This window comes from Prinia subflava, chromosome 9 (assembly GCF_021018805.1).
Source record: "Prinia subflava isolate CZ2003 ecotype Zambia chromosome 9, Cam_Psub_1.2, whole genome shotgun sequence".
In the NCBI taxonomy this organism is placed as follows: domain Eukaryota; kingdom Metazoa; phylum Chordata; class Aves; order Passeriformes; family Cisticolidae; genus Prinia; species Prinia subflava.
In genome coordinates, this window is record NC_086255.1 from 17,507,291 (window position 1) to 17,629,186 (window position 121,896).

General features: G+C 40.0%; 2 protein-coding genes across 2 annotated transcripts; one reads left to right on the plus strand and one right to left on the minus strand.

Annotated features, from left to right (window-relative positions):
- Window positions 1–3,121: 3,121 nt before the first annotated feature.
- Window positions 3,122–118,584, minus strand: WDFY4 (WDFY family member 4). Its single transcript, XM_063405700.1, has 62 exons — window positions 118,485–118,584; window positions 114,259–114,517; window positions 109,825–109,939; window positions 109,137–109,240; window positions 107,629–107,775; window positions 107,074–107,263; window positions 105,774–105,963; window positions 103,739–103,899; window positions 102,945–103,397; window positions 102,351–102,455; window positions 101,294–101,484; window positions 98,183–98,793; window positions 94,012–94,105; window positions 89,263–89,477; window positions 88,294–88,394; window positions 87,134–87,341; window positions 86,787–86,863; window positions 85,860–86,078; window positions 84,684–84,868; window positions 81,705–81,936; window positions 80,455–80,606; window positions 79,810–79,921; window positions 79,507–79,697; window positions 77,870–78,022; window positions 77,448–77,521; window positions 76,483–76,644; window positions 75,480–75,571; window positions 74,486–74,585; window positions 73,514–73,719; window positions 72,749–72,918; window positions 72,271–72,396; window positions 71,635–71,796; window positions 71,327–71,524; window positions 70,214–70,331; window positions 69,461–69,618; window positions 68,782–69,020; window positions 66,951–67,060; window positions 65,818–66,009; window positions 65,117–65,256; window positions 55,378–55,455; window positions 54,245–54,448; window positions 53,321–53,372; window positions 52,293–52,459; window positions 47,982–48,130; window positions 46,703–46,823; window positions 44,240–44,325; window positions 42,806–42,868; window positions 30,063–30,105; window positions 29,155–29,274; window positions 28,560–28,677; window positions 27,775–27,884; window positions 23,270–23,423; window positions 21,589–21,680; window positions 17,586–17,798; window positions 16,910–17,057; window positions 16,311–16,468; window positions 14,566–14,724; window positions 10,545–10,724; window positions 7,529–7,711; window positions 6,841–6,928; window positions 4,510–4,621; window positions 3,122–3,524 (listed from the first exon to the last, which is right to left on the minus strand). The coding sequence occupies exons 2-62, from the start codon at window positions 114,514–114,516 to the stop codon at window positions 3,458–3,460; spliced, it is 9,576 nt and encodes a 3,191-aa protein (XP_063261770.1). The 5' UTR covers window position 114,517; window positions 118,485–118,584; the 3' UTR covers window positions 3,122–3,457.
- Window positions 34,781–40,307, plus strand: LRRC18 (leucine rich repeat containing 18). Its single transcript, XM_063405701.1, has 2 exons — window positions 34,781–35,101; window positions 39,207–40,307. The coding sequence occupies exon 2, from the start codon at window positions 39,237–39,239 to the stop codon at window positions 40,017–40,019; it is 783 nt and encodes a 260-aa protein (XP_063261771.1). The 5' UTR covers window positions 34,781–35,101; window positions 39,207–39,236; the 3' UTR covers window positions 40,020–40,307.
- Window positions 118,585–121,896: the final 3,312 nt, after the last annotated feature.

The window sequence follows — 121,896 nt, forward strand, 5'->3', positions numbered from 1 at the left end:
TGGTTCAAGTAAATTCTCTTTTTTGAGGATGCAAAGGCCTTGCAGTGCACAGGCAAGTATTGTTTCATGAGTGTTAACCAGCCTGCAGAATACTAGAGATCAGACTCGATGCTCAGTATAAGATAAGATTTGTATTTCTGAACAAGGAAGCAAGATAGCCTGTGTAATAACCAAATAAGTGTAATTAAGGCATTTTAGGGTTTATGGTACTCAATTAGATTAAACTGGTTTTTGAAGTCACATAGAAGTTTGGTTGTTCCACACTTCTTTATTTGCCTATAGGGCAGAATTAAAACTTATTTCTGCATTTCTTATCCTAATGGCATTTGATTTCTTTTAAGGATAATTCTCATCCTGAGCTACTTATCCCTTGTAAGAGTTGGTTCTGAGATAATTATAACACCCTGATGATGTTCACACTATTCCACTTACAGTAACAACAGAGTTGTGCTAGAAGTATTTGCTGTAGAATTGCTATAATTCATTTTTCAAGCATACTCTAGATCTGCACCCCTACATCCCAAGCATGTGTCATCAGGATACACATTAGGATACTCACAAAATTCACACCATTACTGGCCCTGACCTAGCACCAAGTCTTGTCTATGTATCAGTCAAAGCCACCTCCACATCCAGAGCTGATGGAATTTCCTGGACATTTTCATGGACATTCATTGTTTACCAAATATGCAGGAGACCAAAACAAATATTAAAACAGGCTGTTGCAAGAGGGTTGGTTTCAGGTGATCCTTCAGCCACTTATTACAACTATGGAGCAAAAGCTTCCTGTCCCACAGACTTACCTGTAGAAAAATGACTCTACTCCTGTCACACAGCTGTATCCCAAAATCTGATGACTGCAGCATGTTGACATTTGAGCCTAACTCTGCGGTCTGAGTCATGCTTTTGGTACTCACAGTATGTGTTTATTCCCATGATTTATGTCATTTGGGAAAAACTCTCTGGAGCTAGAGAAGAACACAAAATTTTCTCAACTAAGCATTGTTGTACAGCAAGTCATTCCTGATGAGAACTTTTACCAGGACAAAATTGCCACCCACTTCTATTCATCTGCCTTTCATATTCTCCCAAATTACAGCTCTTTGAAGATGAAGAGAAACTTGACTTAGGAAAATATTGAATGTGCTGATTTCCATTCACACATGCACACTCCAGGCCTGTTTTCTGTGATTCAAAACAGATGTTACTGAAGCAACTATTGAAGATTTAAGAGAACTGATAGGCACAATATGAACCTGTCAAATTCATGCATGGCCAGCCCACAGCTGGCCTCTTCTTATACCAAACAAAGCCAGGTTGATGTCTAGAGTGTTGGAGCCATCAGTGCAGCTGCTCAGGCTGCACAGTGAGCGCCACTGCCAGCTCTAGAACAGGGAGCTTCTGCTCTTGGCTAAGACAGGCTGCATGAAAAGGCTGAAGGAGGAGACAATTTGTAAGCCATTCAAGATGCTTACCAAGTAAATGAAAACATAGGAACCGACTTTCTTTCACAGCTCTTAATTGCCTTTACCATGGTTCAGTAAAGATGTATTTGCAGTTGACAGGAATCCAAGTCTCGCTGTCCACGTATCCATATCACTTATTTCTAAGGAATTAGCTTATTTCTAAGGAATGTGCAGAAGGAAGAGGAAAGAAGTATTATACTTTTGTTGACAATTGACCTTTCCCCAGTCCTCAGGAAAATAAATATAGGTACATTTCACCTTTGCTCCATATTTTGATTTGAATATTGGTGTGTCTTGGTCTGTTTTCAGTATATGTTTCCCTGAGCACAGAAAGATTAGTATTTGACTCATCAAGTCGTGCACTTGGAGGTCAGAAAGGAAGATCAGGTGGGTCATCTGTGCAGTCGTAATGCCAACTTACTTGTATACCTGCACCATGAGCTTACATCTAATTACTGCACTTTCCACAGGCAATTACCTCACTCACTATGGAGATCAGGCTGAACCATGGGGAGGATGTGGTGGGGACATGTCTCAGCACTCTGGAGGGAAGGAGGCTGTTTGCCACAGGAATATTTGCTCATTCAGCAATGTAATTCAGAAGAAGAGTCATTAGCTAAGCAGTGTCCTATAGGAAGAGGAAAGCTGATCATGTAATTAAGAGAAGACTGCTAAAAACCTGTGTTCTGCTCCAGATTCTTCCTAATAATGCTAGCAAGTGTCTAGGACCAAGATTTTGGCATAATGCAGTTCCTCATGTGCAGCACACATGGGGCTTCACTCCTGCAGTGCTATCTGTTCCCCGTGCACTGGAAATCAGGGAACTGTCTGCTCAAGGATGTGTTTGGTGGTATAAACAAAAGAGCCTTCACACCCACAATGGCCTTTGTGTTCTTCCCAGCACATCTCTGACCCAGTCCGTGTGTTCAGGACACTGCTCTGCCTGTGTGGCTGCTCAGCCCTTCTGTATGTGAGGTAAGATATTCAATCTCTTCACCAGGTCAAGGAGGAGCAGAAGGGAGAGGGAGTTATCAATTTAGCTCCTTTCAATTATGCTAAAATGATAAAGAGGCTGATTTTTCAGTTTTTCCATCCCCACTAGGGACACAAATGGCACTTGAATTTATTACACTATAGCCTGAGCCTTCATTTACTACAAATACTCACTTTTACCATAAAGGGAGATTGTGGAGGTAAATCCTGAAGTATGTCTAATGTACTGAACTTCCAGAGAGTAGGACAAGGTTAGAAAGAAGACAGAAAAGAAGGAAAATTAATGAAAATGTTGACCAACCATGTCAGATCTTCTCACCTATTCCATACATTTTTGCCTGCCTTACTATAAAAAAGAGTCAAAGACAGGGAACATTGCACCATAACACATATTCACAGTGGGGCTGGATAAAGGCACCAGCATCAGTCTGGGAATTCTAAACTTCACTTGGCAAACAAAATAGCTTTTCAAAAAGCATGCAAATATTTTTATGCAGATTCAGGGAGGAGATAAGAATAAGAATGGAGATATTAATATTCTTGCATGTCGGTGAAGAACAAAAATAGTGGAACATACTCACCTGTTTGAAGCCCGAGTATTTTTTATCTCATGCTATTAAAAATACAGTATGTTATTATTAAACTACACTGCTCTTTGGAATAATCAAGGCAGTTTTATTTGCTAAATAATATTTGCAAAATACAATGTATTATGTCAAATTCAGTATCTAAAATAACATTTTAAATACAAAAGTTTTCCCAAGACAAATAATACAAAAATCTCACTGTCTACGTGCATATCTGTCAGTTTCTCTCACAACTTTGGGGTCCAGTGTCTCATTTAAATTATCCTTGACTGCAGGGTCAGTCCAATAACTGCCTTAAGATTCAGTCTCCAACCAAATGCTTCCAGTTTCTCTGATTCTCTCATGTTCTGAAGGGTAAATTTTCTCTCCATCCAAAAGGTTGAAAAAACAAGAAATCTTAGCTATTTCTTCCTACCCATCCACAGACCAGCAGCAGAGTCTTCCCCAGTCATCACCAACTAGGAGCTTGGAGGAATTTCTTGAGAAAGAAAGAAAAAGACAAAGAAAACCATGTTTAAGAAGAAGACGCAAATAGAATCAAGGCTTTTTCTGTATGTGCAGCAATTAAGAGGATTCAATATTCAGGGGTGTACATTATCTTTAAAGTTAAAATTGAAGACCCATGTTAGAGAATATTCAGAGTTTGATACTTCAAAACCTGAGCTTAGAATTGGGTCCAAAATTTCCTGGAGTTCAGTGGGTGAGTTGGGGACAATTAACCAGATCAGGAGCTCTTACCCTTCTCTGAGATTCTATGCGTGCTAAATAATCTGCTGTCCAGATTCAGAATTCAGACTTGTTAGCACAATGTCCTGGCTTCAGCCAATGAAATCTCTGCTGCATGCAGTGCCAGCAACACTAATGAAACTAATCCTCACCCCAAATGCTGCCCCTTTCAATGTACATCAACATCACATTAACTGTGCTAAAGCTGAGCACGCAGAATGCAGGAACATTTTATCAACTGTCAAAATTTCAACACTTTCGGAGAAAGAGCAACTGTTTTACAGTATGTCCTAACATCCTGGAGTAGGATGGTAAACAAATATTACAGCCAGATGACTGTGGGAGGGGCTTGAGTAAACTAAAATACTGCTGGCTCTGCAAACTGAGAGGAGTTGAACAACAAAGCTGTCCTTTGGCCAAAAACTTCCTGTTCATGTTTTAAAGAGATAGTATCTCCTGCAGCTCCTAAGATAGGAGTTCTTTCGTTGTTGCAGAGATGATGTAGCAGCCACTGAGTTCTACAACCATTCTGACCAAAACCTGCTGTCCCCTCCTGGCTTGTCTCCTGCCTGTCCAGGGACTTCCCCAACGTCCTTCATTAATGCACCTAGCCAGGCCAGCTCCTTGAGGGGCTGCTTTTGGCTACGAGAGGTCCGACTGAGCTCTCCAAACCCCCAAACCGAAGGAACAGCAGGAGCCCAGCCTGGCCCCAGAGCCCCCCTCGCGGGCAGCCCCACCTGGACACGGCCAGCGCCGTCACCGCCGGGCTCGTCCTGCTCGCCTTGCCAGTCAGGGCAACGCTGGGATTCAGTTCCCGACAGAGAACAAGATGTTTTCCACGCTTGTTACCTGTTGTGTGGTTTAAAAACAAATATTTAGAAAGCGTCTAGGGGGCAGCATGGATGGGATTGTTATTATTTACGGTCAGCAAGTTGTTAAGTTGAGAACAAATATATTTAATCTTGGCCTGTGCTGTTGCAAAATAGGCCCATCCCAATTTAATTTGTGGCTATGATAGTTACATGTGCTGACGTGCGGCTGTATCAATTGTGTGCTAAATTGGATTTGTGTATTATTGCTTTCTAAATTGCATGCCTAGTTCAGCAAAATTGTTCATCAGTTTTCACTGGCTCTGTGCTTAATAAGATGCCCCACAATACTTTGCTGCCAGGATATAATACAGCCCATAATTGCCTAGTAAAAAGAAATTACATAAAGCCCTGGTATTATCAACTTATCTAAATCTGCTCATAACAGAACCAATAATTAAATGCCGTGGACATTTCACATACACACACACACAAACACATGCACACCTAACAACATAACTCAATCACAGTTACTCTGGTCTTTTTAATGACTGTGTTTTGTATTAATTTTATTTTCTTTAATGCACAAAATAAGATGTAGGATTATTTGGTCATTTAAAATAATTCTGAAGTCACCTGAATAGGTTAAGGGACTATGACCCTGCTTTGATTACACCTCTCAACTCTTTATTAAAGAATGCTGTTCCTGTATCCATCTGAAAACATACAGCCTTATGCTCATGTGCAAACAGGTGTTGTCTCTACACATCACTAGATACCTGAGATGGGCACAATTTTTTTATGGTCCTCTTGGACAAAAAACACAAAAAAAGAGTGTTCTGCTGTGCTCTCATGGATGGCTTTTAAATCCTCATTTAGTAACCTGCTTAAGATATACATTTTACAAATAGCTAAAATACCAGTCTGTTAAAAAATGCATATGCAATTATGCCTAGGAAGACCTACCATGGAAAGTTATAGACAAGAACTTCAGAAATTCTTAAATCAAAGGAGACTTTTCTATAAATAAACAGAATCCACAAAATGACTACAGAATATCATAGGGATTTTGGAAAGAATGTTAAGTCTTTTGCTTTGACTTATTGACAAAACAATCTTTGATTAGAAATGAGAACAAAAACAAATATGAAGTTAGCACAGCCAGACTATCTCACATGGGGCATCTCAGGTGTTCTTACACCTTTCCTAGAAGCATCTGGCTCTGGCTACTCTGAGGCATGACAAAAGGTTTGATAAGCATCTGGTTAGGCCATTAAACATACAGAGGCATACTGGAAATATTTTCACATAGTAATCTAAGTAATTTTGATGCCAAGTTCCATGAACAGCACTTCTGAAGATCTCTGTGGTAATGCCCAATTACTGTATAATATCTTCTTTTTTTGCAGATGTTACATCTATAGCTCTATATTTATGCAAATTGTGTGCCTAAAATTGAAGTAATAGAGAATGTCTGTAATGAGGACCACAGCAAATAAGTGGAGTAAATTATACATAATAACACCACAATTCCTTTCTCTTAGAAAAAGCATTGGGAAAAGAAGAAAGCTGTGCTATTTAGGATAGGCATTTAAAGCTTTCTGACAGGTTTCAGCTCCTGTATTTGTTAGAAAAGGGAAGCAAGCTTGAGTTGGTTTTAGTACCATCAGCACCATAGTCCCATGATCTTATTAACCCCAGCTCTGTGAGAACTCTGTGGTATCAGCTTCAGCTGCACACATCCTAGAATAAACAGCACCAAGAACTAGGGCCTGCTGCTGGCCTCCCACCAGTTTGAAGGACCTCTGACTTCTTTTAAGGTGGCAAAGACAACAAACTTCTCTGTTTCATCCCAGAGCAGGATCTGGCACTGCTCACTCTGACGTGATGCCAGGATACTTTAGTACAGGCCATCAGCAGAGGTGCCAAGGCAGTGGATTTTCTGGAGCCAGGACTATTTCCAGACATTAGTTTCATAGGAGAAAGGTGATCGTCTGAGGTTGACAGAACCCATGGGAGAGCCTGTGAAAAAGCCTTCAGCCTCATCCAGGTATGCCTGGGAGATGGCTGGCTCGGGCGTGCTCTCTGTCTCCAAGGTGGGGCAGTTGCCACCCACCACTCTTGCTGATCACAGTAAGACTACCCCAGTTGCCCACACCATCTTCCCTTCATACCACCACTCCCTCTTCTTCCTCACAACCAAGCAAGGCTTGCAGCAGGGTGTCACACTGCAGCTCACAGCCCACCCTGTGGTCGTACCTGTGCCGCCCGGCTCCTCCGCGGCGCCGCTCTGCGCTCTCGGTCCAGCACCCTGCTCTGGGCTGTTGCTGTATTTGGTCTTCCACAGCTGTCCCAGTGAGGGGGTAAAAATGGAAAAAGCATGGGTCATAACAATGAGAGAAGGATTCAGCTCCTGCTTCCCAGCAAGGGGTGGGGGTTGGACTTCTGACACCAGAACAAGATTTTGCAGTTGTCTCCTCTGTCCCTGTGCTGCAGGGTGTCACACTGGAGGAATGTGTGCAGGGAGCTGGTGGGGTTGCAAGGCTGACATGCTATTGAAAATCCCAGTAATCCAGGAAGTTCACCTACCATACTGGAGGCAGAATCAGCAGTGAATTCCTACTCATGAGAAAGTACGACTTAATATACTGAGCTGTAAACTCAGAAACCATATTCAAACATGTTTCTGAGGTGTGATAGAATTTTTGCTTTCAGAATCATCCCAGAATGAACAGCACATTTCCAAAATTCTCCCTGAATGGCAAGGGAGGATAAAAGTTGATAGGAAGCAAATATTTTACTCTGATTTTCTTTTTCTGCCCTCTGCTGCACTGTGAAGAAAGTACCATGAACTTTTAGTAGCTCTGTCCCTCCATTTAGAACAAAAAAACTCTACCTCCAGTCTACAATGAATCAGGGTTCCTTTTCCTCTCTCCCATCCACCTACCCTCACCACTCCATCTGTGCTTCCTGTGATGATGATGCTGCGTGTGTCCCAGTCCATCACTTCAGCAAAGCAGCAGCAAAGGATGTGGCAGGTGGGGCTGCAGGCAGTGCTGGTTCTTGCCAGGAGCTGGCCATTGACTGTCCACAGGTACACGTGAGACCCCGCACAAGAGATTATGTCACCCTGTAACAGAGCAAGGGGCAGGGCCTCAGAGTCCTACACTCATCCTCCTCATAACTGTTAAATGCTGATTAGAAATTACTGAATTACTTTGATTTTAATTCTGACCATTGTTGTTCTTCTGGGCAGATTATATAAACCAGAAAAAGTAAAAATTATTTCTTTTCCATGAAAAATTCTGACATTTTTACATCACAGAAACCTGAAACAACTGATTTAGCAAGATAATGCACAAACAAGGGGTTTTTTTCACATTTTTAAATGAAAATATATAATGAAATATTCCCTTTCTGTTTTCCATCAAATCCAGGCTGTTAGTAAAAAAGCAGGGTGACCTATCTACTCTCAGGGACAGGGGCTGTGCACAAGCAGTGTCTAGCACAGGTTCTGGGCCAGGACTAGTGCTCTTATAAGTTTTACAGATAAGCATCCTCTGAAACAAGGACGTGTTCACCTGCTTAGCTCCGAAGCCTTTGGTGATTTCACAATCCTCCTCTGCCCCTCACAGGGAGCTCACTGTCATCGCATTTCTACACCGTGTTCTGCATTTGACCAATGACCAGCTCTGCATCTAGTGAGTGACCTGCACTTGTGATGCAGAAAACACCCTTGGCACGGCTCCTCTCCCCTCCACTCCATGCAGGTGCAGCCTTACCAGAGATTGCTCATAAGGAGCAAACACACAGGTAAGTCCTTAGGGAAACAGAACCAAGAGCCATTGCTGCAATTATAAATGATCTAATCAAAAGCGCATTTTGGTGAAGTTATTAATTGAAATTCTACTTAACTTTTCTACTGTTGATCTATACTAAGAATTAACTAAATAGAATCTCATCAGCAAAGTCATCTGGTTCTGAAAAAGGACAGTGTGCCCTTAAATTAGCAGCATGCATCTGGTTTAAGTCAACTAACACTTCACTTCACCCTTGCCTCATTTGGGGCCAGGACTCTTCACCCTGCTGGGCAGAATTCTGGAGATAAAAAAATAATAGCATGTTCAAAACAGAGCTGCCAATAATTCAAGAGATTAAATTGCAGCTACCATATCTCCATGAGAGTACATGATGTCCAGGCATTTGGCAATGATCTACAGTGCTTTTCAGGTCTGGATCAGGGATTTAAAACTAACTGAAATAATTAGTTACAGCAAACTTTCCTCTTTAGTTTATGGAACTTTTTGGGACACTTCTTATTTTGTCTACACTACACAAATACCATGAGCTTTGAATCTATAGGTAGAACTCCTAGCTGCTCAAGCGACTCCAACAATCACACAACAAAGAGCTGTATAAGGTTCTTATTCTACTGATTTTTTTCCTTCAAAACTTTGCTTTGAACCATTCAGAATTTTTCAGGAAAAAACCCTTGCTACCCATCATGTACTTTTGTGTCATTCAAAATACTGTAGCACAATGGAAAACACTTTGCTTCTATTTTCACGTAGCTCTACTGAAATATATGGAGAATTAAACAAAAATTACATGTCAGAATTAAGTGTTCTGTTTTGCTAACATCAAAAAGATTTTTTTCATCCACAAAACATGGACTTTTTTTTTTTTTTCCTTGAAGCTTCAGTCATATTTTTCTAAGGTTTTTGCTCTATTAAATGAACCTTTTAATATACTGTGATCCAAACAGCTTAACCATTTGCACTCCAATGAAGTGGAGATCAGTCATTTGGATCAGTGACCACACTGATCCTGGCACATATTGTCTCGTTTTTGGACAGTTCCAGGAGAGCAGACACTGACTGGAAAGGCTGCTGTCCTGGCTGGTGCAGAACAGAGAGAACTCACTCCCCTTGGGATCTCACTGTGCCAGCCCACCCCCTCATTCCTGAATGCTTGGCACTGCTTCAGCTCACTTCATAAGGGACCACCAAGATATTCTGAGCTGGCCTGCTGAGGCCACAGGCCACTTTACCAGGACCGCTAGGACTGGGGGCTGAGCTGGCACTGAACAGACAACTGAATTCCTACCCTCAGATTGCTAGCCATCAGACTGCGTGGTTAATAAAGCTCTGATATGAGATGACTGTTTTGGCACAGACTAAGTAGAGAATATCTGCCTGGTTTCTTACTGCTATGAACTCAATTTTGCTTTTGTACAATATCCAGGACTGGATTCAACTTTGAATTGTCTGAGCAGCTGAAACCCTGTCTTAGTATATTAGCAGAGAGAGAAAAAACAAATATGAAAGTAACATGTTTGGGAGGTAAGAGCTTGGGAGAAAAAAAAATCTCATCCAGAGTGTTTACAGTACCATCCGATACAGAATATTTTCCTATCAACATGCATGCAATTCTGACCAGCCACAGACCTCAACAGATTTATACCCACTGCTCTCAGGAGCTCTCCCTGCACCTGGGAGTAGAAAGGAAAGGAAAAAGCCACTATAATCACTGCAAAGGTGTAAGGCAGTTGTCAGCTGAGCTGGCAGACTGCAGTATAACATGTCTCAGCTGCATGAATGTGCAGCTCAGACGTGGCTCTGCTGCATGAATGTCAGGAGAAATTAATGAAATAGGGCCAGCAAGGTTATGGGTGAGCCAAATCCAGGAGGTACTAGGGTAATACTTCATGCTCCATAAACTAAAAGTTGTTTAATCCTGCTATCTATCTATCCACAAATGCTTCTACTTAGCTACTCAGTCTAAGATGTTGCTTTTAGTGCTCGCCTCTCATCATTAAGAACACTATTAGCAATCTCTGTAGAAAGAAAAAAAATCAATGTATCAGACTCTCAGGATGTTTTTACGTTGGGAAAAGCACCCATTACATTATCATGAAATGTTCATGGATGCATCAGAAGAAAGATAATAAATGAAGATCTTACTGTTGAATTGTTGATGGCAACAGCCCCGAGGCTTTCCTCGTGGGCAGGAAGCTGGTTTATGAACGTCAGCTGGTTCAGGTCCCAGATGATGCAGGTTCTGTCATCGGATCCACTCACAAAGATGCTGTAAGTTACAGAGGCAGCAAGGCAGGTCACTGCCTGAGTGTGTCCATACAAAGCCTGGTGGGGAAAAACCAACCAATAAACCACAGCAGATGGTGGGTGATTTATTAGGGAACCACGGTCCTGCCTCTTTTGCTTAGTAAGAACAAGCAACCTAGTCATTCTTCGGAGAACTGAAGAGGGAATGAGGGGGAAATACCAAAGGATATTACAGAGGATCATCCTTGTTCTCAACTCACAATTAAGGAAAGCTGAAGGTCCAAGAGATGACTTGCCCAAATTACACAGTGATTCAGGGCCCTTGGCCTGACTCTTAAGACAGTGCTTTGTGCTCCACAAGAAAAAATAATTTTTCACTTCAGTCCATGCAGTTTTTAACTAAAATTTATGCTTGGAAATTTCTCAATATTTAAAAAATTTTTTGAAATACAATTTATCAAGATTTACCTTCTCGATCTTATCTTTCTGTGTAGCTGAACAAGTACTAACACATTTCTAATATTGTTTAAGAAGAGAAACAGCATTTATGGAGAATTCTTGCTTTAAAGCCATGTAGGAATTTCTTTCATCATTATTCAACATTCTTTTTTTGTTGTTGATTTATAGTTTCAGAGACATAAGGAGTGCCCAGTTAAACTTAGCCTTATTTAAACAGTCTCTTTTAAAAAGAAACATGCTTTCAGGAATTTAACAGCACAGATAGAAGGCATGGATTGAAGTATGCCATTAACAATTTTTTTATGCAGTGTTCTCAAGTGACAGAAGTGACATTTCTGCTACATAACCACAGTAAATGACAGTAAAACCTGTAGGGCAACAGAGAAGAAGTCCTTCACAGCTTTCCTAAAAAGCCTTTCAGGGCTCATTTATTAGATGCCTTACTGTGAAAAATCAGACCCACTAGTTTCATTTTTTGGTTTTCAAAGGAAATGCACATTGCTTGCTGGCTTTCTTTCCATTACATTATTAGCACATTTCTAGGTTCTGTCTCGGTTCAGCTTGAAGCAGGGGAGCCACATGTACCAGCTGGCTTTTCTGGACACACCTCATCCTCTTCTCCAGCATGTGACTGTGAGACTGAACTTTTGCTGGCTAAATGTGCTGCCACTTGCCAAGGTCACCAGGACAACAGCAATCAAACATGAATCCACCGGTGAAGAAGCTGAGCTGCAGCAGGCTCTGCATTACTGAAGGTGACCCTCAACTGTGAGGGATGACTTTCAGCTTGGGACTTGTTCCATTCACAAGAACTGTCAGCTGTAAATACTGGCACAAAATTAGGTCTCTAACTGGTTTTTGGAAGTCAGAAACACTGTCACCTAAGCACGGAAAAGAAGGTTCAGTGATAGCTTGGACTGGCTGTAGAACATTGTTTTTACAAAGGACTGGGCCTTTATAATCAAGAGCCAATATTGAGAACTGCTCAAGACCGCTGCCAAAAAGGCTGGGACAAGGCAGGTTCAGGGGCTTAAAATTTTCTCTCCTTTCTCCAAAGCATAAAAGAAAACATACCTAGTGTGAAGGCATCCAAACTACCAAATCAAGCCAAGCTAAGCTCCTGCACAAGTTTCACTAAAATATTTTTTTTCTTTTATTTTAACCCATGAAGATCCTACTTGGCAGTGAAACACTTTAAATACAAGCTGAGTGTGGAAGAGAGGGATAGACCTGCACACAATTATAGTATCAGCTTCAACCCAGCAGTCTCAATGCACATTCATGAAAAAATGTCTCATGCTTTTGGCTCTCTACATCTTTTCATTATCATTCTGCATAGACTGACAGACTTTTCCTTCATGGGAAATATCCTGCAGCATATTTGCATAAAGATCTTGAGGCCTATCTCCAAGGTATTTTAACAAATATCAGAAGACAAAAAAGAAGGCCAGCTTCACTGCAGTAATGTTTAGTCCATGAAAACTTAATCCAAGTTTGACCATTGAACTTAACTGGCTAACAAGTCACAGACACTTTATAGATATGCTCCACACCTTCCTGAGAGGTCTGTGAGGCAGAGAGCCCACCTTGCTCAAGTGTTTCATTTGGCCCAGAAATTCTGGTGACTGGATCACACAGATCCCTCCAGTAAATTGCATGGATCAATACTGAGGCAATTAGGCTCAGTCTTTAGTGTTCCACAAAACTGTGGAAGCAGATCCCACTAGAGAGCCAAAAGCTACTTTTTCTGCAGAAATATAGTTTCTGTACTTTACTACATTCCAAACCAGAATGTGCCAGTCCCATGAGACAGCTGGTAAGTGAATAGCATCCACTTTATGGCACATAAGCTGTTCTTAAGCAAAGCTCACTCTCTCAGGAATTTTTTTTTTTGTTCAGCAGAAAAAGCAGCCACCATGAAACAGTGAATTACATGAAAGCAGAAAGTAATTCACTGGGAGACATTTAGAACCATTTTGAACCATAGTTCAAGTTTACATCCAGTCCAGACAGTCATTAAAAGAAAAAAAAAAGCATCTGCTAGCAAAGTAAAGGTAAAAATATAGAATTTGTCATTGTATGATCTCATACCACTTTGTAGATTTTGGGTAATACCAAATTAATCACAGTGGAATACATAAGCAAAGATGATTTTAGATTGTTAAAGAGAAATACATTATAATGCAGATAAAAGACATCCTCTTTGGTTGCCTGAAACTCAGACTGACCCCCTGAGTGGTATGGTTTAGATGCTGACGAAAATGATTGCTTATGCTTTTCTCTACTGCTAGTTCTTCCATTCTTACATTCATGTCCTCCTTTGGAATAATAACCAGCTGGACTAAAAGGTCATCAGAACTTGTCTCATATTTCTGTCTTCTACAGCATCTAACATCATAAACCTCAAAAGAGAGGCTGCTCTAAAACAGCCCTGCTAATTTCAACACAAATTCCAAGGAATTAATTAGCAGGAATTTCTGGTAAATGAAGATACAAATACTTCTCTGGCATCCCAGCAGACAATGAAGTTTTCACTTCATTTAATGACAAGTAAAATATGTTTTGGGTCAAGGTATGAAGAGCACTGAAATATCATCTGAATACCCCTCCAGAACAAATGAACAGAAGAAGCTTCTAACACTTGGAGACCTTGGTGATCAATGAACCCTTTGTGGGCCTAAAAGTAGTAGAGTTTTTAAAATCAAGAGTCTCTTCATTTCTTTAGGGATGAAAGGCCCCATGCACCTTCCAGATATGATAGTGGTGTGCTCTAGTTTTACTTGTGAAGCTGAGAACTCACCATAGCTGAAGCACACAAATCCTGCATGAGAGTTCAGTTTTGTAAATGAAATAGCATGTGTACAGGTGGTTGATGACTATAGATGAGCTCTAAATCAACAACCACTAATGTTTTGGATAATAAGGACAAAAACTATAGTGTTCTTATTGGATGCATCCCTCCCTCACAGAGTGACAGATAAACCTTTTATGTTCTGAATTCATGCTGAGAAAAAAAGAATCAAGAGCTTTGCCTGGCTAAGCCTTCATCTCCACCAGCTAAGTTTGCAGGATGTTTTAGAGATCCTGTCCATTGCTGTAGTAACCCAGAACAAATTATAAGCATCTCCAGGTGACACTTGGTTTTGAAAATAACACAAGGGCTACACTTCAAGAGAGGAGAATATGCCTTATCTTCATTATTTCTTTTATCATGATGAACTTTGAAAATGTTACTAAAGGGAAAAAATCCACCAAGTGGCACTGGTAGCTATGAGCTGTTGGTGTAAGGCATATTATCAGCTCCTGCCCTGATACAGGCTGTCACATGATACTGCTTATTACTGTTTTTTCCTGCCTTCTTATTCAACAAAGGTGCTTCTTCTGACAATTATCTGAGAAATAAAAACCTTATCTTCTGGGTTTTATTAAGTTTCCATAGCAGAAGAGCCACAGTACTTACCTGTCTCAGGTTTAGACATTTCACTTTGTCCTTGACCAGGGAGAATTCCCAGACACACACAACTGAGCTTGTCCCAGATGTGATTATGGTAGTTGCTGAAGGACACACTGCACAGAGGCACTTTCCCCAGTCTGCCATGCACTCAAATGTAGTCACATTCTGTACAAGAAAGCATCTTTAGGTCAAATGCTCGTCTGGTGATACCATGTATTTATTATTACCAAATGACAGATTCAATTTTCAAAACTGACCCTCCATATTTTAAATCTAAGAAAGAGAAGCTCACCATAACCAGTCTCTATGTGAGCACAGATGTGAACGTATGGACATGCACAGGCTGTGGCTGCATGCAGCTGTGCCATCTTCCAGGGGCCAAACAGGAATGCTGAACAAAGCTCAGTATCTGATATCTTAGGAGCTCTGGGCCCCGATTCCTCTTGTGACACACTTCCTACACTACTTCAGGAAAGCTCATTCTGCCAACATATTGTAACAGAAGGCAAATATTCCGTGTAGATTAAAAAGAAGCCTCAGGTTGTGATGGCCACTGCAAACGGAGTTACTGCCAGTCCCTGCAACCCTCCCTTATGTGGATTTAAAAGTCAAAAGACAAAGCACTAAATTCCATTCTGTGCTCTGTTAGCAGCACCCAAATCAGCCTAAAGCAGTGTCAGGTCCATTACACACTGCTACAATTACAGCACAAGCATCCTCCTGCACATTCTGCATTAGCTCTCCCCCACACAACTGGGACAACACTCTGGTGCCAATGATTCTGGTGGAGTTGGATGGCACAGCTACAAAACCCCTACCACAGACAGAACAAACTTTTACCTGCATAGTACAAGGAATAAAATTTCTTACAAGCTCATGTCCACTGGGACTGCTGACCCAGAGAAAAGTCAAGTTGGACTCCCAACTATTACTCATAATGACTGTGTAATCACAATCACTATGCTCAGCATCATCCTGAGTTTTGAAGAGACAAACTAAATAATTGATGCCTGCAGCAACACTATGAACTGCTAAGCACTGATTTTGTTAGACAGGGAGCAGAAATTAAAATATATCTCATGGCTTTTTCATTTCCATTGACTTTAGGTATGTCTGTAAAAACATAATGAATGCCACTTGCACAAATATCCAAGTCGGTATCTTGCTGAATTACGTTATGTTAGTCTGGTACCTAAGCTAACTCACAATTCTTTGCATAGCATTATGCCAAATACATCCAAAAAGCAGTGTATTTATGGCAGAGGAAGAAATTAGATCTGTCAAGTGCCCTAACAAGCAGTGTGATGATAAAGACCATTTATTTTTAATAGCAAAGAAGGAAGAGTATTAACTTCATTATTTTGAATGAATGCACTGGGCTATGCTGGAGCCAGAGGGGAATTGACAGATGGTTCTGTCTTAATTTCAGTAGAAATTTCTGCACAATGAAATTTCTAATCAGTGACCAGGAGACCTTGTGTTGTCCTTCTGACCTATGGACAATACAATCAATGGATGGAAAACTTGAGACAATTTGGAGGCAAATGCCATGTTTTTGAGCAGTGTAAAAACTTTTTACACTATCTTGGATATCCAGCTTGAGATTCTTTAAGAAGTTTGACTATGAGAAAGTCCTGTACAACATCCTCTGAAATCAGCTCCCCAACAGCCTCTGAAATGGGTGCCCAAACCAGTCATAGTCCACAACATATAATTAATTTCTTGAATTCTTAAGAGTTTTTCTTATTTACCTTCTCAGATCCATAGTTGCCAAAGCAGCAGGTGAAGTCCTCAAATCCCCAGCAGAATGTTTTGCTCCAAAGAGGAGGAATCAAAATTTTATTTTTTTCAACGGCCAGGATGCCTTTCTCTGTATGAACAATGTGCCCAATAGCTCCCTTGGGATAGTCTGGCAAGACAAGAAAATACTTAATTCTGTTGGGTTTAGAGCACTTATGTTAACTTTTCTCCTTGCACAGCTAGTGAGAGGGGGCTGGCAAGTCTCTCATCTGGGCTCAGTGCTATGGCCAGGCCCACAGACAGAAATCCACTCTGAAACTGAGATTTCACACACAATAGTGGAAACCCTCCTCTCCAGTGGACTGCATAAATACATGCAGAGAGGATGACATCTTATAAAAAAAAATGTTCCAAACTCTACAATAGAAGTTTGAAGAAGTTTTCAGTGCCCACTCCTAATACAAAGATCACAAATGGCAGAAGGGATCTTGACTGAACAAACTCATACAAAGCTGTGGCACTACTTCTGTGATCTTGAAAATCCAGTTTTATCCTATCCAAGAATTGTGTATTTGTTAGCTCAGAAAATGGAACACAGCCCCTGAAGCACCTTTTACTGTAACTGGTGAGAGCTTCAGATTTTGCAGACTGCTCACAAAAGGAGGAAGAATTCCACTTGAGTGAAGGAACAGCCCAGTCTCTCTTCCTGCTGAACTTTTCCCTTGAGCATTCCTAGATGGATGTGGTTTTGTGAAGAGCTAGAACAAAGAAAGGTTATTGAAAAATAAATCTCTATTTGCAAGACCATGCAGGAGAAACACCTGTTGAAATCCTTAATAACAGACTCCACGACCATCATACATGAACCTCTTAATTAAAATAAAATTTACTCATACTATATTTTCATCAGACTACATCCCTCCCTCAGAGAGACAGAAAGTTAAACCTAGCAATTCTGGACAAGAAAGAAAAGCACAGGTGAGACTTTGAGCTGGGTTTTAGTTGACTATACCCATTCCCTGACTGGTGATTACTTGTGTGACTGTACTGAAGGAGCAGAACGCAGAGCTGATGCTGCAGGGTGTACGGCATACAACAGGAGCAGCGTGGTTAGAAAGCAGGGGTGCATACTGACATAGTACACAATCTGGAAAAGCCTGCAGCTCATCTTTCAGCAGATTTAAATCAGAAGATGTTTCTGATTTAAGTTACTCTTACTGGTTTCCAGTCAAAATACTGTAATATGAAGACGGATGATGTTCTCTACTCTCATGATAAAGTAGTACCTGCTTTGGTATCTGTCCAAAGTTGCTGATAAATCCCAGGATAGTGCTCTTAATCAGAGGATCTTTAATGTTGTTGAAGTCCATCTTGTCTCCATAGAAATAAGGGTGATAGGTGTTAACTGCCTCCACTGCAGCTGAGCCATACTGCTTGTGGCCAAAAATAAGGTCTATCCAGTGATGAAGGTGTGCACTCACATAGTCACTTTCCAGTGCCTGTAACCAAAAAAAAAACCTTACTTAATTTGCCAGACTGTATCCTTTACAAATACATTACTGCTTTCCAACCCCTGCTGGAGACAAAATTTCTGCAAGTCAATCATCACACTTTCAGTTTCTCCACTACCACCGTTCTCAGCACATCCTCAGAAAACACTAAAATAGACCAAATTGGACCCCCACAGGAAACAGAAGGACAGAGTGCCACGTTTGACTTAACAGACACCAGGAGCAATATCCTCAGAGACAACACAGGTAGGTTCCACAAAACAAAATGAAAGCATTTGACAGACCTTTGTATCCACAGTGACTGGCACACAGATTAACAGGACCAGAATTAACAATTACTACTGGGGAAGACTGGAAGAGATACTATGAGGTAACATATCCACCTACATGTGGGCTCCATAGAAAGCTCAGTACAATCACAGAGGAAAACTTCTGCTTGGAAGACCCAGACAGCAAGTTCATAAGCAGGGGACACAAGTTTAAGCTGAATCTGTGTCCACCACCAGGTTAGTCAGACTTACCTGTGAGGCTTCACTAAATTCTACTGCTCCTGCCATCACCTGCCTCACCAAATTTTTGTGCATTCCCAAACAGCCTTGCCCAATGACTCTAGTAGCAGTGTCAAGCATAATTAAAAGCACTTTCCTATCTCCGAGTCATTTGACTGAGTAATCCCTGATGTTCAGTGAAAGGTCTTCCAAGCAGACCAGCCCACCCAGAGCACAGCAGAAATAAACAAACTAATGGGATCCAGAACAATGGCTCATTTCACAGAGCAGACAGTTGCCCAGTGCAGCTGGTGTAAATGACCCTGCCCAGAGCTATAATGATCACAGGGCAGCTCACAGAACAAGCACAGTGTACAATCTGTCCCTGAACAGACTCAGAACTCATTAATAAAGCAGTTAGTCCATGAATTACAAACTGTAAATTTTGACTGGCATTCCTGCCAAAGCAAAACAAAGCCACTAACAGAGCTGTAGCTGTGCAGTCTCTCAGTATTTCAACTGATCACCATGGCAAGCCCAGCCAGGGAGGGAGAACCTGTGGTTTAGGGAGGAAGTAAGCACATTTATTTAGTGGACTAGGTTCCAAACTTCTAAAGTATGAAACAGGAAGCTGTTTAGAGCTTTATGTCAAGAACAATTCTTTGCTCTCATGATGTTGAAAACAACAGTCAAACCTCAGAACAGTGTAAACCTCAACCTCTTTTATGCACCAAACTCATAGTGAAGCCTCCTAAAAATGCCAAAATACCAGTAATTAGTACCTCCAGCCTTATGGATGATTTCAGAGAAACAGAAACGCTCATATTTCAGAATTCAAGATCTCTGACTCTTCACTTCGGGGTTAGACAAAGTCTCCCAAGCAGATTAAGACTTCTTGCACTCCTCTGTAGCACCTAGTGTCAGCTATGGTTGAAGAGCCAATATTGCACTGACTGTACAGGAAATCTGATCAGGTCTGGCAAATTATAAAAAACACAAGTCTATAAACATGATCTTTCATTTGCTAAGCTGTTCCTATTTGAGGTTTAAATTAATTTATCAGCTATCAATGTTATTAAATAGTGCAGCCCAGTGGAAGCAGTTCTGTAGACAAATGGTAGAGAGCACCCAGTATCCCCATAAAAGGCACTCTGGGGGTTTGACTTCCAACTAAATCCAGATTGCTCCTGCAGGCTGAATGCTACCAGCATCTGGAGCACACAACTGGAGTGCAGCTTTTCTTCCATTTCATCCAAACAAATCTAGTTCACACAATCTGTGATCATTCCACAGTGGCAGCAAATCCATGCTATGCAGTAATTTCATTTCCAAACTGCACCATTACTCTAAAGCTCAGGGTAAGAGCAGATTTCTCCATTGTATCCAAGTGCCTTTGGAATGTTCCCCATCACACAAGCAGAAAGGAGCTCAGTAGTTTACACTCCAAGGAACCCACTATAGAATAGACAGGATCTCTCCCTATGTTTTTCTTTAAAAAGCATCAGTACTAAGTTGTAGCATCTTTCAGTCATACATGGCTTTTTGTCTGCAGCACAGCTGGTAGGGAAGGACAGTGTTGCCTTTCCAATATTTGGGGAACTGGAAAACAGAGATTGAGCACCTTGGAAAACCACAAGACAGAGCAGTAAAATGAACCAGACAGCCCCCAAACCTCCATGTCTTCCATGGAGCCACTAAGGAATATGAGGGAACTGTTGCATATTTGACCTCAACAGCCAAAATCAATTTGCAAGAGGTAGGAGATAGGGCATTCACTGATGGACTGAACTCATCATTTTAGCAAGGACTGTACTTCCAGCAGCAAGTCTACAGTCTACACAAAACTTGGATGAGGCTCTCCTTCCTCCTAGGAACTGTATCATGTGGTTATGGGCACTGACAGAAGCTCAGATCTTTCTTCCCTTCCATCACCTTTCAGTGTGAACAGAGCTCTGAGCCTTTAAGTCACTCTCTACACTGCTTCAGAGATGTCTGTCTCAATAATACCTCTTATTGTGTATGCACAGGAAGTTAAACATTCTGAACATGGCTTTTAATATCCATTTCAGCTCTTTGGCAAAAAACCTCTGGCATTTTCAAAATGATTGAAGACAAAATTTTTAGTGGTGTCCAGAACCTGGATTTCAGTTTCAAAATAAGTAAAGCAGCAAGATAGAAATTTAACTTTCTTTGAATATTTTTTAGCATTATGGTTCTGACACAGATTTAAAATGAAGTGTTCAGGTCATAAATTCAAAATAGAAACTAAAGATAGTCTCTTAATCTCTTAAATGAAAAAATGAAATATTTCACTATATAATCAACAGTCACACTATATAAGCAACAGTCATTAAAAAAAAAAGGGAAGATAAAGCACAAAAAAAAGTAGGCAAGCACAGGCTCAGATCATATCCATGCTCAGTCACAGGAGTAACCTGAGCATGTGTGAATGAAACCAGAGCTGAACTAGCTCTCTCATACTCAGTTATTCACAAGCCAAAGAGTTTGCAGCACCAGGAACCTTCCAGTACCTAAGGGGAGGCCTACAAGAAAGCCAAAGAGGAACTTTTTACAAGGGAATGTAGTGACAGGAGAAAGGGGAATGGCTGTAAACAAAGGGGACAGATTCACATTGGATATTAGGAAATTATTCCCCACTGTGAGGGCTTACAATTTAGAACAGGTTGCCCAGAACAATTGTGGATGCCTCATTCCAATCTTCATACAGAATTGCATTTGCATTCACTTTTATGTAGCAGATGACATCACATGCAAGACTTTCTAACTATTAATAAGTAGCGCTAATTGCAGTAAGTCTCAGGACCACAGAGCTATTTGCTTTCAAATAGCCAAGGCTGACTCCATTAAGGGCAGAGAACTACATTAGGTTTCCCTCATCCCAACCCCCCAAAACGTTAAAAAAAATTAGTTCTGGCATGACCCAGAGATGGAAATAAATAATTTAAATAAACACACAGATTGTTAGTAGCAACAGGGAACGGTATGCATATAAATTCCTGTGCATTATATTATGTTCTTTTAGACTTGTGGGCTGAGATATGTTCATGCCACAAAACTATGTGTAATCCACATCTGGTCTGGAAAGTTTGCCTTGATTCAAGGTGAATTGTAGGCAGAGAAACAGACATGCGGAGCTCAGAACCAACACAAACTTCACAAAGGCAGGATGCATTTGGATCCAACATTTTCATTTGTGACTCTGGCCTTCAGAGCATCATTTTCAGTGGGACTCAGGTAGCATTTTGTCACAAATCTTTATATTCACTCACCTGTCTGTGCAGGAGAATGAATTTATGGGGGTCCCCATCTGCCCAAGGAGGAAGCTGCACATCTCCCAGCACTGTTCCATCCTGCATGCAGCCTGCAGGAATTACAAAGGGAAAACCCAAAACAAGAATCAGACATGCTGAAAACACTGAAGTCAAAGGAAGCTGAGGTGATTCTCCCACATGCAGTTTCATGTTCATCAAATTTAGTGCCACAGAAGACTGAAGAACCAATGTTCTGGGATTTCTGATCCAGTAATAAAGCAGTGAGAAGATGTGCTAGGAATTGTCACTAATGCAGTAAAAATATGCATGTCCTGAGCACAAACCATTTTAGTACAGAATGCAATCGTAGAAAAGACAAATGTGTTTGCACAACTTTCTTTTTATACATAATCCTGTGGGCCTAACTGCCAAATATTCCTACCAAAGCAGCCACTGAGAGGGATTTTGTTCTCAAGTCCTTTGCAACCTGATGCCTTTCAGAAGGTGAGCATATGTTCTTAATTCAGAGCACAGTGTTGTGCAACTGGATGAATTCAAATCTAAATTGAGGTTCAGGTCTGAGACCACGAGTTTCCCTGCTATTCAGCAGTGAACAGATTTGGGTTCTTGGCTTTGCCTATTTTAAAATCTTTCTGTATATTTGCTCTCTACAGGCAAGATTCTGGTGCCCTTTGGCTACCCTGACTCAATTCCACTCAGGTCAGTCTCTGTATTTTGATTTCAGTCAGGCTTTGTTTCTTGGCCTCCTCTCAGGAGGAAATTATGCTAATTCTTTTTTATCTTTTAACAAACTTCTAATAGATTTTTTCCTTATTCTTATATATAAATATATAAATATAAATGATACTGTCTTTTAGCATACCTTGTATCACTGATACCTTGAATACAGTTATAGCTAGATTTCAATGGTTTAAGTTGCCTTTGCTGTCACAAATTCAGGATGATTCATCAGGTATTTTTCCTCTGGTTTAATTGCTAACCAACCAGTGTCTATTAAAGAATGCAGCTTTGCATTGCAAATGGTGTGAAAGCCCTGTAAAGTGAAGGGAATCAGAACTGCCATGCCTATTTCTGAATAGTGTTTTTTCTGGATTCTCTCTGAGCCTTCATCATGGATGCAGAAAGGTCTAGAGACAGTGTACATTCAGAAGGGATTGTGATGCTGCTTGAGGACAAGGAAAATATCTCAAGTTCATGTGAGCTGTGCAGAACCTTTGAAGATGAGTGTGAGAACATTTGGAAACTAATCACCTTGTGATGTCATGCAGACTGAAAAAAACAAAACCACCTTTCACCAACCCCATTTAACAATTGACACATCTCCAAAAAATAATATATTTTCAATAGTTACAGAGATATGATAACACAGGCCAAATTTTCAAAAGCAGTAAACTAGATTGATTATGTAAAACTCCACTTATGTGCGACAAAATGTGTAATTCTTTTGCTCAGAAATTAATAAGATCTACTTGCTTCTCCCTGGGCTGGAAACTTGGTTCTTCTAACATAATTCAGTTTTCAGAAGCTTGTATCCTTGTAGTGTTATTTGAATAAAAACTGATTTCATTGTTAGAAAGACTCATCCTCATAGTCCAGAGACCAACTGTCAATATATGATCTGGATCTTTCCTTTCAGTAGGATGCTGGAAGAAACACTTATGTCCCTTCTAGAACTTACCAAGTTCAAAGTGATTTGCATTGGTTAGGAACTCTGGCAAGTAAAAGAATTCAGGGGTGAGCTCCCTGACATCACTCATGTTGTCCCTTGATGCTGATTCCCATGTGCTCTTGACACTGTGAAACATCCGGTCTGCAACATCAAAACTCCCACCCTGTGGAGTGGAGACAGACAAAAAGACTTCAGTGTGAATATTCTGTTAAATTAAAAACATCTTAGCCAATTTTGCAGTGGCCCTTATCACATGGTAGATAAGGGGATGTCTCAAGATCTATAGAATTTATATAATAATGGAAATAACCAAATAAAATCAATTTTTTGGAGATTATCTGAATGAGTTTGTCAGAAACACCAAACTATTTTAGAGGAAAGCTGACTTTTTAACTGTATTAAAGTCACAGAACTGAATTGTTTCTCAATACCTAGTTCAGATGCTGGCAGCAGTGCTCCCAGGCTAATATAGATATTTCTCATTGGGGTTAATTAATTTGGATTATATATCATGAGACATAGCTCTACAGCCCACTGCCAGCACTCAAGAGAGATTGTCAGAGATAGACTGAGTACCTTTAAATAGTTCTGCAGTACAGTGAACACATATGAATGATTGCTCACTCTCAACCATTCAATCCTCAAAGCTGCTACCCTGCACAAAAAGAATAAACCAGTGGGATTGTATAATGAAGACACTAAAAAACAGATGAGGTGCTAGAGTAAGTCTGTTAAAGATATGAGATGCAGCCAGGTTCTGTCTATGGCTGACCTCTTGGGAAAACAAAACCTTCAGTTAGTTTGTTCTCTGCCTGTAGACTGTTGCATGTGCCAGATGAGGATGTTGTACATCTGCACAGTAACAATCAGCTGAAGTTTTGACTTGCAATCTATTACACAGACAAACAACATTTAAGCACTCATGCTGTGAGGATGGGATCCCACTCCCATGGATCAGATGAACCTCAGCAGCAGTTCCCACATGGGTTTCTGGTGCTAGGTACCACTTCCCTTTTGGCTCCCCCGGAGTATTTGCTCACTTGGTTGCAACTCCTTTAGATCTGCTTTGCTCAGTCTGGCAGCTACAAGTTAAGAAGTCATTTTTGCCATATCTTTTTTTAGGGAGAAAATACCTTCATGGATAAGTTATCAAAAGACAGTAGTCAATAAACCCCATGTGCTGAAGCCCCATTCCTTGCCTGTCTTTTGAGATACATTCACACCAAAACTTAACATGTATTCCAGATGGAAAGATCCCACCCTCCTTACCCCTAAGGTGAATTCTGCTCAGGCTTCTGGTCCAGCCTCATCTCCAAATGACAGCATAGTTCTGCTCTAGCTCCTTGTCCTTCATCCTTATACCAGTGACACATTCCCACACCCATTGAAAGGACAGAGTGAAAAAGTGGCTAATCACATGAGCAAGCCTATCTGGAGTTAATCTGATGCACAAGGTCATCTTGCTCTTGATCATTATTAGGCAGGGACCCTTGGAGTCAAATTCAAATTGAAATTAAAACAGAGTAGAAGGAGGACTATAAATAAATCAACAGCTAACAAGTATCTCATTGAAGCATATTAAAGGGCTTTGTATATTTAATCTGCACACAGTGTGCTGTGTCTGGTGGTGATTGATGCTTTTTCATCTTTTTTTGCAGCTTTTATGAGAGCTGGTGGTAATCTCCTGAGAAACAATATGATTTGTAATAAAAAGATTACCTGTATTAAATAAAAATAATATATACATAGGAAATGCTGTTAGCGCGACAAATCTGGTTAAAGATATTACCACCACGAAAAAATGTGATTTTTTCCCTGGCTGTCTAATTCATTTTAGGGAAAAGTAATATCTTTAAAACTTAAGCCTGTATTATTTATAAAGGAAGCAATAACTGATTTTCCCATTTCCTATATTAATAAATTTATTTGCATATATTTATATCAGAATTAATGAGTTTTCTCTCTCTATGAATGCAAAAACTGCACTGAAAGGGAAAAAGAGAATCAAGAATTGCTTTATGTTTTTAGATTGCAAGACAACGAACTCTTATGACTTTTCCACAGCTAGATACAGTAGGTCTCTGTTTTCTTTCCCTTCAGGAGAGGCCTTACTGTCATCAAAAATACTGGAAAATATGCTTTTTAAAACTACAGTCCAGTCAGGGTATATAGAAAGTAAGTAGGCAAAATGATTCCTAGAGAGAAATCAGAACTTCACAAATTTGTAACACGAAGCATCACCTTGAGTTGCTTATGAAGGTGCAAAGACTTAGAACATGCCCAGAGATGCTGAGAAGTTGTTACCTGCTTGTAGTGCTTAAATGACTGTTCAAGAGTCACTAATACTATGAAGAGTGAAGACCCTGCTCTCTAGAAGGACTTTTGAGAGGGAAATGTCCAGAAAAGTCAACCTGATAGCTGAAATGCAAGAGTGGGATAAGAATAAAAGGAGATAAAAAAGCTGAGTTGATCAGAAGAAAATCTCAATATTGAGGGCAGGAAGTCCTAGAATGTCTTTCCAATAGAGACACTAAACATGGAAATCTTTACTGCTCTTTTGTAGTGCTGAGAACAATTCTAGAAAAGAATCCCAGGAGGTACTTGACCAAGGTAAAGTGGAAGGTACCAACCAATACATGTTTGATAAGCCAGTTTTCCCTCTATTCCAATACAATATGCACAGCACATACAAAAATTTTTTCAGATTCAGATTTCAATGCAATTTAAAAAGTGGAATAAGGTTTCTCCTGTACAGTCCCATCACTGAAGGCAATGCTTCCTCACTGGTGCCTTCTGTGGTCAGGTGCAAATCAACTGTTTGACTTGAGAGACAAGATGCTTTGCCAACATCAAATTTTCACAGTGTTGCCTGTCCTTGTCATGTATTCAGACTGTCCATTTGCAGATATAAATGTAGCTTTTTCACTTTTTAAGATGCTGAGAAGCTTTCACAGCTCCCAAAGGCAGCAGCACCCTTACAAGAACTTAAGTGTGGGAGTGCTCTTTTTGCAACCTGACAATGACTTGATCATACAGTTCTCAGGTCTGCTGTTTTCCTAACAGCATCTCACAGTTAGCAATTCCTAAGCTACCACAGGATCAGTCACCTGGGGGAAATGACAACAATGAGCTCAGCTGAACATGCACCAACATAAAAGCAAAAGAATAAGAACAGAAGGAGTTCAAGAGTTTCTTTTAGTGGATCCACACCCAGAAAAATTTTTGTGTTTCAGATCTCAGCAGCCTTTGAAGATAAATATTCTAACAAAACTGCTGGTTACCTGCTACTCACACAAACACAGGCACAAAGCTTTCACTCAGACTGCGAACTCATTATGCATGAAAAGTGTGCCAGGGAGATCCAGCAGCCTTTGTTGTTTACAACAAGAAATAACTGCTCCACAGTCATTCATGACTGCAGTTAACATATGGCTCACAGAATGTGATGGCAACCATTGCCTCAGGTGGTTCACTAACCCATCAGCTACTGCTGGTAACAGCCGATATCATAGGGCTTATTACTTAATTAACACAGCACTTTATTTGTATTACTTCACTGAAAAAAAACCCAAATCACAACAGCAAAGCACTTGGAAAGCTGCAGGAGACATGGCCATCCCTCACCATGCATACTGCAGTCTCCAAGTGTGAAATATTCTGGCCAAGCTATCTTCCTGTATTTCTCCGCAAGGATAGGTGGATTTCAGCAAGATACTCCTTAAAAAATACCCCTTGGAGGGTTGGTCCTCCTGGTAGACCCCATCATAACACAACACATTACAGAAAAGAGGGTAACAACTCTCTGCCACAGCCCAAGTGTATTTGTTTGAGAATTAGCAACTGCCTGCTGAAAAGAGCAATCAGGAAATTTGGTGCCCCTGTATGCTGGGCAAATGGGAAAGGTATGCACAACATTCAATTATCATAAATTCAATTCCATGGTGAGAGCCAGCTTGGCAATGTATAAACAGTAACAAGTTCAGAACAAGATTACACAAAATATGCATTCTGGAGCATTGGATGTAATCTCATCCCACTTCTTCACCAAGATGATCCCATGATCCCTATCATTTCACACTTACCAGAACCTGTATGTCCTCACCTGGCCCAGGAATGGCCTTTATGCCACCACAGCAAGCTCCAAGTACTTGCCAGTAGGCCCATGACCGTAGCTGGGCTTGAAAGACCTGCCATCTTACAGAATATCATACCAAGACTCATCTGCCCCAAAGTCAGAAGCTTAAGGTCAGAAAGGCAATTAAATATTATCTGTTTACATGCCTCAGCTCTCACAAAGCTAAATAATCGTTCTCCCTCGCATCAGTCATGGTCCCCTTAAGATGTTTTCACTGAATTCAACATTCATGGCATAAAGTTGCCCCAAGTAAGCCCCAAGTCTACATACAGAGCACATCAAATGTCAGAAAAACTAATCCCCCTTCATTTCACAGCCACAGTAACGCATTACATGGTTCATAACAAAGTGCAGGAGAGAAGTTATCTTGCCCTCTTACCTGCAGAGAACAGAAGGTCTGGGTAAATGGCTCCATTCGGACCAGGTAAGATGCCACTATAATTGCTGATGAGTAGTGAGTACAGTAATGGCACTGGGCTGACAGGTCTCCTGGAAATTGCACACAAATTACATTCCAGTACAAAATACTGCCATTTCTAGCCCAAAGCATCCAGTTACCACAATACAACTAAATAGGGAAGAGGTATTTTGAGAAGATGTCTTCAAAGATCTGTGAGCTACAGCACACCTTGCACTGAATATTTGCATTGAATGTGCCCAGTTACTACTGATGTATGTTCATTTTTTGCCTTCCACATTTCATTTTCTGAAGACTAAAGCCTTTAACTTTCCAGATCATCCCTTTCTCTAGTAGTGCCAAAATAGTCTTGGTCTTAAGTCTATATTCTGTTTCCTTTTCTTAAGGTAGCTGTTCGTTAACTCATATCTACACAGTCTAGAAGCAGTCTTCTACGTGTAGCTTAGCCAAAAAAGTAAAACCAATGTGTGCAGCTTTGCTAACAACACAGGCTTTTCCAGGGAACATTGCTTTTTGTTGTAGCTCTATTTCCTGTCCAAGGGAAGAGAACAGAATGCAACAGTACAAGGCACATAAGGCAGTACTTGCAGGAGACATTTCTCTTTGAATTGTCAGTCAGTTTGTACACAGCAGTGAGAGAGGCTTTTCTTGGCCTGGTGTTTCCCTTAGCCACAGCTCTGCAAAGTTTTTGGATGTTCTGAGGTGACCCAAGTGTCTGTTGTCTATTAGCCTCCTAAAACACTCACCCTCACTTTTTTCTACTTCATTGAAGCGCTGGATGAACTTGTGTTTCCTCTCCACAGTCTGTGCTCCCATGGGTTTTGACAGATCTCGAAATGTATGAGGATTAGTGAGGTTTAGAGTCTGAAAAGAAACCCAGTAGAAATGGAGATTTTAAGATCCTAGACATCATAACTATCCCAGTGATACTGGGAGATGGTAAGGCTGTAATGGAAGTTTCACTCGTGCAAGAAAGTCACAGGTTTACCCTCCTCTGAAACTTCACAAATAAAGGACCTGGCAGGTTGCAAATTGCTCTCAAGGCTTTTCTGTCCAAAACTCCTTCTCTGTGTTCACAGAAACCTGTCCATGCCTATCTGCTGAGCTGATGCAGCCTGCCCTTAAGTAGGTCTGTATTAAGCAGATGTTCATCCACAGAACATAATCCTCAGAATGCTGACCCGAAGATAAAGCTAATCTATATGAAATCAGTACACTTCAAACTAACTGCTTCAAATTTTAAACCCTTGGTCTAGACCCCTCTGCTTTGAGGGCATCATTCACCAATACTTTGTGCAGTTGCTACCATGGGAAGTACATAATTCTGCAGCCAGCACTGACCTCAGAGTGGTAGTCAGCAAGGACCCATGGAAACACAGGATACTGCATGTAATCATTGTAGCTGCGGCCAGCCAGAGTGTTCAGGTACATGAGGTAATCAAAGTTGCTGATCTCCCTCTTCTGCAGGGAAAGGAAACAAGCATTAAAATCTCCAGACTTTGCCCCTAAAATCCATGCAAAGGCACTCTCATAGGCTTGTGGTTCCCAGGTTCACCAAGGCAAGAGTTCTATAAATAGTGAAATCAATCATCCTTTGCCATTCAGATCAACACAATACCTCTTATATGATCCATTCAACAGAACCTGTTTTCATTCCATCTCTTCTTCAGACAGGCCATTTGCATTTGTCTATAATCATGCAGTGCTTTTATGCTGTATTTGCATAACTGAGCACTTTTTCTTGATTTAAAATGAGCCAAATGCATGCAGTCTGGATATTGGAAAACCCTGGACAACTGCCTATACAGAAAAGTCTGCACAAAGTGCTACATATAAGCAAGAAGGTATGGATTTCTTCATTTGTCTTAAGTCACCAAGATAACAGCTACAGAAAAATAAACACATCTCCCAGCTCAGCAAAACATCTGTGCATTGATTTAGATGTACTGATGATCTGTGAACAGGCATTCAGCTAGGTGGCTGTCTTTAGTGTCAATTTTAAAATGTGCACAAAATCACACTTCATCTGCTGGACAGTAGCACCATACGTTTCATAGCAGGAGGAGCAAAAATTCTGCAATAACCAGATATAAATACTGTGCTCCTCTTGCCAGAAACCTCACCTCCAGCAGTGAAAGAACAGCTTAGGCCTTGAGCTTCATATGTACACACACACACATATCTGTGTGCAGACATATCTGTGTGATGAAATTCTTTGCTTAATCACATGCAGCCAAGATTTAGCTTACCTGCCACTTCTGGAGCATTGTCTTTTCCCCTCCTGGATGCTTCCTGTATGGAACAAACATTTGATTGAAAGAGCCTACTTCAGAACAATAAGAGAAAATCAACACACTAACATCTGTGCTCCCTGCTCTCATTGCACAGAAATGAGAGAACACCAAGACTAGAAGGCTGAAGTTCCACCATTGACCAAATAATTCCAAAATCAGAGTGTCACTGATTATGTTAGTGCTGTTCTGAGTTGAGCCATGGTGCTCAGTCAGTACTCCCACTCTCATACCACTGGAGAGCTATAGAGTGCTAATGACAGGTACCATTAAGCCTGTCTGCTTTGATTCTGAAGCCTTATTCTCAAAAGTTCATGCTTTTCTGAAGCATTCAGAAAACGCTGGCTTAAAACCAGAAGTCTTTCAGTCTCTGTATCAGAGATTGTTGTTGCACCAAGCACGTTGAAACAAATGTCGTTCTTAAGGAGTGGATTATCATTTTAATATTTTTTAAAGCAATAAATATGTCTTTTCCAATTTTTTTGTTCTCAAACTTGTTATTAAAACTTTAAATAAAACCCTAGATCAACTAAAAGCAGGGGAATTCACTTGAAAATAAGAAAGAGTCAAAGATTCTGAGAAAAGGAAAATTGCATTTCAACTGCACTTAACCAGAACATAATTCAGTACTTGAAGACCATGGACTTGCTCTTGTCAATATCTAGAGACCAAACTGACACAAGCTACAACTGGATTAGTACAGTTTAACACAGCTGGTAAATGAGCCCAACACAGTCACTTATGCACTCTCCTTGCATAGGGTTGAAGGAATTGCAGGAGGAAAAGTGAGAAAAGTTGTGGGGTAAGATAGTTTAACAGATAAAGCATAGGATGTGCACACGAGCAAAACAAAACAAGGAATTTACTCACTACTTCCCGTTGGCAAGCCAGTATTGAGCCATCTCCATGGCTCCATCACACGTAACCATGACTTATGAAAACAAACATCATCACTTGGAATGTCCCTGCCTCTTATTCCCCCAGGTTTATATGTCAAGTATGGTATAGTTTGCTGTGGAACATGCCTTTGGCCAGTGGGGATCAGCTGTCCTGGCTGTGTTCCCTCCCAACTTTTTATGCACCCCAAGCCTCCTCATGGTCCTGGTCAGACAGTTTGAGGGATAGAAAAGGCCTTGACTTTGCGTAAGCAATGCTCAGCGATAACTAAAACATCCCTGAATTATCAACACCGCATCCAGCACAAATCCAAATGCAATTTTCTTCTACAGTGACGAAAACTTACTCTATCCCAGCCAAAACCAGTACACACACTGAAGAAACTTTTCATCTGCCAAAGAAAACAGGCTTACTGATGTGATACAATACTGGTGGTAAGAGAGGCTCTTCCCTTCAAGAGTAAAACAAATCCTAAGGTGCCAGCTCAGAGTCAGGACATTTCCGTTCATGAAGTGTAAGGAAATCAGTTCATCATAGATTACAAAACTACTGCAGGAATAAGTAGCTGCTATTTTTCACTCCTGTGCTTCTTACTGGATCACACTAGAAATCCACAAAGTAAGGCTTAAAGTACCTTCACAGATCTAAATAAAACACCAGAATGGTCTATGATCATTATCATTTTATTAAATTTGCAGTAGTAAATTCTTGTCAACCACCTCTCATGCTTATGAATAATTGTTTTACTGCCTATTCAATCCTGGACCAGTTAATAGTGCACATAAACAAAAAACACTACAGTTTACACATTATTTTATTCCTTGCTTAGGACTCTCTTCAGAGAAAAGTGTGTGTCTGAGAGAAGGATTTTGAATGCATAAGCATGAAAGCCAGGATGAATTCTAGCACATGGTCTGCAATTCCTAAGCTTTGAATAGGTCTCCTACTAAGCATATGAAACCTAATAATGATAGGCTATGTTTCTGGAAACCAATACATACAAAGGTGTAGAGTTCATGTTCAGTACAGAAAAATATGATCTTCACTCTTTGTCCAAAAAAATAATAGACTGTACAATTTACACAGTGTAAATCATAAAAAATTCTATTGACTAGAGTAGTTGTGTTGCACCCTCAGTTTGAGAAATACATGGTTCATGAATGTGGGAACTCCAAAGTACAATAGAGGTATCATGAACACTTACCCTTTAAAATTAAGTCCTCTCACACTCTATGTCCATTTCACAGAGCTTTGCCCCAGTGGCCTTTTTAAGGCCTCCAAGACACATTTGGAACTCAGAGAGGATATCTTAAAGGGTTGTAACAGGATCAGGATTCCTGGCATTATTTGAAGTTTGGCTGGATTAGGCTGTCTGTTATAGAGCAATCAAGTTAGGTTCTTTCCTTTTCACAGGGGCATACTTGCTCACTAAAACCATCCAGGTTTATTTTGGATTTCTGGCTGAGTTAGAAAGCAGAGGAGAACATTATGAAATGCTTTACATAGGACTAAACCAGGCCAGTCTTGTGTGGATGTTATGCAAATATACATATGTTGTCTTGTGGGTGCCATGACACCCTAGTGAAACAATTGCTCCATTTGTCACAAGCCCTAAACAGCTAATAAGATCATACAAGGGTCAAAATAATCCTCTCTGCTGACTTTGGGAGCCCCCACATAACTCAAAGATGTTGACAAGTTCACCATGTCATGAAAATAAGCAAGGCTAAATGTAGTCTCTTCCCTGTAAAAGCCATTCTTCTGGGTCTCAGAGGATGCTCCCTCTAATTCCCCAGAGATCTGAAATTCTCCATTCTCCTCTATTGACTCAGGGTCTCCAAACAAGAATTGCATTGCAGGCAGCTCAAGTGTATTCCTACCTTCTCCTTGATAATCAATTAGCATTTTTCCAGCCAACACCTCTCTAGACAGCACAGCAAAAGCTCAGTAGATGAAGGTCAGCTATCCAACTGCAGTAAGTGCATTTAAAAATAAATAAATAATCAAAGGCTGGTTTGTAAAAGAAACTGAAGTGCTTTATAAATATAAATAACTAAAGTTCCAGAGGGAGTGAAATGATATGAACTCAAGAGGAGTACCTACAGATCTATCTACATCTTAATTTATAAGGTATTTGTAGGGCACTAGCCATGGCAGAATGTAAACACGATGTGTACTAATGATGATCCACCTTTGGCTACTCTATACATAAGTGATTTATTAATCCCTCTTCCATTAACATCAGACTATGATCTCACCCTTGCGATAGCCAGTGTGCCATTTACTAGAGACAGGTGGACCTCAACCCATTTGGAGATTCACTGCAGATGAGATAATCTCAACGCGTAACATTTTACCCTCACTAAAATTAAACCTAAAATTCCAATAAACTTAATAGATTCTTAGATTTCACAAAACTGCTTTAATTTTTTTTCCTTCCATACTCCAGACTACAGTCTAAAAGACTGTGCCAAGGCTCTCCTAAACCAACTTTCTTTAAGAATGCAATTACCAAAGATATTGTGAGGAAAATCTCCTTTTTAGTAAGCCAAAATTTATGTCCAAGTCATACTGTTAACAGAGGAAAGAAGACTTCAAAAAATACCAGCTTTCCCTTGTGAAACAATCAAGTCTCTCTCAAACTTAGAAAAGTTTTAGACCAGATTACTTTATTTTAAATGTACAGCATCTTCTTTCTTTGACATTACCAGTCCGCCTTCCAGTTATGCCTAATTTGTGCTAAAGAATTGAGATGTAATTCAAAATAACAAATAAACGCCATATTCAAGTAGGGCTCCTTGAAGCAGGGTGTCTTGAAGGGGCTTGGGATGGAAAAGGAATCTCCCTCATTTATGGAACACCACTTGCACCATGTGCATTCACAGTGCTTAAACCAAAGGGATAACATTTCCACTGTGGAGATGTTGCACTCAGGCATACTTCAGGTCGTGAAGAAACAATCAAGTAAATCCAGTTAACTTGTTTAGGTGAGCAGAATGTAATCTCCAACCCTGGATTCAGACAAGTACATTAATATCATCAGCTTCTTTATGCCAATAATATCTTTGACCTATTATCAGTAGGCGAGGCCTCAATGTTGTATCTCCTGTGAATAATACTTAAACAAATCACTCAGCTTCTTCTCTTCTATAATAAGATTTCTTTCAGATATTATTTTGAAATTATTGCAATCAGTTACTAAAAGCTTGATCTTGGTAACCTCAGTCATAGGGACAAATTTCAATAAATTCACATGTTCCAGAGGGAAATCGTTATAGCAAGTGCACTTTGGAAGGGTCACTGATAGGAGAGATACTGCAGATAGATGTGGCAGATAGATTATATATATACACACAGATAAATAAATTGCAGCTTATATATTCTCTGCTGGACCACTGAATGAGCCTTCCCTCCTGCATCCACATCTATCCCATTTGGCATGTGCTAAGGAGGGTATCACAAACATTGTGAGTTCTGACGCACACAGAGACACGTATCTCTTACTCCGCTACAGCCAAGTAAAATGAAACAGTCAAGTGGCTAAAATGGACAGTTAAGGCAGTGTTAGAAGCTGACTAACAGCATCTAACGAGCTCCAGATGCTTTTCCTTTCAGCATATTTTGAAATAGAACATTTGCAGGCAGTGCATGCCGCTCAGTTCTTTTCCTTCCAGCTCGATCTTGCATTCTGGAACCAACCATTATGCTAATGATCTCCAATGGTGTAGCACTGCTGTTGCTTAGTAACAGTAACTTAGTAAATTCCATAAGCTGCAGAAGGAGCACTGAATAGCAGGACCCTGGAGTTGGGGAAGCCCTTTTGCCACTCCTCACTTGGCACCAAGCTTGTTGAAGGGCTGCCGTTTTCCATCAAGGAAGTACGATTCAGAATTCACAGGACTGTGGAAAGGAAACTGTCCTGTGCTTTGTGCTCATGGGTTTATTTACAGACTGAAAGATTAATTCATTATTCAAAGAAGAGAGACAGAGGACAACAGCACAGTAACAGACTGTGAATGCTCAGCCCATACTACTGAGAAGAACCCAGCAGCTTGTGACATCTGCACCTCACCCTCTAGGCCTTTTGAGCTACTTAGCCGGTAAGATCACATGCAGGGGGGAAGCTTGGCAGAATTGTTAAGATGAAACTATGTTTTTCCTTATTCTCGGTGGGCCTTGGTTTTGCAAGTGACTTTGCACTGTGTGATAGTACAGTGGCCCTGAAGTCATCTGGAAAAGTAGGAATATTAAGAAAGGAAACTTTTCTCAAACTATTTACTCATGGTGGAATTTAGTCTAAACCTGCCTGTTAGCAAGAGATTGCATTTAAGACACTCAGTGAATTAATCTCTTCCACGACAGATTATATCCAACAACAAAAAAATGGCAACAGGCTTGTAAGCAGGGAAGTGGAACTGCTTGGCTTCATGCAAAATCGTTTGCTGTACGAATCTGGTTTTAAGCTCTGCATGCAACTGTTTCACTAGAGATGATAGTATCACCTATTCCATGGGTGAATTAGCACCCATCACCTCACAGCCTTCCTGCCACCAGAGAGGTGCAGGGAACGCGGAGCTCTGCTGGGCTTGCCAGGCCTGCTCTGCAGCATGCAGAATTCAAGAGGAAAGACAGAGGAAATTTCTCACAGAGCAGTTCAAGTGGGCTCAAGATGGTTCTGTGCAGCTTTGGGTGCAGTGAACTAGGAAGGACCAGCCCTAGAAGAAAATAATAGGCAGAACCATGGAGAAGGAGGTCCTGAAGCACCAAGCAGTGCTACAGGCAGAAGGCCAATTCTGCTCCCTCCTGGGCCGGGAAAGGAAAAAGAAATCTTCAAGGTCCAAATATGCAGTCTTTTAGGATCAGATCTACTTCTTAGGGCAGGCTTAAAATACAATGGGTCATTGACACTCATGTTCTATTAAAGTTTGTATCAGATCAACCTCTAAACTCTTGGCCTGTTAAGCACTCCTAAGGCTCTGGGTTTTCAAAAGCCCATCCAGGCCAAAGAGTCTAACAGGCGTGGAAAAGAAAGTGTTTTCTAGTCCAGATCTGTTTTAGTCAGGAAAGGGCTTGCCAGCAGCTCAGAGGGTGAACCTGGCAGTGGGGCGCAGGTTCAGAGAAAACAGGTGGAAAGTCTCATCATTGTTTCTTAGGTGGTAGGGCAGCACACGTACCTCTCCCTCTGCCATTCCAGGAGATGCACAAGATTGAACAGGCATAATTGACATTTAAGCAAGGAGGACTCCTGTGATTCCTGAATTTTTAATATCAGTGGCTACAAAAGTGGGGCCCTCTTACACAGAGCCAAAGACAACGAGACATGGCTAAGCAAGCTCCATTATCTCCAGCTACAGCCCTGTAAAACCCTGATAATTATTTTACAAGCATGCAGAGGCAGGAGAGCTATTCATCCCCTTCAAGTTGTCAAGCACACTGAAATATTTCTGCAGTCCTCTAGTATTAATTCCTATTTTTGGAATTGCAAATCATATTTTTCTAAGTTTGAAATGTGCCTCCAACTTTTGACCCAAACTAAATAGCACTTAGAGTGATCACTCCCTAGGGACTTGATCAGTGCATCTGAGAGGTTCACAGCTGGGTTTAAATAAATCTGACTAAAGAAAGCTGTATGAAGAAACTCTTTGGAGTCTGCACATTATGCAGTGCATGATACAAAGAGATTGGTATTGAGAAAAATCACACTGATCTGTTTGTTTGGACCTCTTAAAAACCTGAAAGGTCCAGGTTCAAACTTTGTAACAGGTTGGAAAGGGTTATTGACAGAGAAATACTCAAACCCAGCAGGCTGAACTGCAGCATTCGTCCTGCCAAGGCTCCAGCACTCAAGCTCGTACGCCAGGCTCCCTCTAGTGCTGCCAGGCACTCACAGCGCAGACAGAGGGACCCCGGCACCAGGACCCCTTACCAGGACAGCGGCACAACTGAACCACTCTTTGCCTAGGTGGTATTTTTTAAAACAGGAAAGGAAACTATGTTTCCCTCTTGTATTTTAAACGAAAAGTAATATAAAAAATTTATAGGAACTGAATACAATCTTTTCTGAGTTTCAAACATGTTTTTAAAAGGCATTTTAAAAGAAATTATAATTTTGAACTTAGGAAAAAAATTATACGTTTTTCCTTGAGGCTCCCATTCATTTTTAAAGGCATAGTTGGTTGAGAAGCTTCACTTATCAAAAAGCACTGTGTCTTGGTCAACTCATCCAACACAAAATTCAAACACAGAAAAAGTTGGATCCAAAGGTCACCTGGTTCATGTCAATTACAGGAAGCAGAAAATTTCTCTCCATTCTGCTAATACATAAGAAAACTCCCCTATAGATCTTTTTCTGAAGCATGGTTTTCACTCCACCTTTGTGCACCAGAACAGATTCAGGATTCAGAAAGGTGTCCTGCACCAGCAGTAGGGCCCTGGCATTCCCCATACTGCTCCACTTTATCTTCACAGAATTACCAACAAGAATATTGCATAAAATCCTTAGCATGAGTGAACTGTGATTAGAAAACCCTGCTGTTTTGATCTACAGAACTTACTACTCACTCCTGGGGAAATGATTTACACTAACATCAACAAAGGTGAAAAGTGTACTTATTTATACTGCAGAGAAATTTGCCTCAGTTACCAGTCAACATATGGATAGAATAACATTGACATTGCTCCTTGGTAATATGGTTCTGTAAATACTCATGAGAGACAGAAACATGGGAGTGACACACAAAAACATTTAACTGTGTTTAAATATTTTAATATAAAATAACAAAAAACCTATTTTGGATCACACCCTCAGGGCAAGACTGAATCCACTTTGCTGCTTCTGGTATTTTCTGAAGCATCTGCCTCATTACAGAGCTCCTGGGAGAGTGGGTGGTAGCTGGGTTAATGCTTTTGCATTATTTTGGGCTATGGCATGTAATTGAAAAGAAGCTGAAATGCCTTAGTTGTAGCTTGAGCTTACCCTTCATGTATTCACACATGATTAATGAGTAGCCAAAAAGCCTGAAGGGTTTGTAGTGGAGTCTTTCTAATAGGGACATGTATTGTCGACAAATCCATATTTTGTCCTAAACAATCATTCATCAAAGCTGCAATATGACTCTTCAAAATTAAATGCCAGAGCACCTAGACCTGAGATTACTCAGCTGTAACCTTTGCTCTTCTCTAAACTCTCACTGGGAGGGACATTGTCATCCATTTCCAGGGAATCAGGCTATTTCCTTTGCTACTAGCCATAATTAGCAGCTGTATTTAATGACCTTTGATTAGAAAGAGTTCACCAAACCTGAGAGTAAGTGGACTATACTCTCACAGGCCTCGCTTCCAGGAAGCATGTAACACATGCTGAGCATTAGTATGAGTGAAAAGCCTGACTACTACACCTCCATGCATTTTGCTGAGGGCAGAGCACCTTAGCAGTGGAGACCCTCTATCCCATAGCATGAACAAAATAACAATGTTAGAGTATTCAGAGGATGAGACACTTAGCAAGGCCTGGTTTAACATGGCATTAAGCAGCACTGACACCAATCCCTATTGCAGTTTGCCCTGTAGGTGATATATGAATTGCCAATTAATTTCTGGCAAGTTTGGGAGCCCACCATGTTCCTGAGTTCTGGTCAAAAAAAATTCTTAATAATTTCCTTTAAACTTTTAATCTTTCAATAACATCCAGAGCCCAGATCTCAAGTTCATGACACAGGAAATTTAACCAATCTGACACAAATGTCAGGCCTGTAAAGATGGCAACTGTTGATCTGGTAGAATGAGACAATTTTGGATGGCTTCTTTTAATGCAGTCTTTAAGGACTGGGTTGAGACTCACAATATATTTTTCTCCAGTCTTCAACTGGCTGATGCATAATAACATATTTCATTCAGTTTCATTATATCCTAATATCAAATCAGTATTTAGAAATGAAAGACAGCAAATGTCTCCCACTTGTAATTTCACCCTGTAGTGTAATATAGATGTTACATTGCAATGAAATAATATTGTAAATTATTAGAATTTCACGTACTAAAAATACTTTCTGGAAGAATTTTCAAAGTTGCAGATTTACAGTTGAAAAGTTCTGCCCTCAAAAGAAAACCTTCTGAAAATTCTAGCAGCAATATTAACATATAACTGTGTGATTAACAGCCATGGCTTTCAAAGGCTTTATTGGAGTTCTCACATTTTATCCACAGAGTCTGGTGTGTCTGTCTGTCAGCAGAGAGATGCCCAAGGGAAAAGGTCCACAAGGGAAAAGGATCACCTTGAAAGTGGCTAAAAATTCAGTCCGGGTAGCTTTTAATGGAAGGCGCCGTCTTGACTTAAGCAAAATGGGCATTGCCACCTTCCCCAAGTGCATTCTGGAGCTGGCTGATGTGGAGGAACTTGATTTGAGCAGAAACTTTTTAAGAAAGATTCCAAACATCATTGAGAAGTTCCAGAATCTGATGTGGCTGGACCTGCATAGTAATCAGCTTGATGAGCTGCCCGCAGAAATAGGCACACTGAAGAACCTTACTTACCTGAATTTATGCAACAACAAGTTGACCACAGAAAGTCTACCAGAAGAGCTGACCCATCTCAAGAACCTGCGTACTCTCAACCTTGGCTTGAACTGTCTTGAGACTGTTCCCACCACTTTTGGGAAACTGAGGGAACTTATTGAGCTAGGTCTCTTTGACAACTCCTTGACCCTCATCCCAAAGAGTGTGAAAAAGCTCCCCAAGCTTGAGAGACTGAATGTAAAAAGAAACCCTTTACCAGAATTTGAAAAGGAAGAGGAGCCAATTGACACCGTTAAACGCATAGAATCGCTTTACTTAGTAGAAAAGAAGGACCTGTGCGGTTCCTGCCTGGAGACGTGTCAGGGTGAGAGGGATGAGCTGCACAAGTTAGAGGAAATGACACCCGTCCCCCCAAATAAGCCAAGTTTCTCTTCACTCACTACACCCAATTCCACTGCAATGGATAACCAAGAAGAATGGAGAATAAGAGACGATGATTCTTGAGATACACCAAGCCACTCTACAGACCATGTTCCATGAAGTCCAGCCCAAGCAAATAAAAAGCTGACCTCTCTCATCCTCCGTTTTCCTGCAGTTCTACATCTTTAAAGTTCAGCTTCATTTTAGAAGCAGATCTCTGTGGTCTCTGAAATGAAAACCAGAACAAATAAACCAGATGTGCATTTGGAAAAGAGTATTTACATCTGAGCCTGTTCCTACAACATGTTCTCCATGGTTTTTTTGGGGGGGCTTTTGTGTGGGCACTGTCCAATAAAAGGATCTTTTAAAAAATAGATTTTTCTAGTAAATCCATTCCCACCACTAAGCCCTAAATATTATTTCTGTTCATTTTCATAGGGTGAGACAGAGTTGAACTAATCTCAGTAAATACCATTAGGAGGAAAAGGCAAAGACCAGGGAACCTTCTGCTGCTGGAGGCTGCCACCAAGCTCTCAGAGTCTCAAAAAGGCACTGTCAGTGTAGGAACTGCAAGCCTGTTCCCATTCAGCAGAGGCAGCAAACACAAGTGTTAGGCTCAGGAGTAACTAAGCAGTACAAAAACAACACTTAGAGATAGATAACCAGTGATCCTGGTTGCCATCAAGGGGCCAGATTCTGCAAGTTCTTTGGGTTTTGAGTGCTATATCTAGGTGCAGCAATCTCCAAGTTGCACAACACAAACAGCATGATGGTATGGACATGCTGCCTATACTCATAGTATTTTGTTGGTATCTGAGTCTCTCTCCAAGGAAAACGTAGAGGGGTAGGAACAATATTTCTCTTTTTAAGGGTCCCGGGCTCATCACTTAAGCAGTGACTAAAGTGACTAAGAGAAGAAGAGTCTCTGTCCTCCGTGATCCAAGAGTCAGCTTCTGAACTGACAAAGTCAGGTCTGGTATCCCCACAGCACTTTTAGCTTTCTGTTGACATGTACATATGCACGTGTGCACCTGAGCACACACATTCACTTCTGAAAACACATCCTTAGGGCAGAGAGTGCTGAGATCCTGCAAACAGCAATATACAGGGACAAGCAATGAGCAGATTATAAAAGCACTCAAGCATGACATGAGAAGGGCTGCCAGTGGCCGTAATAACCTATGGTGACAGAAAACATTTAAGTATATTTGAATGAAGAATAAAGTGCCAGCCAGGAGCACTTTATTTTTTTTAATGACTACAGTAGAGCCTGGGAGTCAGAACTCTTGTGTATTTCCTACAGACTAGGTAGAAAAACTGATAAGGGATTTCCCAGAAATTCTGTTATCTCAATGTCATATGATGCATCAAACTAGTAATTTCTTCTTTCTATGCTACAGCTGTGCAATTATTAATATGTGTATCTGGGCAAAGAATTTAGTCAGGCCTGCCTACTTGTCTCAGGTGTGGCAGGAAAAGCTGGAAAACTGTGGAAGTTGGCCATTGACCCCTAGACGGGGAAGGAGCCCCAAGTGCTGCTTTTGAAATTTTCTAACTCTGAAACAGCTCCACAATTCAAACAAGTGAAAAGTAATCTCATCGAGTCCTCAGTCCGTTGGTTCTAACTGGTAAAGGCAAGCACACCTACTGAGGTAATTTTCTCTAACTTTGTACTTAACACAACTTTTCTGGCTTCAATACTTTGGCAATGGATATAAGTGTTATGTTTATTTTATTTCAGTTCCTGCTCTAACATGGTCCAGCCAAAGCTATGCCAAAGGCCCTTTATGTTCTCAGAGTAAGTAAGTTGTGTAAAGTCTTCTCTCAGCCAGTGGAGAAAAACTGAAGGCAGAGCCTTACTGGGTTTCAGGACAGGTTAATTTAGACCTAGGCATGCAGCCTGTCTCAAATTCTGAGATTCACCATGAGTCAAGTGTTTCTTCCAATATCCACCAGCCCACTTAATGCCCAAATTTCTTGATGCTCTAATGCATCTTCTCTCAAGAAATTCACAGCAAGGAGGGGGAAAGGAAATCCTGGAGTGAGTTACTGTTTACACAGAACAGATATCACGCTCCACAGCCACCCATCACCTCTGGCATGGGCTAGGCTCTAGCTGGAGCTGCTTCTACACTGCACTCATACTTGTAGCTAGTTGATGTTTGGAGCTCAGAGGTGAAAATGCTCACTTACAAGATAGGTAATGATTTGCAACAGGTAAACTGAAAATTAAAATGGGTAGAGCTGATACAGGCTACAACAACTCAGGGGTAGTGTGTACCTCAGGTCACAACCCAATTCCAGCCTCAGCAATCATTTCAGAGCACGTCAATTAGGCACTTATGGCTGCGTTCCTCAGATACGCAATTTGAGAAAAGTTACAGTAACTCATGGCATGCATAAAACATTCTCTCAAGCACCTCCCACTAGGAGAAAACTTTTTCCCCTACAATGGTAAATCTGAGGGACAAGTTAGAATCTCCACTCTGCAGCTAATACAACAAGCCAAAACATCCATGTGTACATCACTGTCTGCCCTAAACATGCAATGAACAGGTTGGTATGCAAAAGCATTATGGTTTAGCTTTGTCTTCACCTCACTGTCTCTTCCCACAGTAACCATCTGTGTAGAGTTTATCAATAAAGTGATATTAAGGAGGTAATAATTATTAATAATTTATGCACAGTCAGTTTTTTGACACTCATCTTCATACTGTGATGAAGTATGCTAGAATGCGTTTTGAAGTTCTGGCAACAACTTTGAATCTTTAAAAGTAAGGATACAAATAGGTACGTTTCTATATGCTTTTTTAAGGTGCAACTTACTCACATAATTGCACTTATTACATCCAATGTTTCCTATGTTTTACCTTATATTTAGGGACTCTTCTGTTATCCCCTTTGACTTCAAAGCAGGTTGGAAAGAGCAAAATCTATAGGAGATATGAAAGGTCACATTATATTTATGCAAATAGTTACTAGGACACATTACATATCTATATAATGCTATGTCCTTCCAACTTTATTCAGGAAGCCATAGCAGTGCCCTGAGACTCTAATCTAGGACAAAGCTGAGCTAATACAACAGGCAAAAGCATACAGCTAATATTAAGGAGTTGCTATGGGCTGGATAAAAGCAGTTTCTTTCCCCAACAGCACTTTGAATTTACACACAAGGTTATGGACTTTTTGGTTTAAGGTGCTATTAAAGTCAAACAATAAGAACCCACTCAGACATATATTTAGCAAAAATGGCAGCAAAAGCACCAACCCTCATCTCAGCCATTCATATTTACATTTCCTGTGGTTTATGATATCAGACAAATAATACCCTTGAAATATATAGTTTTGGTGACTTTCAGCTGAGGATCAGAACCTTGTCTTGAACTGCCTTTGAAAGATTCCCCCAAGAGACACTTGTCAGAACTCAAAGACAGCAAAAATAAGGGCTGGCTCTAGGGCAGATCCTGGTGACTCTAAGTAGCCACACTGTGCAGCCTGTTTGGAAAAGAAGAACAGATAAATCTGCACTTTTAAAAGCAAAACTGCAATATGGATTGTTCAGAGATTTCAGGAGCAGAAGGAATCACTATGCTTCTTTGGAAATTAACAGTACCAAAGCTCAGTTCGAGCTGCAGAACTTAGTGCAGGAAACACTAGTACTAAATTGGATTTTCCTGTGTAAAGGCCAGTGAATGCAATCCTGAGATAATGGCCAGAACTGCGGTAGAGAATAACATACAAGAAAACAAAGTGCAAATTAATCACTTCCTAGTCTTACATTCAAGTTCCATTAAACAAGACAAGCAAATAAGGAGATTTTTTTTTTTTAAATGCCATTGTTAAAAGTTAACTCTACAAAGATAAAGTCAGAGAGACAAAAATATATGATTCCTAAAGAATCTAGTGATACTATGAGGGTTGGAAAAAAGCAGGAAGAAACCTTCTTTCACCCAGTACTGTGAGGTGAGGTGGAGGTGGCTTTTTTCTCAGTGGGAGGAAGGAAAACAGCTACAGCCAAAATTTCCTGGGATGCAGGACACACAACACATCACTGAGTTCTAGAAAAGTCCTACACATTCAATCTCTTGTTAAGTCAATGGCTATATAATGCTCCAAAGAGTTCACAGGTCAGCAGAAGGAAAATTTCACAGCTAAAGCGTAACCCATTAAAGCTCAAGGAAAAAATGGAAAATACAACTCCTGAAGCAGCAGAACACAGACACCTGACACCAGATAAATCAGGGTGGTATACCAAGAGCATCACCAGGAGCATTCCCACATTATTGTGAGCTAGTCATTACCTTTTGAATATCTTATTTCGGTCACTGTCATGGAAGACCAGAAATCTGGAGTAACCATTCTTGAAGAATATTTCCAAAGCAATCTCCTGGGAAGGTAAACATTTACAGTGTGAGGAGGTGAAGAACAAAGCCTAGTGCTGCAAAGGGTCCATCACGGTCTGTCCGATTCTTCAGGGCTTTAAAAAAAAAGACCTTGACTTTTTTGACAAATGTACAGAACTAAAGCAAAATATGTCACATTCTAAATTTCTTCAGCTGTAGGGATGATCCTACTAGGTGACTAAGATTTCAAACACTTCTTTGAAGCAAATCCAAACTCCAGATATTGGTTCCATCACTCACCTTTTCCTGCTGCTTCTGAAACATTTTTATCATGAAATCTCAGTGTGATTAATAAGACAATAGTAATATTAGGTTCCAACTAGTTGATAAAGATAACACAAAGAGAGGATTCTAAATAAGAGTTTCTTTTAGAAAACAACCATACTGCTTTCTAAATTAAAACAGAGCTCAACAGAACTGCCAAATAATTTCTCCTGACTAGAAGCACCAAATGAGGAAGAGGAGTTTATGATATTTTGCACCCAAACTTTGAGGAACTAAAGTTGAAAGAAAACCTCAGCTTCCCTTTTTCCTCTCCCAAGAATGTCTTCATACATTGTTTTGCTGGGCATTAAAATATAATCCTATTATTTACCTACTGAGAGGTCCTTTTTTCCCCCCAAGTCATGCAAGTAAAATTATAAATAACATGTACTGTCTGGGAACCCAGACATGAGTTTCAATCCAAATGTGGCAGATGCAATACAAACCTAGAGAAACACTCTTGATGGCAGGTGGCCCATACATGATTCACAAATAAAATAGAAAGCAGAAAGGTAATATGAGAGCAGCTATGACAATAAACAGCTCGCAGCATTTGCTCTGAAGCTCAGCTTTCCAAACGAGATCTCCTTAAGAGTTGCCATTACAGAACTGGGCCAGTGCTTTGCTCTGGGCTGGGCTATGTGCATGGACAAGAGGGGACAAGCTGAGGCACAGTCACTGCCTAAACAGGTGATCTCCCTGTCCTGCTGGTAAAGCACGAGGAATCAGCTTTCCTCTTTTTCCACAATATATTTTCAAAGAAGTTTGTGGCATAGAATCCCAGCACAAGCCTGATAGAGATACCTGAGTTTTCAGTTCATTAACTGAACAAAAACTGAACCCTGGAACAACAATAAAAAACCCCAAATCACAAACTCCCTCAAACCAGTAAGCACAGCCTTTGCCCCAGGCCCGTTCAAAGATGTTTCTACTCAACTCCACTTTTCACTTTGGGTCACACCAAAAATTTCTATTTTGCATGTTTAAAAAAATCCATGCATACACAAATGTGAATATACGAGTGGTTGGAAGTCTTCTGCTGGCAACTTTGATGCTATTCCCCAAACAGAAGAGGTGGCAGTTCTGCTCAGGCTGATCACCAGTGATCTTGGTAAGCTTCATACAGTTACTCAGAACATGACCTATAATTCCTGCACATGCTTGGTGAGTGACCTAACCACTGCAATATACTGTATCCTGAAGCAAATGTCATCTACCATAACTGCCCCGTTTGCATACATAATTAAATATAAAATAAAACTGACTCATGGACGAGTACCATACTATATGACATAAGACAATTATGAGCCCCATTTCTCCAGCTTCTGAATTCTCTAAATGATTTTGTAATTCCCTGCTGAACCTCAACCTTCCAAAAATTGATTCAAAATATGAAGTAACTAGTTACAGCTGCTTTAAAACTTCATATTTGGGTCAAATCTGTGAATTACTCCTTAGACTGTACTAAAACCCTTTAAAGCAAGTACAGGCTCTGGTGTTGCAAGAAGCTCTATTTAAAACTCGTCTGTGATTCTGCTCACAGGTTCACCTAAATGAGACAAAACTGAAAGGGTACCAAGGCCCCTGGTGATGAGCAGCTCTTGGGTATTACAGCTACAGGCACAGAATCCTCTTCTTTGGCTTATAGTTCTTTTATTGAACCACATGCACAACTTAAAAGTTATTCCAAGAGGCCCAGGATAAGTGTGTTAGTAACCCATAGTCCACTGATGCCAAGACTACTGAAGTCTTTGGGAGCTGAATATTACTGGAACTCAGCCGCTTACTGGTAGCTTCCATAAAAATAAAGAACGTTACCTGCAAGTCTAATTTTCAAATACATTGTGTGAACAACACTGTTTGCCCAACAATTAATAAGCCACCCACCCCAGTCAGGGTGTTCAAACACTGTGGTGAGCACAGAAAGGAGTTTGTATTAGCAAAGGCTAACAACGCAATGATGGGACCTGAAGCATTTTGATACTCAAGCAAAGAAACACCAGCAGTCTTAGTGAAAACTGAGCAAATGGTTTTCAGTCACATGTCATTACTGCTGTTGCAGCTTTCCCTGAAATGACTGAACATGTTAATTCCTACCTGCAGGAGAAAGCGCATCAGATGAATCTCTTTGATATCCTGATAGGAATAACGGGAACACAGCTGGTCTCCCACAGCATGATCTTTGTGACATAAGTTGAAAATAAATTGATCACTGATTCTGGAGGAGATAAATAAATAAATAAATAAATAAATAAATAAATTTTTGAAACAAAAAAGACCTGAAAAGCCCTCTTGAATATCCATGGCCTCCCCTAAAGAAAAATAACAATACCAAGAGATATCAAGATCAGCTGGGGCATACATAAACTGAAAACAAAGCTAAATAAATAAAATTAAATAATAAGGGCAGATTTTATACTAGTTACCCAAATAAAGAGCCTGTGGAGGCTAGGGGTAGGTTTGGAGTTATTTTAGTACATGCAAATAGTCAGACAGCAATGTTTTGCATACATTGAAGTTTGAGAATCAACAAGGGAAGAAACTCGTTGGGAGAATCTGAAAGCTCAAGCTGAGGGTAAGCATCATATGGACACACAGCTATTGTAAACAACAATTACTTGGAATTAATAATTAAGCAATTGATTAATTATTATTTTAGTTGTGTATATGCATTAGAATTGCAATCAACAGCCTAGCCCACAGAAAATCCTTTAGAAGAACAACCTAAGCTTTTATCAGATCCAGTCCAATCGATCCTTAAGTCAGGATCAGATTGACTGATATTAGACTTAGTAAGTTTGGGATGCAGAGCAGACAGTCAGGGAGTAAAAATGCTGAGCTACTCACTGTCCCAGTGGGCTTTGCACATGAGCTCACAATATACACAAAGACCTTGGTCTAACAGACTAATTTTCAATATTGATCACTTTCAATAAATCATGAGTCAAGAGATGATAGCAGTGTGCCAAATATTAATTACGATTCTGTCTTGGAGAAACAAACAAAAAACTTATGAGACAATGAAGCTAGAGGCTCTTGTACTAACTGATTCATATGAATAAAAGATGTGAGTTATTCAGAATGAAACTTTAACAACATTATAACATGACTGAAAAACAGCAATGTATGTGTGAGACTGTCCACATCTCCATCTGTTGAAGAAGGGTGTTCTTATGGTACTTCCAAAGCCTGTGAACAAGCACCTATGTTAGTTATGTTAAACTGTTTTTTAAACAAATGCAAAGGATGGCAAACTTTTTGCTGTGCTATTATTCTGCTTGAAATCCCCACAAAATATGTGCAAATTCAAGGTATCCACATGCCAATATTGAGGCCGACCAAGCAGATCTCTGTAAGGAGGAAAAGAATGACTCACCTGGACAAGCAGTGACGAGTACAGTAGACTTCCTCCTGAGGGGATAACACAAAGCACTCACAGATGTAAAAGTGCTCTTTGCCGAAGAGCAGCACCCCCTCCAGTGCTGTATGACCCTGCACCACTGCCACGGAGCACTTGAATGTCACCTAGAATGGAGGCAAGCATAATAAGGCCAGGAGCTGGCAACACAGGGACAGGGGCAGCAGGGAGCCAGAGCCAGTGATGCAGAAGAACAGATGTTTGTACCAAAAAACCTGACATATTGATTAGCAGGTTCACAGGGGCAGTCACAAAATCACTGTACAAGTGATAGAAGTCCACTCAGAATGTATGAATCTATCAATCTAATTGTCCTAAAAGGTTTAGATAAAAATTCTGGAATATTTTAAAAAATTTTCCTTTGCATCCTAAGACTCAATTTCTTGCTTTTACTCCCAAGTGAACTAATTTGGCCCTTAAAATAGAGGATTTTTTTCTAAAACACAGTTTAAAAACATGGGGAATTTTTCAACAAAGTGTTTTGTTTGTCATATATACCAGTTCATAGAAGGTGTTCTTGGGAATTGACCAGTTTTGATAAAGAAAAGAAAGCCTTTTTTCTGGAACATTTTCTATGGCTGAGAGATGGTGCAGAAAGTAAACAAACAAACAAACAAACACAAAACAAAACAAAACAACCAACACTTTAGAGATTGAGAAATGGTGTGGTCTGCAGAAAATTTAAAAGTTCTGATTTTAAATCAAGCAGTAGTTCATTGCAAATAACTTTCCTTACATTTAGAAGCATGGAGTTCCTTATTTTTGTCTGCTCATAAAATGTTCCATATACACTCAGCTCCAAAAGCTAAGTACACTGGGTAAGTACAGTCAACTGGGATGATCAGGGTCAACTCAGATTTGTGCCCAGTATGAACCAGAACTTTCAACCAGTACCTCCTCTGGTCCCAGGAAGGGGGCAGTAACTAATCATCTATTAGCCCAACCTTAAAATTATTGCCCCCAAAATCTCAAAACACTAATACTACCTTACATACTAAGAAAACTGCTCACTGCTTAGCTTCTCCTGTAAATTAGCACAATCCTGAATTGCACAGTCTCCAGAAATGAGTGTAAAATTTTGCAAGCTGAGTCCATCTGAAGCTGCAAGGACCAGAGGGCTACATACAAAGGAATTAGAGAGGTATTTACATAACAGGAGAACTTCCCTGGTTCAGAAATGTAATGCAATGTTCTTAAAAGAAAAGACTGACAAGTATGAGAAGTATCACAAAATCTGTTTTTCTCTTAAGATCTCAATTATCTCTATCAAACTTTGTAAGAACTACAGGGCTACATTATTTTATGAGGCGTGCAAAATTTACCCAGAAATGGCATTGGTTTTACTGGATCATGTAAAGTCTACATGATAATATGTAGAGTATGGTTCCCCTTTGCTCTTTCCTTTGTTCCTAACCTCACGGTTTCTAAAGTCAAATCTACAACCTTCCTTGCTATCCCAAACTACACATGGTCTAGCTAAGCTCAGCTGAAACAGACCAACACTGCTTCACAAGCTTTTAGTCACTGATGTTAGGATATCATAAATATTACATTCATAAGTAAATGGAATAAAATCTTGTTTCCACACTTAAATACTTTACTGAAAAGCAATTATTTTACCAACAAATGGGGCGCTTCATTTTGAAATCACTTAGTGGGCACAGAAGGTTGTTTTCTTCATTCTGGGTTTAAGGGAAAAAAACCCAGCCCTGGGAGATTTCTGTGGGTAATTTTTCATGAAAATCTCTTCAATCTCTTTCCCCTCTAAATGATTTCTAAGAGGAAGGTAACATTTTTCCATCACCTCTCCCACAGGAATGCCTGTCTCTGTGGGGAAATGCCAGCCACAGAACTCTGAACTGGAGTGCCTGCCATTACGTGGTTAGAGACATGTATGCTTGCACTGAGAATACTGGGGAATTCTGCTCGCATTAGCAAACCACATGGTTTCCTGAAGTAATTAAATAGGAAAAAGATTGCTTCTTCCCAAAAGGAAGGTAACTGAATATTGAAACATCAGGCAGTTGCATAAAGCAGCTCCACAGACACAAAGTTGAAATCCAGACTTCTAAGAAATCCACCGTATCAAACCCAGAGGTCATGTGTGTGGGTATAGGAGGCACATGGATCATGAAGGAGGCCTGCTTACGATCACTAACATGCTGTGGCACAAATAAACACTTTGCTATTCTGCCTAAGGCAGAGCCAGGGTACAGTAGTAGACTTTGTTGAGGGGGAAGATCATGTACCTCTCTTTCACAAACCTTAAACTCTAAGTATTCTGAACTATCCGATTCTACAAGTATTCTGTACTATCCAACCAGAAGCTGTCAATAGTGTCAGTCCCTTTCTTCAATTTTATATTATTTCTTCAATTTTATATTGTTAATTAATAGATCTGCATCATTTGAAATAAAAGAGCTCTTGAGCTGAGTAAATCTTTTTCAGTTGGGGAATGTGACTTATATTATTGCAAATGAGTAACACAGATCTAACCGAGTTCTACTGCAGAATCTCCACCAGGACGATGCTGTACCTGCAAGTCTTGTACCTTCAGTCTTGCATTGAAACACCAAGCAGCTTTAAATTATCATAAATTAAACAAAAACTTTCATTTTCTGTCAAAACAGATCAAAACCCAGTTCACAAGCTACTAGAATCATTAATCAATGAAGCAAACATGACATAAAATAATTGAATAATTACCTTCTCAGTTATTGCCCAAAGCCCTGCATCTCTTGATTGCTCTGTTCATTCAGATGTACAAGGGAACACATTCACTCAAACTCACACACACTCACACACACTCACACACACTTAATGACTTTTCTGAGCAGTGCAGGAAATAAAATGGCTCCAGTTGCCTGCTTAAAGTGCAAACAGCTCAGGGGGCAGCCACTGACAAGGCAGGACCGCGGTGCACTAAGTGAGCACAGGACAGCTAATGTCACCCCCCGCTGCTTTTGTTAATACTTCTGTCAGCTCGGCCAGGCAGTGACTGCTGCTGGAAAAAAACATGCCTGGCATTTCTGATGGCTTCCTGCAGAGTTACATGGAGAAGAGACAGACAGCCTGAAGGCTCAAAATGAGATCAGTGCGTGGAAATCATGCCTCACATTTTCATGCCTGTCTCCTTTTGCTGGGGAGAGGTACAGGGAGGAAGGGGCGAAAGGAGGAGGGGAAGAGAAATTAATTCTGTTACAGAAAGAGACTGTATCAAGAACTCTGAGAAAGTCATATTAGAGAGCACAAGTGTGACCCCTTAGCCACTGACAAAGCATCAAGAAAATCTGGTGATGGTATTGAGATATTTTAATAAAAGAGCTATTTCTATATCTAGGTACAGCTATCACAGCACTGTGATGTCTGAGTTTAAATACTACAAGTATTTGGATTCCACTATGGGATACTAACTCCTAGGCTACTGGGGGACTTATGCCACTGGAGAAAAACAGGTACACTGCAAAAGATCAGGGAATGAGGCTAGGTTGTCGATTTAATTGAGAAACATCAATTAAATTGACAACATCAAAGTTACCATCTTCCTAAGAGTCATCCTTATTTACTCCACAACTCATCTCCTCCCACAATGTTCCTGAACCTTAAGCCTTTTCCTTATATTGGGAGGAAACCTTGGTGAAGGGCATCAAGTCCAATACAAAAGGAAAGAAGGAACAGAAATGTTTTGAATAAATAACACATGATGCGAGCATCAAGGAGGAAGCATAGAAATTTTCTATGGCCTTAGAGGGAAGAATCCGTCCAGTACTCATGGGGAGACAGAAAGAAAGACATGTGAAAGGAGGAAGGAAACATATTCTGGTATTCTTCAGGAAGACATGTAAACACCACTGAACTAGCAGCCTATACAAAACTGGCATACTCTTCCATAGGTTATAAATAAATTTGATGTAGGCACTGCTCTGAGCATGAGTGAAGGTTGTAGAGCAGCACAGGAATTCTCAGAGTCTCAGAATTTGCCATGTCTTAGGCAAATTCAGACAATAGTGTCTCCTAAGAGACTATCTTGCTTGCCATGCCCCGATTTTTTTCTCTTACTTCAAGCAATTAATGTGAATTGCTCTTCAAGAAAGTCTGTACAGGAGTTCATACAGAGGCTGGAAAACTGTATTTACTCTAAGGAAACAGAGAGTAACGATGTCTACTGTAGCCTGAATCCCCCTGAAAGGAACAGATAGGCCTCTATATCCAATTCACCCTCTAGATTGTCATGTCCCCAGAGAAAATTTTCTAGTTCCTCTTTCTTACCTTTTCACTCTCTACAAACTCCTGCAATATAATTTGTCTCTCCACACACAGTTCCAAGAAGTCTTCTGAATGGAAACTTTCATGTAGAGCTGGGAAGAATGTTAGCTGGTTACAATCCAGTCCCTTCTGATCCATCTCCCTCTCTGCTCCATTTAACATCAGCTCTCCTATATCAATATAAAAGAGATTGTGGTTTTAGTGGCAGCCAGATGACACCAAAAGCATTTGCAATTTAGTCTTTCACTCAGTCTATTCTACCTTGGGAAACAGCATTATTTATCTGCAAAAAACAGGCAAGAGAATTAAAATCTGTAACTGCTGAAGAAAGGTGCTTATTTCAGGGAACCAAAAACAGATACATGCAGTCAGTCATATTTCAAACAAAATCCCTATAATCACAAAAGACTAGGAAATGAGGAATAATTTTAAATTGTAGTCTTTTAGAGACATGGTACTGAGCAGGATCTTAAGAAAATTCAAAGAGAGAAAACCCATTTATATCTTGCCCAATCTATGTCCCAAGTTTTGCAAACTCATGCAATGGATGCAGATAGAAAAGACACAATCAGCCTTCATATTAAGGCTGACTGTAACTACTTCATGCAGAAACTGCAGAGTGCTTCCAACTTGTTTGGAGTCTAAAACAATGAACTCCACTCATGTGTTTGCTAGGCCCTATCAGTAAAAAGTATACAGTACTGCATATTTCCAACACCACTTCTTCCAAGTTTAAGCAATTAGGAGCTTTCTAGGTGCCCAAAACTTACACTTCAAAATAGCCTTTTTGCTTTAGACCTTTCAGGTGGCAACAAGAGAACAGTAAATTCTGAAGACAGTTGATATATCACCTATGAAATTTGCATCAGTTTTGTCACAGATGTTACAGTGACGTTTTAGCCCAGAGCTCCAACAGTAAGGGTTTTTTTCCTGGATTAAATTGTGACCTAGAAATCCATACCCTAATTCCAATTATCTTTGACTGTTTATGTCCACTGTCTTGATGATGCAATGTAGCCCTAAAAGGTTACCTGGATTCACTTCAGCAGGGGAAGTTGTTTCCTTTCTGTTTGCTAGGAGCACCTGAAAAGAGACTAGGTGTGACTAGAGTGGAACATGCAGATAGGTAAACAGAACTTTGTTGGCAGAGAAAAACACAGATTTAGAACTATGTTGCAAATAAATGCCTTGGAAATTCAAATAAACTCATTGGAAAGGAACAAATAAACATCACTGGAAAGGAACCCAAAGGAACAAATGTCAACAATAAGAACTATTGTCTTTCCAAAGAGGATTGCGCATGAGGCCAGTTATAGGATAAAAATCATACTACTCAGTATACAGAAAACTGCTAGAATCCAAGCAGCAGAAAAAATGCCTAAAATGTGGTAACCTTATATTAAAGTGCCTCAGCCATTCATTGATAGGATTGGGCATTTTGACATTAGAGGAAACAGACAGTAGTAAATACCCCACATTTACTGTTCAATCTTAGCTTAAACCACCCTATTTTCCCTTTTGGCCATCCACCACTTTTAGCAGCACTAGCAAGCATAAGACTAACAGGACAGTGCAGCCTTCTAATTGGACTCTGCTGCATACATTGGGAAGCAGTATATTGAACTGCTACTAGCAGAAAAGTATGGACATCTTAAACTGCCACCTGTCTGGGGATATTTTTTACAAGAAAAGTGGAAAAATCATTCTCTTGCTGTTAAATACATCGCAGCCTCTCTTACCCCCCACAACCAGATCCCTTCAGTGGGTTCTTTAACCATGGAACAGCATATTCAGGAGTCAGGTGATGAGGAACAGAGGAAAGAGACACACATTTGTCAAAGGTTGGACTCTGTGCTTTTGAAGGCCTTTTCCAACCTTAATGTTTCTCTAATTCTGTAATCAGCAACTGATACAGACAGGATGCACCCCTACAAAAGCTTTCTAAATCTTTCTACCTCACTCTTTGTTCGCATCATTGCCACTTGGGCTTTCACGTGCTGAATCCTCCTCCTCATTCGTGAGGGCCCTTCGTAACAATCAAGAGTCCATCGTGGCTGCACTGATCCTGAAGCATCTCTCCACGGGCTCCCTCTGCAGAAAAGTTGCTCCTCAAGTATCATCCAGTCCTTGGAGGCTTTGCTGTAAGCACACTGCTGCATCTGTGGGACAGAACCACTTTGTGCTGGCTTTTGAACACTTGCCTCCTCTCAGCCATCAATGGCACTGCCCCAGTGATTCAGGGGGATCTACCCAACCCCCCCAGATGGGACCACTGCAGAGGGAGTGCTGCAGACCTAACAAACACAAGTGACCACTGGAAGTGTGCTGCAGGAGATGTTACTAGTGATGAAATAGTGATAGGCTGACTAGATGATACAGTGACAAATTAAAGCATTTCACAAACTTGAAAATGGCTGCTTTCATTACATTTCCATCTCAAAAGCAGTGAGCCAGGAGAACTGCATCACAGAGGTTTTTATTCACTCTATTTTTTTGCTGGCAAACGTGTGTGACAAATGGCAATAACCGGGTTCACTGAAAACAGTCTGAATGATTCAGTTTTAAATGTACTATGCTCCCTCTGAACAAGGCATAAATTTAATTCTTTCTGCTTAGGTGTTTTGTGCAAGGAGTTAGGGTCCACCAACATATCAGTTTAAAGGAGAGATGAGGTGAGAATTTCAAAGAGGCAAAGTTTGTTGGTTCCTGATGGCCAAACTTGAAACAGAAACATACCTGTGATGTTTTACTGTCTATGAGCTTGAGAACTATTTTAAAAGTTTTACTGGCTACTAAAGAAAAAAAAAAAGAAAGGTCAAAGTTCTCACTTGCATTTCTGCCATTGGAAGAGGGGAATAATTCATTTAAACAAAGGGAAAAAAAAGGCTCCTGAAAATAAAGTGGAGAGTATAATTGTTGACTGATGCTGTATCACACTTCAGTGGTAGTGTAAGGAGAGGAGTGTTGACTCATCAACTCTCAGCAACTCTTTAGGCACGGCATTCTAAAATGCTCAGTTTCTCAGGGTAGTCCAAGAGAAACCTTTTAACAACAGAAACTTGTTGCCCAATATCCCTGTCCTTCTTACCTGTACGTGGTCCTTGTACAGAGAAGCATACAGCTCCTGCCCAACTCTTCGGAACTGTTCCATACATGATACAAATCCCTGGAAGAAACATCAGAACACATTATGCCAAGGTGCTACAGGTATAAATCCCATGAGGGGCAGAAGCAGGCATTAGCTGTTCTGTCTTTTATAAAAACAATTAAGGAATATGGCCTGTGTCTGCAAGTCTGATGGCTCTGCAGGCAGTGTAGAGATGAGTCAATAATCTGAGAGCAAGTTGCCCACTTATACAAGGAATATAAATATAGACATCATCGTAACAAGGGTCATTAGTGGAACTACTCAGAACTTTCTCAGGATAAAGAAAACACCAAATACAACTTAAGGCTCCTCTTTTTGCAGCTGAATTAGTACTGCATAGCAGAAATTACTATCATCTGTTGTAGAGACCCCAACTGAGGTAAGGATCTATAGTGAGATTATACAGGACAAGTGAGTGTCCCCAGTGCCATATTAAGACTGGCACACCCAGCTGAACTTCCCTGACAAATGTGAGATTGTTGTGAGTCACAGCATGAGGCTAAACTTGCTATGAAAGTGCCAGCCTTGTACTACCTAAAGCCACGGATCAGGTAGGTAACTTTTAAATGCAGGGACTCTGTGCCGCACTGGCAGTGATCCCTCACAGCAAACTGTCTGGCTGCTGCTTGCACTGGGCTCTAATTAAGTTAACACACAGGGTCTGGGTGTTGTGCTGATTACTGCTGGCTGCTAGCCAGGTCTGTAACCCTGCCGTGAAGTCACATTTATTGGTGTTTCCCTGCAGGAAGCTCCTGTTTTACACTGATGAAAGTCATTATATTTTTGTTTGTTTAAAGCATCATTAAACCTGTAATCACAGTTGTGGCCTCACAAAACTATTCCATAATTCATATAAAACTCCCCTAAAGGCTGACCTAGAAAGCAACAGCATCTCTGTGCTCTTAAACCAGTCCTGGTATAGGAGAAGAGCTGAGATCCTTGCTCTATGTGGAATTGGGGCAAAACCATTCAGAGTAGAAAATCAATACCTCCATTTTAGATATTCACAGGCTACTCAAGCCAAGTCAGTGCTCTACTGGCAGCTGTTCCAAAGTTGATTATAATCTGTATTTCACTCATGGTCATCAGTGAGACCCCTAAGGTCAAAGTCCACATGGCAAAGATTCTCACTGGCCCGGCTTCTTGATTCTCACTAGCCCTTGAAACACATGAAGGGTCCTAAGAAGGAGAACTTCTGCTAGACACATCTGGTCAACTGAAGACTAACCACTTTGGCTTCCAAATGAGCTACAGCTAGCCAGCTTCAGCCACATGAACATGTCTCTATTGATCTCACAGGAAAACCATCTGGTTGTAAAGTGAAATGAGCAGTTAACAAAATTGGAGATGACTATGACTGGAAGAAAATAAAAAGCCACACAAGCCAGACCAACACACAAAAACAAAATCTGAAAAAGAGAACCAATAAACATGGAGAATATAGACCAGGCTATTATTTACTAAGTATTCAGTCAAAACAGTTATACGTAATGCCTAATGAATAACTCATGCAAACAGTTTTCTAACAAGTCAACAGATTCCATTAAAAATTGTAGGTGCTTGTCCATTAAAAAAGCAACTCTTTAAGGAGTAGATTAAATACAGCAGTGCCACAGTAAAATCTTTCTTAAACAAGAACATGCCGGAGTTAATAATTGTTAATGTAGTATAACAAAATATGCAGAAAAGCAGGTGTAAATGTAAGAACTGTAATGCATATTTTTGGAAAGGGTATACTGATGGGCCTTATTGATCAATCCTTTCCTAAAAATCAAGAAACCATGCTTTAAGTCTTTTTTATACAGATTTCTCTATTTTGCAGCCGTAGGCAATCACATTGTAAGTAGAATCAGATCATTTTGCTGCCACATATTCCCCAGCCAATATTTAGAGCTTGAAAAGATGATAGAATTCACACGTTATTTTCCTATTAAAAAACCAAAACAAATCACAGACTCAAAAACTGTTACTTCTCTTGCTGCATGGAGCCCTCAAATAGGAGAAAAAATGATTAACATTGAGGAAACCCAGGGTGAGAATTTTCTATAATTTCTTTCAAGTAAAGCAATTGAGAGACTTTGTAATGAGAAACAGTTAAAAAGAAAAAAGATTGAGGTGTGACTTATAAGTTAACAAAACTCTACTGAGCTTTGAAATGCTTTATATCTGATTTTTTTTAATATATATAGATCATTTAACACTCCTGCTCCTCATAAATATTCAAACTTGCCATAATACACTCATATTGCATGATACAGACACTACACATACCACAGTTCTTTCCTAAAGAAACATTATGTCATTGGGGCTCTGCAGTCAGAGGCTTTATTTACATGGGTTGTGTTACAGAATACACATGCACACAAAAATAAGTGCCAAAATTCTTAATAAATGAAAATAAACATCAAGAGAAATTAATTTTTGACTTATAAGAGACACAAGGAAATCCAAAATGTTTAAATCCTGCACTGTGTCAAGAGAATTATCCCATGGATGATAGTGACAATATCCACTTACTTGTTTTGAAGCATGTATTTTAAGTTATCTGTTGGTAAGGGCTAGAACTGGTGATATTAGTCTACTACTTTAGCTGTTCTGAGCAAAATAAATATTATAAGTATATAAACATACATTCAAGAAATCACTGTGTTTAGGGATGTGCTTAGGCATGTATTTCCCAACTTTTATGTACAGGTTGTTTGCTAATGAAGGGGGGCATCCTTGCCTTTAAACCAAGCATTAAAGATATCAACTCCCAGATAATTTACATGCAGCGCTTGAACTTCAAAAGTGACAATTAAAAATACTTTAAGTCTCCATGGATCATAAGTCTGAAAGAAGAAAATAGGAAATTAGCATCATTAGAATGAGAAAAATTATATTATACCAATGTGATAAACTTCACATTTTGAATCAATCAGAAAAGGAGATGAAATAGAACACTAAGGAAATGCCATTTTATAAAGAGCAAATTGTTCCATTTTTCTTTAGCATGTATTTCCCAGCAGCTCAAGATTAAATGACATCCACTTATGGTGCAGCACTGCTCTTCTCAGCAGCCCCACATGACACCTCTGTCTGCTGGACTGCATGCCCTAACCAGTGTAGATGAGGATGTGACCAAGAAAGGTCAGGAAAGAAAGTTTCTTACAAAAGCAAATTTTTTTTGCAGGCATCATCTAGAGCAAATAATTTTTTCATAGTACATTCCTGAACCACTGTGACATTCACAGGCACAAACCCAGATTGTCAGTAAAGTCTTCACCCTAAACTCTTTGGAGATACGAAAACTATCTTCTTGTATTCATGGCAATTCTCACGCTCCTTCTTTTTCCACACATCAGTGCAGAATGTGCAATTAAAGCTGAATATCTCTGGTTCTTTCTTGCTAAATCACTCAATCCCTTCCTCGTGAGGGTTGCTACAGAGGACAGGATTACAGCCACCAGGGCAGCTTTACAGAGAAGCATCTGAATGCTACAGTAAACTCCCAGAGCTGGGTGACGTCTCCGATGCACCAGCCCTGTTCTATTCAGATAGAGACAAAGTGCCTAATATCTCCAAATCTGACCAGGTACACTGCTACCCTGTGCAAACAATAAGCCAGCCATCTTGAGACCAGATTACTTTTCAAGTAAGTGACTATGCACTAAGCAGTAAGTAGAGGAAAAATTGTTCCATTTCTCCCCAGGTAACAATGATTTAGTTAAGGCAGGTAATGTTTTCCTTAGCAGTGTAAAGAGCAGTTTAGCCTAGTCCTTCACGTAGACCCTTCACAATGAGGGTTGTTTGCAGGCTCTTTTGAATCACAAAATTGTTATTGCCATGTGGATTTTATTGTTGCTTTGCCAAAATTCATTTAGCTTTTCAACAGACTGAGTTCCAGCAGTTAAGTGCTGCATGGAAGCTTCGTGCCACAGCCCGCTAGGAGGCTAATGCAGTGAGCCAACTGCTCCTAAGGATCATGGATGGATTCCTGGCATTGCCAGTTGGCTGGGGAATAGCAGACCTAATGAGAAAATCCTCTGTATTTCAGTGCATCATAAATGTACCCACACACAGGAGTGGGTTTCAAAGGGTGAACCTAAAGTGTGGTGTGTGCATGTGATGAGACTTGCACATTCTATTTATCAGCTAAGCCCAGGCAGTACAGAAGCCAGTCTACTTCTGTAGCAACCATATGTCTGTATGTGTGCGTGCAAACACACAGCCCTTCAACAGATGATCCTTCTGAACTGATTATTTCCTGGGAGAAGAGGTAACTTGCCTCCTAATAGCAAAAAAAGACAATGAGAGTCAAGGTGTGTTTGATCTTTAATCCTATCTCTGAGAATGGCTTCTGTGACACTGAGATAATTCATACAACCTCTTGAGGACTCAGTTTCTATCCTGTTACAGCAGAAGCTTTAGGTTTTACCTCTGAAGTGAAAGGTGAAGATAAGACTTTGGCATAATGGGGAGCAGCATGGGAGTCTCTTCTTGCCTTCACTTGTTCTTACTGTTTTTCTATTTCTATTTAAAATGTGAAAGTCCTACAGCTATGTGTAACTTAGGGCTTTATTACACACTATTATCTAAATGCCTTTGTCCAACAGCCTCATTCACTAGCATTTTCTGATTACATTTGGATCATGGCTTTTATTTAAGAAAAATTTGCCCTTCTAATCCTTTAGCTGATGAAAGAATTCTGCGAACATCAGTATATGCTTAGAGGTCAGAGCACAGAAAAAGAGAAACATCTCTCTCCTGACCCATAAAAAACAACAGTTTTCTTAAAATTACTTAAATTTAAAGGTGACAAGACTACTTCTAGAGTTTTTTGGTGGATGTAGTTCAAGCTGCTCTGCAGCAGAAAGCTTAAATAGAACACAGACACAAACAAACTTTAATTTGACTAGCAATGATGAGAGCAACAAGAAATGAATGGTCAAAGACTTCAGCAGACTTAGCAACCTATACCCTCACTTAGAAGAAACATTTAACTCCATGTTGCAGATATTTCTAGGACCTCCCTTGATTTTCTGTTCTTTGCTTTTCATTTTCAATTGACACTTCAGTCTTTTGAATTCAAACCATTTCTTTCTGAAATTATTATAAATAAAATGTTCAATCATAAAACTAGAAGAAAACAGACATATTTGAACCAAGAAATTTGAAAAATTATTTGTCTATATATTCAGCAAAGAAAAGAACAATCTGTTTCAATGTCTAGCACACGTTTCTAGGGTTTTTCTGCAACCAAATAAAACTCTTCTTTCATCCATGTTAACACCATTTAACTCATTTGGCATCAGCTCTTTTATGTGAAAATAAAACTCTGCAACCAGCAGCTCTTGAAAGATGAGACTTTGGTGCCAACAGCTTTAAACATTAGATTCCACATGCTGAAATCCTATATCCAAGCTTAAGCCTGACCCAGACACAATCTCTGTCTTGAAAGGCAAAAGTATATTTTAAAACAATACACAGGAGAAATAACAGACAACATTTTCATACAATGTGTAATTCAGTGAAGAGACTTCACTCCCACAGAAGACCACTGAGTTTAAAAACACAGGAAAACTGCCTCTGAAGAGCTTCCCACAAAAAAAATTGTAAGTGATATCTCTTGTGTTTCAGGTTTTAAGATGAAACTGATATCAATCAAGAAAGAAACAATTTTGCTAGGACAGTTTTTTTACTGTGCACTGTGCTATCACACACCATCTCCTGCAGCAGCCTCTAATGAATTTTTAGGGGACAGATAGAATGGCCTGTGAATCTGAGTCAGCCTAAGGATTTGTATTCATACAACATTTATATTCCAATTCTCAGCTAAACACTTGTCTTCAACGGATGGGGAAATGATTTCCACATGTTTCAGAAAGTTCAGTGATTTGTATCACATAATATGAATAGCTCTTTATTTTATGTTTTCATGCAATTCTTATCTGACATTGACCTGTTGAATTATTTCTTTATGATCTTGTAAACAATCTGAAAATGATAAATGAGCAGTGTGTCAGATATGCATGTAAGAGGACATGAAAATTTCTTTGTTCAAAGTTAAAGAAACTTTTTTCAGCTTGCTACAGCACACTGTAATTTAGCTTTGAGCCAGTTATTAAACAAGACAATAATATTATAATGGAAATTGTTTAATATACATCATTAATAGTAAAGTGCCTGCTTTCATTGAAGTAAAAAAAATGTGTGCTATGAGCAGTTTTGAAATGAATATTTGATTCCAAAGTTCCCTTGTGCATTTAATGACATGCTAATTTACATTTTAATTACTTCCTAAGAAATCAAAGCATTTGTTGACAGAAGAACATAATGTCAACTTCACGGTGCACTGTTGGTGGATAGTTAATGAACTTAATTAGATAATTAGTGATGTTAATTATCCTTCTATTATGAAGATAAACATGTTACACAAATGATGCTCTTTTCAAAGAAATATCATTAAATGTTTGCTTGTTTTAACTCAGTTAACTTGAAAAGCTGATAAAAGACTGAGTGATTGGTTAGAAAAAGATTTAAGTAACATTTCTGGCTTTGCAATAATAAGTTAGGAGGTCTCAACCTCTCCATTCTGAAGAGTGGGATTAAACAGAGGATTAAAAAGACCGTTTTTATTTCAAGTTATATAGGCCTTTGGCATAGAGGAATGCAATTAATCAACAAAAACAGTAGAGGACAGGCACCATCAGGCCTCCTGTAAAACTGAGAAAGCTCTGCGTTTCTTGTAAAGAATAACAGCTGTATCTACAGCTCTGAGGCAATGTGTCTTACAGGAGTTAGAAGGATGGTGCTTGTAACCTTGCTCAGGCACTCATCCTAGAGAACCTCTGACTGATTTAGAGTTGGCTAAAATACAATTGCTACAGTGGTCCTTTGCTGCTTTTGTAGCTTTTTCTATGATATCCAAACCAGTCACAGTCATTGTTAACCTAAAAATTAAATACCTATACTAGATTTTGACAGCAAAACTGGGAGGGAGGTGGAAAGGAGGAGAAAGAGCAAAAGGCTTACTTTAAAACAGGAAAGTCAGTGATTTGAAACCTTTGGCACTGTATTCAGTCCTACAGACCTTCCTGCCAGCAAATTTACCCAGTCTGCCACCTGTCAGCATCAAAAAATCCAACAGTGCTCCTCATGCTCCTGCATGATTACTCAGACTTCCAAGAAATACTGAGCAGATCATTGCCATTCTACCAGCAGAAATGTAATTACACTCCTTTCTACATGATCATGCCTCCCAGACAAAGCCACAAGCAAAGCATGAGATAGTACAGTGTATTCAGAAATATGCAGAAAACACAGCTGCATTGGTGGCTAATTCTCATACTTGCCACCAAATAGCAGGAAATTGGCTTTGCTGATGAAGGAGAACATAAGCAAAAGTACAACAGAAACATGGGGTCTGATCCTTTGCTGGAGTGAATAGTTTGAATTTTGCTGTTTTTTCCAGATTGAGGATTGGGTCTCAAAAGCACTCTTCCTTAAACACAGGGAAAAATTTAAGAGAAGTGTTTTGCTGCTTGTTTTTTTTTTGTTTTAATCTGAAGCAAATACTACTACTGCTTCAATGTTCTTTATTTTTCAGTTGATAAAGGAATCAAGTAAATAACCCAGTAAACAATACATTTCCTCTTTCTCCTGGGCACACCTCTGAAATCCTGGGTGAATTTCTGCATTTCTCTCAGTAAACTTTGCTCAGTTAGGAGCAAATATTTTTATTTTACTATGGGATTTAAATTCTTTGTTCCTCACTCTGTAGTTCATACTGTTATTTTTCCTCTAACCTCCATGTTTCAACCAGGTGCCTATTGCTGTAGGACATAAGTCCTTAACTGGCAGAAGTGAAGACAGAGGCCAGTAGTGAACACAGAAGTCACCTGACATAGAAAATGATACAAAATTACATTACAGGACCTTTTAAAATTATTACCAATGTAATCAAAAATACAAGTTAAAAATATAAATACCATTTACTTTTAATGTAACTTTTTAATGTAAGTAAGCATATGAAGGAAGAGGGCTGTTGAGAGGCAACTCAACATTTTCTTCCTCTTAGATTTCACCTTTCTAAAAAGTGCACCAAACTCTGAAAGACAGGCTGGAGGGAGAAAGGGGGAGAGGGAGAAAGGAGAAGAACATTTGGAACTGTAGCTTCATATCTCATTGAGAAGAACAATTTATCAGAGCTATGGAGCTGTCAGTACGTGACATGATAAGGAATAACATCAAGTGAGTAATGTTTCTTCCAAACCCAGCTCCTTTAATTACAAGCAGCTTCCTTGCAGAAGAGAGACAGAAGATGTAGAAACACCAATTTCATGCACTTGTGCCTGAATAATGTCTCCGTGCTGCCTTTTCCAGATGGCAACCTTTTCACTGGAGGAACTAATGATGTGGGCATATTTAGGGAAAAACCAATAACAGAGTCTTTAACCTTCAACAGCAAAAAGCATGTTGTACAAAATGTTCCTTGGGATACATTTACAAATATCAATTACATTGCTCACTGAGGTGTAATCAGCTGTAATAATCAAAATTAATTTTAAAAAATAATTAAACAGACCCCAGGGCAAATAGTCAACACTCTTGTAGTATGACATCACAGCATACATATGTACCTGGGAAGAGCTTGCTCACTCTATAAGCAGCAAAGTGATTTCAAGCACTGAGAAGGATTCTGTGGCACGCTGAGGAAAACCTTGCAGCTCAGTAAGGTACTCCCAGACACATGAGCTGGGTGTCACAGTCTTCCTGGTCAACACACCTGGAAGTGAACCAGGCATCACCAGGTATGAAGCTGCAATCTCCTATAGCTTGAGCTAGAGGGTTAAGGCTTCCTAGAGTGAGGCTAATAACAGACTCATTGTCTCCTCAGGAGATAAAAAGAGACTTTAAACATGTTTAGCACCACAGTAACACGAGGTTAGTTTAAAGTTCTGAGTATTCTACCAGTGCACTTCTGCCCAACCCTATAGCTAGTTACTCTACCCCTAGTACACTTGAAAAGGAACATTTATCTCGTGTTTTTTATGTCTATTTTTGACAATGCTAAGCAAAACCATGGAAATGGCCCTCTAAACAAAGGAGAAGCTTATGCTTGGAAAAGATAATTCACATCTTCATTGCTGACAGCAGGAATTAGGCATACCCTCCAAACCCATCCCTGGATTGTATACCAAGACTTGATTCCCTATCCCTAGGGGCTAAATTAAAATTTGGACCTTTAATACTTCATATACAGTAGAAAATGTAAGGATAGTACTGTGATAACACCTGAGCCTTTCTACTAATTGTGTGCCTGAAGGACAAGGTTTACATAGGCGATACAAGTCAACAGCAGCAGCACCTTGCTCCACCCCAAGCAGAGGCCTGTAAGTACAAACATATCTTGGCAGCTTACGTTTATCTAGTGCCATAATTGGCCCCTATGCAGAAAGTATGCAGTATTGGACTATATGAACAGGCTGCCAAGAGAAGTTCTTCAGGTCACTGTTTCTTTGTGATTATTTCTAGCAGCCTAGAAAAGGAGCCTGAACTGCAATAGCTGTTTAGTTTACAATGGAACATGTCAACCAACAGACACACTCAGAAGCCTCCCAAATCCAGAAAAATTCTACAGAGACATATAAAAAGCAGATCAGTGACAGACCCAGAAAGGACAAAGAGCAAAATTTACCTCTGATTTGCATGACATTTCCTTTGTGTTTCGGCCAGGTATGAACCTAATAGCTGAAGAGAGGCTTTCACTCCAGGAATTGTGCTTGCTCTGGGACAGACTTGGCCCTGATTTATTCTGGAGAAGCTTCTTTTCAGATACTGCAAGGGAAAACAGACAAAAAGCTTTTAAGTCTTGAAGTTGAGCCTGTCAGGAATAGAGGGGTTCTATCCTCATTACACAAGACAAAACAATATGGCAGTGTGTCACTCCAGATGAATAATTTTGTATTTTTATAAGATTTGAATTAACACATACTTTTCAAGCTTTTATTTAAAAGCCTCACAGAGGCCTGCCACAGATCAGTTTCATTACACAGACATGAGCTTTGATTCACTGCAGCACTACACTCATTGCACTGCCCTTCTTTCAACCATATAACCTCCCTTTTAAATCTTCCTGTGGGTTACAATCATCTAAGGAGATTTCTCTTTCTTGCAGTACAACATGAACAACGTGAGCCGTGTGACACCACCAGGTGATTACAGAAGAGCTGGGTTATGACACACAAAGCAATCACTGCCCTAAAAGAGAGAAACTGAGAACTGCTTTCTCAGCAGATGAGGAAAGATATAACCAAGGAACAGCATCTTTCCACCAGACACCTCATTTACCACAACGTTTTTCCTTCTATGATAAGTATTCCATAAAAGAACAGAGACCTAGCAAGTGCTGCCAAGCTTTTGTCATAATTTCTTCCCATAAAGGAGTGATCTCTGTTATCTTCACGTCCCTTTCTTTGTCATTTCCTTTTACAAAAAGATCCATCTTGTAGGCATCCTCCAGAGCCTGCCTCCTCTGAGAAATGAGCTGCTTCCAGATGATTTCTACTGTTCTCAGAATCTCCTGGCGGACTAGGAAACAAAAGTAACACCAAAAAATAATTCTTCATTTATGTTTTCAAGTCAAGCAACAGGTAAAGCAAAAACATCTCACTGGAAAAGCACTGGTCCAGAGTAACTGCTGGAGTCAACAGAGTTGTTCCTTTTTTGTCCACTGCCTCCATGGGTTCTAAGCTAGAGTTAATCTAATGCAGAAAACAACAGGACATTTCTTTTATGGTATTTCAAGTCCTTGAAAGAAACAAGGAGGAGTGACACAAGGTTTTAGCTGGTTTCTGCTTTGGAAAACCATTTAATCAGAATTTTAATGATCTTACTATCACACGTAGAATGCTAAAGCATGTAAAGGACATTCTTTTATGTTGCTAAGCATCACCGGAGATGGAGAGGCAAAGGGAACCAAGTTGAGAAACAACTTGACACAGCAGGAACAAGGAAGTGCTGAGTTCTTTTACTCTATTTCCCTGAAAACCAGACTGATTTGGTTGCATCTTAACCAAGCCAAAATATATTAAAAAACAAAAATCAAAAAAAAAACCCACTGCTGCAGGCTTCAGCTGACCACACTGAATCCAACCCAAATTTTTTTCTGTGTTTCTCTCCAATGCTCAAATACTTCTTTCTATATATAACAGACAAACCCTGTATGGGCCTTGAAAAAAGAAATAGACCTACAAGTAGTATTTGTATATGGCCCCTTTTACTGGTCATAGCATGGAGGAGAGCTCTCCAAACTGATACCCACTAGTCCTGAGGATGCTGGGTGTGACTTTTGAATAAAAAGGCTTGATGCAAACACAAGTTATTTTTTAGCACAGCTTTCCTTTCTCTGTGCTGTTCCTGCAGTACACCAAAGAGGGAGTAAGTGGCACTTGCACAAGCTGCTCTGACAAGTGCATAATACAGGTATTTTCCTTCTCTCTAAGCCATAGGCAACATGTGCCATAAATTACCATCATCTGGAGTAGGCAGGCTGCCCTTTTCCTCTTCACTGGGTGCAAGGAAAATTTGGTGATGAGAAGCCAGCTTTGGTTTTGCATCCACCCCAAAACCTTCTGAACAGCTGTGACAAAGGGAAAAAAAAAAACCCACCTTGTGAGGAAACCAGACTTAAAACAAACTGAGGACAGTGAAAGAGCTACAGCTGTCTGCACATCCAGTCCTACCTGATTCATTTAGTAGATGAGTATTTCAGGTTGAGAGCTTATACCAGTCATGTAATGCCACGTGATTTTCAGCAAGTGGGAACTTAACAACTGCCAGTCTGGTTTTCAAAGTCAAGGAGCAGATGTCATGACCCTGTAGATCGCTCTCTTGTATGTGCCTTATCCATGCACTTTACTGCACTTGCACCTATCACTTACCCTATCTGCCACTTAGTGGAAAGCACTAAGGGTCTTGCTGTATCCTACATTTGAACTGCTTAGTCTGAGGTTTTTGTATCAGTGATGATTCATTCAGTTTCTAAACTACTCAGTACAGAAAAGCTATAAACTTAGCACCATGAATACTATTAGCATGTAGATGTGATTACTAAGAACATCACCATGGACAAGAGGACTCCTGCTTTGGGACTGGGGGCTGTGCCACAATCTACCAGTCAGGAAGTAAAAGGCAGGAGGAACTTCAGTACAGCAGTAATATTTCAAAAATTAAAAAAAGAAACAGGCTTGCTTAAGTTACCCAGACAATCTGGACCTTGTCACAGAACTGCTGTCCATAATAGCATATGTAGCTAGTAGTAACACACCAAGTTCTATCAGTTCTGAACAGGTGCTACTATCTTGGAGAATCAAATCCTTGGGTGTGCAAAGCTGCCATTTTTATTTCTGATTTTCTTTAAAATATCACAGTTCTGATTCCCTGGATTTGCTATGTTTAGCTTTTGGATAACATAAAACCTTCTGTACTCTAGGTTTTCTTAAAAAAAGTTTTTACTCTTACTCCATAAAAGCAATCCTTACCCCATCTCAACGTGTTTGACCTGGAAATTATGGAATAAGAACATCCAGAAAAGATCAGGAAGTGCAGCTCATTTCTGGTGTGATACTGTATTAATTGATTCAATTCAGACCATCAAAGCAGTACAGAAGGTTATCATTGAAACAAGAAACAATAAAGTGAAGAATGCACTTGCCAATATTTGCTTTTTTTCACAAAACTAAGCTTCCAAGGTAACTCCCCAGCTTACATTAGCAAGAGTACATCTGTTATATCAACATCTGTAAGAACAGAAATAGTGTATGGATGTTCTAGCTCTACCCAGTGGGAAACAGCAGAACTCCCAATGTCAGAACAACTAAAATCTTGCAACTCAGATCCAAGTAGCAGTAACACAAAGACCACAAGATCCATTCACACTTTTATATGTTTTCACATTACCCACACATAAATGACTGCTGGATCAGAAGGGAACATCTCATACCCACACATAAATGACTGCTGGATCAGAAGGGAACATCTCACTAAACTACCCCATGCAGATGTCTCGGAGAATGGCCACCTACATGATTGTGGAGTGATCCTAGCCCACACCCCAGGAAGATTTCCAGATGCTCATTTTCCTGATGGGCTTGTGAGCCAGCTCCACTGAAATCAGTTCAAGCTTGTTAACTGCAGGTACTACTCAGAAGTGAGTAGGCTGCTGGATCCTGCTCAATCTCAGCTTCTAGTGATTCCCCAGACTGGATATTGTCTGAGTTATGTGACATCTCCTCATCTGCACCCACTGCCATAGGTACAGCCCAGAGATATAAACAAACATAATAAGGTGAACATTTTTACCTGCCCGAGTTCAGTTGACAAAGGCAGTACATCAGGCAGATGACAAAATTACTATTTGAGTTGTAAGTTGCAAAAAATATGTCCCACTGCTCTTGCAGAACAATGAGAGTATTCAGGACATTGAACTGTTCTGGCAGTGATTGTTGTGGTCTGGAGAGGCAGTACAGGATGGCTCTGTTTAAGCAGCTGTACAGGGCACTGAGGAAAACTTCCTTTTGAGAAACAGAGCTTTCTAAGATCTGTGAAAACACAAAACACCAGAGTATTTGGCTTGCTCAGAGAATTTTCTCCCCAAAGATCCACTCCTCCCACTTCATTTAAGCTGTTGGAAACTTATTTCAACAAAATTCCCCTGAACTACCTGTTACACAAAAAAAAAAATCTATTTTTCTGTATTTCTGCTGAAGCCCTCAGAGCTGTGGAAGAGATTAATTTATCTCAGTTCAGCAATGTATACAAGGTCACAAAAGAGTTAGCTATCCTTTCTTTATGCTGCATCATCTATCTCTAATTATAATTTACAGCTGTTATGTTCTCATGCAAAAAAACCCAGGAATAACAACAATCACCAAATGGATTACAGCCATCTTCTTCAGAATTGCAGTATCATGACCTCAATGTAAAAAACCAGCATGTTACTGCACACTGATAAAAGTTGGGGAGAAAAAAAGTGACTCACCCACATAATCTGTTTGGCAATGAAGATCAGGATTTGTTTGGGGTCAGCAGCAAACATTCTGCTGTTCAGCTTCTCAACCAGCTTCTGAACAAAATAAGCAATATTCAGCAGGGGCAGGGGTGCAGCTGATTCTGAAGTACCATGAGGATCACTGCTCCCTGGAGAGAATATAAAAGAGTTGATTATTCCATGACAAGAAAAAGTGAGATGTGAGATTACCAGAGCTGAGAAGGAACAGTCTCATGCCATAGTATCTCAGAGCTGGGACATGTCTGAGACAACTCTAGGTATAGCAGAAACACCTTACTCAGACTGGAAATGACAGCTCCATCTTAAGGATGGAGCCAATCTCACTAAAATGCTGTAATGAAGATTTAACTAGCGACTCAGAAAGGAGAGCAGCAAAAACTAAGTTAATGGGGCTGTTTCCAGAATCATTCAAGGATAAATCTAGCTTTCTTTCTACATACTTCCTTTGTAATATTCAGAATCTCTTCTCAAAAAAAAAAGAAAAAAAAAGAAAAGAAAAAAAAAAAGAAAAAAAAAAGGAAGAGGCTCTCCAGAAAAATTGCAAAATTACAATAATTTATGCAAACTGGCTTACAGCAAGACAGAATAGACAGTGGAGCCTGCTGAGCTGGACTGTCCTTTTAGCTATTGTTTCCAAACCTTTCTAAAATTACACCTACATGCTAAATATCAGTTGGCATGATATTTAAACAATAGTTAAACAATCAGATTCTCACCACTCACCTCTTGGTCTCGTTTTCCCCTCGCCTTGGCTGGTAGCCTGAAAGACATCCACAGCAGACAGCAGAACTTTGGTCTGAAAAAGTCTTTTCTGCTCACTGGTGGCATCTTCTGGAGAAGCCTATACAGTGATGGCATACATATTAGGACAGCAGAAAAACAGGAAATCTGACTCAACTTCAGTTTCAGCAAGAATGCACATGTTGACAGCTACTGGACAGCAGATGAGACGGCAGAACGTCATTCCCAGCTGGAAAACCAGGAAATCTTCCATAGGACTACACCATCTTGCTCATAGCCAGCACAGTCACCTTCTGCACACTGAACAGGAACAAGGTTTTGCAAAGGGCCAGAATTTAGCTTACAGGTGGCTCCCAAGAGGTCTTGTGCTCAGGGACATTGAGCTCCATTAGGAGGCTGAGGATTCAGACAGCCAGAAATCCAAACTCTATTTTAACTGTACCAAACCTTGGGATAGTATACATAAACCTATGGAGAGCTGTTGCTCCACAAGAGGATTTAATTCATTACAATTGCAGTCAAGCTTATGTTCATTACTATTCATATTACTAAGCTAAGTCTCATCAGAACTCACATCTGGGATACCTGGATTACTGACAATTTGGAGATGAAACCTAAATTTTTCACTTTCCCCCTTCTTCAGATTACTCTGATTCTCTAGAGTGCTTTGAGTGGTTGAAATCTATTATCCAGACTCAGCTGCTACAGCTTGTATTAATCTGTACTTAAAATAGAGATATGGTTTTTTGCTTATTTGAGAACTGAGATTTTTATTATCTCAAAAATCAGTACACAGGATGGTCCATGTGAAATTTTCTGGTTTTAACAAATTCAAGGGGTACTCTAATCACAAGCAGGTATTACTAAGGAAAAGGGATTATTTTTTCACACCTTTCTTCAATATTAAACATTGCCTGAAAAATGTCTTTTCCAGGGACAGCATTTTCTTAGTTCACATTAATGCAGAGGAATTAGAGAAGTCCTTTTCCCTTTTGTTACTGTTAGCACTTTTTTTACTGGGTCACTAGCAGGATATGTCCTGTCCTTCCACCCCTAGTGCAAGGTAGAACAGCAAAGCCTGCTGATAAGAGGCACCTCAAGAAGCAGCTCAAGGGGATGTCCTTGTTTGTTTGCTGGGATGTTGAGAAGACTGTCCATCAGGAGGACTCGCACAAAATCCCACACGTGTTTCTTGGCAGGGTGTGGTAGGAGTGGGAGGGAGGAGGGATCAGCACAGCCCTTCCCTTCAGCAATGGCTGGACCATCAGGAGTCAAAAGGCCTTCAGACCCCCCCTGTGAAAGCAGATAGCAATAGTTTCACTCAGTCTACTGTAAATTGATTTTTTTTCTCCTAGTGACCCATCTCTGGCCTGAAGGGCTTATTCTGTCTCCTATACACGTACCTTGGGTGGTCCTGAATGAAAAGCAAGCATAGCCAAAGTTTTCAAGAAGTCAGGACAGTGCCACACAGGGTCCTGTGGATAACTGTGATAGATCAAGCACAGAAACTCGATAACGTTCCCTGGATAGGCAATCGCCCAGGAGGCTTCTGCATCTGCAACAGGCTGAACAGACAAATGTGCATCTGGTCAAGGCAGCATTCCTCTCACTTGTAAGAGCTTATCTTTGTTCCTCTTTAGGTATTTTGTTTGTCAGCTCTGTTCCAAAGCTAAGCAAACATGACACAGGCACAAAAGTCAGACAAGGCACCAGCTGCCAACCCCCACCTTGCAGACTGAAGACACACTCAACCAGAAAGGTGACATATCATCATTAAGAATGAAAAAACTGAGTACTGTTGTGGGCAAGATCTGTCTCTGGTCTCTCTTAAACACGAGCCCATCACATCCTGTGCTACACAGTCAGGGCAGTGGTTGTTGTGCCCCTTGAAAGTCCCTGCTCACTGACACGTCCAGTGTTGCCCTCTGAGGGCAGAGCAGGATTAGGGATTACAGGTGAAGGCTGCCACCAGCATCTGTCTCATCTGGGCTCTTTATTCAGGCACTCACACTGCACTCTCCTTCCAACAAAACACTTACCTTGTCCACAGTGACTCTAACCATTTCCAGCAGCAACACAGCTGCCTCTGCACACAACCCAAATTTGAGGACATTCTCTGTGAGGTGGTGCTGCAAAATCCACTGCAACATGGACTCAAGATCTTTCTACACAGGAGGAAATATATTTAATTAAGAGATGGGAATTATATATGAAACATCAAGAACAAGGCCTGCTCTCTCTACATCAGAACAAAATCAACGTATCTACCTCCAGCAGCTCCTTCCTCTCCTATTGAATTTGTAACATTTAACACCTCCATGAACAAGGTTGTTCTAAACATAAATTTTCTTAAATCAAAGTTATTTAACTTAATTTTAAAAAGATGAATAGTTTTTATCATCACAAAACCCAGGTAGGGTTAATTTGCCTGACAATCTTCTCAAAGGGCATAAAATGTCAAAATAGTAATGCAATAGCAGCTTCAGGTGCTTGTCTGCTATTTTTTTTTTTTTTTACCTTGACTGCTTCAGGTGGTTCAGACGGTGGAGTTGCCAGAAAGAGCTCTGCCACAACCAAATAGATCTCAGGGATGTGAACATGATCAGTCAGACATCTTTGCAATACAGAAAATCCAAAAATCAAGAAGTAGCCATTGTCAGGCACTGGAGGATGACTTTTTAAATTATCTTCAAAGGAAAAGGAAAGTGTCTAAAAATACATGTCATATCAGCAGAAGGATTATTGACACAACTTTATCCTCATTTGTCTCTGTCACAGAACACAGTAGTCTGCTAGGCTGCAGTATCAGCAGTTTAAAAAAACACCCAGACTAACATAAAAATGTTTTCCACTATCACTTTTATTAAAGGACTTTCTCCCTGAATTATTCTTCTTCCTTTCACCTCCCCATCTCAGAACCCCAGGTTTAATTATCAAAAAGCAGGCTGAACAAATCTTTAAGAAATAAAAGGTTTCAGAGCACAAGTTGGCATCTGGACACCTTACAGGCTTATCAAGTATTTTGTGCAACACAAAAAGGCCCATCTCCCTCCAGATGCTAATCAGAATTGCTAATTACCTGCGAGGGAGAAGGAATACTTTCCACTTTTTAGCACAGAAATGCTGAAGTACCAGGACAGGTTTGAAAGTAACTTAAATTAGAAAGTAATTTAGACTCTTGATCTACTGAGATCAGTGGGAATTCTCCTATCATTCACACAGTGATCTTCTGTCACTGAGCTGGATGAGGCAGTGTTTTGGAAATGTTAAAGTGACACATACCCATTAGCATATTCAACCCTGCAGAGCTGTTTTCCAGCCAACGCCCAGCCACTGTCCCCTCCTTGAATTTGTTCAGCAGCGAACGATCGTGGAGGAAGCACAGCAGCAGTTTGATTCCCAGGACAACAGTGCTGAAGTGCAGGTAGCTCTGTGTGAACAGCAGAAACCAGTCTGGCCCCAGTGCCAAAAATGTCTTTTCTTTTTCCCTAGGACAAACAGGTAAATGAAAACACATGGAAGGAAGCACGATGGAAGACAGAAAGGAGATATTATTTAAAATTATCTTGAAGTGATTTAGAAGCTCATGTTTCTCTAGAAAAAAAAAATCTCATTAAAAAACAGAGAATCACAAAGATTTAACAACAGACTCATCCACACAGTTGAAGTCATTCAATTCCTGCTACATCTAACCTTGTATTACTGTCAGGGAAAACCCTTCATTAATACGAAGCCCCTTCTAAGAGGCAAACTACATCACAGACTTTCAAGCTATTCTGGTTTAAATTTTCAAGTCCAAGATGTGCTATCTAATGAAAATGCACAGTTACAACTCCCAGCACTATGAAATTCACCTTTCAGTTGCAAAAGGTAGAATTATAATAATGGCATTCTGCTGGTTACAGTAGTGAGGGGCTAGTAACCTTACATTAGATTGACTTGATTTTCAGAGACAGATGGGATTTCTTCAGCCTCTGCTATGCAGAATAAACATCAATATCCAAGTTCGCCCTTCACTGTATTTTCTGAAAACATGAGACATTTTCCAAAATGGATATCAGATGTGTGATCAGACCACACAGCTGTGTGAATGCCAGATAAATCACTGACAAAAGACTCTCTGAATCCAGTCTGCTCTTACTTAGTATCTGTTGAAACTGAAATATTATCAGTGTGTTTAGTCCTGGTTAAGCACCATGAAGAAGAAAAATCTGGAAGACAGAGGCATTTAACTTCCTAAATGTTTCTACTTACTCAGAAGACAGGTGAAGTTTGTCTGAGCGTATTACATCTAATAACATCTTCAGTATCTGGTTTCGAAGACAGATTGTCTTTCCAGATGTTTGGTTTAAGGCTACAAATATCAGAAAGTAATAAACAGTAATGAAGATACTAAACATGTTCCATTGCTCTGATGAACAATTTTGTTTGCACCAAATTAGCCCTGTAGAAGTACTTATATCAGAGTTTTTTCCAGAGTAAAAAGATGTGGACATCAAATTTTAGACATAAGGATTCCTGCTAACATAAGAAACAACCTGTGCTTACATTGCCAAAGTCCTCTCTTTAGAATTATTTAGAACTCATACAGACTGCATGTTGAACAATACCTCACAGGAAGCAATCTCAGGTTAACCAGAGAGAGAAATGTGAACAGGCAATCTGACTTGTATTGCCTAGCTGGGATGTCAATACACAAACTGCAGTTACCATGTCTCCTTGATATGATCTGCTCTTTAGAAGTGCTGTAGCAATAAAGCCTCAACTGAAAGATTACAGTGAAAGGGCCACATGACTGGGTGTTCCTCCACATGAACCTGACAAATACACAGGTACTTTAAGAAGGGCAGAGCTCCACATTATTATTTGTTACAACTGTAAGTACAGTAAAGTCTTCACAGAAAATCCAGTATGCCCATCAAAATTTTATTCCTTGTAACAGCCTACTAGGTTAGTTTGGGGGCAATTTCAATTTAATGTCCTTCCTCTCCATGTATATCTGAAATCCAGCATTGTGCCAGCTCTGGACAATGCAGCCAAAGTACTGCTGCTTGATTAGCAGAGAGAGAACAAAAGGGTCACCTCAGTGTAGCCTGTCCCTTTCCATATGAAAAAAATTGAATTTTGCCTCTTCCTGCTACAGGAGGCAGAAGCACTAATGTTGCAATTAGGGTTCATCAGGTCCTGGGGAAGGAGGGAAATACCACAGTTACCTATCACAACACATACCCCAAAGGCAGCCCCTCACCTTCAGTGGGCCTCTCAGCCACACTATCCAGGTAAATCTGATTTTCATTCACAGAAGAAGGTTTCAACGTGTAAACAAGGAACAATCCAATCCTTGTAGAGAAACAGTGAAACAGTTGTGGTCAACAGAAAGATATTAATTTAATTACTTGGAGATTATATGCAAAGCTGGACGCTGGTTAACAATGACTTAACAACCACCATTAGAAATTCTAGTCACTTCTAGTAATAGGATGAAAATTTCATAAACTAGGAAGGAAAGTAAAAGGTCATAGAATGTGCTGTGTTGGAAGCCACTCATAAGGATCATCAAAGTCCAACTCCTGGCTCTGCACAGGACACCTCAAGAGTCACACCTGTCCCAGAGTGTTTTCCAAACACTTCTTGATCTCTGTCACACTGATGCTGTCACCACTGCCCTGGGAGGCTATTCCAGGGCCTGACCACCCTCTGGGGGAAGAACCCTTTTCTAATATCCAACTTAAACCTCTCCTGGAAACTTCAGACCATTCCCTCATGTTCTGTCATTGGTCATCACAGAGAAAAGATCAATGTCTTCCCCTCCTCTTCCCCTCAGAAGGAGGCTGTAACTTCAATGAGCCCCGAAATTCACAAACAAAAAGGATAGTTACTGGGATAGAAGCCAAACCAACAGGATTAGGTACACAGTTCTTTGGGGCCAAATTGTAAAACTATAGTGATACTTTAGGGACAAGGCTTTAATGAAATCAAATATTAAGTACATATTTGAGTAATCCCAGGCACACCTACAGACTGTTTGTGCCACTGTTATAACAGTCATCACCCAATTCACCTTCACACAAATATAAGGTTGGAGTGAACAAAAAACATTTTTCATCAGTTTTTCACCAGGGGATCCTGCAGCTGCCAAAGATCTGGTGCAATACCAAAGACAAGGTGAGAGAAGCTCTACTGTTGAGCTCTTTCCAACATTAACAGAAGTACAGCTCATCTGCAATCTGAGGAAAAGTCATGAAGGTTACCTGAGAACATCCCTTGTATTAAAGTGTCCTTGCAAGAGATGGGACAGAATAGTGCAGGCCACAGTGATCTTGGAGCTGCTGATTTCAGGATCATTGAAAAGGAAAACAAGCTTGGGCACCATTTGCACCTGGTAGGCAATTGCAACATTCTGACTTGAATCTCTGTAAAAAAGCACAGTGACTATTAAAAGCTTCTACTGGAAATGACCAAATTTTCTGAGTTTTAGCTAAAAGGATTCTCAGGTTATACTGATACTTCACACTTTGTCTTCTAATATTGTCTTTATAACATTTCAAACACTGTCAGAAAAACTGAACATATGTCATTGATGGAGATCTAAAGACTACTTTTTGTGTTCTATTCTTTTCCTCTGTCCCGTTCCCCAGAAACTGCTGCATTCCAACAAGATCAAAGAAAACATTATTTCATTTTCAAGCAGCAAGTTGGTAGCAAAAAATGCTCTTCCTGTAAAACTTAGCGAAGGGCACCAGACAGCTCTGCACAGAGCTTTCTGCTACTAAAAAGCAGGAATCTAGCTTTACTCAGCCCTTCTGCCACGTTTTGTCTCTTTAGATACATTTAACTCCAGTCCAGATGATTAAGAATATTGATAAAAGGGTTGCGTTTTGATTTTAAACACAACTTCAATAATATATTTTTTTAAGAATTATTTCATAGTCAATTCAAACACTCAGATCTCCCCTCTCCAGCAGATATTTAAACTTCCATTGTACAGCAGTGGTTCCAGGTGAACCAGATAACCAGATATCTTTTCCCAGTCTGGCCCCAAAGTCATCTCAGGGGCTGATCAAATCACTAATTTGAAAGATCAATACAGGAATGATTCACTCCCAGAATCTACTGATTCCTCCTGGGATTAGATCCTTCATATCCACCAGAGTTCCAGCTTCAGGTTACAGATGAACTTGCCCCAAAGATTTCTTTTTCCAACACATGTTCATACCTGGAGGACTGCAAAATTTCCACAAGATGGGAAAGAAGAACAAGGTCAAGATTGTCTGGTGCTTTCATCCAAAGCTGAAAGACACAGGCAAGCAGAGGTTTTACTGCTCTGCTGAGCTGTGAGAACAGTAGCTGCATCAGAGAACGAGTTAAAACTAGGGAGGAGAACATCATAAACTTTCAGTGTTTCTGTAATGCAGCCTGCAGGCACTGGGGAGGCCCTGCTAGTGCAGGGAACTGCAGCTCCAGTTCTAGCCCTGAGGAGCAGACCCTCTGGGAGTGTTCCTGCAGACCTGGGGGGCCCACAGTGTGCTAATGCATAGCACACAACCCCACCCTAAATATTGGATCCAGGAGATGCTATGAACAAACCAGATCTGTATTATACACCCAAACCCAAAGCTGTTAGGTGAACAGCTTTACCTCAAAGTTGCAGAGAACATACTGGAATGCACCATAATTCTTGATGACAGAAGATTCAAAGCCCAGCTCAGCTGTGCCCACGAGGGAGAACATTAACTGTAAAATCCTGTTGTTCAGCAGCTGAGTTTTCCTCTTCAATAGATAGCTCAGCAACTGAAAAAAGAAGATGGAATGAATATCTGCCAATTATAAATCTGTATTTCTAAGCTAAGATATAACACTTCTCTTTAATTCGAGACCAACATATAGTTTACTCAGATGTAGCAGTCATGCAAGCATACATTTTGCATAAGCATCATGGAGAAAATGAAGATTTCAGTCCAGACATTAAATTTCATGCAGGAAGTTCACATATGAATTTTTTGAAGGAGCTTGGCAACTCTGTGGCATTGAACAGGAGGAAAATACGTGCCACATTATGTTTAAAAAAGCAACAGACAAATATAACTGTAAATAACCACAGTAGGTGCTCTATGCTATTCTTCATGGATGTATTCTTAATTGCTTACAAATGGTGCCAATTTAAAAAATATTAATTTTTACCTCCCCAAATGAAAAACCTCTGTGAAACATTGGCAGTTTCTCAACTGAGCCTACCTTTGATTATGCAACATACTGTGAGAAGAATGTTCAGAAAGCCATTACATTTTGAACAAGTTGGGAAGAATAGAAATTAATTTGAAAATACATATCAAGACACATTTATTACACATTTATAAAAAAAAAAGCTTCACTCCATTGCAATATGATGATCAGTGACATGGAGAGAATACTGTTTAGCAAAAAATCAAAAGGAACAGCTCATACACAGTATAAAGAGGCATTCACCTACAAGCAAGGACTGGGCAAGCAATGGCTAAGTAGGATAAATCTATTCATATAAATTGTGATTAATTCATGAACAATTTGCATGTTGAAAAAATGGAAAGTTTATAATAAATCATTAATGAAACCCTAATGTTAAGGGTCTTGTTTGGAACCTTCTATTTTAAACTCTCCATTCCTTCCGAGTTGTCTGCTTCACCTACACAGCATGAAGTAAATTATACTAAACTGAAACTTCATACTTGCGCCTCAATCCATCCAATATCACATACATACAACCAAAATCTTCAATCTGCATAGCTTTCAGGTTTAAAGATTAATTTGGGACAAACCTAATTGGTGAAATTCAGGAAGCACTTATTTAGACCAGCATAATTCCTCATCCACAGCGAAGACTGAGGCATAGGAATTCATTGTCAGCCCTACACTAGGCAGTCTGTAGAGGAATCTTAGGCTGTGTGAGCCAAGGGGAGGAAGAAAAGCTGCCCGAGAAGTGGTCTTGTGTGTGGGATCAAGTGTGCTGGTAAAAGGTGAAGAGTGGGCCAGTCACAAATGTGCTGCACTGGCTTATTTATTTTATTAAATCATGTCTGACCAAGAGGCATCTGCCCTCACATTTCAGAGGTTCCCAGGGACCGTAAGCACAGGATATACAATCCTATCCTATATTCCCCTCCTAACTTCGAAAGTTTCAGGAACAAGTGCCTACAGATAACCAAGATATGTTTGGTTCATTCCCGTTGATAGATTTGGGGATAAATATCTACAAGGGAAAGACTGTGACCAGAATGAATGAACAAAAGTCTGTCTACCTGGTATCCATGGATGTGCCTCATCAGTTTTCCACTCAAGGGGCTACTGTTGAGAATGGAGTTCAGGACTTTGACAGCTGCATACATGGTATGGTCGTCACGGGCCATAGCAATGAGCCCCAGGAGAATGGCTGGGCCTCCAATAAAGTTCAGGCTGGTAGCTGCTGGAGAGGACTGGAACACTCTTACCCCTAGGAAATTCTAGTGTTACTCTACCAGGAAGTTACACAGACTAAATCTATGATTGGACAGAAAAAGCTTCACTCTTAAAAGAATATTAAACATTAAGACAAGTTCATTTACCATATTGGCCCACAGCAACTGACCCAATAGTCCGCAAGGAACCTGAGAGGTGTCCAGCAATATTCTTAGCTAGGAATATTGGAGTTGAACTGTCCCGAGAATTAATCCCAATCTAAAACAGATAAAAGGCATTTTAAGAAAAACTTTGGTAGTATCAGGGACACCAAAAGTAACAAATGCATGCTCTAATACTTTAGATTATTTTATTAATTTTAGACTATGAAAACTATCTTTTTTTTTCATAAAAAATTGATTGTAGGGACAAATATTCGCCCACTAACAACATCCCACAATGCCACTAGTTTCACACATCAATAGACCTGGTATTAGCAAGAATGATAGAATAGCATATGAAAACTCCTTGTCAAGGCATTAAGAAAACACAGACTGAAACAAATTATAAAACCTGAAAATTATGGCCTCATTTCCTGTTTCAAAAAATGCTTTTAACATTGTGCTCACACTGTCCAATCTATTTCTCTCCATAGATGAAAATTAACCTATGAGTAGAACAAAGTTAAGAAATGGAAAAAGAAGGAAAAAAAATTATTGAAGGTACACAGGCAAGACAAAATCAGAAACTTGGCTCTAGGAAACTGATTAGAGGCCAGAGAAAACTTGTATAAGACAAGGGGAATTTGTGACCTCTTTGGCAATCAGCCGACCATCCACTTCATTGTAAGAGCTCTTTATATCTTGGACTGTAGTGAGAGATGAGCACACAGCATTGATTCCAAAAGAAATCTTATCTTCTGCCACCAGAGGTGCGATATTTTGACCACTGTACTGGTCCTCACCTAAAACAAGAAATACTGTGAATATCTGAGGGAACTTTGCTCGTTCAATATGCAAGACAGGAGAGAGGCAGGTGAAAAATAACTGGAGGAAACTGAGGTTTAGGAAATAACCAGAAAATATATTGCTCTGTGATTTCCCTAAAACAGGGCGTCACTAAAGTCAGATGACCACAATCTATGATTAGTAATAAAGTCCATCTGGGAAGGACTGTGCAGAAAACAAGCCCCCCAGGCTTCATAAAGACTCAGTGATTCAAAAAATCAAACCTTTCTGACTTCTACAGGTAATGTTTTTATTTCAAAGATGTACTTTGACACAATTTCTCTCTCAACAACCCCTTCCCACACTTGACTTGCAGCTTTTTGTGTGTAGATTGACAGCATTCTGTCTGAAGGAGTACTCTCAGCCAGTCTTTTCACACTGTTTTAGGCCGGAGCATCACCAGGAAAGATTATTTTGCTCTTTTCAAATGAGAAATGACCATCTCATTTCATGCCAAGCTCTAGTACAGAGGCAAATTAACTAGTTGTTGAAAAAACAGTAATCATTAACTGAAATTTTTTGTCTGTCTGTTTTGTCTGTTTAATAATTGAAGGTAACAACATACTTTAGTCAAAAGGCCTCTTCATTAAATGGAGAGTAACTCACTCCCCTACCCCTCTCTCCCCCATGCTCTCTCCTATTCTGCAGGCATTTGCAGCTGAACTCCATACTTCTCTTTCTACCTCTTTGTTCCCCATTAGTACTGTTAATGCAGAACATCTCAGTTAAAGCTTCTGCTTTAATGTCTGTCCAACAGAAATCACAGTCTTGAGACTCAGGACATGTCCAATAGAAACCACAGTCTTGAGACTCAGGACATGTTATCCCTCTTTACTCTTCATCATTCCCTGCTGCTTGATTCCTACCCTTTTTCCAATTCATGGTATAAGATCCTCACGTATCTTTCTACAATCTTGTACAATATTCAGTAATGCAGTTTTGAAGACTTTAGAGTGATTTCTAGAAACAGATGGAACACTAATAGAAGATTACAAAAATAAAAAAAACACGGCCAAGACAAACAAATAGTGGCAGATATGAGAATTATCACATACCTTGCAGTTGCACTGCTTGGAAATTACTACAATACTGAGGACCAAGCTTAATAATAACTTCTATGGTTTCCACAGAAATGGCTTCTTCAAACAAGTACGTAGGACCAAGGCGCCAGGTCAAGGAGGACTTCTGTTTCCAAATTCGAGGAGTAGCTATGTACCCACAGACATCGATAAAGGAAGAGGGTTCCATGGAAATACAGCCACCTGGTAAGGGCTGGAGATACTGCATCTGCAACAGAGAGGGAATTCACTGAGGGGCAGGAATACAATCAAGGTGCCCTGGGGTCTTGTCCCTGTAAGGTACAGCCTGCCACCTCTTTGCTCATTGAAGTCTCAGCCAGCTGTGCAGCACAATTATATTGGGTCTGGCTGGGCTGGAGCTCATTTTCCCAGAGCAGCCCTCACAGTTCTGGGCTTTGCACTGGGAGCTGCACAGGAGCTGGTAGCACACCAGAACTGTGGCATTACTGAGCAGAGCTGGCAGCATCAGCGCTGGCTCTCCAACATTCCCATCAAGGGGCTGGGGGTGGGCAGGATCCTGGGAGGGGACACAACTAGGCCAGCTGACCCAAATTAACAACAGAGATATACCATACCATATAATGTCAACTCAGATATAAAAGCTAAGGAAAGCAGGAGGCAGGGAATTAATTATTTACAGTGCTTGCCTCCTAAAGCAACTGCTCCATGTGCTGAAGCCCTGCTTCCCAGGAAGCGGCTCCACAGCACTCATTAATGGGAAGTAGAGAATAAACCTATTTTTTATCTCTTTGCTTGTGCACATGAAAAGTCACTTATGCTTTAATAAAATGCCTTATCTCAACTTACAAGTAATTTTCCATCTTATTTTCTCTCCTCTGTCCAGCTGGGAATGGGAGTGATACAGCCGTTTGGTGGGCACCTGGCATCCAGCCAAGGTCAACCCACCACAACAATTATCAACTACTGTTCAGAAGTTGGACTTTGAGAAGTACTGTAAACATAGGCATTTTGAATGTTTAGCCTAATTTTTGTTCCAAAAACACAATCAAAAGAATTTCAAGTATTGGCAAAGAAAAACCCTGTCTTGACTCAGATCTTGGGCTCAAACTTCTCTAACTTCATAACCCTAACTGTGACATTCAACACGGAAAGACAATTTACAGATCAAACTGTGTACTGGCATAAATGGAGAATAAGCAGTTTTTGAAGAGTGCAGATTGTCCAATTAGCTTCAGTGGAGCTAACATTGTTTAGGAAACAGGCCCATTTATTTTTGGTACCAAAATAATGATTTGGCCTCCAAAACTGAGTCTATTATTTTATTTAGCTGTAGAGATCTCTAACAGGAAGTAGTTGGAATTTTTTGATAGGGAGAAACTATATTGTACTTTGGGGCTCAGCCCTGTGTTTAACAATTTGCTGCTAGGATGAGAGACTCCAAGCATTTACTGGTCTCTGTCTACTGAGATTTAGAAAACAGGGCTAGTCAATATTAAGAAGCAGGAGTTGACACTGAATGTGTTGTTTCACTGAATGTTAAACACACTTGGTGTGAATTCTTTCATCAATTGCAATGTTTAGGCTTAGTTTTATTGATGACTTTCAGTCTCATTTGAAGGAAGTCAAATTAAATTAAATTTTCATTCTTGAGATGGATATAGGTCCCAAAAGGCATTTAGGAGACAGATCATTTTTCTCAAGTATGGAAAAGAGAATATTTGGAATTAAACAGGTTGCTTTTACAGGGGAAAAATAAAACATACAAGTGAGCTTTGCACATGCTGAGACTGAATGCAAAGATGTGAAAAAAATGGAAGAGACGAAGGTTACAAGTTTCAATTCATAAAAGGATTTTACTCAAAAACCAAAAATCCACCACACCAACCAGAGATATGATAGAAAGAACAGGCTGCATTTTCTACACTGTATTCAAAATCCAAAAATCAGATCTCTGAAATAGTATGAGATTAACTGCAAACCCAGGAGCATGACAATATTAATAATAGAAACCAGGGGCTATTCTCTTTTGTCTCGTGAATTATGAACCCTTCAGGTGCATTTGGATTACTTTTGCCTGATATTTCATGCAACCTGAGAACTGACTGCTGTGTGACAAAAATCACAAGAAATTGCATATTAGGGGAAATACCAATACACCAATATTAACAATGAACTCAAGAATTGATATCATCTCACACACTGAACAACTAACCCAGAGGAACACCTATCTGTTTCTGATTGCTTAGTGTGCTAGTGTGGAAAAAGTCCAGGGACTGATTATTCAAAGAATGTAAGAGAATGAGGACAGCTTGAAACGTGACCAAATAAGATGCTTGAGAAAATTCCTCCCAGCTTTGGATTCTTGCAAAGAGCTGGCCAATCACAACAGCTTATTTCTCTGTGACCTTTCCACTTTTCAAGAGTTTTCTTAAAAAGAAAGAGTGGAGACTCTCTGCGTACCTCACCACCTTTGCAAGTTTTAGTCTAAATCCAAGTCATCCTTATTTAGGGCTCTCTGGTCACACCTTGATGTGAAGTACTTTTTATAGCTGACAACTTCTGCAGATCTTGGGCTCAAACTGATGGATCCTCTGAATCACTAGCAAACTCAGAAAATTTTGGCCTAAGGGTATAACTAAATTTCAGCAACATAACCCTGAGCTACCTGCAACCTAGGTATCCCTGACTCTACAGGAGCATCACCACACAAGTTGCCCTGGTTATCTACATGCTGAAGGGGGAGGAGAGAACTAGTTCAAAGCACCAGTATAAGCTGAAAAGCAGCACTTGTGAAAAGCAGCACAAGTACACTGTTTTGTACAGATTTCTGACTCCATTCACACCCAGCACAGTGGCACGTGTTACATATGTAAATCACTTGCTTTGAGTTTCTCAGATTAATACTGAAAAGTCATGGTAGGTGTATTGGAAGATGAAAATGAAAAGCAATGCAAGGCAAAAGTCAGGCACAAAGTGTAAGCAGAGAGCCTTTACCTTTGCAGAGCCAAGCATCTGACCATTTATATGAGCTGACACAACACAGCTCCTCTTTGCTTCCTTGGCAACTGTCACTGTGAGATGATGCCACTGGCCAGTGACCAGAAGTTTACCACAGCCAAACTGGACTTGCCCTGGAAATGGGGAGGGATTGAGGACCTCACCCTCAGGTTCCATAATATCTGTAACAGCAAAAGCAGGGTTAAGTCAACAGAAAATTTCTTACCTTCACCTGCCTCTAGAACACAACTTTCAAATGTGACAGAAAGAACATGACACTCTGTGGGTAGAGTGTGATTTGATGCTATCATGTCTAATGTCTCTAAAACACTGCCCAAGGTCTGTTATCAGGACCTACAACTTACACAGCTCTCAAGATCTCTCCAGCATACGTGTCACCCTCCCAAATAACACCTGCTATCTACCTTGATGCTGCAAAACTATCCTGAACTAGGACAAACCCAATATATTCACCAAGAGGAGAACCCCATCGAGTATTTACAGAGTTAGCTGACACAGAGAAAAAATTCCTAGCAAATCCATGAGATGATAAAACTCTCTACATTAATCTGTAGCTTTTATGAAAAAAGGCAAGCTGGAATTTTTTATCATTATCTAAGGCAATCAGAGCAATCATACCATGCCAGCTGTGCATGAAAAAGTCCCATCTACTATTCACACTCCATTTCCAACCTCCTCTGGAATATTCAATCACATTTACGTTTGAAGTACCAACTCTACTCAATAAGGAAAAGGGGATAAATATCAACAGGGAACAATATTAACAGACTGGCATAATAGAAAACATTCTGAAAGCAAGGAGAGGAAATGAGTTGTTTCATTAGGAAGCTAGATCACTTCCCAAGTCCTCAGTCCTACTCTCCAGACCTGCTTGGTGTCACACAGAACAGACTGGTTCGAGCCTGGTCTTCACAACTGCACTCCGCAATATAAGTGACAGTCAAAAATTTTCCATTGAATATTGCACGAATTCACAATGCCTACAGTAAACTTAAAAATTAAACATGGGCAACAATTACAATCACAACTGGATTCAAGAAGAAAAATGAAGAGAAATCTCATTAATATCCTGAGTACTTCAAAGAAGGGAAAAATTATTAGTGAAAAGTTCTAGATAATAAGAAGACACAGCTTGACTGAAAAGAGCCATACCAAGTGGCTGGAATTCCACTTCTTCTGTAGAAATGACCAAAGAAAGGTCCTGTGGGAAGAAGCTTACAGAAAAGCAAACAAATTCTTGCTCTGCTCTTGACATGTGTCTCACAATCGTAAGGAAGCGGAGTGGGTGGCTGTTGTGCACCAAGCCAAACTTGTTAACCAGGAACCAGCAGGAGAGTGTCAGGCCACTTGAGGGAGGGAATGTTCTGCTGCCTGTAGACAGGAACAAAAAAAAAGCATTAATGAAGTTGCTTTCCTTGTGCAGCCATTAGCAAACTGCTTTCTGTTTCATTCTTCCATACCGAGGGAAGAACTAACATTAGATCATGGGGTTTCATTTCTATTCTGTTGGGAGTTCATTGCCTGTATTCAGTGTCACAGAGATTGCACTTGTGAGTCTGTGCACATGTATAAATGACCTAAAGCTGACTAATGAGAAACAACCACTAGATCTCTATGCTAAGGAGCAGATGAATTAGCCATCTTCGAGCCAGAAACAAGTTCTCAAATTCCCCAAAAATTTGGGAAGCGAGAAGTACATAAATTTCCCAGTCCACCCAATAGAGGATTTTGTTATATAGGAGAATCCCATTAGAATCCCATCAGAATTCCAAGTGACAGTTCCTATTCTTTCCATAGGAGATTACCCTTAGGTCTGGTTGCTCTTACTTGTTAAGACTGTTTGCTTAGAAGTGTGCTTTAAACTTGTATTGCTAATAATAATTCATCACACTATGAAGCTGCACTCAATTCCCCATTTTGCTGAGCAGTACAAGATATACAGTCCAGAGCTGGTCTGGGACAGAGAGACAGAAATGTTTTGAAATACACAGCTTATGCGCTGCCCTTTCTTACAACTGTTGAATGCTTTTCTTGGGGCTGAGTGCTCCCAGCAAGCTGTAGGTGAGTCAAGGTTCTTACCCGCGCCAATCCCTCCCGAGACAGATTGGTCTGCACTGGATCCCATGACAGTGGCCAAGGTAGGGAGGTATAAACACCTGTACAAAAGCAAGCAAGAACCCCTCATCAGAAACAAAATCATCCCTGAGGGTTGCCAGTGACTTCTGCTATTGCAGAATCATGGAAGCAAGGCAGAGAGTAGGCTGTTAGCAATAAGACAGCAATGAAATATATTGGCAAAGTTGCTGCATGGAAGGCAGCCATAGGGCACATAGATTAAGATGAAGAGAGAAGTGAATAGTTACTATGTTCAGAGTAAGGGTTTGGAGACCCCAGAGCAGCTAAAATAAAAGCAACAGCAGCAATACCCATAGCCTTCCATGGACATGTCAAACTCCACAAACGATGGAGCCAAAGCTGTGCTGTGTAGCTGGAAGTTCCGAGGTGATGTCATGGAGATGAGACTCATGGCAGTCTGGAGTGCCAGTGCAGATCCCTTAGACAGCCAAGGAGAGGTCCTGACAGGCACAATGGTCTGAGGATCAGATTTATTGTCCACTACACTCTCTTCTGAACCTGAAACATGAACAGTGCCTAACCGGATCAACGTCTGCAAGTCTTTTTCCAGTCACAAGTATTGTCCATATCCTACGCATCCCTGCTCAGAACAGCATTTCATGCTCTTGAGATAACAGATCCTCAGTAGCCCACAGAAATCCTACAAAATAATATTGCACTGAAGGCATTTCAAAATGGGAGGCTGTCAGGAGAGTTATAGCCATATTTTAGCCATATTTTCTTCCCATACATCTTCAGGCAGCTCCAGAACTCACCCTACTAAAAAATATCCCCAACCTATTGGTTCCATTTTTCTTATGCAAAGACCATTTATTCAACTGTGCTGTAACAGACAGGCACAAGCATGTGGGAGAGGATTTGAAGAATGACTACAAAGAACACAAGACCCAAATACAGACCCTGCTGTATCAGGTGTCTCAGGCGTGAGACTAGTTTAAGCACCAATACTACTATACTCTAGCCTCTCATCTATAAAATACATTAGAACAGAGAAACAACTCAGATGGAAAACAGCCTGCATAAGCAAGGTAGATTACTAGGATATCCTAGGGACTAGAAAAAGCAGTGCTCTTTATTCCCATCCTTATTCTATTTCTATCTATAAATCACAGGAAAAATATGCAACAAACAGAGGAGTCACTCCTCTTGGTTTGTAGAATATTTTTATAAACCATGTCCATGTCTGATCTAGCAAAATCTGAGTCTATACTCAGCATCTAACTTAAGCAAAGATACTATAGCTTGATCTCTGCTGACCATTAGATCAGCTCTCAGTGTTGATCAAGTACCATCCAATCTGGGGAATACCAGTGAAAATCTTCTAGGCATACTCTACTTTCACGGTGACTGTCTTGGAGCAACCAACTCAACAGCAGTTTCCTGTCATTTCAGAGACATCTCTAACTCGGCCACTGTTGTATCAGTGACAGGCTGCTCACTGTGTGCTTACCTGCATTAGCTGAATCAGTCCCCTGACATGAAAGGACCTTGGTCTTGTTTGTGCTGGGTGTAGAAGGTGGTAATGGAGAACCTCCCAACCACAGAAATTGCCTAACATGAAAGAAAACAAAAACGCCATTTAAAAAAAAGGAAAACAAACCATACACATTTGGAGTCACAGCAACCATGCAAATAGAACTTAAAGTTCTGGAGAACAATTTTTTTATTGAACACCAAATTGTAAAGACATCTCAAATAGAACAGAAGAAATGGTTTCCATTGCAGCAGCACAAATATTTCACTTGTTTTACATTTCCTTTCAAGGTTTTCCTGTTTGAAAATAATCAAATATGTCTTTTCTTCATCAATATTTTTGAATAGCCCTAATTTTTCAGAAAAAAAAATCTATGGGTTGGGGGTTTTTATTGAGTTCTTTTTAGAAATCTCATTCCTAATTTGAGAGAAAGAAATAGTCTTCCATTGAATATTTAAATTCATGTGCACTCTGGTAGTTTTTAGGTACTGTAATGTCTAGCACTTGTTAGCATTAATGAAGAAAGTGCAACCCCAAACTGGAAACAATGAGGAAGAAAACTGCACTTTTTATTTTTGCATGTGTCATTAACATGGATCTGAGACATGAGAAAGTCATTTTTACTCTGCAGAAAACAGCTTCTCCATATAATACCAGGAGAGAATAGTCCTGTTTGTTTTGCAATGACTAATGAGTTCATTCATAAATGGCTTTACAACCCCTGCAGAGATGATGCAGCAGAACACTACAGACTCATACCATCTTCAGGAGTCATTTAAGCATACATCATGCAATCAGTGAGAAAGGAGGATTAACTGGGACTTGAAAGAAAAGGCTGAGTCTTGCTGAATTAGAGCACTATGTGAAGCATCTAATTATTTCATAACCTTTCCAAAAAAATGGTACCACTAAAGCAAATTGCTTCCATTAGGTACAATCTTCTACCTTAACACATGTGGCTGAACAGCCTGTGATGCAAGCTTCTCAAACACCCTAGTGAGGGGCAGATGCAGGGGGTGGCTGTCACTGCAGAAAGCATCCTGACAGGAGGTTATGATGGTGCTCAGCAGGCCAGATTCACACATCACCTGACGACTCTTCTCTGACTTCACCAAGGACTGGATATGATCAACCAGAGCACACTGGATTTCCTGGGAAAGCTGAAACGGACACAGAAGTAAAGTCAGAGGGCTGGAACTAAACTGTATAGGACAACTGGTTTATTCTATTTTAATTTGTTTTTCAATTGTCAATTTCCTGAGTGTAAACATCTGGTCCAGAAAAGAAGCCCCTAAGGCAAGAGGCTCAAGCAGAACTGCATGGCTGTTCTATCAAGCTCTGCACTAAAACAGTGTGCATATTTTCATCTGAGCAGCTGCCTGGCCATCCACAGCTCAGCTTTTCTGGCTCAACTTTATGGCAGTGAAGGAACAAAACAATCAGCTGTCATTCAAAAACAAGGGACCACCACCAAGGACAGGTTATTAGGCATTAGCTCCAAGACCAACACAGGAACTGAGAATATATTTAACATTAAGCCTGTGGAGAGCCAAATTGACATGATCTGCTCTTCATTCTAAAAGCATTGCTCTTAAACAAAACTGTATCAAGCAATGTCATGAAACAGTTTTAAACACTTCTCTATATGTTTTGCTGAATTGAAGCTTTGCTTCATTATTGCTTCTTTGTGATCTTAAAGCCTCTCAATTCTCATAAATTATCTTTAGACCAATTTGTTCCCAGTTTGGAATGCATTGTACCCCATTGATCTAACTAGATTTCATGTAAAAGTAACTGGTTCATATATTTAAACACAAATCATCCAAAGATGAATTATTCCCTGTTTCTAAGAACTTTCCAAGCTTTTTCACATGCTCTTCTAGGAAACAGATATGCAAACTTCTAAAGAAAAGATGGTGTCACAGCAATGGTGACAGATACACAAATGAAGGCAATGGGATTTGATTTATAACATGAGAAGTAACTGGATTCAGAATAAGCTTATTAAGTGTAAAGAGGAATGGAGCTCTTTTGCATTCAACCAGACAAAGCCAGTACAGGACAGTTTCAAAGCCTACAAGCAATTTGTTTTCAGAGTGTCCCAACCACAACACTTAGAAAACAATACATCCATTGCAACATACTGTTTTTGCAAACTCAACTACCATTTGTCCTATGTGAGGGGTGAGATCTTTGGATAACGTTTTCTTCTCTCTGAAGGACTATTCGTTGCCAGGGACATGTGTTTCACTGTGCATCACATTACACATAGAAAGCAACCACCAGACTAAACTACACTATTACAGTGTTTCAAAGTCTCACAGCTTTTTTAATCTTTTCATTAACATTTCACTCGACTTCTGACTATATGCGGGAAAGTGTGTGTAAATACCACTAGAGAATGACACAGGTCTTGACTAAGTGAAGTAACTGGTTTATTCCAAAATAAATCCAATAAAAGCATAACAGTGTACAAAAAGATTGATTGTTTTCATTAGCCTAGCAGCTCCGTCAATACCAGTATTGCCCTGTTTTGGATAAAAAGAACTGTTTTCATGGATCTTTGTTCCAGTAAAATGAGATTTTAGTGGAAATATTAAAGGTGGTCAGGAAACCATGCTGTGTATTTCTGTATGCATGGATTGATTTTCTTAACATTTACGCACCGTGAATCAGGATATTGAAGGTGCAGTTAGAATGTAGCTGAACTCTGCCTCAGACTAGAGTTTTAAGGGCAAATGTCATCTAGCAGTTTGCCCAATCTGCTTAAGTAGTTCCCAGATTCTTTCTCTTAAGACCACAGTTTCAAAACTTGGTAGCTGAATTTAATTCATGGTGATTCATCTTCAAGATTGTTATGCTATATTCAAGATAAGCAAAAATGATGAACTTTTGTCACTATGCATTCATTTCAAAAAGATGCAATTTCCTTAAATTGAAGAAAAATGTAACAATAATTATATGTGCAGAAATAATTGAAAAAAATTACTTTTTTAACATCTACAGGAAGAACAAATCATTTAGTGTAAATTTAGAACAGGCATGAGAGTCTTTTTAAAAGGTGCAAAATCCTTATTGATGGATAGTGCTTTACTTTCACAACAGGACTATGACAGCAGCTCATCATACAAGAGACATAGATGAAAACAGGAAGGAAAAATCCAGCTGTGGAAGCAATAGTATTCTTTAGAAAACATGTAAATAATTTACATGATGAATTGTGTGATGAATATTTTTTGTCTATATTCAGAAGAAACCTGCCAGGAGGATGAGAAGAACTGAATCCTGTTTTTATTTTCTTCTCAAAAGTCCTTTCCTATACTCACCCTTGCCAGATCCAGATGATCTCTGTATCTGACAATACAAATAGGAAAGATTTATCATGACACTCTGGAATCTTAAAATTTCAGTCAAGGATGGGATGTGTTTGAGAGGAAACTTCTTTCTTTTTAAGGTAGAAAACATGCTGTGAATATCCTGGGCCACATATCTAAAGTGGATGTGAACCTGTCTCAATTTACTGAGGGTTTGACACATGTACAATGCCATCTTTCACCACCAAACAGACAACATATTAATAAAAGGAAAGTCTATTTTGTTTGTGGTTAAACAACATGGAGTCTGAGGGAAACTGGCTTAGTCATAGGCATGAACATGAGCAATGTGTTCTAATTACAGTTTACTTACTCAAAGACTGTTTACTGACTCAAAACTCTTGGTCAGTTTTAAAGTTTTAAGCAAGTTTCTGTACCCATGACATTCAAATGATTTTTTAATCATGCCTAGCAATGGCAGGAATATACATCCACAAATCTATTCTCCTCAGCTTTTAGCTGTCATTCCAGAAAGCATAAGAAATGGCTGAAGTGCAAAATCACCTCTTTTACTGTCTGCTACTGGGTTTTCTACACTGACAGGCTCAACATTGCTTCAGCCAATCATTTCTTGGGTCTGACAAAGGTTACTGAAAAGTTGCAAAATTGGCAGGAAATTGATATTATTTCTGAGGTCAGAATCAAAAGTACATTAATTTTATTGAGTTCCATTAATGTTTCTGTAAAAGCAGTGCTTTCTCATTGCCAATTTTGTGAAAGCAAAGGAGTTGTACATGACCTGAACCGATTCTAAGATTTTTCCAGATTACTTCCGGACACTCGGACCTAAAATATCTATCATGGCACTAAAACAAGCAGAAAGAGATGAGTTATTGTCTCCCTCTCCACATTTGCTCCTAAAAAACGTACTTTTTGATTCAGTCCTAAATTCAGAGCAAGAAGCCTCTTAAGACTTTTTACTGAAAGTCTGCAGTACATCCACAAAGCCATTATTTCATCTCATCTAGTTGTTAAATACTGTGGCACTAGAGAAAAAAAAATAGTACTCTGTTTGGGACAGAATATATCTACCCAAAGAATAATTCCTTCAGTTATTTTCCTTCTACCAAGTAGCTCCCCCTCACTAGCCACTGAGGTTAAACCTTTTGCATCAGATCTTACCTGACTCCTGTGTTCCAAGTAGAATCTCCTGGCACAAGGATTCATGCAGTTGTATATGTTATGATTAAGGGTATTAAAGTCTAGCCTTTTATGTCTACCTGGCAGCATAAGTGAGCTTCCCAAGCTCTGAAGTACTCTATTCATTCTCTCTCTCATTCAATGATTTTTGAATAGAAATAGCCAGGAAATTTTTATTTTTCCTTTATCCTTTTTGTGGATTATTTTATGAGAACTCTTCAACACATTTGTTGCCTAGCTAGAGTTTGACTCAGAATCTAACATAATAGTAGTTCAATTTTATCTGAGGCAATCATATTCACAACAGCAATACTAAAATACTATCAGTAATAATTTTTCATTGACTAAGAAAAAAGGAGTGAGAGAGGAAAAAAAGGAAATATGAGTATACTTAAATACATATCTGAAATTGCTGGAATTTTTGCTCTTGTCCTTCATACTTTTCAGAACACTGCCATCTACTGAGGATCTGAGAGGTTCTCCCTCTCACAAAGCTAAAGTCCTAGAGACAATTCCAATTTCTTGATGACACTCTCATCCAATTCACTATTCTACTTGTTTTTCAGAAATTAATTACTGTAATTAGCAAAATTTCACTAGCTGATGGCTTTATTCCAACAAACAGAGTTGGAATGTGCCAGCAGTTATTTGTCCCTTTCAGAGCTCTGGGTGAACAATGTGATTTTATTTCAGTCCCTCCATATGTACTTTGACTGCATTCAAGTATTTTAGACCAAACAGCCGATACGATACAGGCAGTTGCTTTATTCAGAGTGGGTGTGTATATATATGCAAGGTCTGACAAAGAAAAATACATTCGAAGATGCATTAAAAGTTTATGGACCGTTGGGTCTGAAGAGTCAGACTGTTCTGGTTGCTAGGCCTGTTGGCAATACTTTAAACAGTTTTCAAGGCACTTGATTATACCTTTGCAATAAGTATTCTGGGACCAAAATCCCTGTACTGCATCAGGCAGGTACAGAAATGCTTTGGCAAACTGACAGCCAAAAGTCGTTGTTCTTATATCTGTTGACTCAGTGAAATTTGTGCTGTTCCTCTTGACAGTGTTTTAGGTAAATGTAGTACTGTCACGTTTGCAAAGAGTAAGCGATTCCTGGAAATGAAGCTACAGAGAAGTAGAAGACACTCTTTAGATGGATTTTGATATGTTTGAACTCACCTGAGCATGTCCTTCTTTGTACAGCTTTGGCAACAACCTCACCATGACACAGACAGCACCTGCATGTACAATGGGGCAGTCTCTCATTTCCAACCTGCAGTAAAAAGAGACATCATAATTATCATTAACAACAGCAAAGAGGTTCTAACAATGTTTCAGCAGAGCACAGCATTAAATCCTCCTAGTAGCAACCAGGCTCAGCACTGGAAACTAAGCAAACAATACAAATGACCCATAATGGCTGGATGTCTCTCAGAATAACAGACAGGACATCACCTGCTCATGAGCTGACATTTCAAGGACCTGCACATTCAAAGATGTGCAGCAGCCTCCTTAAACAAATTTTGCCTTTGAAGATATTTGCAAAACAGAAAAGAGAAAACCAGAGGAATTGCTGATGCATCAGGCCACAACCAGTTATCTTTTTATTTTCTAGGAGTTTATAACCGGGGTTATCCAGTAATTTCAGTCCTTTAAAACATAATGGAAATAAGCAAAGGTGAAACAGTCTTGATGAAATCTGAATGCCACCCTCCCCTTCCAACACCAGAATTTGCCTAAACTAAAGTTGAATATATGCTTTCCTGCCAGTTTACATTTTTGGCACTAATGACCTTTTTATGTTCAGGCACAGGAAGGAACTGAGGAATCAGAGACATCACAGAGAAGATCTGTTAATGTCATTATGCAGGCTAGAGTTCAGATATATCTCAAAGATGAACCCACATCACAGCAAAGCCTCTAGTTTAGGCACTACAGGCTTGTCCTGTGCAGAGTATCATCAGCATTGGCACCTCTGAACTGGTGTTGTGCTGTTCACTATCAGAAATATCTGTCCCAAGCAGATCTCACAAGGAAAGCAAAGGCAACATCTAATGGCTGTAATTAGACTGACAAACTAAAGCACAATATGCTTTATGGACTGTATAAAACACAAGGTACAAGTGTAAGAGTAAGCATAAAAAAAAAAAAAAAAAAAAAAGTTTTACAAAGGAAGTAAAGAAGGGTAAAAAGGCTGCAATTGAACATGTTTGTTAGCCACTCCCAAAAAAGCTCATCTGACACAGCAGAACAGGGAGTAATGTGTAGCACACTGCCACACAGTGACAAATAATTTTTACTGCACCCTTAAGAAAGATAATTTCAAATGAGTTGCTCATTTGCAATATTTTCTGTGCAATAAATCAAATTCAGGTCTGGTATAAAGAGTTGTTGCAGCAGTGCTTTCAGTGTGGATACACACACCTATGCTTGCCATAAATGTGGGAAAGTTTTTAAATGTCTAACAAAAAAGTACACTGAAAATATATTCTCCTCTCATCTCCCAGAGAAAACCCACACCATTTTAAAAGAGAAAAATCCAGGCTCACTAAAATCAATAGAGACGAAATCATGGTTGGAAAGCTGCCTGGCTGGAAACAAACTTGGCGTGCTAGCCCATGCCCAGGTGAACATGAGCCAGAGTGTGCCCAGCTGGCCAACAAGGCCAGTGGCATCCTGGCCTGAATCAACAATGGTGTGGCCAGCAGGACCAGAGGAGTGATTCTTCCCCTGTACCGGGCACTGGTGAGACTACACCTTGAGTGCTGTGTTCAGTTCTGGGCCTGTCACTACAAGGACATGGGGGTGCTGGAGTGTATGCAGAGAAGGGCAACCAGGCTCACAAAGGGTTTTTAAGAATATTATATAAGTCTTATCTCCAGCCTTCTCTGTGATTTTCTCCGAGGTCCTCATTTTATGGCCTGTTTTAGGACAAAAGCTGTGTTCCTGTTCCAACCCCTACCTCTGCAAATATCCCATCTCTCACACTCCTCCCAGGGCTATCCAATCAGCTCCATGATTCTGCTCCATCTATCTCACCAGGATTATGGTGTGAATTCCAAATCTGCTCTGCATTGATGCTACTTAAAAATAAGACAAATAAGACGTTTTGGGGGCAAAATGAGATTCACAAAGAATCTGAAGAGCCATTAGCACAGTGAGCTGTCTGTGGTAACAGCAGCTGCAGCAGCCATGCTGCTTGGGTGGGCACAAAGAAGGGATTCCCTCCCAAAGAGATGAGCCTCAGTTAACACAGCTTGCAGCAAACTATGTCTAATCACCAGGAACAAAAGGAAAACCAGAGACCCCATCTGTCACAAAAGGTGTTTCAACCATTACTGCAGGAAAAGGAACACAGAGGGATTGGTTTTGAGATTGGAATGACAGGGTCAATTCCCCTGTGTCCCAGAAGCTTGCAGCATCATTGACCACAGGACAGTGGAAGTGGCTAGAATATTATCTAGCATTACAATTTCCCAGTTATTAGTCACAGGCTCCTGCAGGATCACCTCCTTTCCCTGCCTCATTGGGAATATTAAATATATGTTGCAAGGTGGGGCATCACAGGCTGCATACACTGACTGCACTCAAGTTCCTCCTTTCAGCTGCAGAGCTGCTGCCTGAAATCTTTTCAGGGGGAAGTGTGAGTGTGGAGTACAGCTAAGAGGAAGCTGCATAAGGGAACAACAGGCTCGCAGAAACTATGAGATTTCTTATTTTTATTTTCATAAAATTTACTGGTGGAAAAGGATACAGGCTGTACAGCTTGAAGATTGCCAGCTTTCCAGTACGTGTTCCTCTTTTGTGTTTACATACACTTGTCATGGACAGTCTCCAGCCAACCCTAGCTAATCTGGCTTCCTTTTGTGCCTTCATGTCCCAGAACCAAGACAAACAATCCCAAATCAGACACTGTGAACAGAAAGGGTTCCAGTTTACAGGATTAATGTCTCCACAAGTGGTATTCAGTTACTGTACAGCCATCACATCTCAGCAGGCATAACAACACAAGGACATAGGAAGCCTTGCTCATTTCAGACCTAGTGGCTTCAGAAACACAATCAGAAGGCAGAGCCACACCCCTCGCAGCACTGCCCCAAATTACTCTTTGTCCCTTAACATCCCTGGGCGTCCCTTATATACAGACTTAAACAACAGACAGTGTACTTCTCACATCTATATACTCTTTGTACCCATGGACCCATGTTCTCCCAAATCAGGCTAGGAAGGTCTGCTTGGAAAAGAGTATTTATTCCTCCTGAGCGACCAAGTCATCTCCCCAGCACTGAGTATCTAACCAGAAACTTCCAGTGTAATTTAAAGAGTGGCAGAGACATGGAGAAAACATGTCCATAACTACTTTAAAATCTGCTGCATAGGGAACAAAGAAGTACACCATACTTTTTTTACTTGTTTCAAACAAGTATAAGCATAACCAGAAATGCTTATTCAGCCTGCCTCAATACTCATGGAAAAGAGTTCTGCTGGCTTCAGTGGCTGCTGCTACGAGTGGCAGACATCATGTCTCAGTCTTGAACTTGGAAGATGACTGCAATAATATACAGTAACGTTTGAATATATCTCACACTCATCAACTTAGCCTTTTTTAAGCATAATGGCAACCAGAAACATAAATTTGATAAAGGGACTGAGATTCAAGATAAAGCTAGAGAAAAATGAATGGAGAGAAAAATCTCATGAGTTACAAAATGCAGGTGATTGAGAACTGATTCACAGCTGGCAGCTATGCTGATTTCTGGTATGGTCTTCCCTTCCTACCAAGCATATGTATTTTGACATAAACCTTCATTCAATGAGGTAGGCAGCATGACTGCTCCTTTTCCAATTTTCTCTATTTCAGCATGAATAAATGAGAGTGTGTCTGCCCATGTGCTTGGACACAAATGCATGAGGGAGCATTTAAAATACCTTCACGTAACTTTCATTTTTAATGTATCGAGTGACTGGAAGCAACTTTCCACATAATTGAAACAGTCAAAATTGATCAGGGCAGGTTCAAGCAGTGACCAAGCACAAACTTTAAGTCCCAGCAACCTTCTTCTAAGACCCCATTCCTGCTCCCACTTTGCAGGTGTCAGAATCTTCAACATAAACTCTGCAACTCTTGGGGCTCTGTGTCCCACTGCTGTATTAAATCCTTATAACCCAATTTTTCCATCATTTACCTTTCCAAAAACATTGATTCCTGCTGCCTGGAGGCCTGGGAGTTGGGATTGAACTGATTTGTTTACCCTTGGCAGGTTTTATCACACCTTACCTGAGTTTACTACCATATAAAATGCACATACCAGTCTTAGTACTCTATTTCCTGTAGTAAATAAAAGCTTACTTCTCTTCAGGGTTTTCCCATAGCATATAGGCAGAGGTAGGTAATTTGTTGCCTGATCTGTTGAAAGCAACAGGATGCTGTTCTTGAGCTTGGGGTGCTTCCTGGTCATCTCTTGATTCTTCTCTCATCTCTGGCTTCCTTTCCTTAAAGTAGCTTTCCTGATGGAGGGTTCCTTTGACCATATGATCAAGAAAATTCAGAATCCAAATGCAGTTTTTTAGCCATGCTGGGAAAGGTTCTGAAGTACAGAATGCTGCATCCAAGAATTCTGCAAATGTCCTTTTCTTCTCAAGGTTCACAGGAATTTGCCTTTTCCCTTCTGTCCAGAAGCATCCAAGTGACCCAAGATCCTCTGCCATCTTTTCAAAGAGACCATTCCTCTGGAAGAAGTTGCTGTTGACAGGGTCTAGGTGTAGGGCTGCAGTTATCCCCTGAAGAGTGTAGAAAACCAGCTCCAATATACAATTCTGTCCAACTGCTGCCCACTGCTCAGATGGAGGGTCCTGCAATGCACCTTCCATATCTGAGAGGAGGGACAGGAGCCCATTGAATCCACTGCAGGTTCTGAAAGCTGAATGGCTCTTGGGGCTCTCCAGTATCCTCAAGAGTGACTACAAATGTTGAGAAGAAAGGAAACAAAAGAAGCACTTAAATCAAGGGACAAGCTTTCAAATATTTAAAAATTCTCAGTTTGCACAAAAATTCTTTCACTGAAATTTCACTCTGTGAGGGGGGAGAGGAAGGTGGTCAAAATAAAGGTCATCACTGCACAACTCCTCCTCCTCCCTTCCCCCATATGCCCGATGAGGCATACAACCAACACTTGAATGCACCCTTAGGAGCTGCTAAAACAGTCAGCTAACAGTGTTCACAGGAGGAAGCAAAGAAATCAAATTTCCTGCTTTACATTTCCTAGTCAGTTTGGCCAGAGGTAGTTTCATATCCTTGCCTGTTCTTTTATGAGTCCTCCCAGACTCTCTCAAGAAACCTGCCTTTGCCCTAGATAAATGGAAGTAAAGATTCAATTGTAAATACCCTCCTATGGCAAGTGGCAAGAAGGCACAGCTCTCTACACACAAGTCTTCCTGCAGCCCTGAATGTACGGGAGAACCCACACTAGGCTTTGCTCATATGATTGAGAAAGCCCTTTCCAAAAACACCCACTGACACGAGATGGGACAAAGAATATTGCAAGCAGCAAGGTCTCCTTATTAAGAAAGTCAAGAATGTCTTTTCTCAGCTGTGATATTTTTAAAGTTTGCACAACACTTCAGAGGAAAAAAGCCACAAAAAGTCAGATCTCAAGACAATGAAGTAATTCAATTTTATCTAACTTCAAGAGGCTTGAAGCAGGTAATAAGTGAATGTCACTTGACAATATTACACATACATAAAAACAACTTAAACTATTTGACAATTTTGAATGCTATGTGCTTGCCATTTTAAAACAAATCTGGAAAAGTTGTTAAGAGCTGTGGAAGTAAAATTGGTGAGAAAAAGACCTGTGCAAGGAAACCGTCTACTGCATTTGAATATAATTGGTCCCAAGTTTTTGGGATGTCACACAATTCATTTTGTACAGGGATTTTTCAAATTTGATGCTGTACCTTTGCACATTGGAAAGGGTCACTTTTACATAAAGACCTCCCCAAGAGATATCCAATGAAAGAGCTGTACTTCACGACCTCCTGAGGAGGAATAGATTTAACAGAAATATATCTGCCTGTAACAGGATCTAGGACTGTGAGAAAGGGTTGCCAGAACTGAAGGGGGAGGGGGCACTCTATTACTGTCATTCAATTTTGTATGATAATGTATCAAACCAGTCAGAGACTTCTGAACAGGGAGTAAATTTAATAACTTATGGTTGAAGTTATCAGGATGGCTTTAACACATTCCAGAGTAGGTCAACAGTAAACACATTTCCTCCAGCTTTAACTCAGTTAGAATTTAATCGCCTATGAGTTAGTATTCCTCTGTCTTGAATCTATGAAACTGATGTCTGTTGGAAACCCCCTAACTCAGTTACCACTAACAGAATTTATTTTGCACATTCCATTATTTGTTATTCCTCATAATTGTCCACGTGCCACCCTGGAATATGCCAGTGCTAATTGCATTTGGGCTCAGGCTTTAACAGCTAAATATACATTAGCAAATCAATCTGAATTTGTGTGTAACACAATCACGGTCCCAATGGATAAAGAAAATAAATTCATTTGCTTACATTATGCTTTAATACAGTTATCATTTGTCAAAATTAGACACTGAAGTTGCATTTATTTTCATATTAGTTTGGACACCAAACTCAACTTTTCCACAGGTATTGTTGAAGTTTACTGTTCAAAGATATAAACACTGTCCTTTTATTTTTTTTAAGAACATGGTTCATTTATTATAGAAGCAGTTTTCATATTTTACAGAAAAGTGAATTCCATTCACACTTGACAGAGAAGGTAGAAAGAAATTTAAAAATCAGTGCTTACAACAGTGCTGCTTTTCAATTGGATACCTACGACCTAAACCAAAGTAAAGCACAGTGATTCTTTCCTCTGTTTCATTGCTTAGGGATCAGACACTCTGGGGTCAATAGAGGCTATGACTAGTGCTAGCTTCTTCCTCCAAACATTCATAAAATTCTTCCCTTTCATTGTTTCATGTCTTTTTACGTGATACTTTTTGGTGTAATTGTGAGAAATGACAAATTTAAGGACAGCAAAATTTCAACCTTGGAAGCTTGTTAGAATGAAGCTGTTCATCTCATGCCTACCCTGGCTCTTCCAATCTTACTGCTTCACATCTTACATCCTCTCTCCACATACTCACTATCATTTACATTTGTTTCTCCTTTCTCTGTCCCATTACATAGAACTGCTCATACAATTATGCCTTTAGCATTTCTATTGCTCCCTCTTGCATTACTATTTAAATCTTTAAAATACTTCATAATCTGATACTGAGTGAAGGTATTGACCACACATGCATCGCTAGAAATCAAAGTGCCTAAGTTACCATAATCTGGAGCTGGCCTATGGCTCTTTCTTCTCTTACCATCTTGAAAAAAAATAGTTCCCAAGAAAACAATGCCCAAGTGAGAGCCACATTAATTACCTTCAGAAGATCTAGTTTCAGATGCAGTTCCCATTGAGTGGAAGAACAGAGGGCCCCAATAATAATGCTCATATATTCTTCATAACTGATGACTGATAACTGCTCCAAGATGCTGAGAGTAGCACTCCTGTAGCACTCATCATCCAAAAATATTTTGATGTATGGCACCATTCCATAGTCCTTCAGAACAACTAGGGACAAACACATTATCATTTGTTAGTTAAACTATCCTTTGCTTGTAGTTTTTACAGGTACATTTTCAGTGTTGGTGTGAAGTGCCCCATTTCTACAAATACAGCAGAACAGGTAAGAAGAGCAGCTGGTTAACCTAAAGATGACACAAACTGAATGGCACAAGAATAAATAGGAATAAAATGACTGGATGACCAGGATTTCCAATCTTCAGAGATGACAGCTTTCCAATACAATAACGAAAAGGAAAAAAACACCTTAGTTTCAGCTTAAGCATATCTTTCTTTTAGGAAGGGAACTTTCTGATAGTTTCTGAAAATATATTTGCACTGTGCAAGGTGCTGCAAACATGATGATTCTGGGATTCCAGAGTGAATTGAGTGGATTCCAGTATTCAGTAGGGCTCACTCCTGTACTGCTGTGTTCCACAGGACTCCCTACAAACAGACTTCTTAGGTATAACACAAATATAGGGATGTTACTTAGCACGTACCTGATCCAAACAAGATTTCAAATAAGAGATATAATGGAAGAAAATCTGGATGAACAGAGTCAAGTACACAAGAGTCAAGTAGACACACTTTTTTTCCACAAGCTAAGTTTGTGCATCCTATATAAACACTTCAGGAGTAAGCACTGGGATGAAGGAAACAAGCTGACTACTGAGTCAAAGCTCATTATGCAGGATGAGAATACCTTTGTTACAGTTTTTCCTAGTGTAACACAGTTATCCCTACACTTCTAGCTTTTTTCCTCCATTTTTGACTGAAACACAAAAGTTAGAAAATTCATTGGTGCTCCTTAAGATCATGGCCACTTACCACCAAATATCATTAAGGTAATGCAGTCATATGTAATTCCTTACCTGTGTTCCTCACAGACCTTGCTGTAAGGGCAGCCACCATCTTCAGCATCACAACGTTTAATTCCTTCTCAGTGCCTTCTTTTAGACCAGGCAGATGAGTTCCAGCTGTCAGTATATTAAAAATTATGTTACAATTTGAAGAAATGAAAGGAAGAATTTTTCTTACTCCAATCTCAAGCTCACATTCTAGAGAACCCCAAATTAAGATCTGTTTAAAAGTGTGGGCTGAAGGGTGCTACCCAGAATAATTCAACATACACTAGCAAAGAAAAGCCCAGAGCTGTTTAGGCTAGTGAACAGAACAATAAACATCAAAGAGTTCAGGGAAGACCCAGCTTATGTGTCAAATTTAGGCCAGTTGACTTGAAGACAAAATCTAGCTACTCAACAAAAAAAACCCCAAAAAACCCCCAAAAAACCAACAAAACAAAACAAAACAAACAAAAAACCCACAAAAACAAACAAACAAACAAAAAACCAAACAAAAAAAACCCCACAAAAAAACCCCACAACAACACAAACTGTAGAAAGGGGTTATTTGTTCCTAATGATCTGCCTGCTTCAATGGTCATTGTGAGTGGCATTAATTTGTACCTGACTTCCTCAGGATCTTGGCTTCCTTCCTCAAAAGTGCCAGCAGTAGGCCTAAGAGCCCAGAGTCACGGAAAATATCACTAAATAATAGGTCCTTCTGGGTCATACTGAGAAGGCACTGGAGAGCTGTTAAGGTGCAAAATGGCACTATGTTTTCCTTTATCAAATACTGAACTTTCTTCAAAATCTCATGGGGGACATAGGACAGGTCTAGGACTATGGACTCCACCAGTCTGAAGAACTGGACTTGGACAGGGTGTGGTTTGAAATGAATTATGTCAGTGAATTGGTTGATAGGTTGCAGTGTCCATTCCAGAAGAAAGAAGTTCACTCTGTCCCAAGCCCATATGGTACCAATTGCTGCCAAGATTCTTCCACACAAGTGCTGATCATTACTTCTCTGGAAAATGGATTGTAACACCCGAAAGGGCTGGAGGTTTTTCACTGTCATTCCTGCAGGGGGTGGAAAAAACCCAGGTGAGATAATTTTTACATGAGTGTCATTTAAGTCTGCAAGCACCCTAACTATAATATTAAATCAGCTGAAAGTGGAAATAAGAGCAACAGACATAAGAGATGTGATTGGGAGGCATATTCTTGAGCTTGGATCAGACCCCAGGGCTGACACGGTCATTTCACTTTGATGTAGGTGGCATTCAGGCTCCTGCAGCACTGACACATAGATGTGAAGATGCCAATCATACTCCTTTCCTCCATATTAAGACATAAAATGAATAGAGTTTCATTTTCCTGTGGCCCACCTACCCAGCCACCTGTGCACACATATACTGTACCCGAGGACTGTGTCTGTTCAAAATCAAAGTGTGGCAACTGCGGGTGTACAATATTGCCAGAAACTTTCAGTTCAGTTTTTCCACAGGTTGTGAGGCAAGTCAGCATGTCCAAGATCTCATCCAGATAGGGGTGTCCTTCATTTTGCTGCAAACCCTCGCATCTAGGAACAAAACTCAGGACAGTCACATGTTCATGCCTTAATTATACAAACACTTTGGGCACATCATCTGGTATGGAGCACACAGGAGCCACGCAGAATAACCCACACCACAGTGGCACGCTGAGTCAGAATAAAACCTACAGACTGAAGGAAACTGAATTGACACTGAATGAGTCTTCTAAACAAAAGGAAGATAAATGCTTCAACTTAGTCCAGTTGTGTGTCCTCAAAAAAAAAAAAAAAAAAAAAAAAAAGTCTGATTTGGGGAATAAAAATTTAAACTTTGTGAGAAATCAAATAATTAAAACACACTTCAAATAAAAAGATGGCCATATGGTTGGCAAGATATAGGACTTGCTAACAGATAAATAACAGAAAAATCTCAGCCCTGAGGAGGGTAAAAATATTACATTCCCTGGGCTTTGTGAATCATGACATGAAGATGGCAGGTCTCTCCTAAGTAAGGAAATAGTTTGAAATGTCACCCCAGATTTGCCATGGTTCATAGACTGAAGTGACAGTCTATCAAAGGACAGAGAGCTGCTTATCACATCATCTTATTCTGTAATTCTCAGATGGGTCAATTCTTAAGGAAAACTGCATCATCTGGACATGGGTTAGTGGCAGAGAAATAGACTGACACTGTTAGGTTAGAAAAATCTCAGAAGAAAACAACAAAATTTTCTGATTTCACCTAGATGTGAAAAAGAAAAAAGAGAGTAAATGTTCTCTTTCAAAGAATGCTATTAGCAAAGTTGTTTTGGTTTTTTGGTGTTATTTTGTTTTGTTTTGTTTGTTTGTTTGTTTGTTTTTGGGTTGTTTTGTTTTGGTTTTTTTACCTGAAGAAAAAGTTCTAAACATCAGAGAAGAGGGTATCTGGGAATGAAGACTAATCTGAAGCCCTGAGCATCTGTTATTTCTGTCTCTTCAGCCTAGTTACATCAGTTGAAAAGTCTGGGGACATTTATAGCCCTTACTGAAAAAGATTCTGTGTTTCCTGCGCTAACATGGCTAGAATTTAATCAGAAATATACATCTCAACACAGTTTATTTGCAAGGGAAATCTCTGATAGCTAAAGAAAACACTGCCAGAAAAACACAAATATTTTTCCAATCATAAATTAAAAATTTTGTGCTATTCAAACATCATGAACAGGCATAGTCACTCACAGATATCTTTGACTTCATGATTCCATTTACAATCCTCTAGATCCAAAATACCCTCCCCACCTCAGTTGTTTTTCAGGGACTAAAGTTCTCACAAGTGTTGGAGAAATAGTACAAGAACAGACAAATCCAGAATGGAAACAAAAACATCTGGAAATGCTCTCTTCAAATGATGTCAGAGAAACTCAGCCTGGTGTGACAACACAAGCTGACAAGGAGAGTAACAGATTCTGCTTTGTACTTTGGATTAGGATAGCTAGTGGGGATTTTTCATGACATGTTTATGCTCATCTGGGTTCTGAAGAATGTAAACATTTCAGATTTAAGTTTGGGTGGGTTTTGTTTGCTTGTTTTTGCACAGCAAGGAGATGGTGTTTCCCTCCCCAGCTGACTGCATTCCGGGATTAAAAGCTCACCTTAACCCAGACAAATGTCTCTGACATACATCCTCTGTAATACTAATTGATGAAGAAACCTTGTCTTGTGTTCAAAAAGTCTCCATCCCACCTGCAAACTAACTTCCCCTTTACCGGTCTCCTTCTGTTACAGTTTAAGTAGTAAAAGTTATGTACTGCTTTCCTTTCTAATATAGCAATGCTTTGCATCCACACACAGTTACCTATATGACTCATATTTTAAGAGAACACTGTGCATTCTGAAAATTAAGCTTTACCATCCTCTAGAAGCCTACTAAAAACCTCTCTTACCTGAGTAAAATTTTTAGCAGGAGTTGGTAGCCATCATTATTTTCAAACTCTGTTAATAAAGCTGATGATACAGGATAAGAATCTTTCACAAAGCACAACACAATACTGGCAGCTTCACACACGTCACAAGCAGGCAATGTATCAGCCAGTGTAAAGAGATTCTGAACAGCTATTTTAATGCAGTCAACAGCTGTGGAAAAAAATACAACAGGTATTTAAGAACTGACAGTCAATGAGTTTAAAGTTGCTAACAAAAATTAAACAAATTTGAAGTTATTTCCCAGTAAAACAGGAGTCAGATAACTGTTTTTCTACAAAGAAAAGAAAAGAGGATATATGAATATAGCACTCATTTCAGAAGCTGCATGAAGAGCATTGCTGGCTTTAAAATGTACATGCATTTCTTTGCTTTACTACCAGAAACTGATTTAATCTCAGGAGTACAAGCTTTCAACCCCCCCAACTTACCAAAATCCATACATACTGAATCCAGCTCTCTGAGTACAAGGTAAACAAAAATTAATAGATTTCATTGCCTCATACTAAGTCAATCACACATTCTGTGCAGAGTTCACAGATTAATTCTTTGTTCAATGAAGCATATGTAATGGGGCACACACATTTTGCTCTGAGGAATGAAGCTTAGTTTTCTTGTCTAATCTCATGGCCAGTCCTTCCAGGGCAGCTTCAAAATGTCCAAATAGTTCTTTCCATCTCACTCAGGAAGCCAAAATTTTTATATGCATTTACTCCGTGACATGGAATACTGATGGCATTTTGTGCATTATAAAACTATTTTTTCACTTCTAAAAAATTGAGTCTTGTAGCCTTTGCACTTCTTAATAAGAAAAAAAAATTGCTTGAACTAACAAAGCCTAGAAAGAAATGAGGACTTAACCAACCATGCTGTTGTACCAAAATATACCATTACTCTGACAGTGCCCCCAGCCTTGTATTTAGTGTTCATGAATCTCAGCCTCACAGACTGAGTCACACAACTTAAGAAAAAACATAATACATCTTCCTCTTGCCTACATCAGTGTGATTAAGTGAGATTGGCATTTGCCTGTAATTTGGGGGGTTTTTTATGTTAAAAAAACCCTCATTTTCCAGATGGCTATCAGTGCAAAACAAAGCTCCTCTCTTCTAAGTCAGGAGCCTATGCTTTGCAATAGACACTGGATGATGTAAGGGATTTTACAGGTGATGTAATCTATCCTGGGGAGCTTTCCAAATCTTTTTGGTAATTCTTTCTCAGGGGAGCTATGAGGAAAGGAGAAGCTAATTTACTAAACCAAACCTTGTAGGTACACAATGCTGGTTTTGGTCTGAGCCTTTGAAATTGTTCTCAGCACACGGCCTGTAGGTATTTTCCAAGACTGGCTGCACTGGTCCCACAGAGAAGAAGTTGCTATAATTAATGACTGAAGCTTATCAGCTGTCAGAAGTTCCTCTACACCTTGTTCCTCTTTGTACATGTTAAGCATTATCTGAAAAGCAAACAAACATCAGTTACAATAAACACCTCTAGAGATAAACAGGAGATGAAGACAAATCCATTGGGGAAGGAGATTATGAGCTTGATACCAATGCCAGGAGAAAGGATGCAGTGAAATGAACAACTAAAACTACCACTAGGATATTCTTAATGGATTTTTCCCACTTAAGGTCATGTTGGTTTTTTTAGTAAAAAGTAAGAGATAGTTTATATGTTTTATATGGCTCCTGGTGTTTATTCAATGTTTTGCAGTCCAAGCTTACTGTTTTTTTGGCAGTTTGAATCAAATGAACAGCTAAGAGCCTAAGTGAACATCTGAGTACCCAGGGCAAATGAACCCCCAAATGTACATCTCACCTTAACAAGCATTTCCTGAGTTTGGGCATCATCCTCACTTGTCTCTCTGTCATCACTGGTTTTCTTTGGAGGGACAGTAAAGAAAATGTACAGGCATTGCATCAGAGCAGCTGGAAGTCCAGATCCAATAATGTTCCACATAGTTCTCTAAGTAGGAAAAATAAGATCAGTCCCTCCAAAAGCTGACCAGAGTTTCCTTGTGTTTCTACACACTGATTATTGTCATGGCAGATGAAAGACCTACTTGAGCATTTTATTCTCATGAGTGCTGTAGAGTAAGAGTAAGTAACACACAAGACTGGCAGTCACATACTATAGCTGTAAAATCCACTTGGCAGAATTACACTATGTGTTGCTGTAGCTCTTCCCAGGACTTCTTGTTCCAGCTGAACTACAGCTTTGGCAGAAGTACTCTGTCCTGCATACGGAGACCTGCAGGCGTGAACTGCAGTCACAGAGCCTGCAAACTAACCAGCAGCTGATCCAACAGTGAGGCCAGGGACAGACAGTGTCCCCTTTACCATTACTTTCCAGGACACTCTGCAGCCACGGAGGCCTGGAATGCTGAAAGCATGAATTCTCCATTCCCTCCTTGATTCAGCATAGCAGCTTACCTATAATGCCTTCACTTTTTTTGACATATTGAATGACTGCACACACTTGTAATTATAGGTTTTATAAATGCAAGTGGCAGTTTCTTCACAGTGTTTCTCAACATTTTGTTTCTTCCCATCTTTATACAGTAATCATAACAAAAATCAGCACCAAACTAACAGAAGAATGAGGTTTGTGAAATGAAGTTTTGTGAGTATGTGTGCTAGAAAAAATGGCAGCATCTTAATCTGTGAAAAACACAAGTCTCATCATAAACTTCATGTTGTGACTAGCTTTATATGATGATATATATAATTTTATAGAGCTCCTTATGACACAGAACATAGCCACTGTAATCTGACAGTAAGATTTCATTTTTGTGTCTTTTGAACAAGAAAGACTAAGACAAACTCATTAACAAACTTATTAAATGTCACAGATAAACACATTACAGATGTCCATTAGCAGGATGTACTCCTGACACAAGCCTGCATTTGGGATGGCTGTACAAGTAGAGTTTTTGAAACACTTCAAAGTGAGAGGCTATCAGGAATGAAAAGTCAACCACTTTATTACCAGGCAGATTCTTACTATTCATATTTTTGATATGTAAGCTAGATTGATACAGAATACATAAAAAGATACACAATGGGGAGGAAAAAGCAGAGAAACACTAGGAAAACCATCTGTCTGATAATCAAAACTAAAAAGCACAAAATTCTTACTTCTCTCTTTTAGAAAAGCCTGCCCTACAAACCTGGTGGTGTGTCCTTTAACTGTATACCTTGGGCATGCTGAAGCTCACAATATTAGGGATAATGCAAATACTGAGACTTGGGTGTTCCACCGCTGTGGTGCCGACACAATTTCTCTGAAATAAAAAGGGGAACATGCTTTGCAGTACTTTCTCTTACCAAGTCAGTCTGTAAGAGCACATACACCGATTTCAGGAGTAAATAGCCATCTCCTGCTTCCCCTTTCTGTTGCAGGAATTGCTCCAAAGCCAGACGCGCTTCCTCTGTTATCACAGAAACATTAAACTTTAATTTCTTAGTGAAAGATGAAAATGCTGCATTTATGCTTTCTTAACACATCTGACAAATTTAACAACATTACAGTAGCAGGAGTCCACTAAAGTAAACAGAAAAACATAAAATGATTTTGATTCAGCATCAAGCTTAGTTCATATAAACAACATGTTTCAAACTGACAAATTTCACCAAGAATACCAGCTCAGTTTCATGAAGCCTGGCAGCTGACAGCACAAAGAATGTACAACAGCCACCAGGAATGCCATATGCGGTTAGAAATGTTTTTCTCATTTAAGAAAGCTCCTCAGAATAGTGTATAACCTAATCTTTATATGCATTATACATCACACACTGCCAGCTACAAAAATTCCAAATTGGAGATCAGCATGGCATAAAAGGCCAAATCTTCAGTGCAATCACCTCAAATCAGTGTTACCATACACCACTAAAATGTCTGGCTTGCTACATAGAGCATTTTCCTGTTCCCCCTTTATTTCCAGCACAGAGTACAACTGAGAGACACTCATTTCAAGAATAACTGGATCCAATGGATATGGTATGGGATCATTACCTGCAGGTTTGCCATTGAGATTCCTCTTAATTTCTTTAGTCAGAAGCTTGGAAACCTCACTGGCTAGCAGCTGAATGTTGGGTAATATGATTTCTCCAGCAGATTGTTCCCAGGCCTGAAATCCAAGTGTAACTGTTAAGTCTCTGACACATCATCTCTTTGGTAGACTGACAAAAACTAGCAAATATAAATAAAGGAGCATAAGGATAACACTCCTCTATAAAATTCCTGCCCTAGTCAGTATAGTCCATTAAGCAGTATTTCTCAGACAGACAGGAGGATGACACTACAGATACAAAAGTCAAGTTGGAACTACCTTTTGAATCATGTAATGCACCTCCTAGAGAGCTTTTACAGTATTTTCTACACTGAATACAATCCAAACAATGTAAATGTTGGTCATACACTGTGTCACTAATTATTTGAATCAAAATTACAGTAGCCCCTTTCAAAATATGACAAACACCCTGAAGAAATGCAAATTTATAGACAAGTTTATAAACAATTTATAAATAAATTTATAACTCACTTGTTCAAGAATGGACAAGCAATTAAGTACAAAACTTACTAGATAAACAACAGTAAGACATATTGATTCCCTGAGTCTGACAAACAAACCCATCTTAAATGTTTCTTAGCTCTGCCTCTGGGGGAAAAAATTAAAGATCAAGAAAGAAAATATTCCAGCAGACTAATACTGTTGCACCCAACCAGTATCCAAGAATCAGGTGCCAATTCTTTTATGTAAAACATCTGATGATACACACATTTATGTATTAGCAACAGTTCAGCATTCACCTCTAAAGATCAGTCTGATATACCTCTGTCCCCAGCAACCTTGAAAGATTTTTTTTACAAAAGTCTCCTCCTTTTAGAAGCTCTAAAAAATAATGCTGTAAGCCCCAATGATTAAAGGAAGAAAAATTACATATGTCTTCCTAAAAAAAAATTGGAACCGATATCCCATAATACTTTCTGCCAAGAAATCAGTGCAACTCTTCATAAATGAAGATCCTCCACAAATATTATTTCCTCCCCCACTATTGCTTTAAATTTCTTTCATCACAGATGGCAGCTTGTGGACAAAGTGTCAGTCATCTCAGTAATCAGGCAAGCACCTAGTTTTTACTTCATTTTACTGCAGTCAATAAACAAAATGCACCCAACTCTTCTTACTGTGCTACAAGAGTGAAATGCAATTGCACAGTGTGCCTATTATTAATTCTCATCAGTCAGTCAATAATATTAAAAGCAAACTATTTTTTTTCAGATTTTGACCATAAGTTACTTTCAGAGACACTCAGTTGCAGAAGCAAGATCCACCAATCCCTCCACCTCTGAAGCAGAAGGGAGGGAAGATCTGTAAAGAACAGAAGCAAACTGGGTAAACACAATGATGAGAAACAGTCACTTAAAAATATACAATGTTTGTCATTAAGTTATGCCCTTTTTCAGAAGAAAGCAGTGAGAGATTTCTGCCCCTCTCCCTTAAAGAGGAACATCCTCTTAACAATTCAGAAAGGCCTTGCTATACTCACTTTTCTGCTAACAGAATGAGCAGGACAAGTTTTAGAAGCTCAGACCATACACAGCAGAGAGCAGTAATCAAATGTTCATAGCAATGCTACTAGTCCACCTCCCTACAAAGCAGGCCACTAATATTCTGATTTGATTTTTGTCAGTGCTCTTCCTGAGGGCCAGACACAAATCTTCAGAATGCACTGTCCTTTAGGAACAGACCTAATTAATTTCATATTCATGTCTGAGCCCATTAAAAGTCTATATCTGGAAGCATATCAACCTGACTCCATCGTAAGACATCTGCCTGAACTCAAATAATATGGTATCAAAGTAATCTGATTTTCTTTCTTCCTCTTAAACATGTTTCTACGTATTTAAGATTCTGCTACAAGTTCCCTGTGTCTGCTGTTACCATCTGCCCTTCCTATTCCGTGGTTCATGGAGAGATGCTAGCTCAAAAGCCAGCCATGTAATAGAACGTTCTGATACTTTCTGAGGCACCAAGAGGGAAGATACAGAAGGCACATTAAAATTACTCCCTGCCCAGGCCTGAATCATGATCAGATGGCTGACATTTACCTCCCACACCTTTTCCTTCTACAACAAGCAGTATCAGTGAGTAACAAGCCCCCACACCCCAGGTGTCTCCTGCTTGGTGACCCCTCTCTGCAGCCAGCTGAGTAAGAGGTAAAGCACTCTAAAGCAAAAAGGCAGAGATGCACTGGCATCTGCATGATTGAAACAGGAAAGTAAAAGCAAGAGAAAGATCTTCCAAGGAGAGAGAGGACTCACATAGTCCATTGTTAAAGAGGGGGAAATGAGGTAGTTTCTGTTAGAACTTCACAACATGTAGAATTCAAACTGAGATGCATTTCCCCAAGCCAGCAGAAGGCTGGTATATAAAGGGAGTAAAAGCCATGTGGGGAAGGACAGGATGACTAAATCTAAAGGATTTAGTCAATGTACTCTTAAATGAATAATGCAAAGCCAAAATGCTCTAGTCACACTTCTGGACCTAAACACCTACAAAGCAGTGCACAGCTCCACTAGCATACCTAAGAAAAGTGTAGAGGAAGAATCTCACACCTAGGGCACAAAATCAAGTGTTAAGCTAATGAAAAATTCACTTCTCCATTATGAATATATTTGGTAGCAAAGTTTCCTTTGAGAATTTTAATGCCCCTTTTTGCAAGCATTACTGAAATTCAGGAAATCTGTTTCTACAACCCTAAGACTTGTGAAGTTCACCCAACAGAAAGGAAACTAATGATGGATATGGATATGGATATGTACAACATTGCCAGTCCCTCAGCAATACTCATCTTGCCTCCTGGGAACAGCTGTCCTTTGACCTTAAAGTACTGGTACTAAAATTTATTTGCTTATTTATTGTGACATGTGAGAATTTACTGCTTTGCTGTCCAATTTTTAGTTCCTAAGACTTCTGGATTTTGTAACTTTTATCACCCTTGTTCTCTAACAACTTTCTCAGTTCTTTGAAAATTTTACTCCAAAAATTATCACCACACTAAAAGCATTCTTGCTTCTCATACTTAGTGAAGGATCAGTATATCTAAAGATGTTATATATAATCTCATCTAACCACAATTTTTTTACTACAATGATTTCATTATGCTTACAGCAGAACTTACAAGCATCAAAGTTTCATTCTCCATCAACCTAAGTGAAATGTTTATGACTATCAGGAAGTTATTCCTGCTTTACTGTCATGGACACCAAAGATGTCACAGCCCTGAGTACAGTGATTTTCCTACACACTCGGTTCAAAAAGGAGAGTATCCCTTTTTATGCCTCACTGTGCTCCCATGTAAACAGTGACCATGCATTAACTTTTTCTTTCCTCACCTACCCACTTACTTCTATTTCAGAAATCCAACTCAGCTAGGTAAAGATCAGACAGCTCTGAGTTCCATCACTCAAGAGCACTGAGAACTCACAAGTACAGACACCTGAAATATGCCATCATTAAAATATAGTTTCACCAAAGAGAAGGTTTTATTCTCTTTCTGAAAGACACAGTGAGAGTGTAAAAATGCAGATCCGATGCCCATAAATACCCAAAGTAATCCAAGAAAAAAATTCTGTACTTGTACATAGTCACTGAACATTTAAAAATAAGTCAGGTTTTTTGCTTCACTCAGCATATGCTTTGCCATTCTGTCTCTGTATGATCCACTCAAGAAGTTTCCTGTATATTCCAAAGACTCTAGCAAAGAAAACCAACCCATAAGGCTCCCATTCATTACAGAGCTCTTCTAGTTTCACCTTTCAATATGTTCATCTCAGAAATTGTTGGCTGATGGCAGCTCTAGGGCAGCCTGCTAACTAAAATGTTCTAGTTCTCAGCTGTGTCCCTCACCCATGATATGCCCTTCCTCTTCTCACTCCATGGTTTCCTCATGTCTCACCCAACTCCTCTCACAAACACTAAAATTAGACATCAGCATTGTCATTAACCCCAAAATTCTATCTTAAGGCTGTACACCTTCATTTCTGTGGTTGCATGCCACAGCCACATTTTCCCAGAATGAAACTGTGCTCAGTCCCCACTAAGTAATAAAATAGATGAGGCAGACATGAAGTGACCTCTTCACAGGGTACTCACTTTCGTAAGATGACTGGCTCACTCCTTGATCTCAAGAATTGAATTTAGCCACTCAGGAAAGTGAAGCAGTGCTCCCTTATGTGCTTTTTTCATAAAAATCTAGCAGGTAAGGTAGATGAAAGGAGGACAAGAAACTGCTTCTCCAGGCGCCCAATGGAGTAAAAGAATTTATCACCTAAAGGGATCCTGCATCACTAACTACACTAGCTGTTTAAGTGACCACAGAATGGATAGGACATAAGAAACTCAAACTGGGATCTGCACCAAAGGCAATAAAGAGAACAAACCTTTAAGAAGAGGGGAAGAAATTCCAGCAGTCTTCTCTGTTGATCCTCTGGGTTGAGAAATGGAACGACTTGTTCATATTCTACAAACTGTTTGCTTAGAGTCTCCCATAGGAGGGTATGGCTCTGAGGTAGCTCGTCCTTGCTGTGTGCAGGCTGCTCCACCACTTCTGCTGTGTCTCCATCAGGGTTCTGCTCTTGCTGTCCTGCATTGTTAGGTGAATCCTCCAGCTGCCCCATGGGTTCAGCTGCTTTGTTCATGCTGAGATGAGACCACACAAATATACTGTGTTATTTACACTTCTTACCAGTCAGTTCTCCCAAGAAATTAGACTGACAGTTTTAACTGTTGGAGTTAGAGTTTAGAAATATGGAAACACTCCCAGTCACTGACACTTTTCCAATTTTGATGGCAAAGCAGCGTGCTCCTGGACAAGAACATTACTGCCCTGCAATTGCATGAACAAGCTCTCTTCCATGAGATGTATGCATGTGCTACACAACTGATCTGGGCTTTGGCAGAACAAACCAGTGAACCACACAGCAAATCTGGATTCCAGCCCCAGCTTTGCCACAGAGTCAGATCCTCTCCCTTGTACCTGAGTCACCTCAACTGTAAAACAAGTTGTAACTATTACTATCAGCAGATCTGCAACAGAAGAGCACTAGCCAAGAGCTAGGTTACACATTTCATTGAATATGGGTGCTAAATCTAGCAGCAATATCATTGATAAATTCCCCACCTAGAGTGGGACTGAAGCCCATCTGGAATAGTAGCTGTGTGGAAAAGCCAAAGATTCTTCACAGAGGTGTTCTGGCCCAAAGAGGCAGCAACATTCAGCTCTTCCTTGTGGCAAATGTACAGCTCTGTACAATGGGTATTTTCACAAAACACTACTTGTTTTGCTGATCCTGTAAACAGAAGCAGATATGCCACAATGAGGGAGCATGGTGCTTCTGGCACTCTCATGTCCATCAAAATTAAAATAGGTCCACATTGCACTACATATCGAGGAATCCTTCTGGTACCCTTATCTCAGCCCCAAATCCTCTCATATACTTCCCAGCCATGTTTTTGTCCATGGTGTTCTGGGGAGTCACTCAGCCCTAGATCTGTGCCACAGCCTTCTGAGAGCTCACCCTGCTATGCTGAGCCTACATCATGACAACATTTACACCAACAGAGATCAGGCTTCTCCAGTTTCCATCAGTCATCCACGTGCTCACTGGAGTCTGGGTCATTGTCTGACTACTCCTGAGACTACGACAGGAGTGGGTGGGCAGATGGGAGTTGTCACCAAGATGAATGTAGCTCACTTTATTTACCAAGTATATCATTTTTTGAGAGCTCAAAAATTTCTTTAACAAATCATTACCCTCTCAAAGAAAAGCACCAATTCACCTTCGTTTCTGTGAAATAGGTTCTTTCTCTACAGTGTCTCTGTGGCTGCCATTCCACCATTTTAATAAAAATGCCAAAAAAGCAAACATAACTAAAAATCTAAGTCTGATCTGCACTACCAATACATATATACATTAAAATAAATTTTAAAAGACAGTATTACGAGCCTGGTTTAGAATTATGAGCCAACACTAGAACTGCATTTAGGATTCTCTTCCTTCATCATCCATCCATTACACAGGTAGTTTACTGCTTGCATTGTGCCCACTCCGTGCCAGATGAAACAGTTTCACTTCCACACTCCTTCAGTAGCTCTGTACCACAGAGATGGAGGGCAGGGCATTTATTTTGTCACTGTGCATCACACCACCTGCAGCAAGACAATGGTCCCAGCAGACGCCTCTGCTTAGATGCAAATGCTGATCCCTCATACTACACCACAGGCTAACATGTTGCCACAGCCCATACTCTGTTCTTTGCTAGGAGATGGATGCCTGTGTCATTTTGATCAGTCCCCAAGGAAAAGTCAGTCTAGAACTTTGTACCTCCACAACATTTTGTGTTTTGTTGCTATTGTTGTCCTTAATTATCTGTATTAAGACAACAAGCCCTATGAGATGAAGAAGTGTGGTGACTGCACAGAGTAAAGGGGAAGACTCTGTTCCTCGTGACTGTGTGGGAGTTACATTTGTCATATGTTATACTTAACTCTGTGATTTTGACCCACTTGAGTCATCCTGAAGCTGTAAGTATGCAGGTTGAGAAAGCCTGGGTGCTGCTCTAGCAGCTTCGGTGATAGTTCAATTATCTTTTCAGTGAAGCTCAACTTGCATCCCAAATACCAAAGCCATTCTCTTCCTCAGGGAAGGAATTCCTTCCTCTCACCTTGGAAGCTACTCTGTTCAGCCTAAATCAATGCTAACAGGGAACTGACTCCAGTGCCTACATTCACCATGGTCTTCTGCATAGAGAACCCCAAAGTGCTGTACAAGAGGCATTCTACAAATGGTGAAACTTAAGTCACAGAGAGGTGAAATGAAGTGCTTCCACTGGGCTCAGAAGAAGATCAGTGACTGATGACTCAACCCTCTGAGCTGCACTGCATTGTTCTGCAGTGTTTACCAGTTTTCTCTTTCTATTTATACTTGACTGAGAGGGCCTCTCTTGTTGGTGGCACAGTTAAAGCAAGCAAGGACAGCCTCTCAAAGTGTTCACTCTATGAATCCATGTCATGAAAAAGTTCCTCCCAGCTCCACAGAAACTCTTACAACCAGATATTCACAAACAACTTCATTAGGGAAGATGGAATTGTAACAGGCTATGTAAGGCATTTAAAGTCTATAAAAAACACTTTAATCTCCAAAACTACATGAAAGAAAAAGGAAGATGATGATATTCCTCATTATTTATTCCAACTATTTAGACTACAAAAGCCATATCACACTAAGTATCAGTCCTCCATATTAGTCTGTTGACTCTACTTGCACCATATGCTTTAAATATTACTTCTCCTAGAAGCCTTTTCTTACATCTACAACTTGATCAGGACTTTTAAATCCTTTCAATTTTCTATTCATCTTGTAGGAAAATTACTCTTCTAGACCAACCAAAATCATATAGTTCAGCATTCAAATATCTTTGGTATTAAGGATAACTTAGATATTTTGGAAAGTTCTTACATGTTGTCTCTTGTACATTCCATCGCTTGTTCTGATCCTCAGTGTAAGTTAATAGCTTATTTCAGTTTTGTTAAGTTTTTGTTTGATTCTTGATTAAGTTTGATAAGATACTTTTTGGTAAGTCTCAGAATTATACAAAAAGTAAATCCTAAATAATAAATATTTCTCTAAATAATAAATATTTTAAAAGATATAAAAGGGAAGATTAATCAGATAAATCTGATAGTATCATTCAGAATGCAGTGTCAGGTTACAGAGAGAAAATGGAACTTAATTATGCATTTTCCCTTTTTTTCTAAATAAAGCTTGTGTAAAATCACACAGCAATTTAGCTATGTCTTTCCAGACTGAAAAGACAGAAGGGAAGAAAGGCTTGACCAAAACTGGCAGAAGGACCAGCAGAATACTGTTACTAGCAGCTTACAATTTGAACGAACATGATTTTTTAATGACATTCTAATTATATTTATTTGTGATTAACCCTCTTGGCAGTTCATAGAAGGATCCCATTCAAATTAAAAAAACCCCAGTTTTCACCAAGACTAAATGAGAATCAAGTCTCATACCAAAATTCAGGCCAAAATTGATCCACTTTTTACAGTTAGTATCTTTAAAAATGTTCGTTGAGTGTACATGGAAATCTTTAATCACCAAAAGTACATGAATATAAAATAAAGACTACAATTGGCCTCCTTATTTACACCAGCTGTTCCAATAACAAGAGGTATACTGGGCAAAATATCAGTCCCCAAGATCCAGGACTACCTGCTTTAAATATTTTTTATCCCAACATACTTTTCTTGATGATTAAATCACAGGATTCTGCGGACTATAAGAAACACACAGCTCAGATCATCCCAAAAATCCAGTGTGATATTCCTTTATACTCCCTTCTTCCACTGGCAGTCAAGATGACTGTTTAATAAACACAGTTATGACAGCTAATAAATGTAAATGCTAGAAACAGGAATTCCACTACTTCCTAGGGAAAGCTGTCTTTGCACTGCAGTGTAGGGTGAACTTTGACTGAAACCTTTACTAACTGAAAGTAATCCTATCATAACATACCAGCTGCAACCAATATTGCAGGTTCCTTCAACATTTCACAGTCTGTTCTGTCTGCTTTCACATAAAATCTCTTGACATACCTGGGCTCTTAGATTTGGCAGCTCCTGTTGCAGTCAATAACCACATCCAGAGAAATGAGTGTTGCTGCTTCTGTCCCACGAGGCATGTTGGTGTATGCAGCAGCTCCCACTCTGCTCTTTAAACTTTCCACTGTGAATCACCTGATTTGCTGCTGCACTTACTTCCTGAGGAAAGCAGAAGTGAAAAGCAAATGAACCACAGTTCAGGAGTCATCAAGCTCCCAAAGCAATTTAGAAGAGCTCAGCTAACACTCAAACCTAGAAGGCACAGCATTCTTCTCCCTGCATGAAGAGTAACCAGGTATTTCCCCCTCTGTACCATATTCACGAGGGGAAAGGGGAGGGGGATTTGTTTCATTTTGGTTTTAAATTTAAGGTTCACACAACTACTTCAGGAATACAGCACCACAAAGCTCATATTCTCTGTGCAACAATCTATGGCCAAAGACAAGCAACGGTTGTAGTCCTTCCTCAAATGCGTCACCCTTAAAATAAATACATTTGAATGGCAAGGGGAATTCTGTGTCCCTGACCTCTTCACTGAAATGGTCAAGACAGCTACAAGAGGCAAAGAAGCACTGTGAGCTCCCTGACAACATAAACGAACCTTGATTAGATAGGGGCTTGGGGGAAGATTGCTTCTTGGTTGTCTAGTTGCTTTTTTGGTCTTCCTAATAGCACATCTGAAAGGCTTTATAATGTTTTTTTAAGGGAAGGTAGAGTTTAAGCATTTTTACACAGAAAATGCAAGTGTTTCCAACTGCTTCTCCCCAGAAATTTTATGATGACCTTGAGAACCAATGGGATTATGACTTTACAGTGACTGAAACCTGAGGGGACTCTACCCTAGGTGGTTAGAGCCACCTGTTTTCTGTTAACATCTGCTTTATTCAAATGCTTGAAAAAGCATTTAGAAGGAAAACTAACCAACTTTCTCTTCCGATTAAGCTGCAATTTCACAGAATAAAGCATTTCTAATCCAGGCTGAAGATTCCCAGTAAGTCATAAACCAGGATAACAATTGTCTGTACTCCACAGGGACCCCTCTTGATGCAGTGGTGTTCCTGGCACTGAGCAATCCCAGAGGACTGTCTCATTCCTTATGGGAAATGTATTGGAATACAGGCAGCAGCAAAATCATGGGTTTAGTTCACCCCTTTACACATTCTGCCAGAATTTGAGCGGAACTGTAACTTTGTGGCAAACAGAAATATACCTTAGATCCCAAGGAAAAGACTATGCAGCAGTCTATACACACAGGAGCCTCTAAAGTGACCAACTTTTGGAAAGCATTAGCTAAACTAAGTATAATTTACAGAGTGTTTTCCAAGAAGATGCAAGGTCACACTGAGCTATGCCCACTCAGTGCAGCTCCAGTGAGTGTTGCATTTGGCCACTTCAGTGAGCCCCAGAGGCTCTCACAGCTCCGTGCTGCACTGGTGTGGCCTCTGGCAGCTCTCAGCACAGGCTGAGCAAGCTCACACAGCCTGTGAAACTCTGTGCCAACACATCTGCTACTCTCCTGCAGCAGGCCATTCACACACCAGCTGATCCACTTCCAGCTGCAATCTAGCTGAACCCACACTGGTGAGATGAATGGCAGAAGCACAGAGATACAGAAGAGAATATTAACACCAACCTAGAGAGAACATCACTATCTTAGACTTCCTAGCTCAGAAAAAAAGCCTAAATGTGCTCCACTTCCACCCTTTTACTGCCACTTTAAAAGCACAGAAAGTCATTTGCAGCAGCCCTGCCATACTGTTTGATCAGAGAGGTTTATTTCCCAGGGATCTTCCCAATCCAGTGGTACCTCCTCACTAGATGATGTCAGGACTCAAGCAGACACACAATTGTTAGGAGAGTCACAGCAGAGGAAGCACCATTTCTCTTTTTCATACTTCACTAACTGTTGATGGGTCTGAAAGTCCAGTTTCAACACGCCCATCCACAAAATCTCTGCTTCACTGGAGCAAAACAGATGTAACCAAATTATCTCTAGTAAAAATAACTCAAGGGGTAAAGACAAATATAGAGTTGGCAAGTAAGAAACAGTGCCACAACACCCTTTGTCAGTCTGGGTTTTTATACTAAAAACCCCTTTGTAATGTGCTTCCGCCTACAAAAACAGGAAGAAAAATCCTTCTTTGTCCTCTTCCCTATAATCTCAGGGAAAGAAAAAAAAACCAAGACTCTCACATGCATTTGCATCTATGTCAGGGTACCTAGTTCAAATGAACCTTCATTTTGTTTGAGGCATCTAGACAGGGCACTAAATCTCCTGGTCCCAGGAGCCAGCTCTACCAACACCAACTGGAAAGTGCCCTCTGGTAGGGCAGCACTGCAATATGAGTCATCCATGGCCCCTGGAGATGGTGTCCTGCCTGGTCCAGACAAACAGCTGGATCCAGCTGAGGCAAGGATCCAGACATAACTACAACTACAAGGCCCACCTCTCTCACTGAATACTGTCTCATTGAATACTGTCCCTCATGTTGCTTCTTGTCTAACTTCTCGCTTCTTTGCCACTCCAGTCTCAACACACAAGTGGAAAAAAACAGATTCATGCTTTTATGTCTATGATATCAGCCACCCCAATGTATCTTAGGGGTTCAGAATACCAAAAATCACAGTACTTCTTCAGCCTGAGGCTGGAGGTCAACAAATGCAGGTCTCCCCAAAAACACAACTTGCAGCCTGCTTCAGTTGTATTACATTCACCAAATGGCCAACTGGCTACAGCAAGAGCAGGCACGTCCTCTGGCTACTGCTGTGCAGTTGCCTTTGCCTGAAGGGCTCATAATTCAGCCCAAATGCAAATCCAAATGGGATGGGGCTTTGCTGAAAAGCCTGCATTTCTCCTTTTAGCAGGTTGGTCTCCTTGTAGACATAAAAAGTAAAATTCAGCTGAATTTGCTGAGACAATAAATTTTTGTGCTGCACATTTGTAACCTTCAATCTAGAGGAAAAAAAAAGCAATTTAAACATGTGTTCCTTTCAACATTTCAGTGTCCAAAAGTTGAATTAGCTGCAGGCTTTTTCCCACTCCGCCTTTCTTGCTAAAATCCATCATCTTTTCTTGATAAAAAGAAAGTTGATTAAAAAATGTTAAAATCATTATTCATGTCTTTAGGGAAGCGGCTGTGTTTCATTTTCCTCCCTTCTTTTCAGTGGCAGAACAGAAGCTGACAGAGAAACCACACAGAAAGGCGACGCAGAAATGCAAACCATCTGCTTAACCATCATTTCCACTCACCATTTTTCTCAGCAAACCTTGAAATTTGCAATGAAGGAGGCATTCAGCTCCATCAGCACATCCTCCCAAGGAAGCAAAGGCAGCAGGCTACAGAGAAGCTGCAGGGTTGTGGCCCCGAGCAGCCCAGCTCCTCTCCCTCAGGCACACGCACAGGGG

What these genes read in the sequence shown, in the direction of transcription:
- WDFY4 (XM_063405700.1), bottom strand. Translation starts at nt 114,516, where the DNA reads ATGAACAAAGCAGCTGAACCCATGGGGCAGCTGGAGGATTCACCTAAC. An exon ending in TTCTTCCCCTCTTCTTAAAG is followed by an intron (nt 109,940 to 114,258) that starts GTTTGTTCTCTT and finishes CTTGGATTTCAG; the next exon opens with GCCTGGGAACAATCTGCTGG. An exon ending in AGTTGCTGTGGGCCAATATG is followed by an intron (nt 79,698 to 79,809) that starts GTAAATGAACTT and finishes AGAATTTCCTAG; the next exon opens with GGGTAAGAGTGTTCCAGTCC.
- LRRC18 (XM_063405701.1), top strand. Translation starts at nt 39,237, where the DNA reads ATGCCCAAGGGAAAAGGTCCACAAGGGAAAAGGATCACCTTGAAAGTG.